Consider the following 131,471-nt stretch of genomic DNA (forward strand, 5'->3'; position numbering starts at 1 on the left):
TAACAGGTCCCAAGAGGATTAGATGCATGAATAATGATAGTGGTTTATCTTTGGCCAGATCTCTGTGTACAAAAATGAGGGTCAGCTGGACCATAATAGACGAAAACATAAAGAAGGAAAAGGTATATGCCATCCAGTAGGTTTCATTACTCTTTCGGTAAATTCTAACCATGTACAAGGCAGATGCTGCCTCCCCACAGTACAAAAAGGTGGAGAAGAGGATACCAAAAGGAAAGGTAAAACGGGGGTTGGCCCCACGAATCACATCTTCCTCTAGAGACGAAACCCTATCCACATTGGGCTCCTCGGGAATTTCATAAACTCTATCCATTGTCACTGTTCTCGGTGCTGTGGTCTGGGGTTCAACGCACCCAACCACCCATCCCCAAGAGAAGCCTGTAGCCACAACAGTTCAAGCCCAGCGAGCACAGCTCTAAAAAGTCCGGTGCCAGCACGGAGATTCACTAGTTGGAGCAGAAAAGTCCTCTCTTCTAGACTCAAGTTCAACTTTGAGTCTGGGATGCAGAACCCAGGAGTACCACTTTGAACTTGACTCTTGATTGGCCCAGGATTCCAATCATCAACATACATGCTGTGAAACTGGAACAAGGCAAAGACAAACATCCCAATGCCCAGTCTGGATCCCGGTTTCAGGTGCCTGGAGAGCCATGGGAACAGTTGTTTCAGTAGCAGCTCCTTTCGCAGGCTCCTAGGCAGAGGATAGCTACCTGTCGGGCCGCGAACCCTCCGCAGCTTCTCGCAAGGAATCTCAAATCAACGGAGAACTAAATCAGGGCTGGAGAGCAGGGGCAGTCAGAGCGTCCGGTCAGAAATTAGCTCAACGCCCAGGACTCCTAACTGCTAGGTTGTGGCTATCAGCTCGCCCACTCGCCGGCGTGGGTCGAGGATTCTCAGGATGGCTCCTCCGTCCCCCAAGCCCCGCCCCCAAGACAGGTGGGCTGGGGGCAGGAGCAAAGAAACCACAGCCCTAGCAAAGCCACGCAGTCTCGCAGTCTCGGAGGAGCTTGTAGTAGAGCGCGCTCCAGCGCGCCCTAGAACCAAGAAAAGGAGAGAGAGGCTTCACCACCGAGAAACTTCGCTTGGGAAGACGCACATGTGGAACGTCAACCCAGCCGGGCAGATGTCGTCAAACTCCTGGGAGCCTTCTGCTACCTGCCGTGGTTTCGCCCGACCTGTGCTTCCAGCCGCGACAGGTTGGCGGCTGAAGGGCGTGCGAGGAGGGAGGGACAGCTTGGGACCAAAGGAAACCAGGTTTCAGGGCGGCAAGGAAAAGGATGCTGCTTATGGAGGGGCGCGACCACAAAGGACTTGGATCAATCTTCAGAAGCGCTGCTGACCACGACCCCCGTGTCCGGAAGAGAGCTGTTGCGCTGCTCTTTCCCAATTTCTTCTTTCTCAGGCTCCCACTTCTACCCCGCCCTCACTAACTAGCTATGTGTCTGGCTCCCACATTCACTCAACCCCCGCAGTAAGGCAGGTGTGTCTACCTTGGCCGCAGGGTTGCACTTCCCTGGGTCCTATTGCCCTCCAGATAATAGCATGCAGTGGGAGCCTAGCAGGCAACAGCTCTAAGAGTTTTCTTCCCACGCAAGATTATATGCAGCAAAAGGAAGATATAACAGGATAGAGGTCAAGATTCAAGGTCAGCCCACTGTCACTGAAAGCTCCAATTCTGTGCCTTGGCTTCTCCATTTGGAAAATGAGGTCACAATCGAAGCTTTAGAATGAACTTTCACATCTTCAGCTGAAATGTTCTTAAATGCCAAATTTTAAGTAGATTGGCAAGGAGCCAGAAGAGCTGTTAGTAAAAGCTGAGAGGGATGTTTTATGGAGTTCTGGCAACTGCCTGCATTCTTAAGAGCAATCCTCCCCCACTTCTGTGAGCTTTTGTTTTCATGCTCTCATCTGCATCATTCTAAACTCCCCAAAAAACATGTGCCTCCTGGTAATAACAAACACAGCACAGCCTATGCCAATCTCCTTTGTGCTACAGGAAGTCAGTAAAAAGAATGTATGTGAGGTGTGGCCAAAATCTGCCACCACAATGATGATTTCAAGATTGACTGAGTCTTGTCATGATGTTGTTTTTCTGAGGTTCTCACAACTGCCATCTCCTTTCCCCCGGGGCTGATTTAGAGAGTCAGCATTGACAGGCTGCTGTCTTCTGAAACAGACTCCCAGCTTGGTCCGCACCTGCACTTGCAGCTGCGCTAGGAGGATGAGCCTTCCTCCTTTCTGTTTCACCAGGGAGGTCAACAGTGGCAAGCATGATTTCAGAAATGTTGATTGCTCACAGGGAGGTCAACAGTGGCAAGCATGATTTCAGAAATGTTGATTGCTCAGTGTTCAAGTGTACAGAGAGTCTCCCCCGGCAGTATATGGTGCAGAGCCTCTCAGGGCCACTGTAGGGATCTGTTTGTAACATGCATCTCAGATAGGCTTGATCAACTTATCCCATTTCTTTCTCTTTTTAAAAAAGATTTATTTATTTTTATTAGAAAGTCAGATGTACAGAGAGGAGGAGGAGGAGGAGGAGGAGGAGAGAGAGAGAGAGAGAGAGAGAGAGAGAGAGAGAGAGAGAGAGGAAGATCTTCCGTCTGTTGATTCACTCCCTAAATGGCCACAATGGCCAGATCTAAGCCAATCTGCGGCCAGAAGCCAGGAGTTTGTTCCAGGTCTCCAATGTGGGTGCAGAGTCCCAAGGCTTTGGTCCATCCTTGACTGCTTTCCCAGGCCACAAGCAAGCAGCTGGATGGGAAACAGGCTGCAGGGTTATGAACCAGCACTCATATGGGAGAGTGCAAGCTGAGGACTTCAGCTGCTAGGCTACTGCGTCAGTACCCATCCCATTTCTCTTTAAGGGAGTGAGTGAATCACCCCACATGGGAGAGTGAATCTCAGAATAATGTAGAGTCTTGACATTGTTGTTTTAGCCTTTCTTTCATTTCTCCACATTCTTGTTACTCTTCTAATATGCAAACCCATGATGCCTTCCTAGTTTGTTTCATAGTGACTGAGGTTCTCTGCACTCATTGTAATATATGTGTGCGCATATTTGTCTCTCCCACTTTTAAAAAAAATAAAGAAATGTATTTATTTATTCCAAAGACAAATATACAGAAAGAGGGAGAAACAGATCTTCCATTCTTCCACTAGTTCTTTTCGCAAATGGCTACAACAGCCAGCATTGGGACAGGCCAAAGCCAAGAGCCTCAGCCTCTATCTGAATCTCCCATGTGCGTATCAGGGGCCCTGGACCATCATCTTCCACTGCTTTCCCAGGTGCATTAGCAGGGAGTTTGATCGGATGCGCAGCAGACAGGACTTTAACTGGTGCTCATCTGGGATTCTGACTTCGTAGGTGGTGGCTTAACCTACTTTGCCACAGCACTGGCTCCTTCTCTCCAACTTTGTCGCCCACATCACCCTACTATTCTCTATTCCAGCAAATTTTCTCTTACTATAACTACCTTGTTCACCCCCATTTTCTGTGTCTTGTTGCTGCCATCTATGGTCCCCTTTACCCTCCCTCCTTTAGTCAAAATTCTAACCTTCCTCAAGGATAGGCTCAAGTACCACCTTCTCCAGGAAGCCTACTCTCACCCCTGTACCCCTCACTTTTGTCTTTATACTCCTAGCAAATATTCTCTTTTTTAGAAGAGAATATAGTCTCTCAATTCTTTCTGTGTGTGCTCTGTCTCAACACAAGTGTATATTTAAGGAAGGAAATTCAGCGAATGTTTACCGTAATTCTTGTTGATGGCAATGGTGGTTAATAAAGGTTGATGAAACCTCCTCCCACATGCTTCCTGATGATACCATTCAAAACTAGGACACACTCATCTCTACAAGCTGTAGCCACTGTAGCAGGGCATAAAAACCTTTGGCTGAATGAATACCACCTTTTTTAGCCATTCTGCTCACACAGCATGCCAGTTCCCATGATGTGTCCGTTTTCAGAATTCCCAGAGCATGTTCTGATGCCAACATCTTAGCTTACAAATTACAAATCACAAATGATTTTCAAGTGTATCAATTTTTTCTAACTTAATTATCATATGCTGAGGGCACAGCCCCTACTCTTACACTGCTATTAGATTTCTTCATAGCTGATGTAGATCTGTAAGTTTCCTGCGATCTAGGGGCCCGGCGGCGTGGCCTAGCGGCTAAAGTCCTCGCCTTGGAAGCCCCAGGATCCCATATGGGTGCCGGTTCTAATCCCGGCAGCTCCACTTCCCATCCAGCTCCCTGCTTGTGGCCTGGGAAAGCAGTCGAGGACGGCCCAATGCATTGGGACACTGCACCTGCGTGGGAGACCCGGAAGAGGTTCCAGGTTCCCGGCTTCGGATCGGCGTGCACCGGCCCGTTGCAGCTCACTTTGGGAGTGAATCATCGGACGGAAGATCTTCCTCTCTGTCTCTCCTCCTCTGTGTATATCTGGCTGTAATAAAATGAATAAATCTTAAAAAAAAAAAAAGTTTCCTGCGATCTGATCTCCTTCACCTACCAGATTCTCTATTTCCAGCCCGAGGATTCTCCAGTGCTTTAGATAACTAAACCCTTGGGCTCCTATATCCCTGTTCCTTTCCCCTGCTGGAAGAAGCTGGGAATTTTCCCTCTTCCCATCCAGAGTTCTTGGCTTGTTCAGGCACTCTGTAATTTCCATCTCATGCCTCTTCTTAGGAGTAGACATGCTGAAAAATTGTGTCAGTCAGATTGAGGCCCTAGGAATGACACCCAATATAAGCACTTACCTCCTAGACTCCTCACTTGAGGGACTACCCCTGGATTGCTCCCTGAACATGAGACAGTGTTGAAGGGCCAATTTCATTCTCTATGAATTGTCAGAATTCTGCAAGGAAGGGAGGCACAGGTTCTGACTCCTTATCCACCTCCAACCCCCAATTCAGGAGGAAAAAGGAATGGTCTTTTAGAAAGCTCTTGGCAGCTATGAGCATGCTTCAAAAAAATCCGTGGAAAAATAAAAAGACAACTTAATTTTGATGCAAAAAGATGCACATGAAGGATGTTGTGAAAGCTCATGGAAACTTCATATTGTGAAAAAAAAACTAGACATGAGTTTAAAAGTTGTTTGCACCAAAATCAGTTTATTTTTTAATGCCGGTTTCCATGAACTTTTGTAAATAGCCATAAATCAGCATTTAGAACCCTACTGAACAAATATGCAATGCCTTCCTGATGCCAGCTGGGGGTTAGTACTAGCAAAAGTTGATGAGACTTGACAGTATTGCCTGGTTGCTCTTGCATTGCACAGCAGTCACCACCCCATCCTGCTCAAACCACTCCCCTTCTGGGTTGTGCCCCAACCTCCATTTCCATGTACTGCCTTACCACCCCTCTTCTGTGCAGGGGAAAACCACAACTTCTCCAATTTTGCCACTTAGAAAAAAAACATCAACTAAAATATCAGATATAGTTGCAGGCTGTGTTCCTGTTTTGACCTTTAGTCCATTATAATGTCATAATCACATTACTAGGCTGATACTCCCATCATACATCTGATACAAGGATATGAGAAACTGCCAGAAAAGGGCAAGGAAATGGGCAGTACTTGGGCCATGCAACCGCAAACGCCACTCTGTTTGAATATTGAATTAAGCTCCATCCAAGACACTAGCCATTAAGCCTCCAAACCTAAAGAGATAACCCTGAAACTTTTTTAATAAAAAGATTTATTTATCTACTTGAAGGAGAGAGAGAGAAAGAAGACAGCCAGGATCAGGCCAAAGCCAGAAGCCGAGAACTCCATACGGGTCCTCCAAGTGGGTGACAGGGTCGTAAGCACTTGGGCCATCTTCTGCAGCTTTCTCAGGCACATTAATAAAGAGCTGGATCAGAAATGGAGCAGCTGGGACTCAAACCAGTGCTCTGATATGGGATGCCGGCGTCACAAGTAGCAGCTTAACCCATGAGTACAACTCTCTCCTCAGTTTGGCTACTCTCTTTCCCTAGTGTGAATTTTTGCTTTGCAGTTAAATGCACCTTGTTTTTCTGCTGATTTTTAGCTACTACGTCTCCTTCTTTTGATTGAGACAAGAGCCTAAACTAAGTCTATACCAGGGGTCACCACACAGTTGTATGTTGTAAGGTTCATGGGTTGAATTTTTCAAGACTCCACAGCCTCCAGAAGACTGCTTCTAGGCCTCCCAGGAGCTGATGTGTAAGAAGTGACCGGCAACCATGATGGAAGAGGTGAGAAAAAGAAGATAGGCAGCAAGCAACTGATAGTCTTAGCATGTCATGCTGATAGGTGCAAGGTAATAGGCTTTGCTCAAAGAATCAGTAGTTAGGCCAGAAGGATGGTCTCCTTTTTATGGAATGCTTGCTCAGTTCAGGCCATTAGCGTCTTTATCTCATGGATGATCAGTCACACATTTTCTGAACCTTTTGTTTTTCCTTCCTGAGCCAAAGGCTGTTTAGTGGGGCTCACTCCTTGAAGCAGAAGTGCATCTTGTCGTTCATGCGCTTATGTTCGGGGTTCAGCCGCTTCAGGATCCGGGCCAGCACGCTGACCCTCTGCTCGCTGCTCAGCCCCAACTTCTTGGTCTGGAACTTCTTTAGCAGGTGCTTGGTGGTCACGGGCTTACAGGTCAGGTAGGGGGCACGGCCTCCTCGGTCACTTGCCCGTTCCCGCCGCTGGGCGTGAACTTCCTGGATGGCGGCTGAGGGGTGGCCTTCCCGGAAAGACTGTCCAGCGCTGGGCCGCTGATGCCTTGCTGGCATTGCTCTAGTTTGCCGGCCACAGCACGCAGCGGTACCTAGCCGGCTGTTGCCATGGGAGCTGCCTCTGGAGGGCCTCGGCTCCCTCTTGGGGGTGTTTTCTTGGCTACGAAGAGGGCCGAGGAGGGTTCACTTGTCAGTGTCGCTCTCCTCGCTGCTGTCGTGTGCTTCTTTTCCTGCTGCGTGGGGGCCTTCTCTTCCTCCTCCTCCTCCTTGTCCTCCTCCGGCGGCTTCTCTTCCTGGTTCTCTTCGCTGCACTTGCTCTGCTCATCCACGCCTTTGGGCCCTTCCTTCTGCGGCACTTTGGCCTTGGCCTCCTCCCCAGAGCTGCTCGAGCCGTCGGAAATGTAGTCCACCTCCTGGCCCTCAAAGTGGCCGTCATCACTGTCCTCAAAGGCCTCGTCATCTGAGTCCTTCTTCTTCTTCTTCCTGCCGCCCTTGCTCAGGGGCCCGTTCTTCTTGGCCTTGGGGGCTCTGCTGCCCTCCTCGCCGCTGGCATCGCTGTCGTCCGACGACATCTCCAGGTCGTCCTCCAGGTCGTGGATGCGCAGCTTGCAGGCCTTCTTGTGGCCGCCCTTCTCCTTCTTGCCCTCATCCTCATCCTGGTCCAGGAGCCACAGCTGCTGCATGGTGCTGACGTGGTTGATTGAGTACCTTGTTCCGCCTCTCCCACTCCTCCTCGGCCTCCTGGGCAGTGAGCATGGGGTGGCGAGCCAGCTGCGTGAAGTGCACCAGTTGTGCACGGGGAAGGCCTGGGAGGCCCTATCGGGACACTGCGTGAAGATGTAGGGTTCCTAAAGGGAAACAGTCTTGCCCTGAATCTTTTTTTAAAAGATTTGTTTATTTTAATTGGAATGGTAAATTTACAGAGAGAAGGACAGAGAAAGATCTCCACTGGTTCACTCCCCAAATGGCTGCAGCAGCCTGAGCTGAGACTATCTGAACCCAGCAGCCAGGGGCCTCTTCTGGTTCTCCTATGTGGGTGCATGGTCCCAAGGCTTTGGGCCATCCTCTTCTGCTTGCCCAGGCCATAACCAGGGAGCTAGATGGGAAGTGGAGCAACCAAGACATGAATCGGTGCCCATATTGTATCGCGGTGCATGCAAATCAAGGATTTAGCCATTGAATCATCGCACTGGCCACTTATCCTAAGTTTTAAGCCACTCCTTCATCAGCATCATTCATAGGTGGAGCGTGGAGTACATACACAAAATGAATTCCCTGTGGCCTCACACTTAACATCTTTCTTCAGAAAATCTGGGTAAAATACACATGTAAGTTAGCCTTAAGGAGAAAGAAGTACTGCCACAAAATGCAGCATGGGGTTTAAAGATAATAGATGTTTTGCTAGGGAGTGGATTAGCTCTGTTTACCCTGCCTAGTGGGTCATGGGAAGGAGGATGCTATAAAAATTGCTTGTGTCAAGCGATAGCTTTATTGTGATATAATTCACCCATTTAGAGCATTCAGTTTAGTGGTTTAGTAAAACAGTCATGTAGCCATCTAACAGCAATCTAGTTTCACAACATTCCATTACCTCCAAAAGAAACCCATATCTATTAGCATTCATTTCACATTCCCCTTTCCTCAGTCCTGGACAATTATTAATCTACTTTGCACCTCAAAGGAAGTCTCTATTATAGACATTTCATATAAATGGAATTATACACTATGTGACCATGTCTGACCTTTTGTATCTATATCCTTTCACTTAACAAAAGGTTTTAAGGTTCACCCATGCATAGCATGTATTGGCACTTTATTCTTTTCATTATGTTCATATGCACTATGTGTATATACCACCGAGAAATAAACCAACAGGGCCCTAGGAGGGATGGGAATTGACTTATGCAATTGTGGAAGCTTGCAGGTCTGAAATTTAGGGCAAGCTGGAAATTTAGGAAAGAACTGATGTCATAATATTGAGTTCAAAGACTAAGAACTCAGGTAGAACTCCAACTTCTTCAGTCTTTGTGCTTAAGGTCTTCAAGGGATTAAGTACAGATCACCACATTATGGAGATGTCTAAATAATGTCTAAACTCTATGTCTACATCCTCTAATAACAATCACATCCAAAAAATACCTTCACAGCAACGTCTGGACCAGTGTGTAACCAAATATCTGGACATCATAGCCTAGCCAAGTTGGTACATAAAATTAACCATTATGAGGTTGCTTCCATTCTTTGCATCTTTTGAATAAAGAAAGTAGAAACATCTATTATACAACTGTTTATATGAGTATGTGTTTTCAATTCACTCGGGTACACAACTAGCTAGGTAATTTTAAGATTTATTTTTAATTATTTGAAAGGCAGAGAAAGAGGGAATGAGAAGAGGGTGAGAGAGAGAGAGAGATCCTTTATCCATTAGTTCACTCCCCAAATGGCACAATGTCTGAGGCTGGACCACACAAAAGCCAGGATCCAGGATCCAGAATCTTCATTTGGGTCTTCCATGTGGATGGTAAGGGTCACCTTTCACTGCCTTCCCAGTCACACTAGCAGAGACCTGGATCAGAGGCAGAGTACTAGGGACCCAACTGATACTTTGTTATATGTCTGTGTCACAGGTGGCAGCTTCACCTGTTGTGCCACATCTGCAGTCCTGCTGGATCATTTTTAAGAGATGATTATTTTTTATAAACGTGTATTTATTTTTGTATACTTGAAAGACACACAGACACACAGACACACACACACACACACACACACACACACACGGATCTTCCATCTACTGGTTTATTCCTCAAATGCTCACAACTTCCAGGGCTACACCAGGCTAAAGCTAGGATCCTAGAACTCGATCTAGGTTTCCCAGACTGATGGCAGGGATCCAAGCACTTTAACCATCATCTGTTATCTCCCAGGAACATTAGCAGAGACCCCGACTGGAAGCAGAGCAGCCAGACTCAGACTAGCACTCTGACAAGTAATGTCTGTTTCCCAAGCAGTAGTTTAGGCCACTGTGCCACAATGGCTAGGTGTTGTAATAATTTGGGGAGTGAACCAGTGGATGTAAAATCTCTGTCTCTCATGTTCTCTTTCCATTTCCAGGCTGAAGCCAGCAGCCAGGAGATTCATCTGGGTCTTCCATGTATGTAGCAGGGTCCCAAACACATGAGCCATCTTTTTCCAGGTTGTTAGTAAGCAGCTAGATCCAAAATGGAGTAGCTGAGACTTAAACCATTGTCCAAGTGAGATACTGATGTCACAGTTAGCCACATAACTTGCCACATCATAATGTCAATCCCAGTTTTTTGTCTTTTTAATTACAGTTGTTCTAAGCAGATTTTGATTTGCATTTTCTTGATGGCTGAAATACCGGACAGGTCGATTTTGTGAGGACACGGGCATATGAATAGGGTTTACTCAATTTAAGGATCCATCCTGTGAATCAGCAGCAAATGTCCCAACAGTGGAAAATCATCTCTGTTGAGACAGACATGAAAATGTGCTCTTTAGTTCTCCCAATGTGGGAAATAAAACTGATCTTGGCCCAAGATGCTATCTCTAAATGCATCTCAGTATTTGCTGCTTTATTGTGAAATCAACCACCCAAACAATGGCTGAACAGAGCAGTTCCATTTCATAGAGCTATAAGTGGCAATGCCTATAAGACTCCTCACCACCCTGTCCACATTTTATTAGAACCCCACTTCAATCAATACTCTTCTTACCCAACCTTCTTCTTGCCTTCTCTTATCCATAAAGGCCAGATTAATGGTAAAGTCCAACAGCCTCTCCAAATTCTCATCTGATTTTCTGTTCCAGATATACCATTCAACAAATTTCTTGCATGTTTAACTCATGCTATCTGCTCTTCAAGGGACCTGAGCTAACTCACTGATGATGGTGATAGTGACAGCAGCAGCTGTGATGTTGACTGTGTAGCCCGCCACTCTAATTGGTGATGCTACAATATCCATCCATGAATGTCAGAGTAGGGGGTAGACCTTGTTGCCTGGGCTACAGCACCCAGCAGAAAGTAAAAGAACCAGATCTGGGCCTAGATTCTGTAGGGGTCTTGTGGGCTCATCTCTGTGGGACTGCAGCACCCAACAGTTTATGCAGAGTTCTGGGCAGAGATGGGCTGAGCAGCCTGGACCACGGAACTCACCTGACAGGAAAAAACCTGATATTTGCAAGGATTGGGGTTGGGAGAAGCCCAGGTGAGGCCAGAATGTGATACCCACTGGTACATGCAAGGGCCACATGAGGGCAGACCATGCCAAGGAGGGCTGTTGTCCTTCTAGTACATGTGAGATCTGGGGCTGGGAGCAGGTCAGGTAGAGGAAGTTGGGAAACTTGCCCACTAGTCCTCAGCTCCCTCTGAGGAGCATGGGAGTCAGGGTTGGGTGAGGGCCAGGACAGGCAAGGCTGCAGCACCTGTCAGCATTTGTGTGGGCCAGGTCTGGGTATAGTACAGGCTAAACCAGGTCTTAGCACCTGCTGGCATGCGTGAGAGTCATGACAGGGTATAAGCCACACACAGCTGGGCTGAGCTGCAGCACCCACTAACAAGAGCTGAGACTGTGGGTAAGTCATGACAGACTGGGTCAAAGCACCTACCAGTACAAGTAAGACCTGAGGATGGGAACGGACCTGGTACAGGAAACTCTGGGGACTCCTCTGCTGGGCTGCAGCTCCCACTGGTGATTATTAGAGCTGGGGCTGTTTGCAGACCAGGCTGGTCATGGCTGAAGCATCCATCAGCCTGAGAGAGTGGGCTGGGTCTGGAGGCAGGCCAAACTATACAGGGCTGCAGCATCTGCTAGTGCTCACAAGAGGCAGAATGGGTATAGAACAGGTCTGCTAGGCCATTGCACCCACTGTGTCACATGAGAGCTGAGTCTGGGGGTGGGCCAGGTTAGGCTAGGCCGCAGTACCCATTGGTGAGTGCCAGGACTAGGAGCCACCATGTTAGGCTGGGTAGCAACACCCACCAGCACATACAAGACTGGGTCTGCTCAGTTGCTAATGCCTCAGTAGACAGCATACGCAGATGCACACAGGGACATGACAGCCAGTTCATCTAGGTCAGCAGAGGATGAAGAGTGCCTTGTCAGAGGATGGAAAGAACAGATTGGACAACTCTCCTGGCTAAGCTTTGTAGTATGTTCCTGGGTCTGTGGATGAACTAAGGTGGGCTTTGTCAACTAGTAGACCTTGGAAGATTTTCTCATTCCTAGAGTGACGAAACCGACAACATCTCAGGACTATTGAAACCACTGAAGTAATATCCTCGTAACACTCTTCACATGGGGCTCTCTAGGGAATCATCAAAGGACTGTCCCCCATCCCTGGGTGCTGATGTAGTTTGATGGCAAGGAGCAGCTCTCTCCCCATCTTCCCCTATGGACAAAGAAGAAAAAAACAAAAGACTGAAATATGTGCCCCATCCACGTTCCTCCATATCTGACCTTCCCCACCCTAATAACTGGACCACATGGGCATACCTCCCTCTTATCCATATAAACAATATTAAAAATAAAGTTTAAAACAAAACAAAACAAACAGTGCTAGCAATCAAGGTTGCCCAAGATCTGGCCCAAACTTATCTAACTCCCAAGATAAATGATCCATTTTGGAATGGCCGTTGTCCTCAAACTTTCACGTATGAGGCATTTCCAACTCAGAATCATTCCTTACACCTTCCAATCCATCTGGAATAATTTGTTGCCTCCTCTTTCCTGTCCAAACATCTTTACTGCTCTACAACACTCTTTTTTAAGTTCTCCAGCCTACAGGATACTAGGATTTTTTTTTTTCTGAACAACCAACTTTCGACTGATCCCAATTCAGATGGGGTTTCACTGGTCTCATAGTATATGTTGTGCTTTCCTAATTAGACCAATGGATTTTCCAGGGCACCCAGAGTTGCACTGTCCATTTTGGTAACCACATGTGGCTATTGAAATGTAAGCCAATTAAGATTCACTAAAATTAAATTTTTAGTTGTTCAGTCAGTCACACTAACTGCATTTCAAGTATTCAACAGCCACAAATGTCTTGGATAGTGCAAAGAGAAAATATTTGCATATCACAGAAAGTAACAAGCAGAAAGTCTGTTTTGGGCTGTCACAGCTGCAGGTGCTGTATTACTCACTCTGCCTGAAATTAAAGTAAATATGTATCCTGAGCACAAAAAGTGATGGAATTGCTTTTTAAACAGATTCCCACTTTCAGTAAAAATAAGGACTGCAGAAGGCATGTCTCAAATGTAAATATCACTCAGATTTTTTAATCAACTTTCAAAGCCTTGCCTTTTATCATTTTCCATCCTCCTTGACCTCTGTCCTGTATTTGACATTACATAAAACAGACTTCTCTTTCCTAAACAAAAGCCTCCATGACATTGTTAACATAACAAGTACGATCATTAACTTATTACTTAGCTTTGGTCATGCATCAAGCTAAACACTTTACATACTTCAACAACCAAAATATGTAAATACTATCACAGTCATCCCTGGGAATCAGCAGGAGACTGAGTCTTGAGCCCTAAGCCGTGAACTATCATAGATGTTTGAGTTCCTGTCATAGAATGGTGCAGTGTTTGTGTATAATCTATACACATTCTCCTGTGTATTTCAAGTCATCTCTAGACTACTTTTAATATCTAATACAACATAAATTCTGCATAATAGTTGTAATACTGTTTATTTAAAGAACAAAAACAAGATAAAAGTTCATATATGTTCAACTAAGGAGCTATTTTATCTTTTTAAATAATTTTTGTTCTTATTGATTTGAAAGGCAGAGTTGACAAGGATAGAGGGAGAGATAGAGATCTTTGATCTGCTAGTTTACTTTCCAAATGGCTGCAACAGCTAGGGCTGGGTCAGATTGGAGCCAGGAACCTGGAATTCCATGGAGTCTCCCATGTGGGTGACAGGAGTCTAATGATTTGAGCCATCTTCTGCTTTCCCAGGTGCATTGGTAGAGAGCTAGAGTATAAGTGAAGCATACAGGATTGAAGCTAGTATTCTGATATAGGATGTCTGCCACAGGTGGCTGCTTAACGTGCTGTGCCATAATGCCGGCTCCCACAGCAACTATTTTAAAATATGTTCTAGGGACTGGAGTGATGGTCCAGTGGCAAAACCCTTACCTTGCACATACTGGGATCCCATATGGGTGCTGGTTCATGTTCTGGTTGCTCCACTTTGCATCCAGCTTCTTGCTTGTAGCCTGGAAAAGCAGTAGAGGATAGTCCAAAGCCTTGGGACACTGCACCCATTTGAGAGACCTGGAAGTAGCTCCTGGCTCCTTGCCCTGGACTGACTCAGTTCTGACCTTTGTGGCCACTTGGGGAGTGAGCCATCGGATGGAAGATCTTTCTTTGCTCCCCTTCGTTCTGTAAATCTTCCTTTCTAATAAAAGTAAATAAATCTTAAAAATATATTCTATCAGAGGTCAGTAGAATCTGTGGATTTAGAGCCTGTGAATATAGGCGGCAGACTGTATCATCTCCGTTTTATGGATGAGGTGTCTTAAGTTCATAAAGGTGAATTAATTTGAACAAGGTCACTGCCAGGACTAGAACCCTAAAGCCTCTTTAAGGCTCTTGCATGAAGCTCAAATGCCCAAGATAGGTTGATCACACCATCATTTCCAACCATCAAAGAACAGAAACAACTCATTCAGGAGGGTCTTTTCTTTTCTCGAATATTTATTTATTTTGAACGGTAATCACAGAGAGAGAGAGAACTTTTCCATCTCTGGTTCACTCCTCCAGGATTGGTATAAGCCAAAGCCAGCAACCTTAGCTCCATCTGCATCTTACATGTGGGTGGCAGGGGCCCAAGGATAAAAGTCATCTTTTGCTGCTTTCCCAGGCACATCAGCAGGGAGCTAGATTGGATGTGGAGCAGCCAGGACTCAAAGAGGTGCTCATAGGGCATGCTGGCATCACAGATGATGGCCTAACCCACTGAACCACAGTGCTGGGCCTTGTCTCCTGTTTATTCTTCCTTCCTTTCCCTGCTTTTCTAAAACCTCTTATTCTCTCTACTACCTATACTCCTGTGGTAGCTTTTCAAGGTCTTTAACTTTGGGAGTTTAAAGGCAATTACAAAGAAACTGCATGAAAGTAGCTACAGTAGCTTCAGGAGAACAGAGACCATTCACTTCCCTTTCACTTTCCAGGGTTCTGTTTCATCCTAAATATCCCATAGGCCCTCTACATTACAACTGGTAAGGGTTAGAATTTCTAATTCTGATCCTAACACTTTGCCAATGGTCCATTGTAATTACACAAGAGATTATTTGTAGCTTTTTGGTTCTTTGAATTGGGTTTGGGATCTGGCAGTAGCTGTCAGAGCTAATTCAAGATATCTGAGAAGTGCTGAGGGAGTTGGGCTTTAGGTTGCAAGAGTTACCTGCTGACTAGTGCTTCACATTGTCCTGTTCATTGATACCCTAAAACAGGTCAGACTTGGCATTCCTGGCTAGGAGACAGTGACCATGTGGAAAAAAAAATTACACCAATCTCTTCCTGCCTGCATGTGAAAGTGATGACTAATTTTACATATCCCCCAAATTCAGCAGGCTTCTACAACACGCTCTGAAATACAGACCTAACAACCACACACAGGAAGCTAGGTAATTACTATGCAAACCCTTTACATGGCGACACTTCTCTGACTTATTCAGGTGAAAGAAGCATAAGGGAGGCTGGATTCTTCTAGCTCTGCCACTGACTGCATGTGTGTCTAATCTGTGAGAATGTCTTTCCTCTTATTATTTATGCATGCTCCATAAACACTTTCATGGAATACAGTAAGCTATGTCTTTATGTTTCTAATTGAGTGGTTCAAAAAGTTCATGAAAAATTGAATTGAAAAGTAAGATTTTTAAAATGAAACCCACAAATGCTTTTTCCATAACAGAGTTTGTCCATGAACTTTTCGAAGATCCTTTGTATGCTTGTGTATCCTATGTACATGCAGGACAGTTTCTCTTGCTTAAATATCTAGGAACAGAATGACTGGGTGCTTAAGTAAATTCAGCTTTAGGAGATATGGCTAACTAGCCTTCCAGAGCAGTTGTACCAATTTACATTACCATCAGCAGTATATAAATGTACCAACAGAGGGTCCTTCGTTGTGGCACAGCAAGTCAAGCTGCCACTTGGTACATGGGAATCCATGTGAGTACAGGTTTGTGTCCCAGATGCTCCATTTCTGATCCAGCTGCCTAATAATTTGCCTGTTAGGGCAGTGGAGGTTGGACCATGGACTTGTCCCCTGCAGTAGGAGAACCAACTGAGGTTTCTGGATCTAGCTTTGGCCTGGCCCAGCCCTACCCATTTTGGCCATTTGGGAAGTGAACCAGTGGATAGAATCTGAGTGTGTGTCATTTCTTCATAGGTGGTGGTTCAATCTGCTGCAGTGCGATGCCAGGGCATCTGAGGATCTGGAGAGACAGATTCAATCTGTGTGAGATGGAGCCAATGATTCTACATTTTTTTTTTTGTATTTTAAAAATCTGTTTATTTGAAAAGCAGAATAACAAGGAGAAGGAGAAACAAAGATCTTCCATCTGCTGGTTTACTTGCCAGCAGCTGCAACAATGATGTCTGAGCCACACTGAAGCCAGGAGCCTGGAAACCTATCCTGGCCTCCCACATAGGTGCAGAGGTCAAAGTACCAAGGCAATTTTCTGCAGCTTTCCAAGGTGCATTAGCAGGGAGCTGGATGACTGACTTCAATCAGTGCTCCTACGGCCAGGACTTTAACACCAGCATCTCAGACAGCAGCTTCATATGCTGAGCTACTATGATGGTTCTGAGTAAGCTTGTAGATGCTACCGATGTAAAGAATACATTTTGGATTTAGAACATAAACTATGGGGTCATATTTCAATCTTGGTTCCAACTCTGCTATTTCTTTGCTGCCAAATCTCTGGCAGGATATTTAATTTATCTGAGCCTTAGTTTCCTTGCCTATACAAATCAGATTTTTTAAAAAAGAAATTACCTACTTCATAGGGTTGCTGAGGTTAAGTAAAATAACACATACAAAGCATTCTTACGGGCCCGGAGCGATAGCCTAGTGGCCGAAGTCCTCACCATATGCACCAGGATCCCGTATAGGTGCTGGTTTGTGTCCCAGCGGTCCTGTTTCCCATCCAGCTCCCTGCTTGTGGCCCTGGAAGGCAGTCGAGGACAGCCCAAAGCCTTGAGCCCCTGCACCCATGTGGGAGACCTGGAGGAAGTTCCTGGCTCCTGGTTTCACATCAGCTCAGCTCTGGCTGTTGCAGCCACTTGGGGAGTGAAATCAGTGGAGGGAAGATCTTTCCTCACTGTCTGTCCTCCTCTCTGTATATCTAACTCCAATAAAAATAAATAAATCTTTTTTTTAAATGCATTCTTAGTACAGTGCATGGGAAAAGGTAATTAATGAATGCAGGCGATTATAAATATTCCGTGAACTCACACTCCCCCACATGTACAGTTCTCTGAAGAGCGAAGTTCAGAATGATTATCTGAAAGAACTGCAAGAGCCTAGATTAATCAGAGAGACAGACTGAAGCATATTTAGACATATTTTGTTCAGCTTATTTCATTGTATTGTAATTCTTTGAAAATTGAAAGCTCATCTGTATCACTCTGGGTCCCAGCAGCAAACAGATGGTGCCCTCAAGTTAGCATAATTGGTGGAAAGTTTAACAAAAGGACTATCTACAAAGGTGTGGGCAAGCAGTTAGGATCCAAGAGTGAGACAGAGTGCAGTATCTTGGAAATCTTACCCTTCCTCCACCCAAAAGGATGAGAGGAAGGACTAGATGACATGTTTTTCATTTATTTATTTATTTATTTATTTATTTATTTATTTAAGAGAATGCGGTATACAGAGAAACCCCTTAAGAGGAGCCTATGATTTTTAGTTAAGCGACAGTTCCGGACTGACGTATTCCTGAAGGAGGAAGCCAAAAATAAATACTCTGACATATGTCTTTTCCCTCCTCTGTTGGTCTGCCAGGGATTTCCATTGCTCAAACCCTTCCAGAAGCCAAGGGAAAGGAACTTACTGATGGAATCCATACAGTTAAGCCTCCTAGGGCATAGAACACAGTATAAACCAGTACATTATGAATTAGGAAGGGTAGCTAGAAGCTACTGGAATACCACCTGACACATATACCCAACCAAAACCTATCCAAACAAGAATAGTGCATTTCTCTTATCAAAACAAGAGAGAAGAGACTACTGTTTTGGACAATGCTAAATTTAATTTGCTTATTTCTAAATAAAGAACAATACCTTCCAGGATATCTTCCGTTTGGATGTCCTATAATCATCCAAAACCCAACACAACTGAAGCTGCATTCTTCCTCTAGCACCAAAACACAACTTGTCCATATCCATCCATAGTAAACTTTTGGCTATAAAAATCTTTTGGCCTTCAAGAGCCTTTCATTTTTTCTCTTTATATTTTTAAGCCCTAGTTATCTTAAATTAATCTATTAAGATCCAATTCATGCAGCTAGCACTGTGGCAGTGGGTAAAGATGCCACCTGTGAAGCCAGCATCCCATATGGACACCAGTTTGTGTCCCTTCTGTTCCATTTATAATCTGGCACCCTGCGAACAGCCTGTGAAAGGTAGCAGAAAATGGCCCAAGCACCTGGTCCTCTATCATGTGTGAGACCTGGATGAGACTGCTGGCTCCTTGTTTCAGCCTGGCCCAGCTCTGGCTGGTATGGCCAGCAAATGAAAGGTATCTTTCTCCACCCCCGTCTCCCACTCTGCCATTTCTCTTCATCTCTCTCTGTAACTCTGACTTCCAAATAAATGTATTTAAAAATATCCAACTCAAATATCTTCCCCTCCTCTAAAAGCTTTTCCCCAACTGCTTCTGTCTATATTTATTTCCCTTGTCCCTGAATGCCCACTGCACATAATTTATTCACTGCTGACATATTACTACTAAATTGATTTGTAAAAACATCATTGCACTGACTAAATACTCCAGTTCCAAAAGACTGAAATCATGTTCCAACTTTCTTTTTCTCCTTGTCAATACCAAACACCTTGAGATTTACTGCATATACTAAGTACACAATCAATAGCTAAAGAATGAAGATATGGAAAGGAAAATAGGGGCTCAAATTTCTAATTTCATTGTTTCATGGTAGGTTGTCCAAAGAGGCACAGCTCCATAAGGGACTTTTTGGCATTATGTAGAAATATGTTGGCGAAAAGGACAGTTCTGCTTCCCAGTTCTGCTTCCCAGATAGAACTGTCCAGTTCTATCCATCTGGCATTTTCTTTTTTTTTTTTTTGAGGTCACATTTTTATTGCATTTCATTTTGTCAAAAATTAATTACAATGCATTATGTGATACATTTTTTATGCACTTGGATTCCCCCCGCCCCTCCCCAAACCCTCCCCCCACGGTGGATTGCTCCACCTTGTTGCATTTCCATAGTTCAAATTCAGTTGACATTCTTTCATTGGAGGTATTTACCAAGCATAAAGTCCAGCATCTTATTGTCCTGGTAAGTTCAATGGTTTCTTGGTGAGACCATCTCTGGTCTGAAGGTAGAGCCGACAGAGTATCATTCCAATCAATTAAAAGCCCCAACATAATATTTCCAACCATTTACAACATTGTGGCATTAATTGACATGGTATTGATTAACCAATATGTTAATAGGAAAATGCAGGTTCTCACAACCTGTGACTTCTTCATAGACATTTCAATTTTGGTTTATATTCAACCATTTTCTATACACCTTAAAATGGCTTAGATTGCTATTCAGCTGTCTCATGCCTATTTTAATTTTAGTATTTAGCAGTTTATAGCATTGAAGCATGTTTTCGCTGAACCTGGCTGTTTTTCAGGTGGTCTAACTCTATACTTCTAACAGGATATATGTCAACAGTTTAGGTGAGCGTGTTTAGGAGGGGTGTGCAGAGAAGTCTCCCATACCCCAGTGAGGAGTAACTAATCTTTGTGTCCCACCCAGTGAGTTATAAGTGCATCCCCGCTGACCGTTTCCTGTATGTTTCTAAGATTTCCTTGTTGTTCTCTATCTATTCTAGTTTTGTTTGTTTGTTTGTTTGTTTGTTTGTTTGTTTTGAGGGGTTTCTGGAGCGCTCCTGATGGTCATTACGAGAGGGGGTGCGGACCCAAAATTGGAAGCAGGCAAGGACCAGAGAAAGCTCCTCTCCCTAGTCCTGAAGGAAGTTTATTGTTCTTCTGTTTCTGCGGACCGCTCAGGGATCCTGGTGGTTGTTGGAACCTGCAAGGCAGGATTTGGGCTTCTTCCATCCCATGTGGTAGATCCAAATGGGGGTGGTTGACCTCAGAGTTCTTGGTCTCCGAAGGCACTCCATTTCCCCGTGGTCTCCTTGGCAGCAGGGATGTAGTCCTCGGTGCTCATACTGATAGTCCTTGGTGAGGATCTGGGTGTCTTCAGGGTTGGGATAAAAGCCTCCTCCTGTCCCCCTGCTCCACTCTGGGGACCCCTCCCTGCTACCTCCTGTTAAGAGGTTGTTAGGATTACTCCTGATTCCCCCATTTCACCTGGCATTTTCAAAACCTCTTCTAAATAACCCTTGAGTTAAATAAAGAATCACAACAGAAATTACAAACTGTTTAGAGATGATCAGCAGGAAAATTGGCACCCATCTAAACCCATGACACACAATCAAAGTAGCACTCATAAGAAAGCTAAAGTATTTCATGCACATTTTTATTCCAACACACTTCAACAGATAATACATGAATTATTCCTGACAATAAATTAACTAAGCAGACAACTCAATAATACAAGAAAAGAAAAAGTATACCTAAAAAAGAAGAAAGTAGTGGTACTGTCGTGCAGCCAGTTAACCTACCACTTAGAATGCCAACATCCCATATGAGCACCAGTTCAAGTCCCAGTTCCTCCACTTCTGATCCAATTCCATGCTAATTGCCTAGAGAAGAAATGGAGATGGCCAGAATGCTTGGGTCCCTGCTGTCCTGTGGTGTGCCTGGATGAAGCACCTGGCTTGTGGATTTGGCCTGGTCCAGACTTTGCTGTTGCAGCCTTTTAGGGAGTAAGCCAACACATAGAACACCTTTCTCTCTCTCTCTCTCTTTCCCTCTCTCTCTCTTTCTCTCCCTCTCTCTCTCTCATTTTCTGTCACTATGCATTACAAATGAGTCAGTCTTAATTTGAACTGTAATACTGCAACAAGGTGGAAGAATCCACTATGAGGGGAGGGTATGGCGAGGGGTTGGGGGAATCACAGAGCCTATGAGACAGTGTCACATAATGCAACGTAATCAATAAAAAATAATATAACAAAAAAAATGAGTCAGTTAAAAAGTAGATGAACGGAAATAAAAAGCAAATTTTAAAACCAATTTCCCAATAATCCTCCCTTTTAAAATTTAGAAGTAAGCAAACAAACAAAAAACTCCATGTCATAACAAAAATGTGGAAGGTGAAAATGACATGGTAGTTTGCCTAGGGGCTTAAATAATACTATGGTGGTGAGTAGCTGGGGTTACTTTTTATCTCTCATACATTCCAGAGAATGCAGGATGCAGGAGAAGCTTACATCCTGAAACTATCAAAAGGTTCAGACCCAAAAACAGAGTCCCAAGAAACACTTGTTTGCTAAGTGGCTATAGAAAGTGAGGCCTAAACAGACTAGAAGGCCATTCTGATAATATACACCATGCTGTAATCAAATAACAAAGAAAAATATGCCTCTTCCCAGTGGCATCAACCAGAGATACCCACATATGGTTCCACAGGGCAGAGATGCCCACATAAGGCCCCTCTGCCTCCTCTACAGGGGTGGTAACAGTAGGATCAATGAGAATGAACTTGTACCCCACCTCCCAAGTACAGGTAGCGCTAATTGAAACTCATTTGTCCAGCTGAAATGATGTGAGAGTAGCCATCTTCACTTAGCAGCAATGAGTCAGCCTTCCATTCCCAGCTCTCCTGTCTGGTATTGATAGGTGGCCAGCAGGGCGATGAAGTTCCACAACACACCATTTGGCAGCAACAAGGTGGAACGAGACAGGCACAAGAGCACACTTCTCTCTAAGCCTTTGTCAAGAAGGAGGTCCAGCAAGGAGCAAAACTTCCAAATTGACCCAGCAAAAAGAAAGTGATACAAGTCAGGCAAGATGGTCTTTCAGTTTTGTCAAAATCAGCTGCATTCATACCACATTGACATAGGGCGATTGCTAGTTAAAAATTTTTTTAAAAAAAGAAATAGAATGCATTGTCTCACAACTTAGTACTCAAAATATTCAAAATATCTAAAATACACTAAAATACAACATAAAATCACTTGCTCTATGAAGAACCAGGAAAAAAACTTGAATGAGAGAACAAAATCAACACATTCCAACGCTGAGTTGATAAATGTGAAATTTTCTGACAAGTGTTTTAAAGCAAATATTACAAAAATGCTTCAACAAATAATTAGAAGCATGCTGGAAACAAAAGTCTCAACAACACAATTGAATGCATAAAAAGCAAACTGAAACTTTAACATTAAAAAAAAATCTTAATAAAAAAACGTAATAGATTGCCTATAACGGAATGAATAGAGAAAAGAATCAATGGATTTAAGATAAAACAATAGTAATCATTCACTCCGAACAATGGAGGAAACAGACGGAAAAGAAATAACAAAGCCTCAGAGTCCTGCAGGACAGTGAAAATAGGATGGAGCATTTTAATCATTGGAGTACCAAAGAAAGAGAAGAAATTTGGGGGCTGAAAAGGTATTTGAGGACCTTTTCAAAGGTAAACACTGATACTAGTTGATTATAATAAGCTTTTTATGTATAATGTGAAATCACTAAAAACAGAAGAGGAAAAAAAATGCAGAAGAGGACGGCCCAAAGCCTCAGGACCCTGCACCCTTATGGGAGATCTGGAAGAGGCTCCCGGCTCCTGGCTTTGTGTCGGCTCAATTCTGGGCATTGCAGCCACTGAGAAAGTGAACCAGCGGAGATCTTTTTGTCTCTCCTTCTCTCTATAAATCTGCCTTTCAAATAAAAAAATAAATCTTTTTTAAAAGAACAAGGGAAGAAAAGTATCTTTTTAAAATAAAATCTATTTTTTCTTACTTGAAAGAGTAATGGAAAGAGAGGGAGAGACAGAGATTGTTTCCATTCATTGGTTCACTCCCCATATAGCCAAAACAGCCAGAGCTGGGTTGGTCTGAAACGAGGATCCTGGAGGGTTTTTCTGAGTATTCCACATGGGTGCAGGGGCCCAAGGCCTTGGGCCACCTTTGCTACTTTCCCAGGCCATCAGTGGGGATTTGAATCAGAAGTGGAGCAGCCAGGACTAGAACGAGCACCCATATGGGATGCTGGCACTGCAAGTGGAAGAGTAGCTTGAAATACCACCATACTGACCTTGGAAAATATCTCTTTTTCAGAGGGTTGTTATTGAAGATTCTTAATAGGCAACCCAGACTGGGTTGAGAGGAGTGTGTTACATCATGGTCAGATCAACAGGTGATCCTATAACCAACTGTCCTAGTACAAAACTGGCTCCACTGGGAGAAATGTTGATGGCGTTCCTTGAACTTATATTTCTTTGCTTTTTTTTTTTAACTTATATCTCAAAGCTGAAACGGTGAGATTTAACTCTGATGACACAGAACACTTGAACTGACAGTCACTCTTCACTAATGCCATCTCTACTGACTATAAAGATAATAATCAGCAGTTTGAATTGCGTGCAGTGGAGGAGTAGGTGGTTGGGGGTCTTGCTGGGGCGGAGGGGGCAGGGGCTTGCTTGGCTGAGCTTCGGCAGAATTTGAAATGGCTGGTGGTAAGGTTAGGAAGGACTCCAGAAAGGCCTGGATAAAGGTGGTTTCCTGCTCGCAGAAAGCCGGCTTGCAGTTTCTGGTGGGTCGCATTCACCAACACCTGAAATCCAGGACGACCAGCCACAGATGTGTGGGTGCCACCGCACTGTGTACAGCGCAGCCGTCCTGGAGTACCTCCCCACAGAGGTACTTGAGCTGATGGAAAATGCATCTAAAGACTTAAACCTTATTACCCTGCGTCACTTGCAACTGGCTATTCGTGGAGATGAAGAACTGGACTCTCTTATCAAGGCTACGATTGCTACTGCTGATGTCATCCCACACATTCACAAGTCTCCAACTGGGAAGAAAGACAACAGATTGTCTAAAGGATCCCTGGATTCCTTGTTGTCTCAGGACTCTAAATACTCTAACAACTGTCCAGTGTTGGTGATTCCAGTGGACTGTATCACTGAAAAACACAATTTTGCCTTTTTGCAATTCTATTTGAGCACGTTGGAAATTTAATTAGCTTTCCAACCAACCAAATTTCTGCATTCAAGTCTTTATCATATTATTACTGTGGCTTCAAAGAAGCTATTGATTCTGAAGTGGTGGGTTTTGATTGAGTTGACTGTTTCTTTAAAAACTAGATTTCAATTGTGATGCAGAAGTTATAATAACAAACATTTGGTTTTGTACAGACATTATGTCCACCCAGGTGGATAAGCTCAATAAAGGTCACCTTCCCCCCAAAAAGATGATAATCATTATTTTTGTTTTTTTGTTTTTTTTTAATTATTTATTATTTAACTTCAGTAATTACATTGTATTATGTGACACAGTTACATAGATACTTGGGTTCTCCCCACCCCTCCCCAAACCCTCCCACCATGGTGGATTCCTCCACCTTGTTGCATAACCACAGCTCAAGTTCAGTTGAGATTTCCCCATTGCAAGCGTATACCAAACATAGAGTCCAGTATCTTATTGTCCCGTCAAGTTCAACGGCTTCTTAGGTATACCCTCTCTGGTCTGAAGACAGAGCCAGCAGAGTATCATCCCAGTCAATTGAAAGCTCCAACATACCATCAGCAAAAATTTACATCATCATGGAATTAATTGACATAGTAATGAGTCATTATTTTTAAAATACCATATATATGCACCTAGTTAGATCCAATATAATCAAAACCCTGCTCTTTTCCAGAGCTGAAGCTAGCAAATCTGAGGCTAGCCATGTAGTCGCAAGTAAATGATCACAGTTATTTCTTTTTTTATGATTTATTTTTTTTTTGGACAATCTTTACACAATTAGGATAAAAAGGTTCAAACCCTACAGGAAGATGGGTAAGACAATTAGTTCTGTATTGTTTCCTTCATATATCTGATGTAAAAGGGGATTTTAAGAGAGAAGCCCCACCCAGACTCCCACCCGCCCCAGGTCCCTGATGTGTAGCACGCTCCGAGGATCTTTTTCAAGTGGTTTTGATAGTTCAACAGTTCTGAATTGCTGCCAGTCTCACCACTCCAAGCACGATGAAGTCGTTGAAGCATCCACTGATTGACATAGTCCATCTTAGAGTCTCCGTTTGCCCAGTTTTTCGCTGCCAGCATATAGCTGAGGTGGTTGACTTGTTCTGTCCTCTGTCTTTTCATGTTTAGGGTTCTGAGTCCAGCAGTTCGATTGGAGGGATCCCCAAAGAAACTTTGTCTGAGGTGTTCCCAGACCAGATTCCTGTATGTATTAGCAAGCACAGGGCCCGCCACAGTCCATCGCCACGATCAGCTGGTGGTTGCAACTGCTGGGTTGGTTCCGTTTTCAGCCCTGACTTCCATTGGAACCAATGGGTGCTGCAGTCCAGCCGGTTCTGCCCAGCACATACTCGGCCCTCACACAGACCAGTGTGGGCTGAAGCCTAGTCGGAGCGACCCACAATAACCCCACCAGCACCCCCCTCGCCCTGGTTTGCCAGTATGTGCAGCAGACCAGTCCAGTCTGTCCCACATCCCATTTGTCAATTGTACATGTCAATGGGTTTTAAAGCTTAGTTCCATCTAACCAGCTCAACTATCCAGCCCTCATGGATGTTGTTGACTGCCTCTGTCTAGTCACCCCAGTCCCTGTCCTAGTTTTCATGCCCTTCCGTGGGGGTGGTAACCCAAGAGGGAGGAGCCCACTATTTCCCTCCCAGGCCACTCCCACTCCCAGATTATGCATTCTCCAGGCGGTTCTGTAGTTTAACTTGACAGAATTAGCCCCCAGTGTCAGCTTCTGCTGTGGCTAAGCCCAAACAACCCTCACCCACTCTAATTTTTGTTTGCACCAGTAGGATCAATCAGGCCAGCCTGGCTTTTGCTTGATCTAGTCCACATGAGGCCCACAGGTGTTGTCGCCCTGCCTAGTCTGGTCTGCCCCATCCCAGCTCATGCTCCAGTGGGAGTAGCTGTCCAGCAAGGGAACCACCCCTTATTCCCCTGCTGGCTCTGCCCCCTCCCTTCCTAGCTGTCACGTGTGCTGTTGGGTGCTGTGCTCACATCTGGTACAGGAAACCGCACCTTGGCATTCCATATTGTGTACTGCTTTTGTTGCGACCGAACCTGGCTCGACCCACACTGTTCTGGAGTCTGGATAAGCCAGTGGATGACGTGAATTGATTCAGCCTGGTCTGCCCCCAATCACAGTTATTTCTAACATCTGACCTGGTAAGAGATCCAATTAGGGCAGGGTATGGCTCAAGCACATTTCCTCATTCATTTTTTCCAATCCAAACTTTTCCTTCATGTTTCTAAATCCTACACAAAGTAACCAAATAATGAAACAAGATGGGGGCAGCAGGCAGAAACATGTTTCCTCTGCCCAACTCATTTCTGAGCATGATGGAAACGTGTGGCATATTTCCTTACAGGGTAACATACAAGGTCTCAGCTGTACAAACCTCCTTTTGGATGCTGCATCTTGGGGGAAAGATGTGGGAAATGGAACCTCAACTGGGTCAAAAAACCAACCTATTTAGAACATGTTTTGAATCTACCAAAAGGGCAGTAAGGTACCACCTACCTACAAAGATAGGTGTTCGTTTAGTGCATCATACCAACCAGGAAACATTGGAAAACAAAAGCAGGCACTGGGAGTAATTATTGTGTGATGGGGATTGGAGATATTCTTCTAAAAAAGAACCTGCTAGCAAATATTTTCAGCTTAGGAGGCCACATACAGTGTCTATCACATGTTCTTGTTCTTTTTCTTTTCAACTCTCTAAAAGAAAGTACATGCCATTATTGGCCTAAACGCTGTAAGAAAACAGGTCATGGGCTGGAGAAACAACAGTCATCAGGTCTCTTTCAGTCATACAGGCACAGTCACATGAGCTAAAGGCCCACCCTATGAGCTCATTAAAAATTTGGAATTAACAGTAAGCATAGGGCCCAGCGCAGTAGCCTAGTAGCTCAAGTTCTCGCCTTGAACTCGCCAGGATCCCATATGGATGCCGGTTCTAATCCCAGCAGCCCTGCTTCCCATCCAGATCCCTGCATGTGGCCTGGGCAGGCAGTCAAGGACGGTCCAAAACCTTGGGACCCTGCACCCACTTTGCAGACCCAGAAGAGGTTCTAGGCTCCTGGCTTTGGATTGGGAGTGAATCAGCAGATGAAGATCTCCCTCTCTGTGTCTCCTTTTCTGTATATCTAACATTCCAATCAAAAATAAAATAATTCTTTTAAAAAAGAGTAAGCATATGTGTTCATCAAGCTTCTCTACATACCTACAACCAATAAATGAGAAGACAGGGACAGAAAACACAGACACATCCAAGAGATTTATTATCTGGATTGGCTCACGTGCTTATGGGAGTCTCGCAAGTCCCAAGATGTCCAGGCCCAACCAGTAAGCCGGAGACCCAGAAAAGCTACTGATTGACTTCTGGTTCCAGAAATGCCTGAAAATTAAGCAGGTTTAGCTGTCAAAAATCTGGCAGGCTCAAGACTCAGAAAGAGCTTATGCTTCAATTTCATTCTGCCATCAATACAAAAAACTGATGGTCACCCAAAAAGAATTCTCTCTTACTTTGGGGGAGCATCAGGTTTTCTGTTCTATTTAGGACTTGAACTAATTAGAGGAGGCAACCGACACTATAGGTGGAAATATGCTTCACTCTACTGATATAAATGTTAATCCTTAAGACAGAAAAGAGGATGTTTTAAAGATTTAACTTATTTTTGGACCTCGGGGTTTGGGTGGTGGGAACTTGTAGCATCCTGGTGGCTGCTGGGGTCCCTGATCCAGGGTGGACTCAATCGTTGGGGCCCTAACCACAGGCACCGCTAGCAAGCAATGAGTGACTGCTGGGCTTGCCTGAGCCTAAGAGGCTTCTCCCTCTGTGCTAAGTATGCTGTGAAGGGATTTCTTAGAAGCTAGGATCAGTCCCTGGCTCCATCCACCGCCACCAACTTGTAGTGGGAGTGGCCTAGGGGAGTTTGACCTCGGAGCTTGGGGGTGGGAGCTTCCAGCAGCACGGTGAGTGAGTTCCAGGCTTTTGGGCAGCCAGCACGGCAAGTGCCGCAGGGCTCCATCCGCTGGCCGATCATGGGCAAGCTCTGGGGTCTTGCAGGTGTGGAATTGCTGTCTAGAGACATCCATGGATAAGGCCACTGTGTGTGTAGGTGAGGAATGAATCATGAGGGTCTCCCAACAACAGGATCACTGTACTTACAGGTAAGTGAGGGGACTGAGACCTTGTGGTTTGGAGAGGAGAGACCAGAAGATCTATATGGGTCAGACTGATACACCAGCCTACATGGGAGTCTTGAGTAGGGATTGTTATCATGGAACATTGCTGACCACCACACACCAGTCAATGCAAAAGCTAGGGCTGGGGACCTGTCTAGCTAGGCTAGAGCTTAGAACCTGACTGAATGTTGGAATAGGGGACGGGTCACATTAGGCAGGGCAATGACACTAACCAGCACGTGTGAGAACCAGGTCTGGGGGCAGATTCTATGGGGGATATGTGGGCCCAACCCTGTGGAAACACAAGTCCCTCTGGTTAGCTCAAGAGTTGGGGATGATGGGCCCAGAGCCGTGGCCTAGCAGCTAAAGTCCTCTTCTTGAACGAGCCAGGATTCCATAAGGGCGCCAGTTCTCATCCTGGCAGCTCCACTTCCCATCCAGCTCCCTGCTTGTGGCCTGGGAAAGCAGTAGAGGACAGCCCAAAGCCTTGGGACCCTGCACCCACGTAGGAGACCCAGAAGAGCTCCTGGCTCCTGGCTTTGGACCGGCGCAGCACCAGCCATTGCTGTCACTTGGGGAGTGAATCATCAAATGGAAGATATTTCTCTCTGTCTCTCTTCCTCTATATATATATCAAACTTTGCAATAAAAATAAATAAATAAAAACATGGGAGATTAAAAAGAGTTGGGAATGGGCTGAGCTAGGTGTGACCGTGGAACCTGCTGACACTCACGGGTACAGGGACTGATAACAGTCTAGGCAGATCCAGGCAGCAGCACCTGCATGTGCATCCTAAAACAGGGTGTGGGGTGGGCTGGGCCACAACATTCACCAGCTCATACAAAGCCAAGATGGAGGGGCAGGCTATACTGGAGAAGGGCCTAACACTCGCTGGCATGCATGAGATCTGGGTCTGGGAGTGGGCCAAGTCGGGGAATGTGGGGAACTCCCCTAGTGGGACACAGCTCAAGCTGGTGATCACATGGTCCAGGCCTGGGGTTCAGGCAAGCTGGACAAGTGAGCTCCAACTGTTGGCTAATGTGTGCATTGATTTTGGAAGGGGGCAGACTGGGCAAGGCCAGGCAAACCTTAGCTCACCAGCAAGAGCAGAAACTAGGTTGGAGCACAGGTCATGCAGACTAGGCTGCCACACCTACTGGTATGCATGAGCCAGGGATGGGAGCAGACTGAGCAGGGCCAGGTTCTAGCACCTGCCAGTGAGAGTCAGGTGCTATATCATCCAGGCCAGGCTACATCATCCAAAGGCAAGGGCTATGACAGGTGATGGACTATGCCAAGCTGGATCAGAGCAACCACTGGCACATACAAGATCTATAGCTGGGAACAGGCCAGGTTGGGGAGCTAAGAGGACACACTGGCTGGGTTGTGGTTCCCACTGGTGAGTGCAGGGACTGGAGTGGAAGCTGTGTTCTGATCTGGATATACCTGCAGTATCCCTCGGCACAAGTGTGGACTGAGGCTGGGCATGCCAGACTGGGCTAGACTCCAGCACCAGTTGGTGCTCATGAGGACCAGGGTAGGTGTAGGACAGGCTAGGCTAGGTTTACATCCCTGCTGAGCTAGCTGTGAGGTGTGTCTGGATGTGGAACTGGCTTGGCTGGGTTGTAACACCCAATAATAAAAACTGGAATGGATTGAAGGCCCTTCAGGAAAGGCCATTGTTCCTTCTAAGACAGGAGGTGGACTGAGTAGGACTGACCCACAGACCCATCGGTGTGCACGAGATCTGGCATTGGGAGAGGTTCTGATAGAGGAGCTTGGGGAACTCCTCTGTCGGGACACAGTCCCTGTAGGTGAGCACAAGAACCAAGATAGGGAGCAGCCCAGACCAGGCCAGGGAACCATACCCACCAGCATACATTTGGTGCAGGTCGGGGATGGTCCAGGCTGGGCCAGTTCACATCACCTGCTGGTGATTCCGAGCACCAGAATGCAGTGTGGGTCAGGCTGAGTTCGGTCGCAACACATGCCAGTATACATGAGGGCTGGGACTGGGTGCTGGCTGGGCTTGACTAGGCTGTAGCCCCCACCAGCATGAGCTGGAATTGGGGGTGGGCTGGGCCAAGCCAGGCCACAGCACCCACTGGCAAATGCCGAGGTGAGGCGGACCATGCTAGACCAAGTCGCAGCACCCAACTGGCACAAATGAGAACCAGGGAAACGGGACAAAGCCGGTAGTGGGGCTGCAAGGGGTTCTCTGCTGGACCATGAGTCCCACTGGAGAGCATGAGTTGGAATGGGGGCAGACCAGACCAGGCAGGGCTGCAATAACTGTTTGTCTCATGTGAGCCTGATCAAGGAAAAGTCAGGCTGGGTTGACTGCTTCTACTGGTGCATGCATAAGTCAGAGCGGATGTGGGTTGGTTGGGCTTTGCTGCAGCATCAGCAGTCAAATGCTGGCACTGGGGGCTAATTCTGTCAAATTCAACAGCAGCACCACCTGGAGAATGCAAGGTCTGAGAGTGGAATGGGCCTGGCAGGAAAGAGTGGGCACCTCCCTCTTGGGTTGCCACTTTGACTGGTGAGCATGAGAACCAAGACTGGGGAAGGCATGGCTAGACGGAGTATGGCTGGATAATGGGACTGGTTGGCTTGAACTAGGCTTCAATGCCCATTGACTTGTATGAGAACTGAATGGGATGTGGGACAGACTGGACCAGTCTGCTGTACATATTGGCAAATAAGGAGCCGGGGCAGGGGGCGGGCCTGGTGAGGGTTACTGAGGATCGCTGTGACTAGGTTGCAGCTCCCACTGGTTTGCCTAAGGGCCAAGTGTGCGGTGGAAAGGAATGGGATGCGTTCCAACACATACTGATTTGCATAGAAGACAGGGATGGAGACAAAACTGATCCAGCAATAGCAACTACCAGTGTGTGCAAGACTGTGCCAGACCCCTGTATTGGCAAGCACACACAAGAATCAGGTCTTGAATGGCTTCAGATGAAGTTTCCTTGGGGATGCCCCCAACTGAACTGCTGGACTCCAAACCCCAACCATGAAGAGAAATGCAGGTTTTGGCCGCGGAGTGCATATGTCAAAGCTCAGCCTCCTCATTGGCTTAGACGGAGCAGTAGCCAGCATATCCAAGTGAGCATGGAGGATATGGCAGTACATTGGAGCCTACAGAGGACACTTGGTACCATGACAGAGGACAGAACAAATGAAATCAACTACCCCAGACATGTGTTGGCAGTGAAAATCTGGGCAAACTGAAACTCTAAGGTAGACTATGTCAGCCAATGGATTCTGGAGAGATTTCATCATGCTTGGAAGGGTGAGATGGGCAGCAACTCAGAACAGCTGAACTATCGAAACCACTTGAGCAGTGCTCTTGGAGCATGCCCCACATCGGGGACCCTGGGATGGTTGGGAGGCTGGGTGTGACTTCTCCCTTTATCTCCCTCCTTCTCCAGTTACAGGAAGGAAGAAAGACAATGTGGAAACAATGGTCTCAGCCACTTTCCTGTAGCCCTTGGCCCTTTGAGCTCTAATCAACTATGTAAAAATCATTACAAAAATAACAAAAACATTTATTTTTATTGGAAAGACAGATTCACAGAGAGGAGAGAAAGAGAGAAGAATGTCCATCCCCTGTTTCACTCCCCAAGTGACCACAATGACCAAAGCTGAGCCGATCCAAAATCAGGAGCCAGGAGCTTCTTCTGGGTCTCCCACGCAGTTTCAGGGTTACAAGGTTTTGGGCTATCATCCAGTGCTTTCCCAGGCCATAAGCATGGAGCTGGATAGGAAGTGGAACAGCTGGGACAAGAACTGGCACCTGTATGAAATCCCAGTGCACTCAGGGCAAGGATTTAGCCATCGCTCCTAGCCCAGAAGAGAGGAGTTTTAATGTAATCACCATAAAGAATTGATAAAAGTTTGAGGCGATGGATAGGATAATTGCCTTGAGTTGATCAGCAGACATGTATCAAAATATCAAATGGGGGCATGAATTTGGCACGATGCTTAAATTGCTGTTTGGAATGCCCATGGTCCATGTCTCAACACTGGTTTGAATCCTTGGCTTTTCCATTTCTAATCCAGCTCCCTGCTAATGCACCTAGGAAAGCAGCAGCAGATGGCTCAAGTAGTTGGACCCCATAATGCATGTGGAAGATTCAGAGGGAGTTCCTAATTCCTGGCTTTGGCAGGGCCCCACTGTTGCAGCCACTTAGGGAGTAAACCAGATGAGATCTCTGTCTCCCTGTCTCTCAAATAAGCGATTTTAAATGTAATAATCCCTATGGGGCCAGCACAGTGTCTCAACAGTCTAATCCTCCACTTGGGCACTAGTTTCTGTCCCGGCTGCCTCACTTTTGATTCAACTCTCTGCTAATGACCTGGGAAAACAGCAGAGAATGACCCAAGTTCTTGGGTCCTTGTACCCACACGGGAGACCTGGAAGAAACTCCTGGCTCCTGGCTTGAAATCGACTTAGCTCAGTATGTTGGGGTCATTTGGGGAGTGAACCAGCAGGTAGAAGATCGTTCTGTCTCTCCTTCTCTCTGAAAATCTCCCTTTCCCATAAAAATAACTAGATCTTTTTAAAAAACAGTAATAATCACTAATTTTTCATAATAAGGATTAAATTAGCTATATATAATATAATAAGAATTAAATAAAAGAATATGTGTGCATGTGTTACTTATATGAGCACTGGTATACAGTAAATTCTACATATATATTTAATTAAGTAAAAATTATAATGATATATAATTCATTTAATAATAAGCCATAATCACACAAGGTAAGCAGATGTGAGTCTGGCTGCTTTGAGCCAAGCACAGGTTGCTACAGATATGTCAGTATTGTGATGTCCATTATTACAACACTGCCATTCCCTTTATAAGTGGCCACTGAGCTGCGTTCATCTGGCACCGAAGCCAGAAAGGCTAATGTACCTCAATTGTCTATACATCTTATGTCTTTAATACAGAAAGAACAAACTTCTTATATACATCATTATCTCAAGGTAAGCAAAATGTATCTCATTCATTTTCCAAGTAAGAAATGTGAATGTGGTAGGTTTAAATGTAGGTGATTTCACTTCAGGACAGGCATGAGAAATCAAAGATAGGGCTTATGGAATTTACTGATTACCTTTTCTGATTATTCAAATGACCATTAGTTTGTAATTCTTATTATTTTATACATATTTATATAGAATTTACTGCATATTAGTGCTCATTTCAATACTCTATATATAAACTCATTTGATATTTATTGTACTCAGACAAAGCGGCGATGATCACTCTTATGTGTAGGAGAGGAGGTTCAAAAAGAGGTTAAGGGACTTAATTCAGTCATTTTCCCAATTGGTTATCCTATCTACCCTTTCTCCTAAACAAAGAGCTTGTGTGGGGGCCCAGTATGATAGCCTAGTGGCTAATCCTCACTTGCATACAGTGGGATCCCATATGGGTGCCAGTTCACGTTCTGGCTGCTTCACTTCCTATCCAGCTCCCTGTCTGTGGCCTGGGAAAGAAGTGGAGAATGGCCCAAGGCCTTGGAACCTGTACCCATGTGGGACACTCAGAAGAAGGTCCTGGTTGTTGCCTTCAGATCAGCTCAGCTCCGGCTACTGCAGCCACTTGAGGAGTGAACCACCAGACAGATCTTCCTTTGCTTCTCTCTGTAAATCTGACTTTCCAATACAAATACATCTTTTAAGAGAGAGAGAGAGCTTATGTGGTATATATTTGGTTCTTTTTGGCTTTTTGATAACCTTGGGAAGTTCAGAGAGCCTGAGTTCAAGGTAGGAAGCTCTGCCAATGATCAAGAAATAGTCTGAAGCCGTTCCTGGTCTCATCTCATGGGAAATGGCTACTGTGGAACCCAGTTGCTTCGGGTCTTATCAGCTTCATGGGCAAAGCTGGAATTGGACTGGCTTTTACAACAGGTCATTTATAAAGTTCCCCTTTTATTCTGACTTAAGCCAGTACCATTATATGGGAGTCCTTATGAAGGCCAAGTGGTCTCTTAGGGAGTAAGCTGTGCTGTGAGAAATGCTACGAAATATGAATCTCTATTTAGTACTAGATTCGCCCACTGTTTGGGGGAAACTGTAGAACCCTGCTAAGCTACCCATTAATAAGCAACCACATAAACTGAATTGATCAGTTAGCTAAGCAAAACCCATGCAGATGCTCAAGTACTTTGCTAACCCAACCAGGGCTGCCTTCAACTCTGGATTACAGCATGAGTCATTAGTGTGATGTAAATAAAATCACAATGAGACACCTCCTGACACCAGCCAAGACAGCTGTAAACAAAAAGGTGGCAACAACATGAGAGGACATGAGCAAGATATAACCCTTTAACATTGCTGGCAGCAATGTAGAGTCTTGTCCTGGGTTTGTAAAACTGTCTAGCACTTCCTCAAAAGGCTAAACACAGATTCATCATGACCCAGTGACTATACTCCTGGGTTATATATCCAAGAGAACTGAAAACATAGGGTCACCCAGAGATCTACACATAAGTGTGTATAGATGTTATAACAACTTTATTCATAAGAACCAAATTTCTACCAACTGATGAATGAATGAAATGTGGCATACCAATTCAATAGAATGTTATTCAGCCATAAAAAGGAATGAAGTACTGATATTTGCTATAGCACAGATGGACTGCAAACTGCCTGCCTAAATTTTCCTTTTGACTTACGTCCTCACTTCCAAAACTTGTCACTAGACTTGAGAAAAACTGTCCCTCTTTCTGTGACATTTATAGACAAGGTTGGATAGACAGAATCTTTTGGTTCTATACTTTCAGTTCAATCAGCACCTATGTAATCATAACTCAATTTAACTTTCAGTGTTAATAATGGGATTGATTTCTTCTTTATTTTTATTCTTTGAATATTTAAGAATCAAGTTGAATTATGTTCCGCCTACTGACCTCCTGCTGGGCATGGCTAAAGGAAACTGGAACAACAAGAAGGTAATATTACAATCATCTATTTAAACTGATTCCACCATTTCCTCCCAAGTGTCTGCCCACAGTCCCGCAAGGGACAAAGCATTACACATACAAGAATATTTTTAAGAATTTTGTGGAAAGATGGAATTTAAAGGTAAGTATATTTTGGCACACGATTTTCTGAATTCATGCATTGTTTTTTAATGATATGCATTTTCTGTGAACTTCTTGAAAACCTCTCCAGTTGTAAGGGAAAGCAATAAAGGAGCAGGGTGAAGGAAGCTGGGTGATTGTGCACAGTAAGTGAATTTGGAAAGTGCCCTTGAAGGTCTTCAGGAGAGGTTCTCATACTACCCTCTACCACCTTAAGCTCTCAAACTACTACAGGCAGAATTCCAAATACTAAAGAAGATCTGAATTCTTGCATATGCTAAAACCTATCTTTTTAAGACTGGCTAATTTTTCTTTTCCATTTCCAGGAATGTGACTGTTATTATCGTTGGCCTGGACAACTCAGGCAAGACTGTCCTTATGCAAGCCTTCCAACGATGTAAGGAACTAAGAGTATTAGACAGTTATATAGGTCTCCTATGAAGAAACAATCATCCTTCCTAGCTTTGCTTCATGGCACTCAGTTGCTCTCATTGTGAGGATAAACATCTCTCAATACACACACACACACACACACACACACACACACACACACACACACACACATTCTCTCACCCTCTTCCTACCCCTCAGGCATTTATGTTTCCTTCTCCCATTCCAAGCTATCCCAATGGCATGTCCTCTCATAGCGTCAATATGAATGAGCTCAAACTATGTAAAGAATGGCAGTCAATTAAGAAGGCTGTAATGTTTGAAATGGTGTCAAGTTTCAATTAAAGTGAACTTAAGTTTCAATTAAAGTGGACTTCAGTCTAGATAAGAGACACAAATGTAAGATAAAGAAGTTTAATAACATGACATTCTATGTGACAATGAATATATAGGGAGTTGAGGCTTGAAGAATGTTGCCCATTCAAACATGTGCATGCATAATACTAGATCTTCAGTTTAATATGATGACATTTCAAGAAGTGATTACACACAATTTCAGGAAGCTATCACACCACTTGTGAAGACCCAGCTCGCTGTTAGGTAGCTGAAGAGGTCAACACTATGTCTGGCATAGACTGCTCTCCATCAGTACTCACTGAATGAATAAATGCATGCATGCATTAATAGGTATGATGATTTTTATATAACCTGGCAGCCCACAGTAAAGTACTTAGGGTATAGCAACAGCCTTCTGGCTGACCTTTCCAGCTCCAATTATTTATCCAGTGATTGGTCCACACATTTACCAGGACTTAACACAACAATCTGATCATGACAATTCCATGCTTAGAACTAACTGTTCAATGCTTCTCATTCTATTCATCATAAGTCATACCAGAAAACTGATTTTTCCATTTTTTATCCTTGTCTTAGAGCCTACCTGCTCTTTTCCAGTTCCTAGTATTACATGATACATCATATTGAGTTTTAGTCATTCCACTGTGCTACAAAGGACCAGAACCCATTACATTCACCTTTCATGTTTTGGTACCCATTATCCATGCCCATTGGCACCTTGTACCCACAATTATTCACTAATTCTTCTAACTTTCTAACATTTATTTTAAGATAATTTTTAAACTTTTAAATCTTATATATGAGATAAAATGTAATATTTGCTTTTCTGGGTCTGGTTTATTTCACTTAACATAATGCTCTCTAGTCGCATCTATTTTGTTGCAAATGTCAGGATTTCATTATTTATAGCTGAATACTATCCCAGGATGTATATAACCCATATTTTATTTACCTAGTCATCAGCTGATGGACACATCTAGGTTGATGCCTTTTCTTTGCTATTGTGAATAGTGTTAAAATAAATTTGGAAGTGCAGGCATCTCCTCCCTTTATTGACTTTGTTTCCTTCAGAAAAATTCCCAGATGAGGTATAGCTGTATTATATGACAGATTTGTTTTTAATTTTTTAAGGAACCTCTATCATGGTTATAGTAATTAGCATCCCCACCAACAAACAGTATATACGAGTTCCCTTTTCTCAACATTATTACCAGAATTCCTTATTTTTTTTGGTAATCATTTCAACTGGAATAAAATGATAACTTCCTTATGGTTTTGATTTGCACTTCATTGATATCCAGTGATTCTGAGCATTTTTTCATGTTTAGTTGGCCACTTATATTCCTCTTTGGAGAATACTTTGTCCATCTCTTAATTGGAGTGTCTGCTATTTTATTTTTTAGTTTTTTTAAAAGTCTTGAAATACTCTGGCTATCAATCCTATGTTGGATGAATAGTTTGCAAATACATTCTTTGGGTCTTTAAGTTGTCTGTTCATTCTGTTAATTGTTTTCTTTCCTGTTTAGAAGTTTCTTAGTTTTATACAACCTCATTTGTCTGTTTTTGTTTTTGTTAACTGCGATTTGGGGGCTTTTTAAAAAAAGTTATCGGTCATACTGATGAAATATTTCTCATGGTTTCTTCTAACAGTTTTAGGCCTCACGTTTATATCTTTGGTCTGTTTTTAGTGGATTTTTTTAATAGGGTGGTTAGGTTTGGGAGTCTTGGTTTAATCCTGTGGATATGCCTATACAGTTTCTCCAGGATCACTTATTGAAGAGACCATCTCTTCTCTAGGGTATGTTTTTAGATCCTGTGTTAAAGGTCAGTTGACTGTGGCTATGTAGATTCATTTCTGGGGCTCTGGACCTGTCCAACTGGGGTTCTGATCCTGTTCTATTGGACTCTGTGTCTGCTTTTCCTGTGATTGCCATGCCATTCTAGTTTCAACAGCTGTATTGTGTGTCTTGAACACTGGTAGGGTGATGCTTTCAGCTTTCTTGTTATTTTCAGGTCTGTTATGGCTATTCAGGGTCTCTTGTGTTTCCATATGAATTTTAGGATTCTTTCTCCTGTGAAAAATGTCATTGGTATTTTGATGAGGACTGAAGTGAGCCTCTTGCTTGCTTTTGGTAGCATGGGCACTTTAATAAAATTAATTTTTCCAATCTGTGAACCTAGGAAATGTTTTCATTTTGTGTGTGCATGTCTTGTTCAATTTCTTTAGCAAGTGTTTTGTAAATTACACTGTAGAGTCATAATTAAATTTATTCAAAGGTATTTTTGGTAGCTATCACAAATAGGATCATTCTTATAATTTCTTTTTCAGCAAGTTGATTAGTATAAAAAATGCTAGTGATTTTTGTGTGTTGATTTTGCATAGTGCAGCTTTACTGAATTTAGCAGTTCTAATAGCCTCTTGGAATCTTTCAGTTTCTCTCTATATAGAATCCTGCCATCCACAAAATAGAGATAATTTAACATCTTTCTCTCCTTCCTATCTATATGTCTTTTCTTTTTTCCTCTTGCATCATTGCTCTGGCTAAAACCTCCAATACTATATGAAGTAAAAGTGGTGAGAATAGACAGCATTGCCCAAGCTGTGTGTTGTGCAACACTCCACTAGGGATATAGAGAAGAATGAAGCTCAGGACCCGTTCTAGCGGGGAATTTATAAGTTACTGTAAGAAAGAAGAGAAATGTGACTCACTTGGAAAAACCACTTGTGGCATCCAGGTTTATCCAACAATAGACTGCATTATTGAAGGAATTGTTAAGGCTTCAAGTAAAAAGAGAAAAACACTAGGGAAAATATTGCTTTGCTCTGACAGGGAGAAATAATATGAAACAGTATTTTAAAGCTACCTTTCCAGTTATAACCTGTTCATGTACTTTTAAGTGGTTGAATATAGACATAGTGAATATCACATCAAAGTTATGATAGACGATTATGTTATCTGAGAACTATAATTAGAAGGATCACTGAGTAGCATGAAGGCTCATTAAAACGTGATAATGTATACATACACACATATCTATAGACACACACATATGCTCATAAATGAGTATGTTATCATTAATTTCCAGCAAGCTGAAGGCATATTACTACCTTCTCAGGTGATGACTCTCATTCTGACAATCCTATGGCAAATATCATAGGTAGAACTGAGACTACAAATAAGTTATGGATTCTGGTCTTAGTACAGCTAGTTATAAAGAATCCACACAATCATTTTGCTGCTAACATGCAGAGACCTAAGACAGACAGACAGTTACATAGACTGCAATGCATATACACAGTCACTGTGGAATAAGGTGTAGAATTACCTTGAGGGTTTTATGACTTAGCTTTTAAAGGAAAAATGTGTCTGCAGTGGGCACCATTTTTTGCAAGAGATATACAGAAGACTTCATATTCTCATTCACAGTAACCAGAAACATTCACTGAACACAGGGCACCTCCTTCCCTAATAGAGCTTCTATTTTACTTGAGACAGGTCAGAAAAGAGGTGAGGTACCCGTTAAACATAGCAGGTGTGGCGTGGTGTGTTAGTGTTTAGGAGGAATGAAAAGAGTCAGGAAGAAGGAGAGAAGTGGGAAGAGGGAGAGAGATGGAAGAACTAGGAAAAGAAGAAAAAGTAAAGGAAGATGGAAAAGGTAGTGAAGAAGGAAGGGAACAAGACTGAGAGGGGCAATAGTGAAGAGGGAAAGACGGAGGAATGGGAAAAAGAAAAAGAGAGAAGAGGGGAGGGGAAAACTGAGAGGAGCAGGAGAGGGAAAACAAAGACGCAGAGAGGAAAGGAGAATGATGGCAGGAGGGAGAGGGGAGTGGAGGATAGAGGGAAGGAGTGGGAGAAGGTGAAAGGAAAAGGGGGAAAGAATGGGAAAGGGAGAAAAGAGGGGGAGAGAAAGGAGCAAGAGGGAGAGAGAACGAAGAGAAGGGGAAGGGAGAAATACGGGTTGAGAGAGGGAGAGGAAGGGAAGGGGTGCAGGTCAAAGAAATAAGAGCGGATTGGAAGGGGGAGAAGTGTAGATGAGAGGTAGTGAGGGGTTGGGGGAGAGTCTAGGGAAGAGGAAGGGAAGGAAGAAGAGAGAAGGGGGAGAAAAACGGGAAGAGGAAGAGGAAGATTGGGTGAAGGAGAAAGAGAAATAAGAGAAATTGAGAGGGAGAAGAAGGAATTGGGGGCAAAGAGGGGCACTAGGAGAGACAGAGACTCAGGTTAGAGTGCTAAGAGATAGGTCTGCCAGCTTAGGAAGAGGAGGGGTGTGGATTTGTCTCTCCTGGGAGACAAATCACTCATTGAAGATGAATACAAGCCAAAAGAGGGTAGCATGCCTAGGCCAAACAGGTTTTCCTTCATGTAAACAGTATATTGTAATGCATGCATTCTGTTTTTGCTTTTGTTTTTTTAAGTAGTGGTGGGTACAGAGATCTCATGTAATAGGATTCATAACAAAGATCATAAAATGAGGAAAGGGTACATCATTACTTAAGGGATATAATCCAATGAAGACACTTATAAATATATACATATCTTGTAATATGACATCCAATCATTGTTTTGACTATGCCTATATTAACTTCCACATGTGAGAAAAAGCAGGTGACATTTGTGTTTTTATGACTGGCTTTTTCGTTCAGCATAATGATCTCTAAACCATCCCTTTTGTTGCAAATATCAAGATGTAATTCTTTTTGATGACTAATATTCATTGCATTGACTTAACTCTATGTCTCTGCTTTGTGGTTGTTTCTCCTCGCTCGGCCTATGTACAGTACTTCCAAGCAGAATTGGCAGCAGCATGAAGTCCGAATTGACCACACTTATATTAGATGAATACGAAGTTTCTATCTATGACCTAAATGGAGACATGAAAGGCCGAGAAACATGGCCAAACTACTATACACGTGCACAGGGGCTGGTTTTCGTCCTGGATTCCAGTGACTTAGGACGCATGCAGGAAGTGAAGATCATCTTGAGACGCCTACTGACTGATAAAAGAGTAGCGGGGAAACCCATCTTACTGTAAGACTATGCCTTTGTGTTCTACTTTTCCCTACCCAATTGGTACTGAAAGTAGGGCTAAAGTACTGGGTGGTCCTTTTGTCACACTTAGCGAGAGTTCCCACTTCTGTCAGCTCAGTGGGATAGAATGGCCCAGTCCCCTAGGGGGTGTTTGCAGGAGCCACTCTATGACACACACTACCCCAGGAAACAGGTTACCGAACTGTACATAGGGTAGTTGGAAGGGAAGCACCGAAGGAAACTCAGAGGTGATATTTGGATCTACCACTGCCATCCTGCAGCTGGACTGCCTCCCTGAATTTGCTTCACATCTTTTCTGGTTGCAGTCTCCGATCTTAACATCACACAGTGGCAGACAACAGCCCGTTTTGTATGCCAGATCCTAATGCCTGCTCCCTTTGCAGATTGCCCCGGAGATATATAACCAGTGTTTATTGCAGGAAATAACTCAGGGGAGAGGGGAGGCAATCTTTTCCCCTCCCACACATACAATGACTTCCCTTCTGCTGCTTTCATTCCTTATTAGGAACCCCAAATAGAGCATTACCAAAGTTGGGAGAGGATTTTCAAAACTCCAAACCTGTTCACATCCCGTTAATAATTCCAATTTAACTTTGATGCCATGAAGTAGGGGAAATGAGAAATGAATCCTGGGAATTATCTTGTATTCAAATTGTTTGTGCCATTCTCTCCTCCATTGAGAATGGAGAACAATCTTTAAATTCAATACCCAAATGTGATGCAGTTGTACCAGAATTGATTCTCTCCCTTCCTTTCCTATCTTTTTCCCCTACTCAATTTCACTCTTCCTTCTCCTTTTTTATACCCTGTTCTAGCCTGGCAAACAAACAAGACAAGAAGGATGCCCTTTCACCATGCGTTATCATCAAAAATCTGCTTCTGGAAAGGCTAATGAAAGAGACCAAGTCCCTGTGCCGAGTGGTAAGTGTCCACCTCCACCCCTTCCATCTTTCCTCTTCCTGTAAAGCCCAGCTGAGAATGTCCTTGATCCAGTCCACGATCAGTCTCATATGGGGTTTAGGGCAAAATAGCCCATTCTAAATTGCTGGCAGTAATCAATACTACTTTCTGCCTTCAAACTAGTTTTCTGAAGTCAAAAATGCTAATATCCTTATCTGATGACTAAGAAAGCTGAGGCCTGCAGACTCCTAAGTGACTTGTTCAAGGTTAACACATCTAAGACAAAAAACACTTTCTGTGAAGACTGCAGCTTTTGTGTCTGTCATTTACCTTCTCAGATGTGAATGCTGAGGATCTCAGGCCTCAAATTTCAAATTTGCTCCCCAAACCCCCTCTCTGCCACAGGAACCATGTTCAGTCACCAAAACTTTCCAAAAGAAGAACCATCAGCACATAATTGAAGGGCTGCGCTGGCTGCTGGATGCCACAGTGGATAAAGATGAAGAATTTTGTATTTCCCAGCAGCTACCTACCTCAAGTGCCACAGTCCCCAAAAGAACTAGATGTCCTAGGGAAATATGCTCATCAGAAAGGTATTGAGTTGTCTCTAATAGCTTTACTGATAAGAATACAAGCAGGACTCAATCTTAGACATGAGTATGGGAGGTATTTGGATTCTCAGCAGTGCTGGTCAAGGCCCTCAAAATCAGCCGGCCCCACTGAGTCAGGGCAGTGTCCACTGACATTGCAAGAGTGTTAGGTACACTCCCATCCCTGCACACCTTCAGTGGCCATGGCAGTGGGATATGCAACAGGATCTCTACTCTCTGATTCTCCACCTGGAAGAGAAAAGCAACAGGATCCCCCCTTAAAGAGTCTACTTGATGGCTTTCATGGGGCTGCTGTAGACTCTCAGCCTCCAGTTCTCTGATCCTCCCCATAATGAGGAATAGGAAGGAGAGAAATGTTGAAAAGAGGAAAAACAAGGACAAGGAGAAGGCTGACATGTGGCTCAGTGTTTGTTAAGATGCTCCTTGGAATGTCTGCATCTCATAACCAAGTGTCTGGGTCCAAGCCCTAGCTCTGCTTCTGATTCCAGCTTCTTGTTCACAAATATCCTGGGAGGCCACAGGTGAGAGCTCCAGTACTTGAGTCCCTGTCACCCTTGTAAGAAACTCAGAGAGATTTCTAGGCTCCTGGCTTTACTCCTATGGTGGGCATATGAAGACTGACCAAGCAGATAAGAGATCTCTCTTTCTCTGTCTCTGTTTTCTGTGTTTCAAATAAAAAACAGAAAAAAAACAAAAGAAAGAAAACAGAAGGTGAGCAATGACTTCAGCAGTAAAAGATCTAAATGTTCTCGTATTCTGCTATCATTTTCATGGCTTAATAAAGGCAAATTTCAGGGATGGGGTTAGTACCTGCATCAGACAAACAAGACTGCAATGTGTTAGTCTCTACTGGTGCTTCATCCATTCCATGTTCCCCAGCTTTTCTACCAGAACTGGTCTGTCCAAAGAGAAAAAACCACCCTTAGAACACGTAGAAGAACCTAGACCTCTCAAATCGATCCTCCAGGTAAATGGCTCTTTACAGATTAATGCCCAGAGACCAATCTCTGAACTCCTGTGCGCCAATCTACCCCTATCTTCTTACTTTACAGAAGGAAGGCTTAAGATTAAGATCTAAGAAGAATATCTCAGTAACATTTGCTTTGGATGAACCCATGAAAGAAGGTGAATATTCTGGTACAAAAGGAGCTTTGATCACTACCAAACTTTATTCCATTCTGAGTGATGATTTAAAGACTTTCCTACCAAGCATTGCTGAGAACTTACTAGATGGTTATCCCAGTTCAGTCAACAAAGAGGAAAAATGTGTAGACCTTTATTCACAATTTTTACAACAGTATTCCTGTTTTGACTCTGACCCTCTTCTTACACTACAGTTGGTGGTTAGGAAAAGAGAAATGGAAGAAATACAGAGACAGTTCTTGGAGACCACATCCTGGCAGCCCAATATGAAACCCTTGGCACTGGCTGACACAAGATTTATGCATAGATGTAGGTTTAAGATTTATTTTATTTTTACTGGGAAGTCAGATACACAAAGGGGAGGAGAGACAAAGAGAAAGATCTTATGTCCATTGATTCACTCCCCCAAGTGGCTACAACAGCCGGAGCTGAGCCGATCCAAAGCAAGGAACCAGGAGCCTCTTCCAGGTCTCCCATACAGGTGCAGGGTCCCAAGGCTTTGGGCCGTTCTCAAGATGCAGGGTTGTCTTAAAAGCTATGACTGCCAATGACAGAAGTAAAAATTGTTACAACCTTTATGGAGGGTAGATTGGCTGTCTACATATATATTAAAAAATTAAAATGTAGATATCCTTTGAGCCAATAATATAATTCCTGGAGCTGTATTCAAAGATTTTTTTTTCTAACACATACCAAAATAAAGGTATGCTTAAGAGTCTGGCATGAAGACCCAGTAACTAAATCCTCACCTTGCATATGCTGGGATTCTATATGAGTGCAGGTTCATGTCCTAGCTGTTTCACTCCCCATCCAGCTCCCTGCTTATGGCCTGGGAAAGCAGTAGAGGATAGCCTAAAGCTTTGGGACTCTGGACCTGCATGGGAGACCTGTAAGAGGCTACAGGACCCTTCCTTTGGATCAGAAGCTACTTGGGGAGTGAACCAGTGGATGGAAGACCTTTGTCTCTGTCCCTTCCCTTCTCTTTGTTAATTTTGCCTTTCCAATAAAATTTAAATAAAATCTTAAAAAAGAAAAGAAAGGTATGCTTAAGGAGATCAATCGCAGCATTGTCCACAACTAAAAGTTGTAAACATCCTAAAGTCTAACAGTGGAATAGGGCTAAATAAATGGTGAGCAGTCACCAAAAGGAACACTATTCAGATATAACAATAGCTTATGTTGACTTACCTAATTGTCTTTAGAAAGTTTGTAGAAAATGCTTATTATGAAAAACTATGCACGGATTTTAAAACATTTTTGCATCAAGAAAACTTATTAAATTCACTTTTCCATGAACTCTCTAAAGTACCTTCCTTCTTACTGAGGTAGAAAGTTTTCCACGGACTCACACATTTATTAGGGAAAACAGCAAGTTTGTCTACAGTGTATATCACAGTATGTACACATGCTTGGAGATATCACCAAAATATATTCTCTTTTCAATTTCCATTTTACTGGAGATTTTCTTCTTTATGATAAGCAACAAACAAAGGCATTTTTAAGCTACAAGGGACCTGGAGTCTTTACTGGCTACAGCTCCATGGAAGGTCTTAGATGTGCCAGGGCCACTAATGAGGAAGCAGGCACTGCTGTGGGGATGAGGAAGAGCTGAGGATAACTCCATAGGAATCTGGTAGAAGAGAAAAGCAAATGTTTTTGTAGATGTCCACAAGTGCCCCTGCATTTTCATTTAACATTGCAATAATCTCTTTTCATTTCTATCATGTCAGAGCCTATGGCAAGGAAGAAAATGAACACCTGGAACATAGGGGAGAGGTTCCTAGAAAGTCCCAGTGGAAGAGCTTTTGATTTCTACGGTTAGTACTCCTTAAATGAAGGGCATAGTGGCCAAAGCACAAGTAAGAGGCAGTGGGAGGTTGGCAGAGAATGGTGGTGGGAGATGTGGTGGGAATCTTGTGGGGTGCAGTCTATACCTCCGGGAAACTGACCAACACCCTGCTACCGTGAAATGATCTGGAAGGACAAAAAAATCTAGCACTTTGTTTCACTTGCAGTAACTGGCTATTTTCTTTCTCTTGCTAGACTTTTAACAGATCATTAAAGAACGAAGGGAAATGAAAAAAAGACATCTAATATATTCCTTCCTCAGCAAATAATTTAAGTTTCAACACCATCAGGACCTACTCAGTTTTTTCTTCCTTTTTGTTTGATACACTTTTAACTCCATTAACTCTGAGGTCACCTTCTTGAGATCCACTCTCATTCCTCAATCTCTATATTCTAGCCAGTGTAGTAATCCTACACTCCCTGAGACACTCAGGAAATACTAGGTGGCATCCATTTGTGAATAAAGATCATCTTGCCAAAGAAGAGCAAGAGACTTTACATCTTTGTACCCAAATACTCCTGCCATGGATGACCAACCAACATGAACCCTTAGAACGACAGGATTACTTTTACAGTAACATCTTTTAAAGAGTCTGGAGTATAGAATGGCTGGCAAAAAAAAAAAAACATGGAAATACTTCGCTGAAAATTATATGCCACTGAATCCTTTTCTGACATCAACTCATTGTAAAAATCCCAGCCACTGTCCCTGAAGCCCCTCAAAAGCTGCTTTGCTGTTCCCTTCGGAGCAGCAACTGCTACCTCTTGGAACACTTGGTTGAGATTCGCAAACAGTGCAGCAGCTTACACGAACTTGACCTTCTTTCTGTGTCCTAAGGGTAGTAGTGGCAGTGGTAGTAGGTGTTTATTAGGGATTGAGTGTCTCTAACCCAAAATGTTTGGGACTAAAATTGTTTAATATTCCAGAGGGTTTTTAAAGTTTCTTTTAGGATGGACTATCTGCATAGAACTCGCTATTTGAGCCTCCTGACTCCAAAATTCTAAGACATCCAGGAGAAAAAAAAATGCCAAGGCATATTTATGTCCACATGAGGAGAATGAATTCAATATCAATAGTTGCACCAATACCACAGAGGTGGCAGGTATTCTGCCGGTTGCTGGGCAAAGTGTTTGGCAGATATTACTGCTTTTCACCCCCACCAAGTTGATAAAGTTGGTCCTAGTATATCAGCTTACAGAGGCAGAAAGTCATGTTAAGTAAGAGAAATAGTTCATCACAGGTTACCCATTAGGAGGTGACAGAAATTCTTTTTTTATTTCTTAAGTGAAAACATTATTTATTGGAGAGGGAGGGAGTGAAGCACAGAAAAGTTCACACAAGCGAGAGAGTGCTCCCACCACTGGCACATTATGGGTCTCTGATAGGATCCCCACAGGTTCAGCTTATTAGTCACTCCCCCAATGCCTGCATCAATTGGAGTTGAAGCTGGGAGCCCAGAACACAGTCCAGGTCTCCCTTGTGGGTAACAAAAACCCAATTACCTGAGCAATTAGCACTACTTTCCTGTGCCTTCATTAACAGAAATCTAGTCAGGAGCTGAAGCTCGGAATCAAACCCAGGTACTCCAATGTGGGACATGCAGCACGTTTTCACCAGTGGTGTTTCCTTTTAAAGTTTAATTTTATGTATTTGAAAGGCAGACTACTAGGAGGGGAGGGGGGAGGGGGGAAATCAGGCAGCATGGCAGCTTAATAGGTTAATCCTCCGCCTGCAGCATCAACATCCCATTTCAGTGCTAGCTGCTCACTTCTGATCCATTCCCTGCTTATGGCTTCGGAAAGCAGAGGAGGATGGCTCAGTTCTCAGGTCCCTGTACTCACATTGGAGAATTGGAAAAAGCTCCTGGCTCCCACCTTCAGACCAGCCTAGTTCTGGCCATTGTCGCCATTTGGGGAGTGAACCAGTGGATGGAAGATCTCTCCCCCCTTCGTCTCTCTCTCTTTCCCCCTCCATCCCTCCCTCCCTTCTTCTATCTCTGTAAAGCTGTCTCTCAGATAAAAATAAACAAATTGTTTAAAAAGAGAAAGAGAGAAACAGACATCTTTCATCTACTGGTTCAATCCACAGATGGTTGCAACAGCCAGGTCTGGACCATACCAAAGCCAGGAACTACATGCAGGTCTGCCACACGGGTGGTAGGGGCACAATACTTGGGGGTATTGTCCTGCTTTCTCAGGCACATTAGGAAGAAGCTGGATCAGAAGTAGAGCAGCTAGAAATCAAATTGGCATCCATATGAGAGTCCGGCATTGCAGGTGGTAGCTTAACTACTTGTGTCACAATGCCAGCCCCTGACCACTGGCCTTAACAGCTAAGCTAAATGCCTGCCTCAAAACTAGTTTTCAAATGAGGGTACAAACCTAAGCTCTCCTATATACCATCTCATCAGGCAGTAAAGACTAACTTGTACTTGTTGCGGAGGAATAAAAAACAGCACAGCTCTATCTTGCAACTCCAACTGGAAGGTCTGACACTGTCTCACGCTGCATCATTTGCTCTTTTCTATAAGGGAACCACCACAGGAACCTAATGGATCTTTGTCAGGATCCCAGTAGGCTCAACTTAGTCACAGAGCTAGAAGGAACCTTACATAGCTTCTAGCTGGAGATGTGAACACCCAGCCCACAGGCTATCTAAGTCCCACAAAATCATTTGGTCTGGCCCTGCCAAAGCAACTGCAGGTGGGACTTGAAATTAAATAATTCCACAGCAGGCTAATTTTAACGTTGATAATTTCATATGGCTCACAAAATGATGTCACATATATTCAAATGGCCTGTAGCAGAAAAAAAGGTTCCCTTGTTCTAGCCCTACTCCAAGGAACCTAGGGAAAGGAGAAGTTAAAGCGACTTGTTCAAGATGCTACAGTACAAAACTGGCAGATTTGCTCCTAAAATCCAGATATCTTGTGTGCCCAAGTCAGCGACATATCCTAGTCAAAGATAAGAGTAGCCTCCCCAGGTCTTCCGACCATACTCCACCCATCTACTATCCTCTGATTTGCCTGCAAACATGGCTGGAAAACTTTGTTGATAGTCATTCTCACATGGGGAAACAGCAAATCTCTTTGCCCAAAAATACTTTTATCAGACAAAAGGCCACATTTCAACAAGCCGTGGTTCTTAACAAGACTGTATCACTCTTGTTTCTCTTTCAGGAGACAGAGAATTTCCTCAGTTTCCAGGGCATGAGACGTGGAAGAACACGTGGATTGGTTATGCACCACGTCAACCTGAGCAGAGAAGAGGTTTTAGGCAGAGCAACCGCCAAGGAAAAAAAGGGAGAAAAGAACTCTAAATTTCAGGAATAAAAGTGTACCTCTTCTTATGAAATGAATACATTCCTGGGTGTCAACCAAGATTTATTTATTTATTTTAAAATCAAAGAGAGCTGTTTCACCCGCTGATTCAATCCCCAAGATGGCTGAGATGGCCAGAAGTGGGAGAGGTTAAAGCCAGGAGCAGAGCTTCATTTGGGTCTCCCACATGAATGCAGGGATCCAAGTACCTGGGCCATCTTCCATTGGCTTTCCAGGCCACTATAGTAGGGACCTGGATTGGAAGTGGAGCAGCCAGGGCATAAACCAGCACCCATATCAGATGCCAGCATCATATGCAGTGGCGTTGCTAGCTATGCCATACTGTTGGCCCCCTCCAACTAGTATTATTTTTTAAGATTTATTATATGTTTTTATTGGAAAGGCAGATCTACAGAGAGCAGGAGAGACAGAGAGAAAGATCTTCCATCCATTCTCCATTCTTCCATCCATTCTCCAAGTGGCTGTAATGACTGGAACAGAGCCAATCCAAAGCCAGGAGCCACAAGCTTCTTCTGCATCTCCCATGGGATTACAAGGTCCCAAAGCTTTGGGCCATCTCTAGGCCATAAGCAGGGAGCTGTGTCAGAAGTGCAGTATCCAGGACATGAACAAGTGCTCATATATGATCCTGGCACTTTAAAGGGAAGGATTAGTCAATTGAGCCACTGCACGGGGCCTCCCAACTAGTATTACTAACCATGTAATCACTCATAGTTGGCATAGAGGTCAAGCATGGACTCCCTGTTTTGTTTTGTTTTAATCTATGTATCTTTATTGGAAAGGCAGTTACAGAAGGAAAAGGAGAGAGAGATCTTCAATTCATTGGTTCACTCCCCAAATGGCCACAACACCCAAAACTGGACCAATCTAACACCAGGAAACAAGAACTTCTTCTGAGTCTCCCATGTGGATGCAGGGTTCCAAGTACTTGGACCATCATCTACTACCTTCCTAGGTCTTAAGCAGGGAGTTGATTAGAATCGAGCAGCTGTGGCTCAAAGCAGTGCCTATATAGGATACCAGCACCACAGACGGTGACTTAGCTTGCTATGACACTGTACTAGCCCTGAACACCCTGTTTTGTTATTCAATCCTATAAAGCATTATTACCTACTGACGGTAATTCGATGAGAAAAGATGCTCAACATGTGAGGGCCAGATAGAGGGGAACAATCTGAGAAAAAAATCCCATGTCCATGAGGAGCGAGGGAGAGTTCCCTCTGTTTAGCAGGCCCCTTTATGGGGTGTAGGGTGGTACCCCAATTTAATATTCAAATGAGGTTGAGTCTGTGTGCGTTTTATGTCCTGCGAAAACATTTTGTGCTAAGTCCACATGGGACTCAACATGCATAGGGTTACAGTGCTGGAGGATACTCTGGCACATCACGGGAAACTGGGTCTGCTAGATTGGCACATACAGCAGGAAGAGTTGGCATCCAGGGCTAGAGACAAAAACTGCAGACAATTTTTCAGCTCTTTTATTCACAGACTGCTTCCCTGGCTCCACACCTGTAGCCTCACCTCGCTTCATCTTCCCAGCTACACCTAGAGCTATAGCTATGGCACCCCTGACCTGTGCCTTATCCCTTCAGCTGCACTAAATCATCCTCCCATTCTTGTTGCCTTCCTCTTCTGGCAAGCTCTGTTGGGAAGCACAGGTAACATTTTCATTCCGGGGGAGAGAAAGCAGCAGAAATGTCCTACTGTGGGCATGTTTAGGGTTGGGACTATGAGAGTCAAGGGGCTTATCCTTCTGCCCTTGTGCCTAGAATACCCAGCTCAGGTCCAGACCAAGACGCTCTGCCGTTGGGTTGTGGGCCGAGCAATGTTAACAAAGCACTCAGACTGTGCTGTGTACTGATGACTCAGGAATCCCACACGATCCCACGCCCGTGCTAGTCACCATTTCCAGAAACTAAAATAGACTTCTGGTATTAAGAGACAGCAGGCCTTTAGGTCTGCTCACAAACAATAAGCCCAGTCCTAAGAACTGGCATGCCAGACAATACAAAGGAACGGTGCAGTCATTAAAGGTGGCAGTCATGTGCACTATGTGGGTGGAAATCAGAATGTGAAATAAAGTTAAGTGAAACTGACAGACTTGGAAAGAGCAGGTATACCTGCTGATCACAACTGGGTGGAGCACACATTGGAGGGAGCACTGCTAGAGACCTTGGTAGGATGAAGAGCCACACAATGCTTTAGATCCTGTGCACTTCCCCTTCAATGTGATTTTAATAATACATTTTTTTTTAAAAAATTGTTACGCTACTCATACTAGGTGACAGAAACACCTGTCTTTCAGCTGTCACAGTAGGAAACTGACAGATGACCGGATACAAGGGCCAGAGATCTGAATGCTAAGGAGGCTGTGGCTTTCACTTGGGCCCTGCATCTTACATTCAAGGCATCCTACTAGAACCCAGTTTCTAGATTTAATACCACAGTGAGAAATTCCTTCCAAATCCCATGGTCGTCAAATAACATTAACACAGCAGTTTAAGAGACTAGATCTGAACAGGCTATGTGGATTTTATTTGTTTTAAACTCGGCTCAGCTCACACTGAAAGAAAGACACTGTTTTGTGGATAGGTTGCTAGAAGTAACTTATTTGCAAAAGAATCACAATACATGCTATTGCTCTTGTCATGCTGTCATGGGTACAACACATAGTCCAACCTACTCACACATCTGGGTACCTGGCGAAGGTAAGTAAAGTTTCCACTCTGGAGCCCTGGCCTCCACACCTACCTTTTTTCTTTTCTTTTTTTCTTTGCTTTGCTTTGCTTTGCGTTTCTTCCTTCCTTCCCCCCTCCCTCCCTCCCTCCCTTCTGTCTGCCCTTCCTTCCTTCCTTCTATCCTTCCTTCCTTCCTCTGTCTGTCTGTCTCTTTCTCTCTTGCTCCCTCTTCTAAGATTTATTTATTTGGGGCTCAGCATGATAGCCTCATGGCTATAAACTCCTCACCTTGCACGCGCCGGGATCCCAAATGGGTGCTGGTTCATGACCTGACTGTTCCACTTCCATTCCAAACTCCCTGCTGTGGCCTGGGAAAGTAGACAAGGATGGCCCAAAGCCTTGGGACCCTGCACCTGTGTAGGAGACCTGGAAGAAGCTCCTGGCTCTTGGCTTCAAGTCGGTTTAGCTCTGGTCATTGCAGCCATTTGAGAAGTGAACCAGCAGATGGAAGATCATTCTGTCTCTCCTTCTTCCTATAAATCTGCCTTTCCAATAAAAAAAAAATAAATCTTTTTTTAAAAAACATTTATTTGTTTATTTATTTATTTATTTATTTGAAAGGCATGGAGAGGGAGAGAATCTTCCATGTGCTTGTTCATTTTCCAAATGCTACATCAGTCAATGAGCTGAGCCAGTCCAAAGTCAGTAGCCAGGAGCTTCTTCTGGGTCTTCCACACAGGTCCAGGGTCCCAAAGATTTGGACAATCCTCTGCTGCTTTCCCAGACCATTTGCCCGGAGCTGCATGGGAAGTGGAACAGACAGAACTTGAACCAGTACCAATACGGAACTCCAGTAACACAGGCTTCACCCACAACACAACAGCACTGGCTCCAACTTGGTTTTTCTAGAATTAGCTTTCATTCAGTCTGCTTAGTTTCAAAAGGATTATATTTAAAAATTTTTATTTAAATAAACAAATAAATAGGGTACCAGCACTGTGGCGCAAAAGGTTAAACCATGATCTGCAATGCAGGGCATCCAATATGAATGCCAGTTCCCGTCCCAACTGCTACACTTCCAATCCAGTTCCCTGTAAAAGGCCTGGGAAAACAGCAGAAGACATCTCAAGTCTCTGGACCCTGGGACTTACACGGAAGACACAAAAGACAATCCTGGCTCCTGGTTTCTGGCTTCAACCTGGCCCAATCCCAGTCATTCTGGCCATTTGGGGAGTGGATCACCAAATCTAAGTTTTCTCCATCCCTCCCTCTAATTCTGCCTTTCAAATGAACAAATCTTTTGGAATAAACAGGGGCTAGGTCCAGCGCAAAGTCTCAATTGGCTAATCTTCCATGCTAAAAGCACTAGGATCCCACATGGGTACTGGTTCGTGTCCCAGATACTGCACTTCCCATCCAGCTCCCTGCTTGTGGCCTGGGAAAGCAGGAGAGGATAATCCAAATCGTTGAGACCCTACACCCACATGGGGGACCCGGAAGAAACTCCTGGCTTTGGATTAGCTCATTTCGGGCCGTTGCAGCCATTTAAGGAGTAAATCAGCAGATGGAAATATATTTCTGTCTCTCATTCTCTCTAAAAATCTGACTTTCCAAAAAAACATAAATGCAACTTTAATAAACAAATAGAAGCCCGTGCTCTGGTGTACTAGGTTAAACTACTACTTGCAACACCAACATCCCATTTGGGCCCCTGGCTCCTGGCTTTGGTCTGGCCCGGTTCTAGCCATTGCAGCCATTTGGGGAGTGAACCATCAGAGTGAAGATTCTCTCTCTCTTTCTTTGCCTTTCAAACCAAATAAGTAAGCAAATTAAAATTAAGTATCAACTTATGGGACTTGGGATTTTTTAACTTCACATTGGTATGAAAGTGATATACATTCAGCAGAAACTATACTTTGTATTTTGATCATTTCTTCGATTTGGTATTATAGAATACTATCCTCTTTCATGGTGTAGCGAGTGGTAGCAAGCATAATCATTCATGTGATCATGAGGATGAACAACAGAGACCCCACAGTGTTCTGTGTTGCTAGGATGTTTGCTAAGTGAAATGTATTAAATATATTTTTTAAAGTTTACTTTGATATTTGAAAAGCGGAGTGACATCAAGATCTTCTATTAGCTGATTCTCTCTCCAGATCACTGTAAGTCAGGAGCCAGGAATTCCATCTGAGTTACCCACATGGGTTGTAGCACCCCAGGTACCTGAGGTACCTTTCACTACTTAACCAGTGCATAGCAGGGAAATGGATTAGAAGTGGAGTAGCTGGGACTCCAAATGGGCACTCTGACATAGGATACAGACTTGTAGGTGACATCTTAATCTGATGCACCAACAGCCTCCAAATGCAGCTTTGGCTTAGGATATTTTCGAGTCACCATTGATTTATCAGGACCCATCTTCAAGGTAAGCTGAGGACCTTCTGTGTCACTATTATTCTTATTTTATGGGGACAAGGGTGGGAAACAGGCTTGGAGATGTCACATAGCGATGGAAACAGGATCCAAGTTCAGATCAGTCTGGCCCCAAAGCCGCTCTTCTTGGCCAGCATATGATATTGCCTTCCTGAGCAGTTGTCAGATGTCAGACACTTCTAGTGACCAATATCGAGTCCTGAGTCTCTGAAATCTTACAGCCTAGTTGGAGGAGGAGACTGACAATTAAATGGCTCAGTATAATACAACTCTCTCTTCTCAGATTGTTCTTGGCTTGGTTACCAGTAAAGGTAATCAGCGAATGCAAATGATCCAATATCCACACTTTGAAACATTTAAATTCCTTTGTTAGGTACTCAGAGCACAGGTCTCTGTCCTTCGTACACCCTCATGTTACCTGATGGTTATGTATGGATGTCAGGGTATTTATATGTTCCTTCATTGCATGGCTCTGGATCTGAGAGGGGCAATGCCACTCAATTTGGTCTTCTTAGAGGACAAGCAATGAAAAGCATAATCTGGAAATACATCAACTAGTGGAAGAGAAGCAGCTAATTGGAAACTTCCAAGTCTCAGCCAAAACAGTCACATGCCATCTCAGCTGTCCCTCTGCGCTATCATTAGAGAGTTCCAGGAAACTTTGTCTGCTTGCAACTGCACTCTACAGGCATGCCATTTTGAAATACATTCCTCAGAAAAATGAAAAGCATGACCCTGCCAAGTAATAAATTTGCAATGTGATTTTGAAGGTGAAGGGTTGGATGATTTAAATCTCAGGAAATGACAATTATTTTCTTCTCCCATCCAGCCCTGGAACAATCAAAGAATATCATCAAATACCCCAAGTCTCTGCTTGTCAACACTGCCTGCATACTGTCATCATCATCATCAACAACAAAATGCTCAAAACTGCCAGTGCCCGTGTCCCTATCCACAGACTGTTGTTATTAAATTGGTCTGGGTGTGACCTGGGCTTTGGAATTTTAAAAAGATCCCTGGGGCATTTTAATGTGCAGATTAAGTCTGGAGCCATGAACCTAATGAGGATCACAACTCTGGCTACACTGTAAAATCACCTGGGGGATCTTTTAAACATCCAGATATTTGGGGATGGTGTTGTCACACTAAGTTAAAAATCCAGACACTTGGGTCACACCTCAGACCAATTAAATCAAACTATCTGGGGTGGAGGAATAAGGCTCAAGCCCCAAGAATGAGGAGCTCATTTATAAAGTTTCTGGGGTGCCTGATACTGTGGCAGAGAAGATAAAGCTGCCCACTTGCAGTGCTGACATCCCATATGGGCGCCAGTTTGAGTCCCTGCTACTCCACTTCCAATCCAGTACCCTGCTAGTGTACCTGGCAAAGCACCGGAAGATGGCTCAAGTCCCTGAACCCATGTGGGAGATTCAGAAAAAGCTCCTGGCTCCAGACCATTCCACCTCCAGTCATAGTGGCCATTTGGGGAGTGAACCAGTAGGTGGCAGACCTCTCTCTGTGTATCTCTCCCTCTATCTCTCTCTCTCTGCCTTCAAATAAATATTTTTTTTTAAAAAAGCACAGTGTTCCTAGTGTGCACTTGAGATTGTGATAAGTGAAACTCCAAACCTGAGACAACCAACAGCATTGCCAAAATTTGCACTCAGTGATTCTGTGACATGAGAAAACGCAAGATCTGGAAGACAGATTGGAAGGAGGTTGAGGACAAACCCTTAAACCACTGCCCTGCTTTAATATCACTGGGGACAGACAGGAAACGGTCAGCTTGAACTCACATATACCTTACTAAGTAGGACACAAAGATTAGTTACTCCTCACTATGGCATTGGAAATTTCTCTGCAAACCCCTCCTAAAACTCTTCTGCACCTCAACTGTCGACATATGCCTTGTTAGAGTTATAAGCCTGTTTGGACTATCCTAAAATTTGCCAAATTCAGTAAAAATAATGTTTCAACACTATAAACTGCTAAATACTAAAATGAAAATAGACATGAGACAGCTGAATAGTACCCTTTAGGCATTTTAAGGTGTATAGCAGCCGGTTGTGTATAAACTAAAATTGAAATGTCAATGAAGTAGTCACAGGATGTGGTTAAGAACTTGCATTCTCTAACATATTGGTCACTCAACACCATGTCAATTAACTCCATAGTGTTGCAAATAGTTGTTGATGTTATGTTGTGACTTTTCATTGGAAGGCATGATATTCTGCCAGCTCAGCCTTTAGACCAGAGATGGTCTTCCCAAGAAACTGTTGAATTTATCTGGACAATAAGATGCTGGACTCTATGCTTGGTATATGCCTACAATGAACGAATCATGACTGGATTTGAACTGTAACACTGTAACAAGGTGGAGGAACCCACCATGGGTTGAGGGCACGGGGAGGGGTTGGGGGAATCCCAGAGCCTATGAAATTGTGTCATAAAATGAAATGAAATTTTAAAAAAAGAAAAAAAAATCACTGGGGACAGTACCATGGTATTGTAGGCCAAGTCTCTGCCTGCAGCGCTGGCATCCCTTATGGGTGCTTTGTCATGACTCAGCTGCTCCAGTTTTTATTCAGCTCCCTGCTAATGACCTGAGAAATCAGTGGGAGACAGCTCAAGTCTTTGGGAGCTTGCACCTTTGCGGGAGACCTGGAGGAAGCTCCTGACCTCCAATTGGCTCAGCTCCAGCCATTGTGGCCACTTTAGGAATGATCCAGCAGACAGAGGATCTGTCTCTTTTTCTCTCTATAAATCTGCCTTTCTTTGTTTTTTTTTTAAAGATTTATTTATTTTTATTACAAAGTCAGATATACAGAGAGGAGGAGAGACAGAGAGGAAGATCTTCCGTCTGATGATTCACTCCCCAAGTGAGCCGCAACGGCCGGTGCGCGCCGATCTGAATTCGGGAACCAGGAACCTCTTCCGGGTCTCCCATGCGGGTGCAGGGTTCCAAAGCTTCAGGCCATCCTCTACTGCTTTCCCAGGCCACAAGCAGGGAGCTGGATGGGAAGTGGAGCTGCCGGGACCAGAACAGGCGTCCGTATGGGATCCCGGCGCGTTCAAGGCAAGGACTCCAGCCGCTAGGCCACGCAGCCGGGCCCTGTAAATCTGCCTTTACAATAAAAAAAAAAAAAAAAAAAAAAAAAAAAAAGCTCATCTGTCCCTCCCGTATTTGAAGGCTAACTTCGTTAGGCTTACTGGTAAATAATGCTGTCAAATACCTACTTTCTACCACACCCACCAAAATAACTGCAGGAGCAATGCAAAAGGAAGTGCTTTAAAGGATTGAAAAAAATTGCAAAGGGCTGAGAGCCAATGCTAAGAAGATCTGACAAGGTCTAGCTGAGAAAGAAACAGGAAAGCAAGCTATTAGGCTTCTGTATTACCCCACTGGTTAGTGTTTAGCTATAATTCAATGCATTTTTCCTCATCACGCCAACTCCCAGCCTTGGAGACAAAAACCCTAGACAGTAATTTTCATCCCTGGCTACTCTTCAGAGTCATTGGCGGAGCTTGAAATAGAATAATGATGCTAGAGACACACCCGAAACAAATTAAATCAGAATCTCTGAGGGGAATGACGCCCATGAAACTGTTTGTAAAAGTTCTTCAGGTGCAACCAGTTGTCCTGATTCAGTGGCTCACAAACTTTAAGTATACATTGGAATCACCTGGAGGGAGTATTAAACCACAGGTGGCTGGGCCCTATCTGCAAGGTTTCTAATTCATGGAGCAGGGCGTCTGTAAACTTGGATTTCTAACCAGCACCCAGATGATACCTGGCTCAGGGACCACACTGCTGCTTGCTGTTACTGCAGGAACTATATTTTGGTAGAAAAAGCTTGACACAGGCCACTGGTTCTCAACTTTGGCCACACATCAGAATCACTAGCCCGACTCTCCTTACAGCTAATTAAATTGGAATGTATGGGGGTCCAAGCATTTATAGTTTTAACTGCTCTCCAGATGATACTGATGGGCAATCCACTGTCACACTCTACTTCTTAAGTATCCTGGAAATCCACAGTTACTTCAGTTACAAGCAGTCCTCCTGTCCCAACGCTAATCTCCACGGTTCTTTACTATGTAACAATATGACCAATTTGGGGTCACTAACTTGTCCCAGTTTGCCTGAGAGTCTCCCAGATTAAGCACTGAAATGTTCCAAGTCCCAGGAAAATCAGGACAGTTGGTCACCCTACGAATGTTGCAGAGGTCAGACTGAAATAGTCACGAAAGGTGCTTCTGCCAGTCAGCATTGAGACGCTGGCTTTTAATACCATGCTTCATTAGAAGAAACCAGGGCTCACTAGGAAACGTCTGATTCCAGGACTGAGGATGTGCAGTGAGGCTGGGATTCTTTTACCAGTGTATAAGAAAATGCTCAAAGACCAATGGAGTGGTATGTGCAAGACATGGGAACCAATCTGACTCCCACTGGCTGAACCGGAGAAAACTTGAGCATCCTCAAGAAAACAACTGAACAGAATGTAAAACACTGAATTCCAACAAGAAAAAAAGTAATGAATCCAGTTACATTTATTTAAAAAAAAAAGTGTTTTGCCCCAACTGGAAATAACTATTATTTCAACTTCTTTCTCTGAAACTTTGGTGTTTAAGGAAAATGGAGTAGGCATTGTCTTGTGTTTTTTCAGGAACTCTAGTTCATAGATGAGGAAAAGCTCACCTTTACAAAAGAATGCCAATAAAAAATCGAATGACAGAATCAGAAAATCACCATTTTGTTATCCCTAATTAAATTACTGAATTAGAAAATAAAGTTAAAGAATTAGAACAAAAATGAGTCAGGGAACAGTAACTGATGGATACTAACAGCTTCAGGTGAGAGGTTGCTAGGAAACAAAACTGTCACATGGCACCAAAATAGTAGCCCATGATGCCTTGCTAATCACAAAGGGAAAATTACAAGGCAAGTTGAGGGCTATAACCTTAACCATCACCTTTACTAAGATTCGACAACAGACATTATGCCCTCCCTGACGGAATGTGGCATGAAGTACACACTTGCACACAAGAAGCATCCTTTTCAATAGTGTTCTCTCCTCAACCACAATCATGCCACTGTATTGAAGTCCCATTTCTAAGAAATTCAAGGACAGGAAGAAGGAGTTAAAGACTGCCATAAGAAAATAAACCATCCTGGTTTGTCAGGGACTGGCAGGTTGCCCAGGATGCAGGATCAGTGCTCAAATCAGAAGAGTCCCAAGCAAATCAGGGAAATTGGTCACCTGCAACTAGACAAATTCATGAGATGGGACAGATTACTGGTCTTCAAAAAATCAGTGCCATGAAAACAAAATAAAGAGACTGCCCTGCATTAAATGAAATGAGAAGGACAGAACCACTGAATACAGCATATGAATTGGCTATACAAGACATTTTGAGAATTGCTTGGGAAATTGAAAATAGAACAGTTACTCAGTCCACAGATGTCCATGAACTACGTCACTAAGCACACTGCTTAATTCAGTGTGCTTAATTCAGCTGCCATTGGTGTGTTTATGCTGACACGTACTCTGACATACTCTCTGGAGCAAATTCCTTATCTTCCTTATGAACATCAGGCTGTCTGTAGACTATACTTCGGAAAGTACTGGACTACATATATCACATTAGCAAAGACTGGTGAGGTATTCTTAACTTTCTTAGCTAGGTTTATAGTGTTATTGTTACGCAGAAAAATGACCTCTGCTTAAATGTAGGCTGAGTTGTTTAAAAGGCAAAGTGTCAAGATGCCTACAACGTAACTTTCAAATGGTTTATTAAAGAACATATACACACAGATGAAGCAAATGTTATCATCTGTTGAATCCTGGTGGATATAGGACTAATTGTGTTCACTACACCGTTCTTCCAACATTTTTATTTTTTGAAGACTTCCATAATAAAAAAGAATGACCCCAAATCATCTCACAGGATAGAAAAGACTAACCAAACTGTCAGCAGACTGATTGTCCACAGACAATTCTGTATTTATTTATTATTATTTCTTTCTTGAGGGAGGAAATCTAAGCTAAAAACGGAAAGATAAGTAGATTTAACCAGAAGAGGTAAAGAGCGAACCAAATGGAGGGAATTAAATGTGAAAAGAACTACAACAGAAGAAGTATGTCCTTTGTAGGGAAAGGAATGTGAAGTGTACAAAGAATTGGGACAGCTCAAATTATGAAGTAGCTTTCAAGCTTCATCAATAATTTGGGGGTTTATTTTAAAAGTCGTAAGAAGTGAATGACAGCTTTTAAACAATAGAGAGATATGATGAGATCTGCATTTTAGAAACATCACTGTGGCTGCAGACTCTGAATTGGAGCAAAGCAGCATCAAGGGGGACTCGCAGCAATAATCTGGTGAGAGACCATGGTAGCCTGCAGGGATGGCAATTTGGTGACAAATTAGATGGGAACAACAGGACAAGGTGACTCGAAAATCATTTCCAGGCTTCTGTCTATGGTAACTGTGCAGGCCAGTGTATTCATCTAGATGGGAGACAGAGGAGGAAGAACAGGTTTATGGGAAAAACATGAAACATTCAACATTAAATATATTGAACTGGGAACATCTAGAAGATTGGACAAAATCTGCCTTGAGGCAATTGAATATAAGGATGGGAATGAGAACTCTCTGGGTTTCTAATTGGGATAGAGGAACAAGGGAGGGGAAAATACAGTTGCTTTCTTAAATGTTTTAGCTATAAAAAAACCAATACTAGACATACTACCCATTATAAGCAAGCTTGGTGTGAGGAGAGGGGCCGTGGTGCAGCTCTTTCAGATCTCCGAGTCACAGACGATTTCACTGGGTGGTCGGCGCTAAGGAGTTTAAACTGAAGGGTTCCAGGAAGCCTGCTGAGGCAAACACAAACATCTAGAGGATGAGTCACTAGCCAGGCACCCCTACCGTCCCTCTGCAGCCAGTCAAAGAGTCAGCTCCTCAGAGACTGTAGGGTCTACATCAATCTGCTGGAAATGCTGCTGGAGTTACAGCAGTCTGTGCAGGATCACTTCATGCACCTGAGCACCTTGCAGGAGGAACAGAGGCACCCTGGAGCCATTCCAGAGCATGAAGACCAGCCGAACAACCTGATATGCATGATGCTCAACCTGTGGTCCAAGGTTATGAGTGGCCTGGGGCTGCAGGAGCCTCTCCCAGTCCTGAATTCCAAGGCTGCTGTTGGGGGTGTACAGAGGGTGAACTCATCCTCTCAGCCTGACCAGCCAACTCCCCAACAGAGTGAATCTGGAGCTACATTTGTCAGCCAGGACCTCTCCAGCTGTGGAATTGAGATCACTGTCTCTTTCCACTTGGGATTCCAGAACTACCAGGCCTACCAAAGAGACAAATACTACAAGGACAAGAACACCAAGGGCTTCATTAACCTTGGCACCAGTGACAACAAACTGCATCAATCCAATGGTTAAGAGGTTGTGCCAGAATCACATGAACTGCATCGAAGATGTCCTGCTGCAATATCCTGATTGGAGAGGCATCCCTTCCTGCTGGAAGAAGTGGCTCAGTTTCTGACCTACTACGGCAAGGCACCTGCCAGCCTTAATCCAGACAATGTGGTTGTTTTTAATGGTTGCTGCTCCGTCTTCTCTGCATTAGCCATGGTTCTGTGTGAACCAGAGGATGCCTTTCTCATCCCCACTCCCTTCAATGGTGACTTCATCTTTAGCTGTTACGTGTATGCCAATTGAACTGATTTGAGTCCACCTAGAGAGTGAGATCACCAAGGATAACACCTGTCCTTTCCAGCTCACTGTGAAAAAGCTGGAGTGAGCCCTGATTGAAGCTAGACTCGAGGGCAAAAGGATCAAAGGCCTCGTTTGGTTCTTACGTTGATTATCTAATAAATTCCATATTCTCTCAAATCCCTCCCAAAAAAGAAATACTACATTACATAAAATAAGAAGAAAAAAACTTATCTGATTTCAATAAACCAACATTTTAATCATTTTGGATTATTTCCATTTAGTTTTGTAATAAATATTTACTATACTGCATATTATGCATATGTAAATATGTATGTATATAATGCTGTTTTGCCATCCTTCTGTTATTTGAAAGGCAGAAGGACAGACAGAGAGGGAGTGACATATCTTCTATCCACTAGTTTACTGCTTAAATGGCCACAAATAACCAGGCTGAATTTAGGTACCTGGAATTCCACTGTTTCCCAGACAGGTGGCAGGGATCCAAGTTCTTGGGTCATCTTCCACTGCCTTCTCAGGCTATCCCTTAGGAAGAATATGGAAATGGGAGCTGGAGTAGTTAAGACTTGAACCACAGCAACCTACTGTGCTACAGTACACACAATCACTGTTTTGATATCTTAAAACCTTTCTGGGGGCTGACACAGTAGCTCAACAGACTAATACTCTACATGCAAATTCTGGCATCCCATATGGGCACCAGTTACAAGTCCAGTTCCCTAATTATGACCTAAGAAAGCAGGAGAGGATTGCCAAAAGCCTTGGGATACAGACGCATGTGGGAGACCCAGAAGAAGCTCCTGGTTCCTGGATTCAGATCAGCCTAGCTTTGGCCATAGCAGCCACTTGGGGACTGAACCAGCAGATAGAAGATCTTGCTATCTCGATCTCTCCTTCTTTCTGTGTATGTCTTTCAACTTAAAATAAAGAAATCTCAAAAAACACCTCTTTAGCTGCCAGAGAGGTCTTTTATATGGGAGCTAACCAATTCAGACCATCACTCCATCTGGCACTTCAAACTCAGGAGACAACATTCCTGTGCCTTAATCATACAGGGTCAGGCACCAGATGAGTAAGGATCACCCATCCATCTTACAGCTCACAGGAATTATTCAAACCAGTTAATCTGAAATTGTTCTCACTGTTCTGTCTGGCCTTTCCCAGGAAATCCTAATAATGCAGTAGCCTAAGCCTTGCTCATGTACACGTCCTCTGCCTTCTGACTACCCTGGGGGCCTTCACGTACAATTCTGTGTGGTACACCATGCCACCTGACCCTAGGAGCTGCGAGCTTCTTTTCCTGGGCCTCTCTACTGCCTCCTTCTGATACTCTAGCTGACTAACCAGCTCATAAATGAATATAAAGCATTATAGAGAGGACCTGGCATGACAGCTCAGTAGCTAACCCCTCAATTTGTATGCACCTGAATCCCATATGTGCACTGGTTCATGTCCTGGCTGCCTATTTCCCATCCAGCTCCCTGCTCGTAGCCTTGGAAAGCAATGGAGGATGGCCTAAAGCCTTGGGACCGTGCACCCAATGGAAGGCATGGGAAAAGCTCCTGGGTCCTAGCTTTGGAATGGCTCAGCTCCATTCATAGTGGCCACTTGGGGAGTAAACCAATGGATGAAAGATCTTTCCTTCTTTAAATCTGAATTTCCAATAAAAATAAATAAATCTTTAAAAAAATTATAGAGGAGCTCTAACAGCCATATTTTTCTTAGGAGAAGGCTTCTCTAGAAGTCTTCAGAACAAATCAGAACGCCTGAATTCACTACCCAACTCTGGCTCTTGGTTCCAGCTTCCTGCTAATGTAGACCTTGGGAGGCAATAGTGATGGCACAAGTGGCTGAGTCCCTGTGTGAGACCTGGTCTGAGCTGCCAACTCCTAACTATAGCATAGCCCAGCCCTAGATGTGGTGGGCATTTGAGGAATGAACCAGCAGATGAATGCTCACTCTGCCCTTTTCTCTCATATGACTAAATTTTAAAAAATTTTAAAAGATTCATCTATTTTTATTGTAAAGTCAGATTTACAGAGAGAAGAAAAAGAGATATAGAAAGAAAGATCCTCCACCTGCTGGTTCACTCCCCATGTGGCCACAATGGCCAGAGCTGAGCCAAAGTTAGGAGCTTCCTCTGAGTTTCCCACACAGGTGGCAAGGTCCCAAGGCTTTGGGCCATCCTCTACTGCTTTCCCAGGCCACAAGCAGGTAGTAAGAAAGGAAGTAGAGCAGCCAGAACATGAACCAGCTCCCATATGTGATCCCGACACATGCAAGGCAAGGATTTAGCCACTAAGCCATTGTACCATGTCATATAAATGAAAATTTTAGAGGTTGGCATAGAGGTGTAGCCGACAAAGCCTCTGCCTGTAGCATCCGCATCCCACATAGATGCTAGTTGAAGTTCCAGCTGCTCAAATTTCAATTCAGCTCCCTACTAATGCACCAATGAGGCCATTTGGAGAGCGGACCAGCAGACAGAAAATGTCTGTCTCACCTTCTCTCTTGGTAACTCTGGACTTTCAAATACAAATAAATATTTTTAGAAAAAAATTAGTATACTAACTGAACTGATATCATTTTGTAAACCAAGCAATGTTTGCTAAGTAACATATCTTTAGCATTAAGATTCAAAACTAAATCTTATTAGGCAAGTACCTAAGAATTCCAGAATTGAAGAAATCATGGACCAGAAAATACTGATTATACTCAGTCAGTTCTCAATATTCACTTTGTTGTAGATACATTGGACTATTATAGGATTCTAGAGCTTGTGTCTTAACAAAACATCTTTGGTCCTTTCCTTTGAAATTCTCATTTTTCCTTCCATAGCTTAGAGCCACTTGCTGCTACTGCTCCTAGAGATAATCTTCTCAAAGGGCATTCTAGAAGCCTCAGAGCTTAGAAAACTCCAAGGAATAAGTCTCTGCTGATGATGACTCAGTCATCCTGCAATCATTTCACAGCTTGTTCTGCTTCGTAAAAAGCAAAACTTGTTTCCAGTTCTAATGTTTGGCTACCTCATGAACTCTGAAATCTAAAAACATCCAAAAATAGTCACATCTCTGAGCAAAAAGGCAGACCTCAGTCAATGTGAAATGATTACCACGGCTGCAAGTAGCTCCGCTGTCATTGCACAGGGAGCAGAAACAGAACAGTTCAGATCCAGGGGCCAAGGAGGGGGCAGTAGTCAACATCAAGTAAATACACAGGTTCGTCACAGAACCTGATGACTAAGGCTCAAATGCTACCATATTCTTCCCGCTCTCAGTCCAAGGTGCTCTCAGTCCAAGGTTGGGTTTCCCCAGGAATGCTCCCAAGGCCTACAATGTAGCAAGAAGCCAAACCTGCAAACTGCAGAAACTTCCTCCTCAACAAATCACCTACAGTTTTCCAGGAGGCTGCTCATCAAAGTGCAGAGGAGTACCAGCTCGCAGTGCAAGGTGTGAGGAAACAAGTCCACAGGTACAGCTTGTCTCAGGACAAAAGGTTCACTAAGCAGCTTCTTAGCTGAGTTTGGAGGACAGCACAGCCTGGAGAAATACACCAGTATGATCAGTTTCCACAAACAAAAGAACCTTCAGGAACATACCTGCTGACAACTCTATGTGAGCCCTTCCTTTGTGCTCCCACAGGCCGTATATTTGTCTCACCCATGGTTGACTGTATCTAATGTAACTCTTCTTACCAACTTGCCCCCTGCAGAATCTCCTTTTTGAGGGTAGAAATGAGGCAGATGGCTTTTTCTTCATCTCTGTATTCCAAGCATGAGACACAGAGTAGGAGTTCAATATATTTTTTGGTAAATACAGTGAGAGACCTCGGCCATATACTTCTCGTGAAATTTGCACATAGGACTTAATTATCCAGCTGATACAAGAGAGCATGTACTTGCTTACTCATGTATGTTGTTTCTCTCTCCCTTTCAAAATAAATAAGCATTTTTAAAAGCTCAACAAGACAACCCAATTAGGGCCAGTATTGTGGCATAACTGGTTAAGTTGCAGCCTACAACACCAGTATCACACACGGTACCAGTCTGAGTCCTGAACACTCCACCTGCAATTCACCTTCCTGCTAAAGCATCCATACCCCTTGTGGGAAATCCTGGCTTCAGCAGGGACCTGCCCTGGCTGTTGTGGCCATTTTGGAAGTGAAACAGCAGGTGGAAGATCTATCTCTGTCTCTATAACTGTGCCTTTCAAATTAACATGTAAAAAAAAAAAAAACCACAAAGACAACCCAAACAAAAAACAGGCTAAGGATTGAAATAGACACTGCTCCAAAGAAAAAATTTTAATGGCCAGTAAGCACATGAAAAGAAAATGCTCAACAACTTCAGTCACTAGGGAAACACAAATAAAAATTACAATGAACTATCACCTCTCACACAGTGTAATAAAAAACAGACAATTACAGGATTTGGTAACAAGATGGAGAAATCAGAACCCTCATACACTGCTAGTGGAAATGCAAATTGGGACAGCTGCTTTGGAATGGACTTGCAGCTCCTGAAAAGGTAAAAAATAGTTAGCATATGACTCAAGAAGTGGTATCTGCCCAGGAGAAATGAGTATGTATAGCCACCCAAAAACTTGCCCATGAATGTTCCTGGAGCAGCATTATTCTTACCAGCCAAAAGTGGGAACAATCCAAATGCTCTTCAATTGATGAGTGAACAAGTTAAATGTGATATGCCCACACAACAGAGTACTATTCCTTTTTATGACCATAAGAAGAAATGAACTACTGGATACATACTACAGTATGGGTAAATTGTAAACATTATGCACTGTGAAAAACATATATGTAAACAACTATATATGATATGACTCCATTTATATGAAATGCCTAGCATAGGGAAATATAATGGTTGCCTAGGGACAATGGAGTGGGAAAAAATGGGAATGACTGATACAGGGCTTCTTTTTTGAGATGATGAAAATGTTCTGTAATTAGAGTGAATATGATTGCACAAATCTGAGAACATATCAAAGCTCACTAACTGGTACAAGCTAAATAGCTGAATTGTAATATATGAATCACATCCCAATGAAACCATTATTAAAAAGTAATAATTTGCCTTATTGATCTTTCCTTATCAGTACACCAAGAATACCACCATTTGCTTTTATAGCGGCACAATACTTTGTAGAATGGTGCTACAGTATGGACATGATTTGCTCCCCCCCACCTTTAAACACCAAAATCTTATGTTAACAATCAATGGATTAACATAAACAGTGGATGCATTAAGGATGGAAGCTCACTTTCAATAGGTAATTTTTTTTCTTTTTTTGCAAACAGAAAAGCTTATTTGAGAAAGGACCAGGTGAGCAGGGAAGGGAGAGAGGGAAGGGGAAAGCACCTCTGGAGAGAAAGCCATGAGGTGGGGTGCCTCTCGAAAGAGGAGGGAGAGACACCAAAGGTTTGAGGAAGGGTCTTGGGATTTTAAGCATTCCCTGACCCCTCCTTGTTGGGCGGAGAACATGCAGGTAAGATGTTCCCCATTGGTAGTCTCTTAATCAGTTAAGAAATGGGTGGGCAATGATGGTCACCTGAGGGTGTGGCAAGTCTGGATAGTCTCAGACCCCCTTCTTAAAATCCCACATCCTACTTCTGTAGGGGTAAAGAGCAACGATGCCTTCTGGCTGCTTCCTGCTGAAACGGGGTGAGGAGGGAGAGAGACACTCAGTAGGTAATTCTTGCAGGTAGCTGGTTATACAAGCTGCAAGTTCACGCTCGCTCGCGCTCTCGCTTTCGCTTTCTCTCTCTCTCTCTCTCTCTCTCTCCCCCCACTTCCAGGCCCCCATGCAACAATTCCTCTGTATACACATTTGCCACTGTCAGGCTCCACCCCATCACACAGCAGGTTAATATGCTGACTGATCTTGGGCTGTGAACCTCCAAAATCATGTGCCACAATAGACCTTCTTCTTTTTTAAGTAGCTTCTTTAAAGTATTTTAGTTAAAGTAAGGAAACACTGACCGATATACATGGATAAACACAGTTGCTTTAACCAATTCCTCACTGATGGACTTGACAAAATTGTACCTTTTGTTGTTAAAAGACTGCAATAAACAATTTTATGTATATGACATTTTACATAAATGGGAGTTCATGTAGGGTGAGGAATCTTTACTCTGCCACTTGGATATTTATAACTTCATAGGCCATACAAAATTATCAATTTAAAATTTGCCTGCTATAGATTTATTAAATTTATAGTCCCACCTGCAGTTACTTTGCAAAGCCAAACCAAATTATATACAGTCCAAAGGCCAAATATTTCCCACTAGTGGTCTACAGGATAAATTTAAGGAATAGAATTACTGGGTCAAAGGGTATGTATAAATTTTTCATTTTAATCTGCAGCAAAAACTTCCCACCACAGGGATAGTATCAGTTTACATGGAGTTAGTATTTAATTTATATCAGTAATTTGGGGACTGGCACTGAGGCACAATGGGCTAAATTGCTGCTTACATATATACTAGTTCAAGTTTTGGCTGCACTACTTGCCATCCAGCTAATACACCTGGGGAAGCAGCAGAAGATGGCCCAAATACTTCGGCACCTGACACCCACATGGGAGAACCAGATGGAGTTCTGGGCTCCTGACTTTGGCCTGGCCCAGTCTCAGCTGTTGCAGCTATTTGCAAAGTGAACCAGCAGGTAAAATTTCTCTCCCTGTCTCTGCTTGTGACTCTGCTTTTCAAATAAATTAATCTTTAGAAAATACACCAGTAATTTTTTAGAATTCACATTTCCCCATATTACTGCCAACAGCACATTATCAAACGTTTGTACTACTGCCAATCTGAGAAATGAAAAGTGGTACTGCAGAGTATTTTTTATTTGAATTTCCTTTACTATGGGAAAGAAAGCATCCTTTCATGATTCATAAGCACATTAATAGCATATCCTTTTTATATCCTCTGCTCATTTTTCTACTAGGCTGTTGTCATTTTTCTTATCAATTTCAAAGAATGTATTAGAGTAAGGAAAAACATCTTCGTACTGTGAACTACAAAGTTAACCCCATTTGTTGTCACCTGCCTTTGTTTACAGTCCTTTTCATGGTGCACAAGAAAGTGACTTTGTCGATACTTTCACTGATATAACTCATATGCTACACAGCACCTCTGCTTACAAAATACAACAGTTTATATTATACCCACAGACTTATACACCAAATGCTACAATCAATTCTGAAATGTTTTCATTAGCCCAAGGAGATAACATGTACCCCTTAGCAGGACACCCCATTTCTCCCCAGCCCCAGGAAACTACAAAGCTACTCTCTTATTTCCATAGATTTGCATTTTCTAGATACTTACTATAAATTGGAATATATAACATGAGGTCTCACATCTGGTTATACATATCAGTCCCTTGATGTTGATATCTAAATATTTTCTCTTATTCCGTGGGTTGTCTTTTCACTTTCTCGGTGGCATATCTGAAATACAGCACCTTTTAAATTTTTTTTTCAAATTTTTTTTTTGTTCTTTGGATTTTGCTGCCATTTCTACAAAGCTTTGTCAAGGTCACCAAGATTTAAAATCTCCTATTATTTCTTCAGAGTTTTATAGTTTCAACTCTTTCATTTAGTTCTATGATACATTTTTGGTTCATTTCTGTATGTGGCATAATGAAGGTAAAAGTTATTTTATGCAGTCAAATTCAACAGTTCTTTTATCACATGCCTTCTAAATCTCCACGATTGAAAGGGTTTCAGCACTACAAGATTATAAAGAAATTCTTTGCTTTTCTAGGGTACAATTTTAGATTCCCTCTTATACATTTAAATCTTTGACCCACTTATATTTTATCAGTTTGCAGAGTGAGATCTGGACCCAACTTTTTCTTTTCACCATGGCTACCCAGTTGTCCACCACCATTTATTGACTCTTCTAGCTTTTCCCCTCACAGATCTGAGACGCCATCTTTATTGCATATTCAAAAAGTATCAGTTATTAGGGATAGATGACAATGTAAATAAGTGAAAATAACTAACAGCTGGAAGAATAATCATATAAAGGGAATCAGACTATAAAAACACCTGGGCCTAGATAGTCTTCTTTCGCATGGGAGGATCTCTGGCAACTTTGCAATTTTCTTCCCATAGTAACTGGCCTATTTAAGTTCACTTTATCTTTCGGGATTAATATTAGCTATTTTTTTTTTTTCACAGCATTTCACCTAGTTTTCCAAACACATTCACAGGAAGTTGTAAAAAGCACATTCTTACAATTTATTTAAAATTTCTTCATATCTGTAGGTATACCTCAGCATGAGTATGGACTGGGTCTGGGAGGTGCCAGACTGGACTAGGCTCCAGCACCTGCTGGTACTCATGAGAGCCAGGAAGGGTGTAGGATGGGCAGGACTAGGTCTCTGAACCCACTGAACCATGAAAGAGCTGTGTCTGGGCATGGATCAGGTATGGCTGGGCTTTAGAACACTACAGTAAGAACCAGAATGGGTGTGGGCCGGTTGGTCAAGGTCACTGTTCCTTCCAGGACAGGATGTGGGCTAGGTCAGTCTGAGCCAAGGACCCACTGGTGGGCATGAGATCTGCCACTGAAAAGAGACCTTACCTTGAGGAACTTGGAGGAATTCCTCTGTCAGGATGCAGTCCCTGCAAATGAGCACAAGAACTAAGGCTGGGAGCAACCCAGACAAGGCCAGGTTACAGTACCCACTGGCATATGTGTGGGTCAGGTCTGGTGGTAGGCCAGTCTGGCCAATTCATAGTATCACTGGCAGATCTGAGGACCAGGACAGGGTGGAAGACAGGCCGAGTTAGGCCGCAACACCAGGTAGTTCACTTTAGGGCCAGGACTGGGGGCTGGCTAGGCTGGGTTAGGCTGTATCACCCACCAGCAGGAACTGGAACTGGGGGAAGACAGGGCTGAGCCAGCTACAGCACCACAACAAATGCCGTGGTGAGGTGGGCCATGCCAGACTGGGCCATAACACCCACTAGCACATGTGAGACCCAGGGCAGGGATGAATGCAATCCCAGAAGGGGGGCAACCCAGGGCTTCCCTTCTGAGCCACTGCTCCACTAATGAGCATGAGAACTGGGACTGGGGACAGAACATGCCAGGCAGCACTTCAATACCTCTTGGTCTGCATGTAAACTAGGTTATGCGAAAACCAGGCTGGGCTAATCAATGGTACACACTGGTACGTGCATGAACCAGATTAAGTGCAAGTTGGTTGGGCTTTCCCATGTCATCACCTGGCAAGTGCCAGGACTGGGAGCAAATCCTGTCAAGCTAGACTGCAGAACCACCCAGAGAGTGAAATCCATGACTGGGAGTGGGCCTAGTAGGGAAACTGTGGGCACCTTTCTGATGGGCTGCAACTCCCACCAGTAAGCATGAGAACCAGGGCTGGGGACAGGCCTGGCTAGACAGTGACACCCATGGGCATGAATATGGGTTGGATAGTGGAATCGATTGGGTTGAGCCAGGTTTGAATGCCCACTGAAGTGTATGAGAGCTGAATGGGATGTAGGACAGACTGGACCAGCCTGCACAGGAACAAATGTTGAAGTTACTGGGGGCTGCTCTGACTAGGATGCAGCTCCCACTGGAGTATGTGAGGGCCAAATATATGGTGGGAAGGGTTGTGCTGAGCTACAGAATCCACTGGTTTGTGTAAGAGACGGGGCTAGAGACAGAACTGATCCAACAACTGCAACTACCAGTGTGTGCATTGGCTGATGTGAATAACAGAATGAGCCGGACCCCATACTGGCAAGCACACACAAGAATCAGGTTTGGGAACACCTCAGACGAGGCTTCTTTGGGGATCTCCCCTACTGAATTGCTGGACTCTGAACTCCCACCATGGGAAGAATCGTAGGATCTGTGGTCAGCCTGTGGAGTACATGTGTCAGAACTGGGCCTCCTCAGTGGCTTAGAGCAATGAATGGCACACCCAGATGTATGTGAAGAATGTGGCAGTCCATTGGAGCCTGAAGAGGATATCCAGTACCATAGCAGAGGAAGCAGAACAGAACAAATTGGACAACTACCCCAGCCAAACTATGACAGCAAAACATCTGGGCAAATGGAGACTCTAAGGTTGAACATGTCATCCAATGAACTATGGAAGGATTTCTTCATCCTTGTTTCAGTGAGAAAAATAGAATTTCATAACTATTGAAACCCCTTGTTCAGAACCCTTGCAGCATACTCCACACTAGGCACTCAGAATGACATCGGGTAGCCATTCTCCACCCACCCAGGTACTGAGGCATTTTGGGATGCTCAATGTGGCTTCTCCCTTTATCTCCCCCATCGCCCCAGATATAGGAAGAAGTTAAAGAAAATGTGGAAACAAGAGTCTCTCTCACTTTTTCCTAAATCTCGACCCTTCCCACCCTAATCAACTATGTAAACATCTTCAAAAATATATTTAAAAAAGAAAAGGAACCAAAAGGGGAAAAAATTTCTTCACACCTGTAGTTATACATGTTTCCTCATGTAAGGCTTCATATTTTTGTTTTATCTATTTTGTATTCTTGATTATCTATTTTATTCATTTCCTCTAATAACACCTTTTTGTTTACTTGTCAATTCTAGAAGCTTTCTGTTTTTTAAAGATTTAGTGTATTTTTTTTAAAGATTTATTTATTTTTATTACAAAGTCAGATATACAGAGAGGAGGAGAGACAGAAAAGAAAATCTTCCGTCCATTGATTCACTCCCCAAGTGAGCCGCAATGGCCGGTGCTGCACAGATCCAAAGCCGGGAACCAAGAACCTCTTCCGGGTCTCCCACGTGGGTGCAGGGTCCCAAAGCTTTGGGCCATCCTCGACTGCTTTCCCAGGCCACAAGCAGGGAGCTGGATGGGAAGTGGAGCTGCCGGGATTAGAACTGGCGCCCATATAAGATCCCGGCGCGTTGAAGGCGAGGACTTTAGCTGCTAGGCCACACTGCCGGGCCTGATTCAGTGTATTTTTATTTGGAAGGCCCATTTACAGAAAGAAGGAGAGACAGAAAGATCTTCCATCCGCTGGTTCACTCCCTAAATAGCCATATAGCAAGAGTTGAACCAATCCGAAGCCAGGAACCATGAGGACCTCCAGGTCTCCCACGTGAATGCAGGGACCCAAAGACTTGTGGCATCCTCCACTGCTTTCCCAGGCCATGTGCTGGGAGCTGGATTGGAAGTGACACTGTGGGGGCATGAACCGGTAACCATATAGGATACCAGTAGTACAGGCTGAGGAAGAGCTTGTTATACCCCTATATAGAAGAAGCTTTTTTTCTTTTAGTAGTTTATTAACTGACCAACTCTTGTACTCATTAATTATTTCTTCCTCCAATTTTCCTTGAGGTTTATTGTTCTTTTTATTGTTCATGACTTTTGAAAGCTCAAGTTCTTTATTTCTCTTTCAAACTAAAATATATATCTTAATATACATAATACATATTTTCCAAACTAAATATGTATGTTTTAATATATAAGTATATATTTAGCTTGAATCCTTACTTGTTTCATACAAGCATAGATAACATCTATATATTTGCTTATGTTGTTTGACTGTCACAAAGAAATTAAATTGCTATTAAAAATAGAAAGAGGAAGGAGAAAAGGATGAAACACAACAAAAAAGAAAACATTTAAAAAATCAAAATAGCTGGGTGCAGCGTGGTAGCATAACGGCTAAAGTCCTTGTGTTGCATGCACCAGGATCCCATGTGGGTGCCGGTTCATATCCCGGCTGCTCCACTTCCCTTCCAGCTCCCTTCTTACGGCCTGGGAAAGAACAGGACAGCCCAAACACTTTGGATCCAGCACCTGTATGGGAGATTGAGAAATAGCTCCTGGTTCCTGGCTGCTGATCGGCACAGCTCCAGCCATTGCAGCCACTTATGGAGTGAACCAGCAAATGGAAGATTTTTCTCTCTGTCTCTCCTTCTCTGTGTAAATCTGACTTTTCAATAAAGATAAAATCTTAAACAATATTAAAAATAGCTGACCAGGGCTAGATCTAGAGTAAAGTGAAAGGCACTGGTACTGGGAATGAAATTTAATACTTACAAAAAATTCAATGATCAAGACACGTAATATTCTGATATAACATTTCAGCATATCAAGTTGGAAAACTACGGCATACCATACACCTGTCTGCATTTATAAATAAAGTTGTATTAGAACTAAATCCAGGATTACTGTAAGGCAATGAAGCAAGGTTTAAGAACAAATAATCTTAAATTTTAATAAAATATTTTGTTGGGTCTTTTGTTGTGTTGCAGTAGGTTATCCTGCCACCTGAGACAGCAGCATCTCACACAGGCCTGGGTTCAAGACCCAGTTGCTCTACTTTCTGATCCAGCTTCTTGCTAATGTGCCTGAGAAAGCAGAGGAAGATGGCAAATGTCCTTGTTTGGGCCTCTACACCTATGTGGGAGACCCAGATGGAGTTCCTGGCTCCCGGCTTCAGCTTGGCCCAGCTTTGGCTATTAAGGCCATTGGAAAAGTAAATCAGCAGGCAGAAATTCTCTGTCCATCTTTCCTTCTCCCTCTATAATTCTTTCAGATAAATTAAGAAATCTTTTTAAAATTAAAAACAAAAATATGCTGCTTATAATTTAGGTTAATTTTGATTTCTGAAAACTGCTTAAAAACTTATCTTGACATTTTTGGCATCCTTCTAAATTTTGAATCCAAAGTTGAGTAACTCACTTGCCTCACTTTACATCAGCTCTGTAATGAACTCTTTTAAAAAAAATTATTCATTTTCATTTTAGTTGAAAGATACAGACAGGTTGAATTTCCATCCATTGGTTCAATCCCCAAATGCCTACACTAACCAGGGTTGGCCCAGGCCAAAGTCAGGAGCCCGGAACTCACTGTGAGTCTCCCACATGGATGTCAGCAACCCAAGCATTCGAGTGTGTGTCTGCATGGTTCTGGAATTAGAAAAATAACTCAGCCTCCAATATGGTATGTGTGTCAAGTGGTATCTTGACAACTGTGTCAAATGCTCTTCTCTGTACTTAATTTTTAAATTTTTTTTATTATTTTCCATGATGCAATTTTGTAAGTATAGGAATTACCACCTCCCCATCCTCCTTCATCATTTCCCCCTACCATTTTCCCCTATACTGTATTAGTATAGTCCTTTAGTAATAGTTACAAATTGAATATTCTGCTATTTAAGTATATCATGGCATTGTAAGTATAGGCAATGATAGAAAATCTAGTATCAGGGCCCAACAGGATGGCTCAACTGTCTAATCTCCCTATACAAATACCAGCATCCCAGTTCATGTCCCAGCTGCTCCACTTTTCCTGCTTGTGGCCTGAGAAAGCAGCAGAGGATGGCCCAAAGCCTTGGGACCCTGCATCTGCATGGGGGACCCAGAAGAAGCTCTTGGCTCCTGGCTTCGGACTGGCTCAGCTCTGGCCATTGCGGCCATTTGGGCAGTCAACCAGTGGATAGAAGACCTTTCTCTCTATCTCTCCTTCTCTCTGCAAATCTGCCTTTCCAACAAAAATAAATAAATCTTTGGGAAAAAGAAGAAAATCTAGTATCATATTTTCAAGGTATATATTTTTTGCTTTACATTTCTATTTCCCATGTGTATACACAATAAGCACAGATTATTCAATAATCAGAAAATAATTTCAAAAAAAGTCAAGACTCACTCAATGATATTCCTTTTGGTCTCACCATGGGGCTTGCAGGATACAAAAACCAGTGTACAGATGGCTCTGCGGTTTTGAATGGCACAAACCACTTGATAATCTAAAGGAAACAGCTTGCTGTTAATATACTTACACTATCACAGTTCCCATTATCAGCCGATCCCAACTAACTGGCACCTAGGATTGGTTAGCTATGGAGAAGCAGCCTCAGAGCCAACCCATGAGAGCCCCCTTAACATGGCATGGGAAGGAGGAACTCAAGTTGGGGGACGTATACAGCCCATTACGTGCTGGGTTCACCACAGCAACAACTGGCTGCTGGTCTTCCTTTGACATTAGCAGCCAAGGAAGAATCTTCTCTGCTCACCCAGCATGAAATTCACAGTTGGAAAGGCCTGTAAGCCATGTGACACCACTGAAGGGCAGCAGTGGAGGGAGACTTCGGCTGTATGGAAATGTACCAGCGCCAGAGCTCTGCCATTATCCCTTTGTGTCTAGCATACTGGCATCAGTTATTGCCAAATAAGTGCTTTTTCCTTTGAAACATCCTAGCAAACCTTCCACCTCGAGTATTATCGTACAAAAGAATAACCCACAAGGCATGTATCTATACCAAGATGACAACCTTGACTTTCATTCAAGTGTTCTCTGTGTGGTGTGCAAGTAAGGTAGAGAGGGCGAGAAAACCTGCTTTCTTTTTTTTTTATACATTTTATTATTATTCTTATTATTTTATAGTACAGTTTCATATTCCCTTATCCCCTCCCCAGTTCCCTTCCCCCCAGTTCCTCTATATCATTACTAACATATAGTTCTTCATACTCAGTCATATGTCAATCATTGCGGGCCTGGACAATGGCAGAGAGTCCAGAATCCTATTGTCAAGATATAGTAAATAGTTTCATTCTAAGTCCATTTTTGTCTGGAAGCAGAAATGCATACCACACTACATCCTCACATCTGAATGTTAGTCTCCAATTCACAGCTACTGTACATCCCCTTAAATGAAAAGTCCTGTTTCAAAATCAACAATAGAAAGAGGAAATTTACAATGCCATGAAGTTAAATGACATGTTATTAGATATGACAGTCTCCATTACACAACTACTGTACATCCCCTTAAATGAAAAGTCATGATACAAAATCAACAAATATAAATTTACAATGCCTGAAGTTAAATGACATGTTACTAGATATGACAGTCTCCATTATTACACAGCAACTATACATCCCCTTAAATGAAGAGCCACAAAACAAAATCAACAACAGAAGAAAAAAGAAATTTACAACACCAAGAAGTTAAATAACATGCTATTAAATGACTAATGTGTAGCTGAAGAAATGAAAATCAAGAACCTTCTTGAAAATGATGCTGCCGTATGATCTACGAGTCATTGAATGATTTAATCCGAAGGAAGTGTTTTGAAGGGATGAAACTAACAGAGAATAACAAAACCCATGTGATATAGTTTCCACTAACCTTTGTTGAAGTGTGTCTCCTCCAGACAATAAGCAGATGGATTTTGTTTTTTAATCAAGTTTTCTACTCTATGATGTTTGATTAAGCTTAAGCCATTTACATTCAGAGTTTAATATACATGGGTGCTACGTTGGTCCTGTCATTTTAGCAATGGGTTGTTCATTGGTTTAGTCTTCTGTTGTCATTTTACTGGGATGTTCTTTCCATTTGCCTTTGGTTTTGGTGGGTGCTATTCCTCTTCTCTGCCTAGAGAACATCTTGAAGTATTGTTTGTAGGGCAGGTTTGGAAGAGGCAAATTCTTTTAGCTTTTCTTTACTGTGGAATAATTTTATTTCATTTTCAAAGACAAAAGAAAGCTTTGCTGGATATGTTATCCTAGGCCGACATTTTTTTTTTTCTTTTAGAATCTGGAATATGTCACGCCATTCTCTTCTTGCCTGTAGAGTTTCCTGTGAGAGATCTCCTGTGAGCTTAACTGGCATTCCTTTATATGTCAATTGATTTTTTCACATGCACATCTAAGGATCTTTTCCTTATGTTTGGTAGAAGACAGTTTGATTATCATGTGTCTTGGTGAAGATCGCTCTTGTTCAACCCTGTTGAGAGTTCTGTGCTTCTCCTGGATGTTGTTTCCCAATTCTTCCTCTAGATTAGGGAAATTTTCCTTTATTATTTCATTAAATACATTTGCAAACTCAGCTTCTCTTTCTGCACCTTCTGGGACTCCCATAACTCTTAAGAAAACCTGCTTTCTACACTGCAGTTTGGTAAGCCTTTGTTTGTAGAAAAGGGTTCAATAGTTAAAAACATAGGCTTGAAATTGATTCTATTACACTTTAAAACCACAGGAGTCCACTGTTAAAATGGCTCTTATGTTCTGTCCAAAGTTTTGCTGCTGGGCCCTGTGTGGTAGACTAGCAACTAAAGTCCTTGCCTTGAATGCACCAGGATCCCATATGAGCACTGGTTCTAATCCCAGCAGCCCTACTTCCCATCGAAAGCAGTCGAGGACAACCCAAAGCCTTGGGACCCTGCACCCACATGTGGAAGACCTGGAAGAAGTTCCTGGTTCCTGGCTTCAGATCAGCACAGCACCAGCCATTGCGGTCACTTGGGAAGTGATTTAGCTAGGTGATCCTGGCCCTCACACACACACCAGTCAAGCCGGGGTGTAGATGTGAGCGTATCTGCATCTACTTCCATTTCTAGACAGGCAAATTGTGCAAAAGTCATAAGGCCGTGACAAGCAGGCTGTGTCCCCTCTCTGAGATGTTGGAGTTTGCCCTTCCAACCAACCACTAGAGGTAGAATTGTGTGCCGTTCCAAGATGCTTTCCTCTCTCATTCTTCCCTAGCACAAGGACCCATCAGCAGTCCCCCTACCAGCTGCTCTTTGGAGAATCCTACATCTTTGAAAATCCTGGCTTGAAGATCTGCACCTCTCCAGATGCCTTTTTCCAAATCAACACTGCGAGTACAGTGATGCTGTATCAGACAATAGGGGAGCTGACCTTGACATCTGCTGTGGAACTGCAAGCAGCAGCTCAGAACACAATGTGCACGCTGCTTAGCTCCTAACACCACCACCCAGGACCCAGGGTATTTGTAGCTTGTAGGGGTGTGGCAGGAATGGGAGGTGGCTAAATCACTTGGCTAAATCCTCAGCTTGCACACATTGGAATCCCGTACGAGTGCCGGTTTGTGTCCCGGCTACTCCATTTCCCACGCAGCTCCCTGTTTGTGGCCTGGTGAAGTAGCAGAGAATGGCCCAAAATATTGGAACCCTGCACCCACGTGGGAGACACAAAAGAAGCTCTTGGCTTCAGCTCAGCTCCAGCCATTGCAACCACTTGGGGAGTAAACCAACAGATGGAAGATCTTTCCTTTTTTTTTTTTTAAAGATTTATTTATTTTTATTATAAAGTCGGATATACAGAGAGGAGGAGAGACAGAGAGGAAGATCTTCCGTCCATTGATTCACTCCCCAAGTGAGCCGCAACGGGCCGGTGCACGCCGATCCGAAGCCGGGAACCAGGAACCTCTTCCGGGTCTCCCACGCGGGTGCAGGATCCCAAAGCTTTGGGCCGTCCTCGACTGCTTTCCCAGGCCACAAGCAGGGAGCTGGATGGGAAGTGGAGCTGCTGGGATTAGAACTGGCGCCCACATGGGATCCCAGGGAGTTCAAGGCGAGGACTTTAGCTGCTAGGCCACGCTGCCAGGCCCTGAAGATCTTTCTGTCTCTCCTTCTCTCTGTAAATCTGATTTGCCTTTCCAATGAAAAATAAATAAATCTTTTAAAAAACACAACACATCATAAAACACCATTCTGTAGGGAAAGAAACTACATGCTGATTTTTAACATAGTAGAAGCAGTGTTTTGCTTACTGACTTTTGAGAAATCCTACACAATAGAATTCATGCTTCCTCTACTTTGAGCCTCTAATAGTTCTCAAAGGAAAATGTGAAAGTTATGCTTATTGTAAACAAGGAGCTGAACAAAGCTTCTGTCCTATCACAAAGGCACAATAACCTTTCAAATCTCTTCATTCTTTTCCACTTCAGATATCCAAACCACTCACCCAAAAACCAGCTAAGAAAACATAAATGTTGGGGTTAAGGAATGAGGGGGCACAGACAACAACGTCTATGTAACTAAACCCTTTTTTTTTAGTTCAAAACATTTTTAAAGCTTACAGAGAACCTAAGTCTTTGATATAAGAATATACCATTGCCAAACATGTAAAGGCCATAGACTTAGGGGCCAGGAATCAAAGGAAATGGGTTCAACTCCTGAATTTGTTACGTATTGGTCCTTTGACCTTGGGTTTTCTGTGAAATAAGAGTAACAGTACCTCTCATCTTGCTATTCAGTTTGGCTGAAATGAACTGGTAAGTACAGGAATGCTTAAACATAGGAGCATTTAAGAATTAAATTGCAAATTATTTGGGGGGTTTCGAAATGTTGACATTCTAGATGCTACTGAACAAGCTTCTGGATTCAGTGATGTACCCAGTTCAATGGGAAAAATTCTTAGGAAAGGAGCCAGTGCTGCGGCATAGTGAGTAAAGCTACCACCTTCAGTGCTTGCAGTCCTGGCTGCTCCACTTACAATCCAGTTCCATGCTAATGTGCCTGGGAAACCAATGGAGAATACCCAAATCCTTAGACACCTGAATCCTTAGACACCTGAATCCTTAGACACCTGAACCCATGTGCGAGACCCAGGAGAAACTTCTGACTCCTGACTCTGGACCAGCTCAGCTCTAGACATTGCAGACATTTGGGAGGGGGGAATCAATATATGGAAGATTCTCATTCTCTATCTATCTGTCTATCTATATCTCATTCTCTCTCTCTCTTTTCTCTAACTCTACCTTTCAAATAAAAACTTTTTTTTTTTAAGAAAAAGGTTAACTGACACCAAGAACACAAATTCTAATTCAATCTTAGTGCACTTACAAGAAGAGGAAATTCAGAGGCAGGCATTTGGCACAGCTGTTAAATGACCACTCTGGATGCACATATCCCATCTCAGAGCACTTGTTTGAATTGCAGCCCCACTTGCTGCTAACATATACCCTGGAACATACCAGAAGATGGCTCCAGGACTTGAGTCCTTGCCACCCATATGGGAGAACTGGATTGAGTTCTGGGCTCTTAGTTTTGCCCTGCCCCATCCCCAGTTATTGTAGGCATTAGAGACTGAGCCAAAGATGCAACATGTCTGTTTGATTCTCTGTGCATCTCTCTGCCTTTCAAATAAATGAAAACAAAAGAATCATGTAACTAAAAAGCCACAACCACTTCATTAAAAAAGAAGAAGAAACTCAGACAGATACCTGGGATGTATAAGCACAGAGAAAAGACCATGTGAGGATATAGCCATCAGCAAGCTAAGCAGAAGCCTCAGAAGAACCCAAACCTGCCAGGTTTTTGATAATAAGACATCTAGCTTCCAGCAAGGAAATAAGGAGCTGATGTTGTGGTACATTCCCAGTACCCCTGTGCCAGTTCAAGTTCTGACTGCTTCACTTCTGATCCAGTTCCTTGCTAAAGCACCTGCGAACATAAGATGGCCCAAGTCCCTGGGCCCCTGCAACTCATGTGGGAAACCCTGATAAGAGTTCCAGGCTTGAGAAAGCAGTGGACGAAGGCCCAAAGCTTGAATTCTTGCATCCACATGGGAGACCTGAAAGAAGCTCTTGACTCCTGGCTTTGGATCAACTCAGCTCTGGGCATTGTGACCATTTTGGGAGCAAGGCAATGAATGGAAGATCCTTTGTTCTAAAAGTCTGTTTTTCCAATAAAAAATAAATAAGCTTTTTTTTTAAAGAGTCAAATCTGAGGTCACCTCAGGTGAGGTTTCTTGGAGAAATCCCTGACTAGGCCACTGGACGCAGACTCTGGACACAGGGAAAATCACAGGATGTGTGGTCAGACCTGGGAGTGCATGTATCAGGACAGGGCCTCATCAGTTGCTGATGACTAAGCACTGGACAGCATGCCAAGATGCACTGGGGGACATGAGAACCAACTCATCTAGGCCAGCAAGGGAGCATCAGCTGTCTTGTCAGAGGATGGAAAGCAGAATAGGTTGGACCACTCTCCTGGCCAAGCTTTCCAAGCATGTTCCTGGGTCTGTGGATATGCTAAAGTGGATTTGGTCAGCAAATAGATTTTGGAAAGATTTTCTCAACCCTGGGGCAATGAAACCAATGACTTTTCAAAGCTATCACGACCACGCAAGTAGCAAGAAACACTCCTCACATCAGGGTCTGTAAGTTGCCATCAAATGACCATCCCTCATCCTGGGTATGGATATGCTTTGATAACAAGGAGCAAGCCCCTTCCCCTCCTCCCTTGCAGATACAGGGGGAAAAAACATAGTTCCCACCCACATTCCTCTGTACCTGAACCTGCCTAGCCTAATCAGAGGCCCAAATGGGCATACATCCCTCTCAACTATGTAAATAATATTGAAAAGAAAATAAAGAAATTTAGGCTTCTAGCTTCAGCCTGGCACAGCTCTGGCTATTGCAGCCATTTTGAAAGTAAACCAGCTGTTAGAAGGGGTGTGTGTGTGTGTGTGTGTGTGTGTGTGTGTGCATGTCACTGTCTTTCAAGGATTTTTTTTTTAATTCTGCCATATAAACTACTTAGTCTGTGGTATTCCTGCAGCTGTAGCAAACCATACAATGATAATTTGATCCCTATATTATGACCTTAAGAAATTACTATCTTTTGCACTCCCAACTTCAAATGCTATGAAGATTTAGAATTCCATCCTTGGGGCATAATGGCATAATGGGTGAAGTTACCAACTGTGGTGGCACTGACATCCCATATGGGCACTGGTTCAAGTCCCAGCTGCTTCACTTCAGATCCAGCTCCCTGCTAATGTCTCTGGGAGAATAGTGGATGATTGTCCAGTGCCCACACAGGAAAACCAGAAGCCCCTACCTTCTGGCTTCAGATCAGCATAGCTGCTACCAGTAGAGCCATTTACAGAGGGAGCCAGAGGATGGAAGAGCTCCCAATCTCTCTCTCTCCTTCTCTCTCTCTCTCTCTCTCTCTCTCTCCTTCTCTCTAATTCTGACTTTCAAATAAATAAATAGGGCTTTTTATAAAAGGAATTCTATATTTATAATATGTACTCAACAAACTCTATGGAGAGAATATATAAACATGTCTGTGTGTCTTATCACAAGTGGGTACTAGTTTGAATTTTGGCTGCTTCACTTCACATTCAATCCTGCTAATGCACTTGAGGACATGGCAGAGGATGGCCAGAATGCCAAGCACTTTGGGCTGTACATGCATGTGGAAGATCCAGAGAAGAGTCCTACTACCTGGCTTCAAATCAGCCCAGCATGATGGTTCAATGGCTAAATCTTCACCCTACAAATGCTGGGATCCCATATGGAGAACAATGCCTGTCCCAACTGCTCCACTTCCCATCCAGCTCCTTACTTCTGACCTGGTAAAACAGTAAAGCATGGCTCAAAGCTTTGGGACCCTGCACCCACATGAGACACTCAGAAGAAGCAATCGGCTCAGCTCCAGCCACTGCAGCCATTTGGGGAGTGAACCAATGGATGGAAGATCTTTAGTTCTCTCCTCGCCATAAATCTCATCTGCCTTTCCAATAAATATATATCTTTAAAAATATACCTTTAAAATAAAGAAAGAAACCTCACCTGCAGTGAGCTTAGGCTTGACATTTTTATGTGCCAGCAGAATCAGGTTCAGACCATCACCTGCACCAGCCAACACACATAATGGTGGATGTAGCTACCTGCTCAGTTCCACTTCTCTCAGGCATTTCTCCATTTCTCAGGCAACCTATAGGTGCAGCAACCTATAGGTGCAGCAGCCTAGCCCAGTCCAGCTTGCCACAGGCCTGGTCTGCTGAGCGCAGTCAGTCGCCATTACGAGATGGCGACAGGCACAGAGTAAACAACTCTGCCCTGATGTAGCTTCCTGCCCTAGTTTGCCTGGCAACAGCAGCGACCTATCCCAATCTGACAAGTAAGCACTCACTGTCCTATCACGACCAGTCACTGAGCCACAGACACGCCTCTCATAGAGATGTATATAAGCCATCCGCTTTGCTCTCCCTGCGCCCCTCACCGCCATCTTACCCTCACTGAAGCGGCGCTCCAATAAAGTGTGATCAGAGAAGGACTTCGGTGTCTGCGTTTTATTCCCTGCTGGCCAGGGGCGCGCTACACTGGTCCTCACACATACAAACAAGTGTTATGGCCTAATCGGGGAAACCCCTGATAACCCCAACCAGGCCCTCCTCCAGCCCTGGTTTTTGTGCATACCAAAAAGTGCTATGGCCTAGCCTGGACCATCCTGTATTCCACCTGGCTCTCGTGCTTACCCATGGGTGCTACAGCTTACCTCAGCCTGACCCACTCCCAGACCAGTCCATACATAGGCCAATGGATGCTGCCACTTAATCCAGCCCAGCCTGTCCCCAACCCTGGCTCTCATGCTCACCAGCAGGAGCGGCAGTCTAGCACAGGAGTGCCCACAGTTCCCCCACCAGGTCCACTCTCAGCCCCAGGTCTTGTATGTGCCAGCTGTACTGTGGCCCACCCCCAGTCTCAGCATTTACCAGCAGGTGTTACAGCCTGGCTCAGCCCAGTTTGCCCTCCTTTCCAGCTCTCACTGGCAGGTACAGCACCTAGCCCAGTCTGGCCCACACCCAGCCCCAGCTTCATATGAACTGGCAGGTGCTATGGCCCAACCCAGCCCAACCTGCATCCCACCATGGCTCTCACTCATGCTAGCATCTGCTGCAAACTGGCCCAGACCAGTCTGCCCTCAGACATGAGGCACATGTATGCTGATGAATGCTGCTGCCTGGCCTTTCCTGTCCTGCCCCCAACCCTGGCTCTTGTGCACACTAGTGGGAGCTATAGCTTAGCAGGTGAGTTGCCCAAGTTCCCCAACCAGGCCCACTCCCAGCCCAATCTTGCACATACTGCAGCCTAACCTAACATGGCCTCTTCCTAGTCCTGGCACTTACCAGTAGCTACTATGGCCTAGCCTGACTGGCCTGCTCTTATTATGGCTCACCGGTGAGTGCTACAGCCTTGCCCAGCCTGGCCCACCCCCAGATTCAGTTCTCACATGAACCCGTGGGTGTCATGGTCTAGCCCAGCCTATCCCATAACCATTATGGTGAGTTTCAGAAGATGCTGGGGCCTATCCCAATCTGGCCCACCCCAGACCTAGTGAGCACGCATGCCTGTGGGTGCTGCAGCCTTCCCAGCGACGTCAGCCTCAAGCCCTGGTTTTCACACTCACCTATGTGAGCTGCAGCCTGGCAGCAAAGTTCCCAAAATTCCTCTACCAGGTCTAGTCCCAGCACCAGATCTTGTACATGCCAGCAGGTGCTTCAAACTAGCCTGGAATGGCCTGTCACCAGTCTCAGCTCTCACCGGAGAGTGTTGCATTCTAGTCCAGCCCAGGACTGCCCAAACCTAACCTTGGCTTTTATGGCCTGGCCAAGCCTGGACTGCACCCAATCCTGGCCCACACACATGCTGAAGTGTGCTGCAGCTTTCCTGGCCTAGCCCACCACCATACCCGGCTATCCTACCTCTCTGCAAGAAGAGCTATGGCCTAGCAGGGTAACTCCTCAGGGTGCCCTACCAGGTTTGCTTCCAGCCCCAGATCCCCACAGCCCAGCTTGGCATGGTTTTCCCTCAGTCCCAGCCTTTGTATGTGCTGGTGGGTGCTACATCCTCATCCAGCCTGGACTCCTCCCAGCCCCAGCTCCAGCGAGTGTCAGGTGAGTTTCATGGAGGCCCATCACCACCCCCAGCTCTTATGTAAACCAGCAGGTGCTGCAGTCCCACAGAGACAAGCCCATAAGTCCTGTACATAATTTGTCCCCAGATCCAGTTCTCTTGCATTCTGGTAGCTTCTGTGGCCCAGCCTGACATGGCGCACCCCCTGCCAACACTCGTGGGCAGTTACTGCAGCCTAGCCCAGCCATGCATGCCATCCATCCCCAGTTTTTGTGTGCACCAGTGGACTGTGGGTAATGCTACTGAGCCAAGCCCAGGTCTCCCATATGTGTGAGTGCCTTGTCCTGATCAGGACATGCCCTCAGACTTCCCCACTCTACACTATCTTGTCTCAGGTCCCTTCCTACCTGCAAGTGCAGTGATACAGTCAGTGCAAGTCTCCAGAAATGACTTCCTATCTTTTTAATTTTATTTTATTATTTTATGATATAGTTTCATGGGCTCTGATATTTCCCTTGCTTCTCTCCAAGTCTCCACCCCGCTATCCCCACACTTTTTTCCCGATATCATTACAATAGTACGGTCCTTTATAATCAGTCATAAGTCCATCACTCTGCTGTTTAAGTGTATCCTGACACTGCAGGCATGGACAATAGCAGACGGTATAGTATCCTTTTGTCAAGATATATTTAACAGTTTCATTAGGAGTCCACCTCTGATTTGTAAGTAGAGATACACACTGAATTGTATACTCCTCACCTGTCAAACATGCCCTCTGTGGTACCTACTCCGAGAAATCCCCAGACCTCCTTCCCCAGGGAATCTGCATCCCTCCCCCACCCCTGCCACATGGCTGAGTACTAGGATGGCTTGTCCTGGCCGGAGTGTCACACCTGCCACAGTGTTATGCAGTTTCCAACATATCTTAAATTAAAATAATAATAATAATAATAATAAGATAGTCTGAGACCGGCACACTGGCCTAGTGGCTAAAGTCCTCGCCTTGAATGTCCCGGGATCCCATATGGGGGCTGATTCTAATCCCGGCGGCCCTGCTTCCCATCCAGCTCCCTGCTTGTGGCCTGGGAAAGCAGTTGGGGACGACCCAAAGCCTTGGGACCCTGCACCCATGTGGAAGACCTGTAAGAAGTTCCTGGCTCCTGGTTTCATTTTGGCGCAGCCTTGGCTGTTGCGGCTCACTTGCGGAGTGAATCATCGCACGGAAGATCTTCCTCTTTATCTCTCCACCTGTCTGTATATCTGACTTTGCAATAAAATAAATCTTAAAAAAAATAAGATAGGCAACTATACTGGCACATTGGTATAATTAACACAGGCTTGGCATTAACCAGGCCCAGAAGGTCCACCATCTATTGGCTGCTTTTCTCTTAGCAATGCAATACTTGCCTAGATACAAAGCAACCAAGGCAGCTGCCTACAGTTATGGACAAATTCTTAATGACAAAGTTTTTAAACAAAAGCTAGGACATCCTAGCTGATTCACTGGTTCTTTTCAGTTTCATAATGCATGTTCTAAACACACTGTACTTTCAAGAAACACCAAATTATGGAGGGAAGGGAAAGTTACATGGAAAACCTATACTACCTGAGAGGATAAAATTGATTAACATTGCACTTAAATATTAGGGAATTTTTTAAATTTATGGGTAGTGGAATTAAAATTAAGCTTGGGGCAGGTATTTGCTGTAGTGGTTACAGTGCCACATGAGATGCCCCCATACCATGTTAGGCAGCACGGGTTGAAGTCTTTTCTTTGCTCTCCCATTCCTGGTTCCTACTAAAGTATACCCAGCAAGACAGTGATAATGACTCAAGTGCTTGGGTCCTTGCCACCCATGCAGGTGACCTGAAGTTCATGATTCCTGGTTTTGACCTAGACCAGCCCCAAGCTAGTGTGGGTAATTGTGGAGAGAACCAGTGGATGGGAGATCTTTCTCTGTTTCTCTTTCAAATAAATAAAAATTTTAACAAAAGTTAAAATACTTTAAACAGATAGATTTATCTTTGTGCAAAAATATTTCAAAACCTGTGCATATTTTTTTCATCATATGAATTTTCTATGAGCTTTCTGAGCCCCCCTGCTAAAAACAATGTAATATATGCTTAACTATATTGAATGTATTTTTCATATTTCGATATTGGTGATTTAAAGAAAAACTGATTTAACTGTCATTTACTGTGATTTAAAGAAAAACTGATTCAACTGTCATTTACTGACTGGGTAGAAAGGAACTTTTTGCAAGCAAGATGCACATTTCATAGTGGTCCTGGAAGGATGGTAATTGAAAAAATTGAATCTGACTTAAGAGGTAGTAGGGAAGAAATTATGACATGCAGCTTCAATGAACTTGAACCTTGGCTTCTTTGTTGTAAAATAGGAGACTATAAGTCCTATTCTTATGATAATGCCTAAGTTTTTAAGATTGAATTAATCTGGCAAAACAGACAGAGCATTCTTCCTAAAAATCCCACTGAAAAGAAGGGCAGGTGTTTGATATGGTAGTTAGGACATCTGTGTTCCACATTCATGTGCCTAGGCTTGATGCCTTCTTTTAGTTCCAGCTCCTGACTCCACCTTCCTACTAATGCAAACCCAGGGGTGGAAGGGGGGCAATAGTAATGGTTCAAATAGTTCAGCTCCTGCCACACAGGTGGGAGACATGGACTGAATTCCTAATTCCCAGTTCTAGCCCCAGTCAGCATTTGGGGGATGAATCTATAGATCGAAATCTCTATCATTTGGTCTCTCACATATTTACACATAGTTCTTTTTAATAATAACATAGTTAATATTATTGCTGTCTTAAATATTCTTAAAAGGCATAAGCTTATTTAAACTCATTGTTTCACCGATTACTGCTTCTATATCCTATAGCATCAATTTCCTCCCTTACTACTGGATCATTCCCACCAATATAGAAACACACTTATTGCTAATCGCCTGGGAAAGCAGCAGAGGATGGATCAAGTCCTTCGATAACTGCACTCACATGGGAGACTTGGAAGAAACTCTTGACTCCCAGCTTCAGATTATCTCAGTTCTGGCCATTGCAGCCATTTGGAGAGTGAATCAATAGATGGAAGACCTCTCTCTGTGTGTCACTCCCCCACCCCTCTGTAACTCTGTCTTTCAAATAAATCAATCTTTTTAAAAACTGATATTCTTGTCATGAAATCTAATGATCATGTGTCAGGTCTTGTCTGGCTTGACCTATCAGCTGCACCAGGCATAGCAGCTCAATCCCTCCTCATCAGTTCACTTTCTTCACCCCTCCACTTTCCTGGAATTATTTCAACCTCATCGAGGTCGGACTTCTGTCCTGGCTCCTATTCTTTTCCTAAACCTCTTCAAGTGGGAGGACCAAAGCTCAATCTTTCCAATCTCACTATTTTAAAATACATTAACATGCCAACATCACCTGAATTTCACTCGAAATCCACACTAATAAACCCAACCACAGTGTTAGTGTATCTGTTTAGATACCTCAAATGCTTTATACATACAACTGAGCTACTAATCCCTTCCCACCCCTGACCACTGTGGTAACTAAACTGGTGCTCTCCCAGACATTGCACTTGCTCTACTCAAACACCTGGGACCATTTTATCACTCCTCCTTCTCTTATAACTCTCATTTAATACATATAAGAAACTCTGTTTCTTTATCTTCAAGCTATAAACCTATCTGCCTCCACCACTACTACTAATCAGCATCCGCTCACAAGCAACACCCAGGAATACTGAAACAGTATCCAAAGTTATCTATCTGTTTCCAACAATGCCCGCTTCCACTCAATAATCTATTCTCAACTCAATAACCAGAGTGATTCTGCTAAAACCTTGAATCACATCTGATGATTGTCCCTATCAAAACCTCCGAGTGGTTGCCACTTCATTCAGAATAAATCAAAGTCCCCATGCATATGTGGATGTTAAAAAAGTACATCTATCTCATAGAAGTCAAAACTAGAGCAGAGGTTACCAGAGGTTGGGATGGAGAATAGGGAGAATGGATAATGGACACCAAAATGCATTTACATAGGAAGAGTAAGATCTAACATTCCATAATACTGTAGGGTGACTACAGTTAACAATTTGCTATACATTTCAAATCAGTTAGAAGACAGAACTTTCAATGTTCTGAAAACAAGCAATGAAGAATGCTCGAAGTTGGAAAAATGTAAATTACCCTGACGACATCATTACACAGTATATATACTTACTTAAAAAATACACTGTACCCCTTAAATATGCACAATAATAAAGCACTGACTACAAGAAATTTGGATTCCTGTTTTTTTTTATTTTTTTTTTTATTTTATTAACAGGGAGCTGAATAGGAAGCAGGGTTGCCAGAATTACAAGTGGTGTCCATATGGATTCCTAACATGTTCAAGGCAAGCACCTTAGCTGCTAGGCCACTGCGCAGGGCCAGTATTCTTGTTTTAAGAAGAATTTATTTTTGAAGAATCAAGATGGTAGAATAGGGTAAGGACAGGTTTAAACAAATGGAGAAATATTAGCCAGTGTGAAGCAGAGAGGGCACATTCCAGGAAATAGAAGAGGACAGAACAACAGCAGAGGGGCACCTGGAGACTGACAGACACAGGAAAGCAGCTAACACAACAGTGTGGTGTTGCAGTGACTGATACCCCATCAGCATTCAGCGAGCCACGATCTGAATTCCACCAGCAGCCAGAACTCCACAAGCAACCAGGTGGGAAGAGACATTTACCAGAAGCTCCACAGTAGAACCCAGACAAAGAACTGCCCGTCCTCATGTTCTGTTTGATTTGGCCAGGAGCAGACAGAACAGCAGATCCCAGACGGGCAATGTGCGAACAGGGTGGATTCCAAAGCCCAGTCAGCCCCCTAGAGCCATATCGGGCTCCAGTTTGTTTAAGCAGGCAAGGGACATGGGGAAGAACTGTGCATGCATGGAGCTGGGAGTGAACTCATTTATGACTCAATGAACTGCAACAACGTGGCATTCTACAGGTTCCACCGAAGACAGGTCCAGGTAGCCCTTAGACCTAAAGGCCAGCAGATTAAGAACTCTAGTAGTGGCACATCAGGCACTCTTTTTTACAGTGTGGCAAAGAATTTAAGACTGCAGGAGACAACAGTGAGCTGCTCATGCGCTGAGCTCATGCGCTGAGCTCAGCGAGAACTCACTGAGCTCATTGTATTGCACCAGTCCCACAGGAAAATATTACCAACTATGGCATCATATGGGTCAAAATAGGTGTGTGTGATCCTGAGACCTAACAGCCAACAGGTTCCAGCAAGATTACCACTAACAACAACCTAGCTATATAGGACACTTGGTAGCTCCCTAATCCTGGGAACTGCTCCAACCAGAAGTGGGAGAAACACTGTACAGACAATGGTGCAGCCTCAATACAGTATCACAGGAGGTAGAGAGTGGTGATCCAGGAGCTGGGGCTATGGAGACTATCGCTGAAGTCTAACATAAGAACCCAGACCTGAAACTCGCTGGAGGAAGTGGCACAACTGACTGTAAACAAAGATCCGTGTACCAACTGCAGTAAGTAAAATCGAACTGCACACCTGTGGGTGACACAGCTTAGAAACCTGCCGCAAGGAGAAGAATCTGATAACCAGAAGTACAATGATCAAGAGCAGAAGAAGAGACAAAGGCACAAGGAAGATTACTGAAGACTCCCCTGCAAAGGATCAAAACCCTTTACCAACCTGAGAGTTCACTGAAGAAGACATCGAGAAAATGGGGGATATAGAATTCAACACTTGCTATAAAACTTATCAACAACAAGAAGCACATAATACAGGAGCTCAAGGAATTTAAGCAATATGTCACACACGAAATGAATCAAATGAAAGCTGATACATCAGAAATGAACAATATAGTGGAGCAAATTAAAAGTACAGTGGAGAGTCTCCAAAATAGAATGAAGGAGGCAGAAGAAAAAAATCTCAGAACTGCAAGATATTTCTTATCATCAGGGGGAAATAAAAAGCTGGAAGCAGAGCTGGGTCAGGACAAAACAAAGTATTCAAGAATCAAAAGACACCATTAAAAGGTCAAATATAAGAGTTACGGCAGTCCCAGAAGGTGCAGAAACAGAAGCTGGGTTTGCAAACGTATTTAATGAAATAGTAAGGGAAAATTTCCCTAATCTGGAAAAAGAATTGGGAAACAACATCCAGGAGAAGCACAGAACTCTCAACAGGGTTGAACAAGAGCGATCTTCACCAAGACACATGATAATCAAACTGTCTTCTACCAAACATAAGGAAAAGATCCTTAGATGTGCATGTGAAAAAATCAATTGACATATAAAGGAATGCCAATTAAACTCACAGGAGAACTCTCACAGGAAACTCTACAGGCAAGAAGAGAATGGCGTGACATATTCCAGATTCTAAAAGAAAAAAAAAATGTCGGCCTAGGATAACATATCCAGCAAAGCTTTCTTTTGTCTTTGAAAATGAAATAAAATTATTCCACAGTAAAAAAAAGTTAAACAGTATGCTTCTTCCAAACCTGCCCTACAAATTATACTTAAACATGTTCTCTTGGCAGAAAAAAGGAATAGCACCCACAAAAACTAAGGCAAATGGAAAGAACATCCCAGTAAAATGACAACAGAAGACGAAATCAATGAACAACCCATTGCTAAAATGACAGGACCAAAGTACCACCCATTCACATTAACCCTGAATGTAAATGGTTTAAACTCATCAACCAAATGTCATAGATTATTAGACTGGATTTAAAAAACAAAACTTATCTATTTGTTGCCTACAGGAGACATATCTCACCAACAAAGATCAGTGGAAACTATATCTCATGGATTTTGATTTTTTTTGTTAGTTTCATCTCTTCAAAAGACTTTCTTTTGATTAAATACTCCACTGACACATAGATCGTACAGCAGCATCATTTTCTTCAAGAAGGTTCTTGATATTCTTTTACATTTCTTCAGTGACACATTAGTCATTCAGTAGCATGTTAATTAACTTCATGGCATTGTAAATTTCTATTTTTCTTCCTATTGTTGATTTTGTATTATGGCTTTTCATTGAAGGGGATGTATAGTAACTGTGTAATGGAGACTATCTTATCCAGATGTGAGAATACATTGCAGTATGTATCTCTACTTCCAGACCAAAAATGGACTCCAAATGAAACTGTTAACTATATCTTGGCAATAGGATGTTGAACTCTCTGCCATTGTCCATGCCTGCAATGATGGACATATGATAATTTATGAAGAGCTATACTATAGTAATAATACAGGGAACTCAGAGGAGGAGAGTTGGGGAGCGTATCAGGGAAATCCCAGGGCCTATGGAACTGTATCATAAAATGCTAATAATAACAAAAATAGAAGTAAAATAAAATAAAGAATATTCACAAATGCTTGACAGAGCTTTTAAGGCAATAGGTTCATAGAAAAACGAACAATTGAGGAAAACAAGGTAATGCAGCCCATAAGAATAAAAATTGTTTCCAATGAATGTAAAGGGAATGGGTGGAAAGTAGTTGAGATTATAGATAAAATAATGCTAAATAAATGTTGATAGTTACTGAAGCTGAGTAATGGAAACCTTGGGTCTCTACTTGTATATACATATAATATATGACATAAAAGGGAAGACAAATTGTATTACAAAGGATATGCAATCTTGCTATGTCTACATGGCTCAGCAGAGAGCATCCATACAGTCATAATAAGTAATCTAAAATGAAATAGACACGAGACAGCTGAATGGTTCCTTATAGCCATTTTAAGGTATATAGCAGCCGGTCCTGTATATAAACTAAAATTGAAATGTCAATGAGCTAATCATAGGTTGTAGTTAAGAACTTGCTTTTTTTTTTTTTTTTTAACATACTGGTTACTCAAAACCATGTCAATTCCATAATGTTGCAAATTGCTGTTGATGTTATATTGGGACTCTTAATTGACTGGGATGATATTCTACCAGCTCTAACTTCAGACCAGAAATGGCCTCCCCAAGAAACTGTTCAACCCATCTGGACAATAAGTAGCTGGACTCTATGCTTGGTATACGTTTTCAAGGAAAGAATCTTGATTGAATTTGAACTGTAATACTGCACCAAGGTGGAGGAATCCACCAGGGGGGAGGGGCGTGGGGAGGGGTGGGGGGATTCCCAGAGCCTATGAAACTGTCACATAATGCAAAATAATTAATAAAAAAAAACATAAAAAAATAAGTAATCTAAGCAAAAAATACCAGCAAGGTATTCAGAGGCAGGATGATCTGGGAGAACAGGCAGAATAAAAAAATATGAATTCTTATATGCCATTACTAGAAGCCAAATATGAAAAACACAACAGGACAGAATAATGTGCATGTGTATGTATATACATATCTGAATAATATACTATTTTTTTTAAGTTTTATTTTTATTACAAAGTCAGATATACAGAGAGAGGAGGAGAGACAGAGAGGAAGATCTTCTGTCTGATGATTCATTCCCCAAGTGACTGCACTGGCCGATGCTGCGCCAATCTGAAGCCAGGAGCCAGGAACTTCTTCCAGGTCTCCCACACGGGTGCAGTGTCCCAAGGCTTTGGGCCGTCCTCGACTGCTTTCCCAGGCCACAAGCAGGGAGCTGGATGGGAAGTGGAGCTGCCGGGATTAGAACCGGCGCCCATATGGGATCCCGGGACATTCAAGGCGAGGACTTTAGCCACTAGGCCACGCAGCCGGGCCCCTGAATAATATACTATTTAGAAAAATGAAACAACAGCTTAAAAATGTTGTTGCTTCTAGTCTGAGAAGCATGACTCAATAAAAAGAAGGGGTTAGGACAGGAATCAGCACTGTGGTATAACGGGTTAAGCCGCCACCTGCAATGCCAGCATGAGCTGGATTCCCACATGGGCATCAGTTAGAGCCCTGGGTGCTTCACTTCTGACCCAGAATCTGCTGGATAAGATTCTGCTGATGTTCCTGGGAAAGCAGCAGCGGCTGTCCCAAGTCCTTGGACTCCTTCCTGCACTCATCTGGGAGGCCCATAAGATGCTCCTGGTTTCAGCCTGGTCCAGCCCCAGCCATTGTGCCCATTTGGGAAGTGGACCAATGGGAAGTGCTTTCCCTCTGTCTCTCCTCTCTCAGTAATTCTGCCTTTCAAATAAATCTTTAAAAGGAGGTTGGGTAGGACAAAAGATGACAATTCCCCATTCAGCTTCCAGTGATATTTGACTTTGATTTTTTTATTTTTTAAAAAATAATGGCATAAATAGATAACTTGAAGTAAAAGCAAGATAATTTTTTTTCTAAAGGCAGAGAGAGAATGTGAAAGACAAAGATAGATTTTCTGCTGCTGGTTCATTTCCCAGATGCCCAAAACAGCACCACCAGTAACAGGCAATGGGACATGAAGGCATAAAAGTACTGAGAACATACCAGTGCTGCATTCGTGTAAGGTAGTATTTTTATTATCATAATGGGCAACTAGCCTAAGAGTACCTAGTACAATGGATTGAATTTTAGATGCAGCACATATTTTTCAGGGAGGACGAATTTATCCAGATCAATGTGCAGGGTAGAAATTTGTCCAACAGAAGCCAAAAAGGCTAGAAAGGGTAAATGTTGAAAAGAAGTATTCATTGAGGCCTGGGACCATAGCCTAGTGGCTTAAATCCTCACTTTGAACACACCAGGATTCCATATAGGTGCCAGTTCTAGTCCTGACAGCCCCACATCCCATCCAGCTCCCTGCTCGTGGCCTGGGAAAGCAGTCGAGGATGACCCAAAACCTTGGGTTCCTGCACCCGCGTGAGAGACCTGGAAGAGGTTCCTGGCTCCTGGCTTTAGATTGGCGCAGCCTCGGCCAGTGCAGTCACTTGGGGAATGAATCATCAGACGGAAGACCTTCCTCTCTGTCTCTCCTCCTCTCTGTATATCTGACTTTGTAACAAAAATAAATAAATCTTTTAAAAAAGAAGTATTCATTATTACACACAAGATGAGCACCAACTATATGTGTGAGCCTCTCAAGTGCTAGAGTGCAAAGTTAAATATTGCACAGCTGCTACCTTCACAAAGCAGTATGGGAAGCTCCAACAAGCAATGCAATATGGTATAATGAACGCTAACAATAGGAGACAGCAATGCACAAAACTGCATTACAGAGAAAAGGAATCTCAAATCAGACTGATGAGTCATATGCTACAGGATTTTCTACAGAGTTTGGTACCACTGAAATGAACCTCAGAGAGTAAGCAGAATCCAGGCAAAGAAAGGCTGAAGGCAGGAATGAGAAGCATGGCAGGGTAAGCTAGTCCAACACATATGGGAAGAAGAAACCATTTTGGGCTACAACATATTAGACTAGAGACCTTATCACCACAATCCTTAAACGCAAAGGCATGGCATCTAAACTCCATTCCAAAAGCTATTGGTTAACTGCTGCAGAATTTTAAACCCCACAGAAGCATGTTATTTGTACTTTCAAGCTAACTCAGGTTACATGTGGAGAATATACTGAGGAAGAGGATTGAAATACACGAGACTATTGCAACTGTCCAGGGCAGAGAATACGGGAGCTTAGGCTTGACTGGTGGTGACAGTAAAGAAGTGGAGGCTTCAGAGTATTTCTACAAAGCAAAACTAGCAAGATTTGGAGATTGGTTACATATGGCTAAGGAGGAAGGGAGAATTAAGATGGAGGAATAGGGGGATCAGCATTGTGGCATATTGGGTAAAACCACTGTCTGTGACACCGCCATCCCACATGGCATCAAACATTCCCCACTGCTAAATTCCTAATGCAACTCCCTGCTAATAGCCTAGAAAAGCAGTGGAGGATGGCCCTAGTGCTTGGGGCCCTACACCCATATAGGAGACCAAGATAAAATTCCTGGCTCCTGGCTTCAGACTGGCTTGGCCTTGTTCATTATAGATTTTTGGAGAGTGAATCAGCAGATGGAAGATCTCTGTCTCTCCCTCTCTCTCTCTCTCTGTAACTCTGGTCTTCATCTCTCTCTCTCTCTCTCTCTCTCTCTCTCTCTCTCTCTCTCTCTCTCTCTATCACCCTTCCTCACTCTCTCTCTGTTTCTGTGTGTGTGTGTGTGTAATTAAATCTTTCAAATATATTTATTTGAAAGACAGAACAGAAACCAAAAAAAGGCAGTGGTTCAGAAGGAAAAATAAGAAGTGCTGCTTCTTCCTTCTCCCTTTCCTTTCCCTCTATCTCCTGGGAGAGACAACTTGGGCCACACGCAGGTAGATGTCTGAGACACAAGCAGGCAGGCATCCTCATAGCCCTGCCATGCTGAGTCCAGCTCAGCCAGCACCTCACACCTAGGTGTTTGAGTCATGGAGCAGCAACTAGCCTGGCTAGGAGGACCATCCAAGGCCTAGAAGGGCCTTGAGCAATGAGTGTGAAGGTCACTATTGCTCCCCCACTTCCCATCTGCTGCCGCCAGACTGGCTGAGGACCATCCAGGACCCAAGGGAATTCTGAGTCACATGATGGAATGTCGCGGCTAGCTGAGCCAGCATAGTAGGCACGGGGAATGTCCAAGCGAAAAGCACCCACACACGGAGACCATGATGGTGTTAGAAGTGGTGGGAGCCCTCTGCCCCTAAGCCTCTTTATTACCATATTATATCCTCTTTCCCCCAAGCCCGTTAACAGGACAATAGGACGCCAATGAGTCTGCAAAGGCCAGGTGCTACTGCCATAGGTCCCATTCCTGAGTGCTCAGCTTAAGGAATGTAAATCAACTCCTCAGCCCATAACAATGGAAGACACAGTTCCCTATGTAATCCTTTCTCCTACCTGTCAATCAAATAACCCATTACCCAGGATATATTTCCCTTCATCTGGGATCCAGGAAAGGTAGTAGGTAACCATCTACCATTCCAAGCTCCAGAGAAGCCTAGCAATGGAGAAGGGCACTCTCTCTCCCTTCCCACAGACACAAGATGGAAAGTTTCAACAATCTGTGGAATATGGAATCAAACCAGAACATGGCAGCATAAAAGGCTGGTCAAACTGATTCTTCTGTAGATCAAGCTCACCCCCACCAGTCTGCATCAAAGACTAGCCTGGGGCCTGGCGGCCTGGCCTAGCAGCTAAAGTTCTTGCCTTGAACGCCCCGGGATCCCATATGGGCGCCGGTTCTAATCCCGGCAGCTCCACTTCCCATCCAGCTCCCTGCTTGTGGCCTGGGAAAAGCAGTCGAGGACGGCCCAAAGCTTTGGGACCCTGCACCCGCGTGGGAGACCTGGAAGAGGTTCCAGGTTCCCGGCATCGGATTGGCGTGTACCGGCCCGTTGCGGCTCACTTGGGAAGTGAAACATCGGATGGAAGATCTTCCTCTCTGTCTCTCCTCCTCTGTGTATATCTGGCTGTAATAAAATGAATAAATCTTTAAAAAAAAAAAAAAGACTAGCCTGACATGCTATGGCACCTCAGCTCCGCAAAACTTGTACTGGCTCCCTGCTTGTAGCCTGGAGAAAGCCGCAGAGGATGGTCTGGGTGCGTGGACCTCTACTATGAATGCAGGAGACCCTGAAGGAGCTCCTGACTACTGGCTTTGGCCTTGCCCGTCCTTAGTCATCTGTGGTGTGCGCCAGAGGGATGGAAGATCAATTTCTCTCTCTCTCTCTCTCTCTCTCTCTCTCTCTCTCTCTCTCTTTCTCTCTCTCTCTCTTTCTGTAACTCTGATTTTCAAATAAATCAAAATTATAAAAAAGGAATAAGTGGCAAAAGCAGCAAAAAATTGAGTAAGTTAGGAACAGGAAGTACCTATTGCACTGGCAAAATGAAGGTCACTGATCATTTCAGAGTGTTGGAAATGAAGCAAGAACTGTTTGTCCTTAAAAATGAGAGCTATTTCATATGCTCATGGACTGAAAGAAAAGGGTCAATGGAGGTTAAAAATAAAAATGGAGTAACAAGTGTATTTAAAAACAGCAGGGATACTAGCAATAGGACATAAATCGAAACAGGTAGGATACAAGAGAGAATAGGAACGATTTAAGCAAAATATGAACATGTTAAGAAAAGCAGCTAAGAAAATTCTCATCTAATGGCCTTAATTTCCCAGGGAACAATCAGGCATGGTCATTTGCCAAGAGCAAGGGTAAAAGTGATGGGGCAGGAATTTAACAAGAGGTTAAGAGTTTAGAACAGTCACTATAGCAGTGGGTGTTTAGGCTAGCAGTTAAAGTGCCTGCATCCCACATCAGAATGACTGGGTTTGAGTCTCACTTCTGGTTTCTGACTCCAGCTTCCTGCTAATATGAACCCAAGGAGACAGTGGTGATCTCAAGTAGTTGAATGCCTATCATCCATGTGGGAAACCTGGACTAAGTTACCAACTCTCAACTCAACCCGGCCCAGTTCTAGCCATTAAGGGCATTTAGGGAGTGAACTAACAGGTGGGAGCTCACTATCTCCGCCTCTCAGATAAATACATAATTTTTAAATTAAAAATAAGAATCGTCACTACAGAGAATGGAAGAAGCAATTGACAAAGGCCATGGAAGATCTCTGGAAAATGATCGTATAAAAAGAGCAGCGTTCTATCAGCAGGATCCTGGGGGTGAAGATGCACCCCAAGTGTTAAATCATTGGGAGGGCAGGGCCCGGCGGCGTGGCCTAGAAGCTAAAGTCCTTGCCTTGAAAGCCCCGGGATCCCATATGGGCGCCGGTTCTAATCCCGGCAGCTCCACTTCCCATCCAGCTCCCTGCTTGTGGCCTGGGAAAGCAGTCGAGGACGGCCCAAAAGCCTTGGGACCCTGCACCCGCGTGGGAGACCCGGAAGAGGTTCCTGGTTCCCGGCATTGGATCGGCGCGCACCGGCCGTGGCGGCTCACTTGGGGAGTGAATCATCGGATGGAAGATCTTCCTCTCTGTCTCTCCTCCTCTCTGTATATCTGACTTTGTAATTAAAATAAATAAATCTTTAAAAAAAATCATTGGAAGGGTAGATGTTGTGACACAACAGGTTGAGCTACTGCTTGCAATGCTGGCATTCCCTATGAGCACTAGTTTGAGAGCATGCTGCTCCATTTCTTATCCAGCTTCCTGTTGATGATCCTAAGAAAGTAGCAGAAGATGGCCAAAATACTGGGCTCCTGCCACCAATATGGGAGTCCTCGATGAGGTTCTAGGCCCCTAGCTTCAGTCTTGAACAGATCTGGCCATGTGGGGTATGAAACATCAAAACCAGCATTTGGAAAATTGACTAATTCTCTCTCTCTCTCTATCTCTCTCTCACCACCAGACGGAAAATCAATCTCTCTTGCACATACACTCTTTTCATTCACTCCTTCCCCATCACTTTCCCTTCCAAATAAAGAATAATGCGGGGATCTAGAGAATCAGGTGGGATTCTTGTTCAGTTCCCATGAAACATGGTTTAGCCTTCTATTTTCTTTCAGGTTCCAAGAGGACAGGCACCATGTCTGCTGACATGCTGACTCACTACTGCAACCCCAGCAGTGCCTGACACACAGCAGGCACTGAAAGTCCTTGAAACAGAAGAACATCAAAATCTCTTCAGGATATAGATCATTTATTGTCCCTCCCACATCTCATGGTATTGCTTTATTCTGCTCCACTGAAGACACTCACCTGCCAATTATTTCAAGCCTTCACACTGGCTACAATGCTTTTACCAGTAGCTCTCTGTCTTAACACTTCACCATTATTAACGGCCTTGGATGCTTGAGATTTACAATAACGGACATAGTTCTCTCCCCCTCCTTCTCACCCTTCCTACAGTAAAACAGCAGTAATCTCTCTGCACTCAGAATTTCCCCTCCCCTCTAGCACTGACAGTGGTTCCAATATTAAAATGTCATGGTTGCTACTGTGACAGATGACAATGCCCCAGATCATTTATAATGCCCTTTGTTGCTTTTTACCTGAGTCACTTGATTATGTTTCTCAGGGACGTTATTCAGATTGTTACACTGCACACAGACGACATTCCCATCTGCAGGAAACAAGAAATAACTGATATGGTTTTCTTCTTTAAAGAGTATTTACAAGAAAATGTCTGCCAACTCAAAATCCTCTCTTCAAAGAGACATATGTGGATATGAAGAAGCAAAGTACTTCGTTCCAGCACATGGCCAGTTTTCAGGGAAAACCTAATTGCTTCCTGGCCCAGCCATTAAGCAGCTAATTCTTAATGGAGCCAGTCCTCACTATTTCTCTCATGCCACAAATGTGCCATGTGACGACATCTGTTTTCTGTTCACATTTTTAAGAGGAACACTGACGTCATCCTCATTTAAGTCAGCACATGAGGCGGGGGGACAAGTACCTGCCCTAATGAACTGTGGTTTAAAGCATATGGATATTAAATAGCATGACTAATATAAAATGATGGTGTTTCAACTGGCTATATTAGAAATGGGCAAATGGAAAGTTCAGGAATGGAGTCTTGGAATGGATACTCAAGTCACAGATAAAAGCCGTTAAGATTGCCCTCACCCAAACACACTGCCCCTATCGATTTCTTTAAGGCAGACTTATCACAGAAAACTCTGGTTTTCAGGGATATAAGGATGTGAAAAATAAAAGGCAACTAACATAAAATGATGATGCTGATGATGAGACAGCAGCTATAACAACAGAACACTTACTAAGTGCTTGTTAGGTATCAGCCATATGGTTCACTGAGCGTGAAGAAAGGGCAGGAGTGTGATTAATCACTGTTACAATGACTACTCACCAGAATGAGTCCACAATCAACCTTGTGATTGATCATGTTCTGTATCAAAGACTTGCAATTAAACTTCGTTTTTTAAGGCCACTATATTTTCCACTCTTTCTGTCACTGGTCTCTGTATCCTTCCCTTCCTTATCAGTCCTCAGCTTGTTTCTTCAGATCACAGCCTGTTACTGACCTCTCCATTTTCCCAGATAATATCTTTCAATCTTTGGATTCCCATCCAGACCTCAGTTTACAAAGAAGGTAGACTTATTTTGGTAGCCATGATGACAGGCTGGAAAGGACAGAAGGACAGGAAAGGGAGAGGAAACGGTCAGATGAAGTCAAAGAAAACAACAATAGAGGGAAAATAGAAATGTTCTCTGTTTAAGCATGAATGTTGCTTACTTGGAAGGGATTACATATATGATAGTTCATGGCCAAAATCAAGACACTCCATAGCAAAAAAGTTTCAGTCTTACCATAAAGCAGTCAGCAAATTTGTGTCAAGGGCCAGAGAGCAAACATTTAAAGTTTGATAGACCATATGGTACCTATCAGCTACTCAGCTTTGCCACTGTAATGTGAACACAGCCACAAACAATGTTATACAGACAAGTGAGCTCAGCTCAGGTGGTAGTGCAGTGATTGATATAGTAGGCTTTGTATCACACAGACCTGAATGACAGTCTCAGCTCTGGCACTTTCAAGATATGTATATGTCCTGGCAAATTATTTAATTTCTCTGGGCTTCAATGTCTTTCACTTGTAAAATAGCAGAGCCAAAGCCATCAGAGTTACTACAAACAGAACAATGAAGATAAACGATGCATGATAATCACTTAGCATAGAACCCAGCACCAAATGCTCAGCAAATGTCAGCAAATTTTATGAATCATTAAGAAGAATGAGAGGTGAAAGGAGAAAGTCCTACACATACAAAACTGTGTCATGGAAAGCAATAATAATAATAGTAAAGTCACAGAAAAAAGAGGAATTGGTGGATAAAGAATAGGATGGTGACGACTTACAGAGGGGTATAATAGGATGAAGAAGACAACAGGGTTCCTTGGATTTTGCAGCTGTTGCGACCTTGACTCCTTTGAGCACATGGAGGTAAGACTCCAGTCTGAGTAAAATTTTCTTCTAAGCTTCAAGTTTCACCTGCAAAAGGATAGAAGCAATAAAATGAAAGATTTCTGTAGCCTCACATAAAAGAGTAGGCAACAAATGGAACAAACGAAGGAGATCTCACAAATACTTGAGCCATGGTTTCAGCAGATAAGGAACCCAGAATAATGGAACTGAGACAGACTTAATAAGGTACTGAAGAAAGGTCAAGAGTAAGCTCTGGTGTAAGCTCATCATTTTACTGAACTTTTCAGACTGAAGTTAGATTTTTTGCCAGTGCTGACCAGTAGAGCTTTCTATAATGAAAATGAACTATATCTGCATTATGTTGTATGTATATGGTAGTCACTAGCCAGTAAGCACTTAAAACATGACCAGTGAGGTTGAAGAACTAAATCCTTAGTCTTATTTAATATATAGGGTTAATTCTGCTACAATGTGACATAAGTATCTCAATATCATACTATGCAAAAATGCACACTAAAAAAATTAAGGCTCATGGGGGAAATATGTGGCTAGGCATACAACAGTCTAAAACTTTATCAGTAACACCCACAAAAAGATAACAACCTAATAAGTACAGTAGCATCATTTTGCACAAGTCAAACGGTTCAGAAATATGACTACTATAATAAGGCTAGCACGTTACCCTGAGACCTAAAGTTTGCTTACCTGAAAGGCTGAAGCTTGGAGTTATGAAGTAGTAAAAGAGGGTCACATGAATTGGACAAGAAGCTCTAACACCAGACTCAGAGGAGTGTGGTTCATAACATGCTTGAAGCACACAGGGACGCAGTAGTGTCGGGTGTTTGTGCAGTGTTCTCCTGTAGCTCAGTTTGGCCGGGTGTAGTTTCCTTCTTTCATCTAGTATTTTTAGTAAATGTGAAATTTGTATTACATTCAAATTGTTCCCTACTATGCCAATCCAATGAAACAAATTTCCATGCTCAAAACAGGCATTAGGGTAAAATTGACTGTATTTAAATTTAAATAGTCACATGTGGCTAGTGGCTACTATTATTGGAAAGTGCAGCTATATATGCCACAGCATGAGTACCACTACCCATACGCACAAAGCTATAAGAGTGATAAAATAGCCAAGAAAGGAAATAGACATTTGTATTCAAGCATCTAGAGTGAAGAAAACATGAGAGGCCTTAAGTTCAAGTTTCAGGTATTGACATATTGAGTTTCAGGACCTGCACAGGCACCTGGTCAAGCTTCTTCCCAGTCTAATGCTATACCCTGTTGGACAGGAAGGGTAAAAATTCAAGCCAGGTCCCTACCTTGAGCTGCTCTTCATAGCTCAGCCTCTAGAGTGGTGTCACAACATCAGCCAACCTGGAATCAAATAACTCCGGCACTTCATTAATTATATAAACATGTCCCAAGCACCTACCATGCTTAAGTACCCCCAACTACCACTTTCTCTGGAGATTTATTTAACATGCAGAAGACCCAACTCACATTTCCCTAGGGAGAGAGAGTCTAGGAGAAGAGCCCATTTTGGTGTTGTCTGCTTAACAAAGCAGAACAGATGCACAATTCTCATAAAAGAAAAATTCAGATTTATCAGGTGATAATCATATTACAAAAAGCTTCACTGTTGGGTTCCTTTAAATAACTCACCTTCCTAATGCTTTTGAAATATAATTTGATTTAGAAAATACATTTGTTGCATGAAATAAGGTGCATTTGTATTTGTGTGGCTGCAAGGGACACTTCATTTCTAATCCATCTAATACCATTCTGGGCTCTAGCTTTCAGCACATCTACCCCAGACTGTTTATTGAGACAGAGTCCCAATCTAGTATGGCCTTTCTGATAAAAATATCCTCAAAGGCAAAAATGTTTTCTGTAACCCCAAAGCATGATTTCTTCAGATGCCCTGAAATCTGTTGCTGGGTATCCTCCCTCAGAGCCCCCTCAGATCCATGCAGTGCCACATTTGTCACATGAGGAATTCAGAATTTCAGTAGATGCACAGATTTAGACTGCCCAAAGAGAAAGCCCACCTGCATGGGCCTCACCTTTCCTGTAAGGAACCTTTTCGTGATCCAAGATGGCTTGGCTGCTGCTGACGTCCCTGTCCTCTTTGACATTTCTTGGCTATCATGTGGGTGAAATTTCCTTTGCATGCTGTGCCCAGAAAGAGTTGTGGCCAACCTGGTGACTTTCTGGCACACTAGGGAAGTAGGGGAAGTAGCGTCAGTTTGGAGAAGAGAGCCACCCTGGAGAGGAAACACTTCAGGTTGGGCACTGGGCCTCTGCTACTGATTATCACCATTCAAAGAAACACAGCCATCTACCTGCTTGAAAGGTGGATGTACAGAAACAGAGAAATGGAGGCACAATTCCCAACCTTCCTCACCCACTTACAAACCTTTAAAGAATCATAGCACCTAACGCAACACTGGTACAGAGTAGATATTCAATCAAAAAAAAAAGCAGAGGAAAACAAAGTCTTGGTCTTCTAGGACACAATTCAAGTCTCTCCACACATATTTAGGGCTAATATCTTTCCCTATTCTACCCTCCATCCCAACAATGAATTAACTAATCTGTAGGAAGTACATACAATGTGCAAGACACCCAGCCACACTGGAAAGCAAAAGGGTTACAGAGGTCACAATCCAATTGAGGAGATCAAATGCCAACACAGAAAAGATATTAGTGAATAATGCAACATGCTTGATTCCTCAGGGCAAGCTCCCCAGGGCAGGTAGACCCTTGCATGGGACCCTAAAGAATGGCAAGCTAGGTGAATTAGATATTTTGGAGCACAGTCAGTAGGCTGGCCAGACTAAAATACTAACTCACTTTAGGGAAAAGAGGCAATAAGCTTGAAACATTAAGGCAACATGAGATTTGGAGAAACGTTAACACATGAGTAAAATATTGGGTTCTTCTGTGAAGAAAACTAAGTAGACAGAGGCTTTATGTTGAGAAATAGACATGAAATATGGTGGTCAACAACCACAACAACAACAAAAGCTCACATTTGAGATGCACTGTGTTTGATATGGTAGGAAAATATCCAAATGGAAACACGTTAACAAGTACAGCAGCAGCAGGGTCAACTCCAAAGAGAAGTCAAGGCTAGATCTTGGTCGAGTATTTCTCTAAATATGAGACAGTTTTAATCGAAGAACAAAAGGTAAATGACTAAAGCTAGAAGAAAGATAATACTCAGAGAGCAGAAAGAGATGCTTATGACTCAGGAGGAAAATCAGGAGACTGTAGGGCCAACTAGGCTGAGAGCAACACTTTTGATGAACACTGTACATCTGGGAAGTCTGTTGCTTAAGGCAAAGCAAAGTGGTGGGCAGTGGCAAGCAATAGGGACAAGTGACAGCTCTAGGATGTTAAATGCTTAGACCTGAAGTAGACAGATCTAGCCTGGATGGTCCCCTGGCACCAACACCAGTGGGCTGGTTGTCCTCTGGAAAAATAAACACTTCCATTGACCTCACTTCTTTTGCTGGAAAAGGAGGACAGTTATAGAACTTACCTTATATAATGGTTATTTGTTAAACAAAGATAATTCATGAAAAGTCTTTAGCAGATTAGAGATGGTATTTGCAAAGATCATTGGGGTTAACAATGACTGTCATGATGCATTTCAAAACAGCATGGAACTAAGTGGGATGGCTACATGGAAGGAGAGGAGAAGGTGGATGGGACAGTGGGCAGAACTCTGACACTAAGGCTGGAGGAGTTAAACAGGTGAATACGGGAATACAAGTGCAGGGCTTCACTTCACAAACAGAAAGGAATCCTTCCTCCAACATGGGACTCTTTTGCTTATTTATCTTATCATGTCCTGTCCATTGTTGTGTAAGCATCTTTTGAAATATCGAGGAGTTGGCATGACATTCTACTTATTTGCTGTGAAATTACTTTTCTGGGGCCAGTACAGTAACTCTACTGCCTAATCTTCTACCTGAAAGCTCCATCATCCCATACTAACACCAGATTGTGTCCTGGTTGTTCGACTTCCCATTCAGCTCCCTGCTTATGGCCTGGGAAAGCAATACAAAATGACCCTATGTCATGCATCCCCGTTGGAGACCCAGAAGAAGCTCCAGGTTCCTGGCTTTAGACTGGCTCAGCTCCAGCTGTTACAACCATTTAGGGAGTGAGCCAGCAAATGAAATCTTTCTGTCTCTCCTTCTCTCTGTAAATCTGCCTTCCCAATAAAAATAAACACATCTTAGAAAAAAAAAATTACCTTTCTGCCACTGACCCCCACCTTGTGCGTCATCTCAATGTGATGCTATACCTTAACTTGCTGTATTAAAGTCCACTATATGCAATGAATTTATTAACAAAGATCCCGCCACAGCTCTCCCCATTATTACTAATTTAGCATGCTACAACCGATATATATTTAAGAGGATACTGACATAGGTGCTGCAGTAGGTAGCCTATAAGCCATTCTATATGATTGCAAAATACTGAAGCAAGTAATTGTCAAGACATGGATTCATTTTGGGGGTATTCCAAATTCCTAACAGAATATATAGAGGCTGGCCCAGAATCCAGGTGTCAATGATTGTACTCCCCACCAAACCACCCAGAAAGAGGCAACAAGTTGTCACAGTTAAGAACATTGGCCTTGGCGCCAGGAACATGGCCTCGCAGGTGGAGCCACCATCTGCAATAAGGACAGCATCCCATGTGGGCACCAGTTAGAGTTCTGGCTGCTGTATTTCTAGTCCAGGTTTCTAATGGCCTGGGAAAAGCAGCAGAAGACTGGCCCAAGTAGAGACCTGGATGAAGTTCCTGGCCCCTGGTCCTCTGAATAAAATAGGTCTCAGAACCATGTTCTAATCTACAGGTAGGCCTTGGTAAGTTACTTAAGTACTATGAATTTCCATATTTCCATCCATAACAATAGGGCTGAGCCAGGCATGATGGCTCAATGGCTAAATCCTTGCCTTACAAGTGCCAACATTCTACATGGGTGCTGGTTTGTATCCCTGGTGCTCTACTTCCCATCTGGCTCCCTGCTTGTGGCCTGAGAAAGCAGTAGAGAATGGCCCAAAGCCTTGGGATCCTGCACCCGCGTGGGAGACCCAGAAGAAGCTCCTGGATTTGGATCAGCTCAGCTCTGGTTGTTGTGACTATTTGAGGAGTGAACCAGCAGGTGAAAGATCTCTCTGCCTCTCCTTTTCTCCATAAATCTGATCTGCCTTTCCAATAAAAAAAAAACTCTTAAAAAAAAGGTGCAACTGATTTCACCTGCCTTGCAAATTAAATGAGTTCATATACATGAACTACTCAAGACTGTGATTAAAACAGGTGTTCAACAAGTATCACCACCATTCTTTAGTTTTTCTTTTTTTCAAAGCACGTGACTTGGCTTTTTGTGCCTCAATGTGTCCAATCTGTAAAATTTGTGAGACATAGTAATGCATGAAATTGCAATTATATAAGAACCTTTAAAACTAATGCAAGGGGCAGGTACCCAGGCGTACCAGGCTAAGCCTCTACCTTTCACACCCCCATCCCATTTGGGCACCAGTTGGAGCCCCAGCAGCTTTGCTTCTGATTCAGCTCCTTGCTAATGGCCTGAGAAAGCAATGGAGGATAGCCCAAGGCCATGGGACCCTTCACCTACATGGGAGAGCTGGAAAAAATCTTCCCTGCTCCTGGCACTGGACCGGCCCAGCCCCGGCCGGCCATTGTGGCAATTTGAGGAATGAAACAGTAAATGGAAGACTTCTCTATATGTCCCTTCTCTCTCTAACTCTGCATTTTAAGTTTTTAAAAAGTTTTTAAAAAGCATCAGATATACACAAAACCTTTCATGTCTCGGCCTGCGTGCCTGCAGGATGATGAGATGGTCAACTTACCACATGCCCAACAACCTGTTAAAACTATCAAAAGCAGAGCCAGTGCTGTGGCAGGCACTAAGGCTTAAGTTGCCAGCTGATGTTAGCATTCCATACGCATACCAGTTCAAGTCCCAACTCCTGGCTTTGGCCAGGTTCAGAGTGTAGCCATTTGGGGAGAGAATCAGAGGATAGATCTCTTTCCCTGTCGCCCCAGTCTTTCTGCGACTCTGCCTTTTAAATAAATAAATATTTTTTTAAAAATACTTTTAAAAGATTCTCTTTTTACTTGAAAGGCAGTTTTACAGAGAAGAGGAGACTCAGAGATCTTCTATCCACAAGTTCATTCCCTAAAAGGGACACCAATGGTCAAAGCTGGACCAGTATCAAGCTAAGAGCCAGGAGTTTTGTTCTGGTCTCCCACGCAGGTGCAGGGTCCCAAGGCTTTGGGCCATCCTTTGCTGCTTTCCCAGGCCACAAGCGGGCAGAGCTGATCCAACTCTCAGCAGATGGAAAATCTCTCCCGTCTCTGCAAGGCTGTCTTTGAACCAAAAATAAATCTTTTTAAAAATATATAGAAGAAGAAAAAGAAGAAAGAAGAAAAAAGGCCTGGTCAGGTTTTGGGGTCTAAACCCCAGACTACTGAGGAAGGTCATCATGCTGGTGCAGGGGAGGGTGAGGTGCTAGCAGGGAGCAGGCGGGATGAAGGGAGGGGTATGCCACTCTAGGGGTTGGCACAGAAAGGAATTGAAGGGTGTAACAACAGCTATCCCTACCCTATGACATTCAGCTCTGGGGTCTCTTGCTGGTGACTGCAATGTCCTTTCCCATCTAGTCTTCCTCCAAATAGGGAAATCTGGTGTGAGGATCCTCCAATTTCAGGGTATCAATCAACCAGTCATCACTCCTTGTAAAAAGTTTTTCATCATATGAACCTCATTTTTGTGGTGAAATCTATTTTTCAAGGCAGCATAGCAATACCAGTCAAGGTGAGTTCTGTTTGTTTCTTTCTTAATATCACCAGGGACATCTATTTAAAGAAAGCACTAATTTTCCTTTCAGTTTTTCCTGTTTTAAATAAATGCCAAGGGCGTTTTAATTCAGAAAAAAAGGAAAACAGTGCATGTGTGAGAACTCCACTTCTGCCTGAGAGTCCAAAGTAGCCAAGTAGGAAGGCAGAGAAACTGTGCAGGGCTTCCAGGGCTCAGAAGCTCCACATCAAAGACGCTATAAAATGTCCTGCCACCCACAAAGACCCTGCTTGTCCTCTGCTCCCCCTTCCTTGCCAAACCGGCTGGAGATTAAGGCGCGCCTCCCCTCTCCCCCGTCAGCAGTCCACTGGTGCTCAGATCCTTTCTTCTCCACAGAAGACACCAGTTCCTCCCCCTTTCGTGGGGGGGGGGGAGGGCAACTTCGGCCCAAAGCGTCTGCAGAATGGGTATAACAAAAGGAGAGGCCAAGAAAGCCTGCCACTGAATTGGATTAAGCTGCAGGGCCTGGAGAAGAAGGGGGTGAAGGATGGAGAGGGAGCAGGAGGGCTGGGGGTTGGGCAGGGACCAGTTGTTGCACCATTGGACTCTAAGCTGATCCTGACCTTGCGCAGCCACCAGGAGGTTGCCGCCCCGTGCCGCCGTTGTTCTCAATTCCCCGCCCCGAGAGCAGTTTGGTGCAGTAAGCACTTTTCTGTACAGCAACTGTAAAATCGCGTTTTCCGGCCTTTTTATCCCCCTCTCCCCCCTGCGCCTTACCAATAAATCCTCTTACAGGGCTGCTGCAAGGCAAGAGTCATTTCCTGGTTCGCGGGACGGCGCGCATTTCCTGGTGCGCGGGAAAGCGCCACTGCAACGCGCGCAAATGGCCCGGGACTGGCAGCGAGGAAAGTGAGGCTCCTCCCAGCGTGGGTGGGGCCGTGGTCAAGTCAGCTCACCTACTCCACTCCTGGGCAGCCCCCCCCCTACTGGGGCCCTTTTCTGGAGACCTTTAGCAAAAACACTTAAAGCCCAATAGTTTGTCAGCTCTGTTCTCCGAATTCTGCCCCCAGCCCCATTTCCTGTGATCCTGCCCATCGCCTGCTCTTTCCTTCCTGTCTCACTGATGAATCTGGATGAGCTTCGGGAAGACCACCAAGAAATTCGCACTTCAGCGGACGGTGCTAACCACACCACAGGTGCTGCTGGTGTTTTAACACAAGGAATGGTTTTTCTAATGGTAGAATTGCAGGCATCTCATCCATAAGGAACCGGGAGATGAGAGCTGAGGTGGCTTCCTGAACCTATCGTTTGGGGAAAGTGAACCTGATTCGAGGCCATTGCGGTTTCCAGGCATTCATTGTCCATCTCTTTTATATTGTATCAAAAAAGTATTTTGCTATTATGATAACCCGATTTCTTAAGTGGATTCCACTCAAGGCTATTAAATCTTAAATTATCAGGGAAAGAATTTTTATTTTCTTCCCTTCAGCTACAGAACTCCCAATCAGGACTGATATCCTGGTTCATTCACCAGCTCCCAGAAAACATTCAATGATTCCTCTCATATGTGGGGAGAGGCTTCATAGCTCAGCTAAGTAAGTAAAAGAACATGTGTGTCCTGTAAGAACTTGTTGCTTTAACAGAATAAAATGTACATTAAAATGAACCTGCATGCAGTGACATTTAATTTTTGTGTTTGATAGTAATTGAGTTGGGCTCGGTGGCGTGGCCTAGTGGCTAAGGTCCTTGCCTTGATCCCATGTGGCCGCTGGTTCTAATCTCAGCAGCTCCACTTCCTCTCTGTCTCTCCTCTTCTCAGTGTGTCTGACTTTGTAATAAAAATAAAATAAATCTTTAAAAAAAATAGTAATTGAGCTTAAATGGGAAACATTTTTAAATTAATTTTTTATTTTTATTGGAAAGTCAGATACACAAAGAAGAGAGACAGAAAGGAGAATCTTCTGTCCGTTGATTCACTCCCCAAGCGGCCACAATAGATGGTGCTGCGCCAATTCGAAGCCAGGAGCCAGGAGCCTCTTCTGAGTCTCCAATGTGAGTGCAGGGTCCCAAGGCCTTGGGCCATCCTCCACTGATTTCCCAGTCCACAGGCAGGGAGCTGAATGGCAAGCGGGGCTACTGAGATTAGAACTGGTGCCCATATGAGATCCCAGCGTGTGCAAGGCAAGGACTTGAATCACTAGACTATCATTTCTTTTATTTATTTACTTGAAGGTAGCATGCTTCCTGTGTGCACACAACGCATTTTCCGTGATGAGTACAGCAACAGCAAACATTGAGGCTGTTAGATGATGATCGCCCACCACCACCCGTTGGTGGAATAATATCAGCAAGTTGTTCATAGTTGTAACAGAAGCTTTATCGGAAAATCCGCTCCTGGACCCCCTTCGCGCAGAGGGGAGGGAAGGAGGAAGTGAAAAGGGTGGCTTGAGATACGTGTCAGGGAATTTTATACTCCTGTAGACATGTGGGCTGGCAAGCAACTGTCTAGGCCCCAGTTATGTAAGGAATGTCCACTCAGGTGTGCCATTAGTTGGCTAGAATCCTGCCAGGCTGGTGATGTAACTGGCTCCTGTAGCCCATCCTGTTCTGGGGTGAAGCATGGGCGACATGCCAGGCCTGAAGCAGACCCAACCCCTCGCCTTAGTGCCCTGGGTAGCCATCAGAGGCAGCCAGGTCAGAAGCTGCATCTGCCACTTGCAAGCTATACTTGCTCAGTGCCTCAGTTTTCTTATCTGAAAAAAATCCATAACAGTTAATGTACCTACTTCTTAGTGCTGTGATGACAATTAAGAGCCAACGCCGTGGCTTAGTAGATTAAGACTTCATCTACCATGTCAGCATCCCATGTGAGTGCCAGTTTGACTCCCAGCTGCTCCACTTCCCATCCAGTGCCTATTGATGTGCCCAAGTAAGCAGGAAAGGATAGCTCAAGTCCTTGGACCCCTGCACCCATGTGGGAGATCCAGAAGAAGCTTCTAGCTTCAGATCAGCTCAGCTCTTCCATTGTGGCCATTTGGAGAGTGAATTGGCAGATGAAAGATGTGTGTGTGTGTGTGTGTGTGTGTGTGTGTAAATTTCTCTTTCTTTCCATAAATCTGCCTTTCAAGTGAAAATAATTTTTAAAATCGTTGAATTTTCACTTTACTCACTGAAATTGTCCGCATGAAAATTCTTTTGTATGAGGCAAGAACTGCTGTCATTCTTCCATGTCAAAATTCCCTGCAACAAAGCCATTGTTTCAGGCATGTAGGGCTGCTCAGAGCCAGCAAGTGAGGTCCAGTCAGAGAAAGAAACTTCAGCTGTCTTTTCACCTGGTTCCTCTTACACTTCTCCCTTAGTCAGCTGTACTCCTTTCTTCATTTCTCCTTTCTTCTCCTTGCGTTCTGCCCCTTTATTGAATCTCATCTTGGCATTCTCTGAGGGACCTAGCACACTGTCAAGTGCCCTGGAAACTCCACCAATACTTGAGTTCAATTGAATCCCACCTTATCTATTGAAAGCGAAAGGGCATTTCCTTCCTCAGTTTCACCTCCACCCATTCCGAGCATCCAAGCTAACTCATTTAAAGCAGATCTGTCATTCCAGGAGGCAGAACCCTGAGGGCTAAAGACAGAAAAGAGATTAAGTCAGCTATAATGTAATTATTTAGCCATTAACCCTTTATATTTATTTAATCTGATAAAGCATGCCCTACTATAAAGCGGAAGTCACTGTATTTGCAAGGTGGGAAAGAAATATCTTATATTGCAGAAAAGGTTAGACTCTTCAACTGGAAAGCCAATAAATGGATGTGTCACAGGTGATAAGCAATACAGTTGTATTAAATTAGAGGTGGAACCAAGATAACCTTTTGCTTAACTTTGTTATCAGCAAACCGTATCACAGCAAAGTGTAATGGCGAGAAATATGTCAAACATTCTCACTTTGGTGCAAGGAATTGATATGGTAGAGGCTATAACATTAGCTCTCAGAAATAACATATACAATTCTTTTTCAGTTATGGCTATTCAGTGTTCATTCCTCACATTTAGGACTCTACTGGAGGCTAGGAAGGATAAATACACAGATCACAGAGGCTAGCACCATGGCATAGCAGGTTAAGGCTCCAGCTAAGGTGCCAGCATCCTATATGAGCACTGGTCCAATCAGCTTCCTAGATAATGGCCTGGGAAAGCAGCAGAGGATGGTTCAAATCCTTGGGACGCTCTCCACACGGGAGACCTGGAGGAAGCTCCTGTCTCCTGGTTTTGGACCAGCTCAGCTCCATCTGTGAGAGAACTTGCAGCAGCAGCTATGTGTAGGATGGATTTTATAGTGTAGTGACCTGGAAATTGAGGGAGACTACTTCAAGCATTCAGAGATGGAGGTGAAAAGTGTATGTACCGAAATGGGCTATCCTGCAGCCTATAATAAGTTCTCAAAATATGATCAAGGCCCATCGGTAACACAGCATAATTATACTCAGAGTGGGTATAACAAATATGGATTTTTAACTTCTACCCTACAAGAACTGAATTGAAATCTCAGGGGAGTAGGACTGCGATATATCTGGGTTTGCAACATACATACTAGGTGATACCAATTAAAATTAGAGCCCTCATGTACCAACTACAATTGCAGATGAATTAGGTGGAGCTAAAGAAAATCTACTGATAAAATCCCTATAATAAATACATGTGCTATGCACCTGAACTATGGATGGGAAAGACTTTCGACTATTAAAAAGTAGTAGTAGAAAAAAATGTGTAGGGTTTATTATGTAAATTTTTTAAAGATTTTTTTTTTTTATTGGAAAGGCAGATATACAGAGGAGGAGAGACAGAGAAGAAGATCTTTCATCCAATACTTCACTCCCCAAGTGGCAGTAACAGCTGAAACTAAGCCAGTCCAAAGCCTGGAGCCAGGAGCTTCTTCCGGGTCTACCATGCGGGTGCAGGGGTCCAAGGATTTGAGCCGTCCTCAACTGCTTTCCCAGGCCACAGGCAGGGAGCTGGATGGGAAGCAGGGCTGCTGGGATCCTGGCGCGTTCAAGGCGAGGACTTTAGCTGCTATGCTATCGCACCATGCCCTATTATGTAAATCTTAAGAGCTGCCATGTAGGCAGGAGCTGTGGTACAGAGGGTTAAGTTGTTGCCGCTGCAATCCCATATCAAAGTGCCAGTTCATGCCCCAACTCCTCTGCTTCCAATCCAGCTTTCTGCTAACACACCTGGTAAGGCAACAGATGATGGCCAAGTACTTGGACCTCTGCCATCCATGTGGGGGACACAGATGCAGTTACTGGCTGCTGGCTTCAAGCTGGCTAAGAACTGGCTGTTGCAGGCTTTCAGAGAGTGAACCAGCAGATGGAATCTCTCTCTTTCTCTCTCTCTTTCTCTTTCACTCTCCATCTCCCTCTGTTTCTCCTTTTCAAATAATCCTTTCAAAATTGTTTTAAAATGTAATTGACAAAATTAAATCATAGACAAAAATGGAAAATGTATTCATGTCTTCATTTTATAAGAAGCCTATATAAATGTATGAGTCCCGTAGAGACAAAGCTATGGAAATAACTCATAGAAAAGGAAATACAGTGCTCTCTTCGGCAGCACATATACTAAAATTGGAATGATACAGAGAAGATTAGCCTGGCCCCTGCGCAAGGTTAACACACAAATTCATGAAGAATTCCATATTTTTGCTTGCTAATATTTTATTTCAACAAACTATAAAAACCCCAAAAAAGAAAAGGAAATATAATTGTTCAGTAAAATGCCTTGTTCTATCTCACTAATAAAATTGAACATCCAAAGCATATCAACTAGATCATATGTAACTGTCAAACTGATAAGTATTGAAAATTAACTGATATTCCTCAAAGGAGACTATGAGCAGTGAGGCAGAAACTTCCACACTGCCAGGAGGATTGCAAATTGTCAAAATTTCCTGGAAAGCAATTGGAGTCCATAGCTTTTAAACAATTTCATAGCATTCCTCCCAGAAATCCCACCTTGATGACATTATTCTAATAGAGACATCAACAAAGACATATTTCCAAAGATTCACGTGGTATTTATTACCATGGTAATTTTTTTTATTGTTAATTATTTTGCATTATGTGACAGTTTCATAGGCTCTGGGAATCCCCCCCTCCCTCCCCCTCCCCTCCCCTCTGGTGGATTCCTCCGCCTTGATGCAGTATTACAGTTCAAATTCAATCAAGATTCTTTCATTGCAAACATATACCAAGCATAGAGTCCAGCTACTTATTGTCCAGATGGGTTGAACAGTTTCTTGGGGAGACCTTTTCTGGTCTGAAGTTTGAGCTGGCAGAATATCATCACAGTCAATTAAGAGTCCCAATATAACATCAACAGCAATTTGCAATGTTATGGAATTGACATGGTTTTGAGTAACCAGTGTATTAAAAAGAAAAAAATAAAAAAAAATAAAAAAGGAAAACAAGTCCTAGCCACAACCTATGATTAGCTCATTGACATTCCAATTTTAGTTCATATACAGGACCGACTGCTCTATACCTTAAAATGGCCATAAGGCACCATTCAGCTGTTTAATGTCCATTTCATCTTAGTATTTAGCCAGTTGTTGTGTTGAAGTAAAATTTTGCTGATCTAGGCAGATTTTAGGATAATCCAGACTGGCTTGTAACTCTAACAAGATATATGTCAACATTTTAGGTGCAGAACATTTTTTTTGGGGGAGGTGTGCAGGAAAATCCTCAACACCATGGTGAGGAGTAACTAATCTTTGTGACCCACCCAGCGAGGCATGAGCCAATCCATGCCAGCTCTTTCCTGTCAGATTTCAAGCTCTACTTTCTGTTGTTTATTTATTTTAGGTTTTTTTTTTTTTTTTTTTTTTTTTTTTAGTTTGTAGGATTGTTTGCTGTGAGGGGTTTTCGAAGCGATCCCAATGGTCATTGCGAGAGAGGGGGGGTCCAGAGGTGGAGCCAGGCTCGGACCAGAGAAAGCTCTCCTCCCTGGTCCCGAAGCACGTTTATTGTTCTTCTGTTTCTGCAGACCACTCAGGGCTTCTGGTTGTCTTTCCGATGACGTTGGTTTCTGCACGGTAGTGTTTGGACTTCTTCCATCCCCTGTGGAAGCTCCGGTTGGGGGTGGGTGACCTCAGAGTACTCGGCCTCCGAGGGCATCCAATTCCCTGTGGCCTCCTTGGCAGTTGGGATATAGTCCTTGTTGCTCGTATTAATAGTTTGTGGTGAAGGTCTGGGAGTCTTCATGGTTGGGATCCAAGCTTCCTCCTTACCACCTGCTCCACCCTGGAGTGCCCCCCTGCTCCACGCACATGACCTCCTGTTAAGAAGTTGTCAGGATCGCACCTGATTCTCCCCTCATGCATTGGTATAGTAGTTTTACTGTTGTTTAGTGCCGCTTTGAGTCTGTTATCTATGAATTACCAGATTTGATCTTGATAGGCTATATTGTACTTTTTTCTCACTCTTTTTATGGTCCTGAAAGATTTCCCTGCACTCCCCCCCCATTACAGGTTAACATAGCGTATTGAGGGTATAGTAGGTTTTACAGTTTTTCGATGTAGATCTTAAGTATTCTGACATTAATTGTTGGTTTATAGATTATATCGCGTTATCTTATTGCATTGGATACAGGTTATAAGAGATTGCACTAATATTACAATATACAGGTACTATTTTCCAAGTTGTCCTCTTTTCATCTCAGATTAAGGCAAACATGTGGTATTTAACCTTTTGGTATTGGTTCATTTCTCTTAGCATGATGGATTGACTGGTTTATTTCAAAAGCAGAGTGACAGCAAGAGAGTAGAAGATTCAGGGATTCTTCCATCTGCTGGATCACCCTTCCAAAGGGCCGCAAAGGTTATGCTGCACCAGGCTGAAGCCAGGAGTCTGGGATTCCATCCTGGTCTTCCCTGTGAGTCACAGGGTCCCAAGTACTTGAGCTATCATCTTCATTAGCAGGTAGCTGGATATAAAGTGGAGCAGCTGGGACACAAACCTGAACTCATATCAGATGCCTTCCTGCTTGTTGTTTAACCCTGCCATACCATCGTTCTAGCCCCAGTGTTTTGTTATGTTTTTGCTTGCTTGTTTGTTTTGTTTTGCTTTGCATGTCTTTTTTTTTTCTTTTAACATCAAGGTCCAACATTAGAAAAGTGGAGAATGGTGTACGGTACAATGAATCAGTAGCTAAATCGTTACCATGCAGGCACTGGGATCCCATATGGGCACCAGTTCGTGTTCCAGCTGCTCCACTTCCCATACAGCTCCCTACTTCTAGCCTGGGAAAGTAGTAGAGGACAGCTCAAACCCTGGGATCCTGCACCCACGTGTGAGACCTGGAAGAAACTCCTGGCTCCTGGCTCCTGGCTCCTGGCTTCAGATTGGCTCAGCTCCCAGCCATCACTCACTCTGGGGAGAGAGCCAGCAGATGGAAGATCTTTCTCTTTGTCTCTCCTTCTCTCTGTAAATCTGCCTTTCCAATAAAAATAAATACATTGTTAAAGAAAGAAAGGTAGAGAATGGCCTCTTGTTTCTGTACACTAAGATGGTGGCTGAGCTGTGGGATCACAAAAATCATGCTCCCAAAGTCTGTCTCCAACCCAACACAGGAGATAAGTGAATGCAGGTCAGAGGGGAGGAAGCTGGAGCAAGCTCTGGCCCCCAAGGCCTGATCAAGGTATCAGAAAGTGGGAGGGCATATCAGCCTCCAGAGTCTAAACAAACTCCTGCTTCACTGGTTTTCTAGTCTGTGGCTTCCCCCTGGAATTGAGGGAGATGACTCAGAGTAAAGCACTTAGCTCAAAGGCCAGCACTTAGTAAGCAGTAAATCATTCTAATAAGCTCTCTTACTGGAGTACTGAGGTTTCACCTCTGCCATTCAATCTCCATTTGCCTGGGTTTTCCACTTTCTGTGAAATGGACATCACAGTATCTAAGTCTCACACCTACTGAGCACCTCTTGTTCCAGTCACTGTTCGAAGGACAGGAGGTTTACATTTTAGTAAGGGAGTCAATTAAGAAAATACATCATCAGCCGATAAATTTTACAAAGAAAACTTTAGGAGAGTCAGAAAGAAGTGGCATTGGGTTGGTGGATGATGAGGGAATGCCTCTGCAAGGAGAAAAAGTTTGGGAAGCAAGGAATCTCATGGATAAGGGAAAGAAAGAACCTTCCAGAAGACTTCCAGAAGGCTTAGCATCTTAATAATTGGCCCTTATGAAGAATAAATGAAATAAAAACCTTGTGGTGCTTTGTATATCTCACATATAGTCCTCATTACACAGAAGCAAGTCTGTGCCATTTAAAAATGGCATGAATTCTCATTATTTGATTAATAAATGGAGGCTGGGTTCATGTTTTTCTCATTAGTCTTACCATGGCAATTGACATTACTTTGTATATATGTAAGACATTTTTATTTGTTCTGGTTTCCTTGCCATTCTAGGAGCCCAAGGGTGGGTGTTGCCTGTTACAAATTGAGTTTTCATTCATTCAACACACTTACTAAGACCTGCAAGGTAGCAGGCTTTGGCTGTTACTCAGTGAATCAAATAGAAATCCTTGCTCTCCTGGAATTTGTCAGTGTGGGAAGATGGGCAAATAAGACAGCTAAGTCAGGTTAAAAAGATGGAGAATAGTTACATAAAATATGGGCTACCTTTACTTGATTGCAGAACCACTAAAACTACATTCATTCATGGTGTGGTGTTAGAAGTCAGTATACATTAAAATATGCATAAAAGGATTAGCAATGTGGCACAGTGAGCTAAGTTGTGGTTTGTGACACTGACAGGGGATTGGATTCCAGGGCCTCTGGAGAGGAAAGGAAAGTAATGTACATGAAGTAACACCCTCCAGGAACTCCAAGGAAGGGGGAGAGGGAGAAACATACAATAATCTTCAGATGTTGCATTTGCTCCACCTAACGAAGCACTATGCAAGCTTCTGTGTAAAACAGGCTATTCTGAGGTCAGTGCCCTGATTAGCTCATTAACAGGGAGTGGTGCATTGGCTTACAAGCTAATCCGCCACCTGCTGCACCAGCATCCCATATGGACTCTGGTTCAAGTCCCCACTGCTTCACTTCTACTACCACTTCCACTCCAGCTCCCTGTTAATGTGCCTGGGAAACTAGTGGAAGGCAGATCAAGTTCTTGGACACCCACATGGGAGACCCAGAAGAAGTTGCTGGTTCCTAGCTTTGGATTGGTTCAGCTTAACATCTCCAGCAACTGTGGCCTTTTAAGGAGTGAACCAGCAGATGGACAATGTGTGTGTGTGTGTATGTGTCTATCTGTCCATCTACCTCTCCTTTCTGAGTAAATCTACTTTAAATATGTACACTCAAAATTATCTTTACACGAAAAATTCAGTAGGATAAAGATTTGAAGCAAATATGCTGAATGTTTACAATGATTGCCTCTGGATGACAGACTTGGAGTTAATTCATTTGCTGGCAATTTTTTTTCAATTTTTGTGCCTACTAATTTTTCTTCAAAAAATATACATTACATTCATTGATTCCAGAAGAGGAAGAAGTAAAATACTAGAGAAAGAATGAATTGATAAATCTTGGTGAAGTCCCTATTGTCCAGACTCATATATAAGAACTGTTTTTTGTCACTTCACATGGAAGTGACTAGACTTCAAGGAATTGACTTGAACTAAGCAGATCTATAGGAGAATGTCTTACAAGTCCAATATTAAGAGTAATATAGTTTGTTAGTAATAGGAATATTCTCCTCTACTATCTGGTGTCATACCTAACAGCTATTAATATACCTAGAAAACCAACCTGGCAATCAGAAAGTCACTTGTAATTTGAACAAAAAGAATTCAATGGCTTTGAGAGAGCTCTTTGACAGAGTTTTTTATACTATGGCTACCAGATCAGCATGCCTGTTATTTGAGAAGTGATGCATAAACACCGACTCTCCAGTGTTCTTTTCTCTACCATCTCTAACTAGTTACCAGAATCTTCTATCATTACAATATTACCTGTCTCCTATCCTCATTACATGTCATAGTTTCCCAGGTAACAGCTCATCTTACATGAATTACATTCTGGGTCTGTAGGCCCCAGGTGAGATATTGGGAAGCATCTTAATCTTAACTGCAGTATATCTAAAAATTATATTTACCAGGAGTCGCTTCTGGGTAGAAGTTGCAGATGGTTAGTTTCATTCACTATGAGCCTTCTTAAATATATATATATATATATATATATATATATATATATATATATATATAGAGAGAGAGAGAGAGAGAGAGAGAGAGAGAGAGAGAGTCTATCATTTTCTGGTTTATGTGTTATTTTTTTTTCCTAAAATGCATCTCTTAGGTTTGGAGACACACATCATTCAGGGGCCCTTCAGTTCACTGATGAACATCAAGGATTTTTGATGATAGTACTTAAGAGAATGGCCCCGCCACCTGCAAAAAAATAGAGAAGACAGAAAAGGGGGGGAGAGAAAGAAGATTGTGGAATCTAGAGTGGTGGTCCAGGGATAAGTCAAGGAAGGGTTGACAAAATAGGTTGTATGTGGGAAGAATTACCTTAGAAACTGTCACCAAACTACCTAGACGGGTTTGTGCTTCTCGTTTCTAGGGTAACATAGATATTTACTACCTTGCATTTACATGACTAGTGCTAACATTCATTTTCTCACTTAATAAGATTTCAACTCTGCTTTTTATAGTATTGAAATTTGCAATTCAAAGTTAATAGCATCCCGGCACTGATGGCTCATCCCTCAAAGCTAGATGAATAGAAATAGCACAGGGATATATATTCATCTCCTATCCTATTCCACATCTGAGTATCACCCATAGGACAGACTTCAACTTGGTACCTGGCACTTAACACCATGAACACAAAATCTACGACTACCCAGAAGACATAATTTCTATGCTGTCTAAGTCACCATGCTCAGAAACCCCTTTTTGAAAAGACACTAGCCAGAGGGAAAAAAAAATTAAAGACATTAGTCGGGCCTGGTACAGTAGCCTAGTGGCTAAAGGCCTCACCTTGCATGCCAGGGATCCCATATGGGTGCTGGTCCACATTACAGCTGCTCCACTTTCCTTCCAGCTGTCTCTGTCTTTCCTTCACTCTGTAAATCTGACTCTTCAATAAAAACAAAATAAAATCTTAAAAAAAAAGCTAGTCTTCTTTCTGCAGTGCCATGTACCAGAATTTCTTTCAAGAGCCTTTTTTAGGTTGAAAGGGGTGGCCAGACCTGATGGTTTTTAATGTGCCTCTTCAGTTTTACATCCAGTGGAGAAACTGGAAGATGTAATACTTCCCCTTCTCTACTGAGTTAATATGTTCTTGGGTCAGCACTGTGGGCCAGCCCAGTGGATTAAGCACTACTGATAATGTTGGTGTCTCTTATGAACATGTATTTGAGTCCTGACTTCTCTGTTCCCAATTCATCTCCCTGCTAATGCACCTGGGAAAGCAATGGAAGATGGCCCAGACACTTGGGTCCTTGTACCCATATGAGAGACCAGGATGGAGTTCATGGCTCCTGGTTTCATCCTCGCCCAGCCCGTGCAGTTCTGGCAATTTGGGGAATGAACCAGCAGTTGATTGAAAGGCAGAGTTACAAAGAAAGAGAGAGAAATAAACAGAAAGGGGTTTAACATTAGGTGGTTCATTTCCCAAATGGCCACAAGAACCAAGGCCAGACCAGGCTGAAGCCAGGAGACAGGAGCTTCTTCTGAGTCTTTCATCTGGGTAACAGGGGCCCAAGGACTTGAACCATCCTTTGATGCCTTCTCAGGCACATTCGCAGGGAACTGGATCAGAAGTGGAGCAGTCAGGTCTCCAACCAGTGCTCATAGGAGATATTGTGTGAGAGTAGGCAGCTAGGGCTTTCCTGGTCCCCAAGTTGTTGTTGTTGTTGTTTTGTTTTGTTTATATAAAATTGTATTTCTCTCCCATGTCTTAACTTCCCCAGAGCACATTTTTCAAGGACACCATCTCTCCTAGAGGAAAGACAGAGGGGGCAGAATTAACATCAATTCACCATCTGGAAGTGACCCACCTAATCTCATCTCTGGGCCACTGACAAAGAGATGGCACCTGAGTGATCAGCTTATTGTTAGAACGGGAGGAGGAAGTTAACTAGTCCCACCCTTCTGAGGTATCATTCGAAACCAGATACCATTGTGAGCGATTTTGTCCTTTGTAGTAACTCCCCTGAGATGGTGCAAAAAAGACACTAATTCCACCATTAACTCGGGACTTTCTTTCCTTCCTCCTGCCACTAGCAGGAGATTCGGGACACATGGAGTCCCCAGCAGGAACCCTTTTCTACTCACTCCAAGGTGAGTAGAAATGCCCAAGTTCTTGAGCCATCTTCCACTGCTTTCCCAGGCACATTAACAGAGAATTGGATTGGAAGTGGAGCTGCTTGGGCTCAAACCAGAGTCTACATTGAATGCTAGTGCTATAGGTTGCGACTTCACCCACTGTGTCACAACACTGGCCCCATCCAGTTTAATCTTTTAAAGCTTGATCTCTAAGCTTTCATGTGCATCAGAATTATCTGGAGGTCTTATTAGAACACTTTCCTGAACCCATAATTTCTGATTCAGTACTCCTGAGATTTGCATTTCTAACGAATTCCTAGATGACACTGATATTGTTGGACCAAGGATCACACTCAAAAACCCCTACCTTTTACACCACTGCCTCCTATCAGGGGCAGAAGAGCTTGCTGTTAAATGAAGCTAAGAAGACACTTGTGCACAAAATAAGGTTGGCAGTGTTCTCAGGATGCAATGCTCAGGGATCCTAGGGGATGCCCTGATCAGTTTATCTTTCCAGGAAGATCCGATGACTGGCTGGAAAAGCCATGTTGGGGGAAAGACACTGCATAGGCTACAGCAATGAAACTTGAGGATTCTGTTAAGAGCCAGACAGTTTTTGGGTCAGTCTTAGCTTCTAAGTTGGTCCTCACTTCTCCCAAAAATTAATTCCAAGAGTTAAAATCAAAGAGCAGTATTTGCCAAGTATAGCTTCCCATCAGTTGGGGGTTTGATATAAGCAACACATTCCGTGTGATCCTGTGGAGGGTCTCCATTAGCACTCTCCTCTGAAGCTGAGGAAAGAGCCATTACCCAGCTGAGCTCTCCTCAGAGCTGTTGTTCACACCTACCTTATAAAGAACTTACATTGCCTATACTAGATAGAAGCAGAGGTTGAGCATAACACTCATCCTGCCATAGCCTTGTTTGTCTTCATCTCAGTTTTTCCACCTGAGCCTTGTGTTTCCCTGAGATTCAACTGAGGTCACTGAGTTTTTAGGCAATGAAGCATAGTGCAGTGCTCATTAGTGTGGCTGCACATTGGAAATCACGCAGGAAGCGTTAATAAAACATCAATGCCAAGACCCCCACTCCCCGATCAATTAAGTCAGAATGTCTGTGGGAGGGCATTATAAACACAGTTCCAGGTGATGCCGGTGTCAGACACGATTAAAATCAGTCATAATAAAGAAAATGGGCTTTGCTATCATGCAGACTCCATTTCTAGCTCTGCTACTTCTGAGAAGATACAGTTGGATAATGACCTTATCTCTTGTTGCTTCAATATCTGCATCTATAAAAATTGGCATTATTAGTAGAACTCCCTGAATTTGTCTCATCAGCTGCCCTTAGACCCAAATGGATTGGTTATGCAACATGCTACTGCTGTACAATACCTACCATGGAATGATTACTACCTTGATGGTAGCTAGGACAAAATTAAGGCATCTTCCTTCAGCCTACAGAGCTGATCATAAGCCCATGACCTATGACAAGGGTCAGTACGACATCTACTCTGCTATGGCTCTCAGTCTTCCAACTGGGACAACTGGGACCACTGTAACAAGGCAAAAGACTCTTGACCATCTACTTAGTACACGGGAAAATGATGCTGCTTTGGGAAAACAGCAAGTAAAAGCAAACCAGAAACAGTGTAACACTGATATTCCAAGAGAGCAGTCCATTGAAGAAATAGTAGGCTGTTTGGTGTTATCAGAATGAGCTGAGCTTTGAGAATCATGGAACACATTCACAATGGTCTACACTCTAACTGATGGTTTAATCAGTAGCCACCCCAGAATTTCCAGAGTATTCAGAGGTGACAGTGCAAAAAAAAAAAAAAAAAAACTACTCATTTCCTTGTCAACTCCTTATTTTAAATATTTATTTTATTTATTTGAAAGGGAGAGTTAGAGAGAGATCAGCTAGAAACTGAAAATTCAATCCAGGCCTCCCACTTAGGTGCAGGAACCCAACTGCTTGTCTTACCTGCTGCCTCTTAGGGTGTGCATTAGCAGGAAACTGAAATCTGAATGGAACTGAGACTGGAACCTAGGCATTCTGATATAGGAAGTAGGGTCCCAACTGGTAGCTTAAGTGCTGAACAAAATGTATATTCCAGTCCTTCTTTCTTTTTTCTTTCAAGATTTATTTTATTTTATTTTATTTTAAAGATTTATCTTATTTTTATTGGAAAATCGGGTATACAGAGAGGAAGAGAGACAGAGAGGAAGATCTTCCGTCCCGTGATTCACTCCCCAAGTGAGCCGCAATGGCCGGTGCTGCATCGATCTGAAGCCAGGAGCCAGGAGACTCCTCTGGGTCTCCCACGTGGATGCAGGGTCCCAAAGTCTTGGGCCGTCCTCGACTGCATTCCCAGGCCACAGGCAGGGAGCTGGATGGGAAGTGCAGCTGCCGGGATTAGAACCAGTGCTCATATGGGATCCTGGCACATTCAAGGCGAGGACGTTAGCCGCTAGGCCACGCTGCTGGGCCTGAGAGATTTGTTTATTGTAAAAACAAATACAGAAGGGAAAGTTAGAGACAGGAAGAGAGGTCTTCCATCAGCTGATTCACTTCCCAAATGACCTCAACAGTTGGGGCTAAACCACATTAAAGTATGGAACCAGGAGCTCCATCCAGGTCTTCCATAAGAGTGCAGGAGTAAAAGCATTTGAGCCATTCTCTGCTACTTTCTCAGACACATTATCAGGGAGCTGGGGGGGAAGTGCAGCAAGCGGCACTTGAACCAACATCCATATGAGCTTCTGGCACATCAAGTAGCAGTTTAATATGTGGCACAACACTGATCCCTATATCAACCCTTCATCCCCTATGGACATGTGAGGTCATGTTCAACTAAACAGGTGCAGTTGAAGCAAAAATCTGTGAAAATGCAAGCATTAGGAGGAAAGAAAAAAAAAAAAAAACAGAATAGAGCAGGATTTCTCAGACCCCAAACACAATACAGAGGGCTGCCTCTGTGGAAACCAGGTAGCAGATTTCAGGTTAGTATCTAGGAAAGAAAGAAAAAAAAAAAGAAAGAAGAAAAGAAAATAAACAAAAGATTAGTGTTTCATTTTATCTCCAGATCAAATAAAATATGCATCTTAAGTCAACGACCAACTTTGTAACATTTGATGAAATTAAAGTGAATAAAATGGGGCCTGGTGCAGTAGCCTAGTAGCTAAATTCCTCACCTTACATGCACCAGGATCCCATTTGGGTGCAAATTTGTATCCTGACTGCTCTACTTCCCATTCAGCTCCCTGCTTGTGGCCTGGGAAAGCAGTAGAGGACGGCCCAAAGCCCTTGGGACCCTGCACTGGCGTGGGAGACCTAGAAGAAGATCCTGCCTCTTGGCTTCAGATTGGCTCAGTTCTAGCCGTTGTGGCCACTAGGGGAGTGATCCAGCAGGTAGGAGATCTTTGTCTCTGTCTCTCCTTCTCTGTAAATCTGACTTTCCAATAAAAATAAATCTTCAAAAAAATTAATAAATCTTAAAAAAAAGTTTCAGACAAAACTGAATTTCAAATCCTATTTTACAGCTTTGAGCAAGCTACTCAATCGGTCAAAACCTAATAACTGAGGTAATTGCTGTGGCACTGGTTGAGCAGCAGCAGCATATGACTGCCATCCTCCTTGAGCACCTGTTCAAACTCCAACTGCTCCAACTGATTTAATTCCCTGCCAATGCTCCAGGGAAAGCAGTACAAGATGGCCCATGTACTTGTGTCCCTGCCAGACTCAGACTGAATTCTTCACTCCTGGCTTTGACCTGGCCAGCATGGCCTTGGCAGCCATTTAGGGAATGAACCAGTACATGAAAGATCCCTCTTGTCCTCCTCTCTCTGCTACTCTGACTTTAAAATAAATGAAGAAATTCTTAAAAAAAAAAAAACACCTCAATTATAGGAGATCCTTTTTGCTTGGGGTTGCTGTAAGGAATGACTAAAATAATGCATACAAAACAATCTGAGTGGTACTTGAAACATGGTAAGACTTTAATAAACTGTGAAAACAGACTCGTGAGAGTCAAGGGCAAGTTGCAGCTGCTGCCATTGTTGTGCCTAGTAATGTTCAGTGTAACCAGCATTATCCTCAGAACTGGGCAAAAGGGGATTCTACCCTAGGGCTCATCCTTTAAGGGTAACTTATAAATAAATACTCAAAATAAAATGATTAAAGAAGGCAAATTCATTTATGTTCTTTGGTATCCAGTGCTCAGTGTAGGCATAGCACAACACATAAACCCAAACCTTCACTGTCGTGATTAGCATCATTCAAATTTAAGGGAAATGCTTTCTAGCTCTTACTCTATGTACTTGAAATAAGAGGCAAATGTGCACAGGGCAAAGAAATTACATTGCACTTTATAAGCACTATATCTAAGTGGAAAATGCAATGTCTTAAATAAATCTTTATTTAAAATTGAGCAAAAAAGAAGGAAATAAAAGGCAAATACATCCAAATGCCATGAAGTTTATAAGCTATGCTGCTGATGTTAGACACTGCTTAAGACTGCAAGGAGAATTTGAGCAACAGAAGTGCTTACTAAGAGAATAGTCAAATTAATCTGTCAAATCCCTTCTCTCTCAATGGCTATAGGCTTCCAAACAATGATTGTTTCCCAACAGTAACAAGCCTGGGCTTTCTTGCTTTTCCTTATGCTCCAATTCATAGTTCCTTGACATGTGGCCCTCTATTTGCCCTTTTGCCCCAGGCCAGGCAAATGGTTAAAGCTGGCCTGTAGAAAATACAACAAGATGTGGAAAGGAGGGCCTGGCGGCGTGGCCTAGCGGCTAAAGTCCTCGCCTTAAACGCGCCGGGTTCCCATATGAGTGCTGGTTCTAATCCCGGCAGCTCCACTTCCCATCCAGCTCCCTGCTTGTGGCCTGGGAAAGCAGTGGAGGACGGCCCACAGCCTTGGGACCCTGCACCCGCTTGGGAGACCTGGAAGAGGCTCCTGGCTCCTGGCTTCGGATCAGTGCAGCATCGGCGGATTCGCTTACTTGGGGAGTGAATCATTGGACGGAAGATCTTCTCTGTCTCTCCTCCTCTCTGTATATCTGACTTTGTAATAAAATAAATAAATCTTTAAAAAAAAACAGATGTGGAAAGGAAATGAGATACAACTGTTGGAAGGGAGACTAAAATAATCCTTACTTGCACTTGATGTGGTTGTCCATCCAGTGGAGAACGAATGGAATCGGTTGACCTTTGTAAGGAGAATTCAGAAACTAACTCAGGAAAGTGGCTGAATGACAATAGTGGGGTTTTTTTTTTTTTCTGTATACCAGCAACAACAAGTTACAATATATAGGGGGGGAATTCATTATTGATAATAAATTACCCTACAACATCTAGGAATAACTCTAAGAATGAACAGGTACAACACATACCAAAAAAACACATATATTAGTCCATACTACCCGGTTCTCTGTAGATTCAATGTAATCCCTATCAAAATTACAATGCTATTCTTTACAGAACTAGGAAAAAATTCCTAGGGCTGGTGCAGTGGCATAGAGGGCTGATTCCCTCATCTACTGCCAGCAACACCACATATAGGCACTGGTTCACGTCCCAGCTGCTCCACTTCCCATTCAGCTCTCTGTGGCCTGAGAAGGCAGCGGAGCATGACTGAGATCCTTGGGTCCCTGTACCCATGTGGGAGACCGAGAAGAAGTTTCTAGCTCCCAGCTTCTGATCAGCTCAGCTCTGGCCATTTGCAGCCATTTGGTTAGCAGACAAGCAGATGAACGATCTCTCTCTGTCTCTCCTTCTCTCTGTGGAATCTGCCTTTCCAATGCAAAAAAAAATCAATCTTTGTTTATATAAAGAAAGAAATTGTAAAATCATGTGGAATCATGAAAGACCTTAAATTGCCAAAATAACCTGAAAAAAAAAAAAGAACAAATTCAAAAGTATCATATTACTGGATTTCAAGATATTTTGCAAATCTATAGTAATCAGAACAGCATGATGCTGGTATAAAAGCAGACGCATTGATCCATAGAATTGGATAAAGAGCTTGGAAATAAACACATACATTTTAGTTGATTTTTGCTAAAAGAGCCAAGAAAACACAGTAAGGAAAGAACAGCGTACTGGAAGAAGACATAGGCACAAAACCACTTAACATTGGTCTAGACAATGAATTTTTCGATATAATCTCAAAAGCACAGGCACACAAAAGTTAAAATAGATAAGTGGGAGTGCCTTAAGCTAAAAAACCAATCTCCTGTAGAGGGGCCAGAACTGTACTGCACCAGATTAAGCCTCCACCTGAAACTCTAGTCATTCCATAATGGAGTGTTGCTTCAAGTTCTGCCTGCTCTGTTGTGATGTAGCAGGTAAAGCCACTACTTGCAGCACCAACATTCCATATGGACACTTGTTGGAGTCCAGGCTATCTCGCTTCCAGTCTAGCTCCCTGTTAAGGCACCTGGAAAAGCAGCAGAAGATGGTCTAAGGCCTTGGGGCCCTTCACCACATGGAAAACCTGATAGAAGCTCCTGGCCCCTGATTTTGAACTGGCTTAGATCAGGCCATGATGGCCAGTTAGGGAGTGAATCAATAGATGGAAAATCTCTCTCTGTCTCTCCCACTCTCTCTATGTAACTCTGACTTTCACATAAATAATTTCAAAAACCTAAGAACATATTGATTTCTGGAATTCTATTGTATAGTACGGTAACTGTAGTTAATAGCAATGTATTGTTTATTTCAAAATAATAAAAATGACCTTAAATGCTCTCATTATAAAGAAATGATAAATATTTGAGGTGATGAATGTGCTAATAAAGCTGACTTGATCATATATATGCATAGCACACAAATCGTGAAAGATCACATTGAACTTATATAATCATTTGTCAATGAAAATAAAATGTAAAAAATAGCTACATATATATATATATATATATATATATATATATATGCAACTAGCATTTGAATAAGTGGAAATTAATTCCATATTCCTGAATTGGAAAGCTAAATTTTGCAAGACAACAAATTTTAAAATTAATGACACATTTAATTCAGCCAAGCCCAAATTCAAAGTTACTTTTTTTTAAGATTTATTTTATTTTTATTGGAAAGTCAGATATATAGAGAGGAGGAGAGACAGAGAGGAAGATCTTCCATCCGATGACTCACTCCCCAAGCAGCTGCAATGGCCCGTGCTGAGCCAATACGAAGCCAGGAGCCAGGAGCTTCTTCCGGATCTCCCACTCGTCCCAAGGCTTTGGGCCATCCTCTACTGCTTTCCCAGGTCACAAGCAGGGAGCTGGATGGGAAGCAGGGCTGCTGGGATTAGAACCAGTGCCCACATGGGATCCTGCAGGTGCAAGGCGAGGACCTTAACCACTATGCTATTGCGCTGGACCCCAAAATTAGTTTTACTTTTGTTTAGTGTCTGTTTTCATCTACTTGAAAGGCAGAATGACAGGGAGACAGAGAGAATCTGTCATCCAATGGTTCACTGAACAAATGGCTGCAGCAACCAGGTCTGCGCCAGCCTGAACCTGGGAAACAAAAACTCCATCTGGGTCGCCCATGTGGGTGGCATGAATCCAGGCACTTGAGCCAACATCTGCTGCCTCTCAGGTTGCATTAGCAGGCAGCTGCATCAGGAGTAGCCAGGACTCAAACAAGGTACCCCCGTATGGGATAAGGGCATCCCAAGTGATGATTTAACATGCTGTGCCACAGTATCTTCCTTAATTATGTCACTTTGGTGAAGAGAAACTTTTTTTCTAAGATTTGTTTTTATTTGAAAGGCAAAGTTACACAGAGAAGGAGAGACAGAGAAACAGATCTTCTATCTGCCTGTTCACACCTCAAGGCTGAAATGGCTGGAACTGAGCTCATCTGAAGCCAGGAGCCAGGAGCTTCTGGGTCTCCCACACGGGTGTAGGTTCATAAGGGCATGAATCACCCTGCTGCTTTCCCAGGCTATAAGCAGGAAGCTGGATAGGATATAGCACAACACAAAATGGCACCTATATGGGATGCCAGTGCTGGCAGGTAGAGGATTAGCCAGTTGAGCCATCACGCTGGCATCCTGGTAAAGTGACTCTAAAGTTCAATGAATAAAGTCAAATGGCAAATAAATTTTGAAAATAAATTTTTATAGGAAACGTGGCTTATAGGTCATTGAAATACATGAGTATAAAATATTGTAGTGCTGGCACAGGAATCAACAAACAAATCAATGAACAGTATAGAAAGCTTTGAAACTCATCAAGCAAAAAGATAGGAACCTGATATACAATAAAGGAAGTGTCACAGGGCAACAGGAACAGAATTAATCAACAATATTACTTTTGAAAAAAGAAAGCATAAATCGGGCATATGAAAGTTTGTGCAAATGTTTGTTCTTGAGACTGGGAAAAGCTTTTCCAGCACAAAAGCATTGTTGTAATTATCAACACAACACAGCTTCATTGAATGAAACTGAAGCTGAAAAACACATTGAAACTGTCTGATATGGTGATGCTTACAGTCTCCTATATTGCTGATGGGGAGGGTAAATTTTTCTGGAAAGCAGTTTGGTACTGTGCATCAAAATTCTTTTAAACAGTCATGTCTTGGGGCTGACATTGTGGAGTAGCATGTTAAAGCCAGCAGTTGGGATGCCCACACCCCATATCAAAATACAGGTCTGTTTTCATTTGGGGGGATGTACAGTAGCTGTGAAATGCAGACTAACATCCAGATGTGAGGATACAATGTAGTATGCATTTCTACTTCCAAAGATGGACTTATAATGAAACTGTTCACTATATCTTGACAATAGGATGCTGGACTCTCTGCCATTGTCCATGCCCGCAATGATGGACATATGACTGTGTATGAAGAACTATATTTTAGTAATGATATAGAGGAACTGGGGGGGTGGGAATGGGGGAGGGGATAAGGGAAATGCCAGGAGCCTATGGAATTGTATCATAAAATGATAATAATAATAATAAAATGTAATAATAATAATAATAATAATAAAGAAGTAAGGAGGAAAAAAAATACAGGTCTGAGTCCCATGTGGCTTTAGCCTGGCCCAGCCTCAGCTGTTGTGCTCATTTGAGTAGTGAACCAGTAGATGGAAGATCTCTGACTCTTCCTCTTTCTCTGTTGTTCTTTCAAATAAATAAGTAAATATTTAAAAATTAATGTCTTTTA

At 43.3% G+C, this 131,471-nt stretch overlaps 3 protein-coding genes, 1 non-coding gene and 3 pseudogenes across 5 annotated transcripts in view; 4 read left to right on the forward strand and 3 right to left on the reverse strand.

Annotated features, from left to right (window-relative positions):
• The window catches only part of XKRX (XK related X-linked), a 15,173-nt gene extending 14,070 nt beyond the window's left edge, over positions 1–1,103 (reverse strand). Inside the window, exon 1 of the mRNA XM_004590131.4 lies at positions 1–1,103. This exon is cut by the window's left edge and continues 4 nt beyond it. Within this exon, the coding sequence (XP_004590188.1) occupies positions 1–331 (331 nt within the window). The 5' untranslated portion in view covers positions 332–1,103.
• A 4,095-nt stretch (positions 1,104–5,198) lies between these two features.
• Positions 5,199–7,479, reverse strand: LOC101517082 (general transcription factor IIF subunit 1-like; annotated as a pseudogene).
• Positions 7,480–10,683: 3,204 nt separating this feature from the next.
• Positions 10,684–106,358, reverse strand: TRMT2B (tRNA methyltransferase 2 homolog B). Its single transcript, XM_058659198.1, is given in 6 exon segments — positions 10,684–12,117; positions 13,877–13,956; positions 100,225–100,295; positions 102,050–102,182; positions 103,436–103,490; positions 104,180–106,358. Coding segments are annotated over 6 exon segments (669 nt in total). The 5' UTR covers positions 104,437–106,358; the 3' UTR covers positions 10,684–12,044.
• LOC101517329 (histone H2A.Z-like) lies at positions 23,565–24,079 on the forward strand (annotated as a pseudogene).
• ARL13A (ADP ribosylation factor like GTPase 13A) lies at positions 33,157–49,049 on the forward strand. 2 transcript variants are annotated; one of them, XM_012928399.2, is made up of 10 exons: positions 33,157–33,274; positions 35,172–35,244; positions 35,703–35,773; positions 40,901–41,150; positions 41,987–42,092; positions 42,477–42,664; positions 43,562–43,649; positions 43,735–43,807; positions 45,556–45,642; positions 48,853–49,049. In XM_012928399.2, exons 2-10 carry the CDS (start codon positions 35,186–35,188, stop codon positions 48,990–48,992), a joined length of 1,062 nt encoding a protein of 353 aa, XP_012783853.2. In that variant the 5' UTR covers positions 33,157–33,274; positions 35,172–35,185; the 3' UTR covers positions 48,993–49,049. The 2 variants fall into 2 exon arrangements, with proteins under 2 accessions (XP_012783853.2, XP_058515180.1); XM_058659197.1 differs by lacking the exon at positions 33,157–33,274 and adding an exon at positions 34,570–34,655.
• LOC101517833 (probable inactive 1-aminocyclopropane-1-carboxylate synthase-like protein 2) lies at positions 59,894–62,046 on the forward strand (annotated as a pseudogene).
• Positions 106,359–114,550: 8,192 nt separating the features above from the next.
• On the forward strand, positions 114,551–114,657 carry LOC118760518 (U6 spliceosomal RNA). The gene has a single exon (XR_004996826.2). It is a non-coding gene; the product is annotated as a U6 spliceosomal RNA (small nuclear RNA).
• Positions 114,658–131,471: the final 16,814 nt, after the last annotated feature.

Source organism: Ochotona princeps, chromosome X (genome assembly GCF_030435755.1).
Source record: "Ochotona princeps isolate mOchPri1 chromosome X, mOchPri1.hap1, whole genome shotgun sequence".
Classification (NCBI taxonomy): Eukaryota; Metazoa; Chordata; class Mammalia; order Lagomorpha; family Ochotonidae; genus Ochotona; species Ochotona princeps.

Coding starts and splice junctions, on each gene's coding strand:
- ARL13A (XM_012928399.2), top strand. CDS start 35,186: ATGTTCCGCCTACTGACCTCCTGCTGGGCATGGCTAAAGGAAACTGGA. Junction 42,093..42,476: donor CCAAGTCCCTGTGCCGAGTG/GTAAGTGTCCAC, acceptor TCTCTGCCACAG/GAACCATGTTCAGTCACCAA. Junction 43,650..43,734: donor CTCTCAAATCGATCCTCCAG/GTAAATGGCTCT, acceptor CTTACTTTACAG/AAGGAAGGCTTAAGATTAAG.